This window comes from Drosophila willistoni, assembly GCF_018902025.1.
Source record: "Drosophila willistoni isolate 14030-0811.24 chromosome XL unlocalized genomic scaffold, UCI_dwil_1.1 Seg142, whole genome shotgun sequence".
NCBI lineage: Eukaryota > Metazoa > Arthropoda > Insecta > Diptera > Drosophilidae > Drosophila > Drosophila willistoni.
In genome coordinates, this window is record NW_025814053.1 from 885,558 (window position 1) to 1,029,736 (window position 144,179).

A 144,179-nucleotide genomic window follows, 5' to 3' on the forward strand; every position below is an offset into this window, starting at 1 on the left:
GGAGCTATATAATGTAGTCACCCGTTTTGATCAAATTTGGCACAGTAATTATAGATGTAATAATATTGGTGAGTTTTCACCAATATTAAATTCCACGACAATAGCAAAGAAAATATCGAAGTTATTGAGAAAAGTCACAGTTCGTGACTTTGCCGTTTGTATGGGAGCTATATGATATAGTGGACCGATCCGGCTGAATCCGAGATATAGAAACTGTGCACTATATACAAGCCTGTAGCTCCTTCAGTCTAGGAGGAGTTTGCGGTGATCCAGACGGACAGACGGAGGGAACTCGTCTCGTCATTATGTCACTTAGTCGTCCAGAAGACACAATGGTGTTTGATTCTAGTCTTCTTCTTTTTTTTAATAAGAAAACAAATTATTGATAATAACAATTTGTGAAAACATTTTAAACATCAATAAGTATGTATATTATACATATATTTAATGAATTCCTAAAACTCTGCTTAAGTTTTACATGTATTCAAATGGAATATTGCAAATATTGGTACTTTGTTTTAAGAATTAAACTTTTAAGCTAGTAATTTGTCAGCTCTGGTTTGGGATGTGTTCAAGATTTTCGGATTTTGCTTAAAAAACAATATTGTGTAAAAAATGTTTCTTGGTTAAATTTAACTGGGAAAGATGATGTTGACGGTTCCATTAGGTGGGGGGGATCTGAGATCACTGAATGGAAAGATGTGCACCTTTCATACGCCTGTCGCTTTTGATAAATTTGATGCTTTTGTGGGCAAGAGAAATAACTTGTGATAATTTTGTTGGCGAATTTGTTGCGCAAATATCAAAATAAAATTAATTTCTTTGGTTCCTGCACTTGCGAGATCCTTCTTTATCTTCTTCTCCTTGTCGTCGTCACATCGTCTTCCTTATGGGCTTCCCTGGCAATGCTCTTTTCCTTCGTTGTTTTCGTTATTCTTTTGGTCTGATCCCTTTTTAGTTTCTCTCTCTTTTTGTGAATGAATTCGAATTGGACTCAGAGGTGAAGTTGGAGTTGGAGTTGGAGTCGTCGTTGTTGTCTTCGTTGCACCGGAAATTGAAATTTTAAAAGTTTTGACGTTTGCTTAGTTTTTTATATTTCAGTCCCTCTTTCTCTCCTGTTCTCACTTTTGTTGCTGTTGTTTATTTATGCAAACAAAAAAAATACATTTAAATTGTTGTGACTATAACACGAGCCAGTCCGGTCCAGTCCAGGCCGGTCCGGTCCAGGCCAGACCAGGCCAGGTCGACTCCAATCTCCATTCCCCTGATGCCATTCTACTTCAGTCTTCTGAATGAGATGAAAACAAGCAAGACGGAAAAAAAGAATTAACAAAATATTAATTGGCTGACTGACTCTCTGATGTGATTCCGCTGCATACACCTACCTCTAAATACATATGTATACATATCTACACACACATCTGTCCATCCAACTGTCCAGTCTGTTAATTTTGTCTACACTGTCTCTTTGTCTCCACCTCTCTCTCTCTCTCTTTCTCTCCACATAACGTTTTCCGTTTCCGTTTAACGCCCATCACAATTTGCATAGAACAATTTTTATCTGATTTTGTCGGTGTCCATCAAATTTATTTTGTTAACCGCGAGCACGCCATAAAGGTAGTCAAAATATCAAATCACATCCAAACAAATGCGTTTATTATGCCAAAGAAATCCAAAAAGCTAATGCAATGAAAACAACTCGAATTCCTACGCAGAGCCCTATACCAATTAAATAACTAAGGAAAGTTGACATAAATCATTTTAATGTACAAGTCAAAAAGAAAGAATAGACTAAATCTATTGTGGCCCTTCGTTTCCTTCTGTTTTCCAATTAGGACTGATCACTTTTTGCTTATTGTACGCCGAAATTTGCTCTAAAACTTAAACTCAAAACTTCAGATCAGATAAGACTATAAAATATATCTTTTCTTAAAATGATTCAAGGAAAAGCTTGAAATAGTCAACGGACTTTACGGGGAACTCGATCCTAATAAGCGATAACACTTTTAATATTTGTGGAATACACTACCCAGTGACTCTCAGGACTTTGCAATTTCTTAAGTATAAATTGTTATTTAAATTCCTGAAAGATCTTATCCATCAATTCCGAGATATGTGGACAGTAGATTGATTTGGCAGTTTTCAATTTTCAATTATCCTTTACGGAAAACCCTGACCGACTAGACAGTCGAGGCTGTGCAGGAATTTGTAATAATTGAATTAAGTTTAAATATATTTTTTGAAATATACTTACAGAACTTAGTACTTTTGAAATAATTTAATTCTTAAGAGATTTAGAAATCAAACTCTAAATCATTTTTTGTGACTATTTATCTAACTAATATAAACAATATTTGAAAGTCCACGGCTAGTTTAATTATGTTATGAATAAATATTAATTATATTATGAATCGTACATTAGATATGTCTGGTGTATCTAATGCTGCATAATAAAATATCATTTTCAACATTAGGCAAATGCGAAAAGAAAAGCAGTAAAAAACAGGTCAAGATTCAATTTACATTTACATTTCGGCCTAAAGGTGTAGAACAGGGCTAAATGTTTGCCAAAGATTTGTAGCCTGTTTAATGCTAAGAAATTTTGTCTGAAAAAGTTTGTACAAAAATGAATTTTTATACCATACACCATAGGGTGAAATGGTATATTAAAGTCGCCAAAATGTATGTAACAGGCAGAAGGAAGCATCTCCGACCCCACAAAGTATATATATTCTTGATCAGGATCAACAACCGAGTCGATCTAGCCATGTCTGTCTGTCCGTCCGTCTGTCCGTCCGTCCGTCTGTCCGTATGAACACCTAGATCTCGGAGACTGTAAGAGCTAGAGCCACCAAATTTGGTTTGTAGACTCGTGTAGTATGTAGAGTGATCAAGTTTATTTCAAATTTTTGCCACGCCCCTTTCCGCCCCCGCAATTTAAAAAAAGCGTTTATCTCAAAATCTATTCCAGCTAGAGCCACCATATTTGGTATGTATATTCGCTTAGTAAATGCACACATTTTGTATGTATAAAAATTTTGACACGCCCTTTTCCGCCCCCGTAATTTGAAAAACTTGATTATCTCCCGTATTTTTTTACCTTATGCAACCAAATTTGGCACACTTAAATTTAATACTAATATCTAGCAAAATACCAAATTTGATCAAATCGGACAGAAAACAGTCGAGTTATGCATATAAACGTTTTTCCATAAGGCCGGAGTTGGCCGTTGGCTGGTGGGGGCGCTAGGGTGCTCGTATGATTGAGTGAGCGAGATACTTAGATATGCTTGTAACAAGTATGTGAAAATGCATTAATTTAATAAAGTTGAAATATTTGCTTTACTGGTGTATGGTATACCTAAGTCGGCGAGACGACTTACTTACAACATTTAGAAGTTAAAAGTCAATGAAATTACTTTTTTGAAAAGTGGCAACTTTGATAAGAACCTTTCACAAAGAATGCTGTACGAAACCATCGTGACTACTTAAAAAACTAATGACGCAGTTCGATTCGATGGAGCCAAAATGTGGTGAAACCCTCGAATTCGGTAATGTGTCTTGTTTTTTACCTGTGTAATTGTTTAATTGTTGTAACGCGCACTTCACAAAACAATTACCGATTTCTCGCCTACTTCTTTTATTGTGTCTCGCGATTGTTGAATTACTTAAGGAAGAATTTGTTTTTTAGTTTTGGTAATGCCTTTAATCAAGGAATTGGGGAACTGCAGTACAATTGAAGGGATATCTATTAAGGTAACCAATATGTGAACAAATGGTCAAATTAATTTTTACATGAATAGATAATACGGACCTACCGCCACCCCCGCCCATCATCCGCTTGCTGTTTCCAACTGTTGAGTGATTTTCTGTAATACCCATATAAAAATGTTTTCTATTTTAATTTAAATACATATTTTTGTATATCGGTGTAGTTGTTATTGTATTCTGAAAATTCGACGAGTCTGTTAGGGGGTACACATACATATGAACGTACATTTGTGCATACGTATATGTATTATTCTATATATACATACATGCATGCATATGCATGTGTGTACAGTCATATACATATGTATAGATCTGTGTACGTATGCAGGAAAAATTTATTTTAATTTTCAATAAAAATGCAAATATTTTATTTATAATTTTTGTGCAATTTTTTTAGCCGATTTTTTTTATTTTTTGCTCTCATCATCATCATTCACATACATGATTATAGGGTGGATGTGTGTGTGTGTGTGTGCGTTGTGCATATACAACAATATAAATAAAATAGAATATTTGCCGATAAAACCCCAGTCAACATTTTGCTCTATAATGCTCTTTTGAACATTTTGCGGGACGTCTGCAACAATTGTTGCCTGGGCTCATTTTGATTTGGTGGCGACAATTTGGCGCTGAAAAGTGACAAGCCGTCAAAAGGACAAACTGACAAAACAAAAGCATTGACAAGCAGACTTGTTTAACATATTTATTTATACCCTTGCGGACAGAAGAAGAAGTTTTTCAAACTATACAAGGTGTCTATTATATATATACAACATATGTACTATATATAATAGTCCGATATTCGTTCTTAAGTTGGACAAGACCTACATATACCGTATTGGTGATGTTGGTTGGTCACACATTAGATTTTTATCATCTATGAAATTGGAATCGAGTGTAATCCAAATTAAGGATGCAATGTACTGTTATATCATATCTTTATATTCGTAATTGCTCACGTCCATTTCGATTTAGAGCCATCTCTTGGATGCTTTTAGTTCGAAAACATTTTCAAAGTGTTTCAAATTTCAAGTCGGTATCCAAATATAATTTAATTGTCCGTCTTTGTAGCATTTATAGAAAGTCCTTCAGTTTACTATTCCTAAATTATGTGGGTCTTTGGGTTTGTTTTCGTTTTGTTATTCTTCAGCGCAAAGTGAGAATAAGTGAATATACAGTGAAACCTCGATATAACGAACTTCGTTATAACGAAAAACCCAATATAACGAATTTTTTGTTAAGTCCCTTGAAAGGACTAAGGTTTTACATTTCAGTACCTATAGCGAATCAATAGATATAACGAATAATTTTGCGATCCCCCTCAGATTCGTTATATCGAGGTTTCACTGTAATCAGACTGTGTTCTTAGGTTCCTTATGTGAAATTCCCATTTGGCAAATTTGTAATGGGTATACGATAATTCGAATGTGATCTTAGCCTGTTTTTGTTCATTATTCATTCATATATGACTGTTTGCCTGAATTAGTTTAGTTCTTTTGGTTGGTTTGGACGGGATTGTGGGTTTGGTTCATTGGTTCCGTTTCTCTCCCATCCTCTTGCGACTTTTGCTTTTTTTTTATTTTTTGCTTTTTGGGTAGAGGTCGAGTTGTCAATTTTGTTTGGTTCGTCCATTGGTTTTGTCTGGATTGTGGACATTTTCGCGCACTAAACTGTCAATTGCAGTTTAGTTTGGCTCAGTTTGGGCCTGAAACATTTAACCATTTTTTTGTTGCTGTTTTGTTTATTCACTTCCATGCAGGAAATTATCAAAATGCAATTTTAAATTAATTCCGAATATGCATTTATTTTGATTAAAAACATGAAAAAAAAGACCCACACAGAAGTTCACAACACAAATATTATTTTCTTCTTCTATTGGCCTGCAGGTTAATGGGGAAAACTTGATCAAAGGCTTTTCAAAAAAATGTCAGCAAGAATATAAATAATATTATGTACGTATGTGCATAAAAACAATGTGACAATTCAATAACAAAAATGTGATAAAAATGTCAATTAATATTCAACATTTTTCGCTGGAGACTATTTAGTATCCCATTTTAATATCATTAAATAGATCAGGAGAGGATAAAACCAGAAATAATATTCAAATATACACCTGAAAATTCTACAAAATCCCAGCAAATGCCGTATACACATTGACACTTCAGCGACTCTAGCGGCCAACTATACACTTATAGGCTTATAGGATAAAAATTGTTTCTTGATCTGCCTCACCTTCCTACGGATGCATCGTTTAATGATCAGGATGAAGTTCAATCCCCCAAAAATTCAGAAAGTTCATATTTCAATTTTTATACCACACACCCATAAATTGAAATGGTATAATTGAAAGTCGCCGTCTAAATGAACACCTAGATCTCGGAGACTATAAGAGTTAGAGCCACCAAATTTGGTATGTAGTCTCGTGTAGTATGTACAGTCATCGAGTTTCTGCCACGCCCCTTTCTGCCCCCGTAATGTGAAAAAAACTTGAATACCTTCCGTAATTTTCTACCTTGTACAATCAAATTTGGCACACTTAAATTTGACACTAATATCCGGCAAAATACCAAATTTGATGAGAATCGGACGAAGAATAGCCAAGTTATGCATATAAACGTTTTTCCATAAGGCCGGAGTTGGCCGTTGGCTGGTGGGGGCGCTAGGGTGCTCGTATGCTTGAGTGAGCGAGATACTAAGATATGCTTGTAAAAAGCATGTGAAAACGCATTTGTTTAATAAATTTGAAATATTTGCTTTACTGGTGTATGTTATACCTAAGTCGGCGAGACGAGTTACTTCATTTAGATAGAGATTCTACATATAGGAAACCACTTAATAACATTTACAATGTTTAAGCTTGTAGCTTTCTAACGCGTAGACCAAAAATAAATGTATTATTGAACATCTATGGCTTTTGAAGGCAATTGAAATTGAAAAACCACGGTATTAGTTAAATGTAGAATACCAGGAAAAACTTAACCAAAGTGTTCGTCTTTTCTAGATTTGCATCAGCAATCTACTTTTATATAAGTGATAAGGGGCAAGACAGTCCAAATTTGTTCCACTTTCTAAAATAACTGTTTTAGTGATATATTCCAGCGATTCCAGCACAAGCTTCTCCTTATGTGGGTAATTTAGTCATCCATAGAGACCTTAACATCTCATCAGTTAGGCGCAATATCCGGAGGTATGGCATTCGGTATCTCTTTAAGATAGAAACCCATGATAATAAACTGGCCCTCAAACTGCCGGACAACAGCATGCAGATTAGACGTCTGGCACTATGACCAGAGACGGACTGGAGATTCCACCCCCATGTCATGTTTACCTTTCATCAAGATTCAAGTTTCAACTTGATAACGCAGAAATTTGACTTTATTCCAAATGTTGCCCAACGGGAAGTGTCTGGAAAATTATCTATACATAATTTTATAGACCAAAGTCCGAACTCTGAAGTCGCAAAAATCTATAATAACTTTTTGGTTTTAGATATTCAAAAAAATGTCTAAAAGTGCCTTTTAGAAATTAAAATACTGTCGATCGGTTTTTTAATCGAGTTCGATAATAATTCGAGGGGGAACTTAATTTACTTTCTTTAGCCTTTCAAAGGTACAAAGTAATAATTTAGAATACATTAGTGCTGTTCAGCTTTTCAACTAGCTCCAAGCTTGATTCTGAGTCCAAACCCAAATTTGTTGTATACAGTTTATCTTAATTGCCTACAAGTTTTTCTTAGGGTCCAAAGTCTGAACTCCGAGAATCATAGATAATTATGTGCAAAAACTAATTACTTGTTAGTGTTCCCATCCGCTTGAATCCGAGATAAAGTTTAGTAGCTCGTTCCTTCAACAATCTAGGAAAAGAACGGACGGACTGACATAGTTATATGAACTCGTCTCGTCGTGCTGTTTTTTCTATGCGTTGCTCACTTCTCAACAAATTTATATACTCCATTTGCAAGATTATACAAATTTTGCTGATTGATTGTGCACTTTGCAAAAACTAAAATAAAATGATTAAATCATTTATATTTTTTATGTTTGTTGGTCTGCACAACTCTCAGTCTGCCCTTCTGTCCGTCTAGGTCAACGTTAACCACTCCAAGATTATATCATACAGTTCTCACAGGAACGATAGGTCGAAAATAGGTGATCCATAACTTTTTTAGTTTTAAGAAACATTTTGGAAATTTTAATATTTGCTAGTCAGAAACCGTTAATAATGGCTGTGCGAATTATAATGAATAACGGGCTACGATATCGTTTCCGATTTGTGTTTACCAGATTGCCTGAATAAATGTTCGTATCATGTTTTTTGTTGCCGCTCTCCAAAGGAAAAGCCAGCCCGTTGCACACGTCATCATCGTCATTGACCTGTAAGTAGGTGCAAAAATAAATTTTTATAGGCGAATAACGATATGTGAAAACATATGCGGAATTCAGACATAAAGGAAAGGTGCAGGGAGAAGTGGATTTAGTGGCAAAGCCGACAGCTTAAAGTGAGGCCCATACACAATAGCAGCTGTATAATTGCACTTTGTACCTGCAATTGGAACTGAAATTAAGTAAGTATGTCGTCTCGCCGACTACGTTATACCATGCACCAATTGAAACAGCTTTTTAGGGGTTCTTAAAACAAATTGATGCATTTCAAAATCTCTTTACGTGCTGCATTGTCACACGAAACTTATTTGAGAATTTTTAAAATTATAAAAACCATTGAGGGAAAAGAAGTAAAAAATCATCAACTTTTTGAGCAATCGAATATATACCTTCTCCTTCTCTGCAGGGCTTAGATTTGAAAGAAGTGAAAGAGAGAATGGAGGCGGAAACAGAGGTAGACAAAGATCATTCCGGGTAGACAAGTGTCAACGGCGATTTGCATACAATGAACCCAGATTCAGCCTCGGTTTTGGGAATTTTGTGCGCGTGCGGCTCATCATCATCATCATCATCATCTGGTCCAGCATCAGTCACCACCACCAACTGACCCGACCTGAACCCCGTGTCGGCAGTTGTGCCTTATCTTAAGTTTTAATCACACACTGGCAGGGCTGCAGTCTTACTTTCATTATGACCTCTAAACGATATGTGGGGTATCCGTGTTGTTTTTTGTGTTCCTAATGCTTTTACAGATTCTGATTTCTACCTAATGGCTATAGCTATAGCATTGTTGCACAATTTTTGTTAAGGTTTTGTTGACAGTTTTCGGATTAGTTGAATAAACACTGTAAACGCAATGGCAAAAGGATTCATTCAAATCGATATAAAAACATAAATTAAAATTTAAGTATAACCCCTTTAAAAGTCGGGTATTTTGGAGGGAAAATTGTTTTTGGATATTGAATTTCGACCTGTTTCATAGGTAAAATCAGCAAAACAGAACTATTACCATGGAATAGTTTTAGTGTAAGTACATAAATAGAATTTGCGAGTCCCAATTCACCGATGAAACTACCCTTCAGTATTGCTTCACCGGGGAAACCCGGCATCTCCGTGTATTATAGTTTGGGTTGGTTGATCTGTAGATTTTTTGGATATTTCTGATTAAATAGAAACCTAATATGATAAAATATATGAAAACTAAACCTTCTGAATTAATGCAAAAGTATTTCTACACCTTTCAAGCTACAATGTCGGAATATCGGATATAGGCCTCTACTTACATACATATATGTATACTTACTTAGGGCATTGTATACTTCGGAGAACTTAGCCAGAACTATAATATTATGCAACTCATATAAAAAGAATCTGTCGAAAACAATGTTTCATGATCGACTATAGTCGAACCTTTGACTAATTGTTTCATTCCTACTACATCATAACTGTGTAGCATTATTGCCGGTTTAGTTTTTTAGCCCATGTTTAAGTTGAAATTTGTAGCTAGGGAATGTTTAGCACTAAAACATTTAAGGGTGAACAAACTTCAGTACGTCGGGGCCCTCTAGTCTTAACTGATAGTCAATGGTTTCAGTTTGGCGCTAATTTTATTATATTTCAATATAGCTGCTTTGGGAATTTCTTCGGAAGAAATTCCTCGCATAGACGCGTTTGATGTGAAATCAAAGGAATGGAGGCGGAAAAGAGGGGTCGTCTGACAAAGTAGATGGGCTAGAGAAAACTGACGGTAAAACCAGGTAGAAGCCGTGTGTCAGTGTCGTATTTCAAGTGTTGACTATGCAGTCTGACGTCTAACAACGCAAGTGTCAAGCCATCTGGGTTTTGGGGTTGAGTCTGATGGGTTTGGGGGGAAGATTCCTGTGAACCTAGCTTCGGCTGAGGCTCTGACTCCGGCTCCTGTTTCGGTTTCCTGTCTTGTGTCTTGGATCTTATGTCTGCTGGCCATGGTTACAGGTCACCGCCCATTTGCTGGGGAGGAATGGCAGGGGAATGGGTAGACAGCTGGCTACTGACCATGGCAACGCAAATGGCAATGGCCACGCACACGAGCGCAAATAATCATAATAGAGGACAAGTGGGGAGGCAACCGGTGGAAGGAGTCTGCAGGTCCTGGCCATAGGAAAATCTTATTTCACGCTGTAAACCACAAGGGAACGTGCCAAACACCGCAAGCAATAAATGAGACAAGAGATGGCGATGAGCAGAAAAATTGCAGAGAGCAACAACACAGAAACACAGAGAAGAAGGAACATTGAGAGATGGAGTGTAAAAGAGACACACACACACACACAGACAGACAGACAGAGAGAGAGGGAGAGAGAGAGAGAGAGAGAAGCTGACTGAGAGGATGTACAGGACGAAACATGGTGACATTGTAATAATTATGCCAAAGATTATCCTTAGACCCTGACACACGCACACTGACGCAGACCGTCACAGATGAGCGAAAGAGATGGCTAGTGGGTGTGTGTGTGGGAAACAGTAGGTGTGAGGACGGCGACTGTTTTGCCGCAGGATATGAGCTGGGCAGGACAACGCCAATGACTACGACATTGACGACGTTGTGAGCCGCGAGCAAGCGCGTTAAGTAGATGAGCTTCAATTTGTGTGCCTCCTGCTGTCGCTGCCCGTGAGTCTTTCAACGGCGAACGTCCTTGCGTCCTCCTGTCCGTCCTTACCATTTTCATTGTCGTGGTGGTGGTCGTCCTGTCGGATATCCTGTAACCAGATTTGCTCTATGTGATTAAGTAAGTCATTGAGATGGCCTCGTCTGCGATAAGCCCTTGGCCTGAGACCGAACCCATCCTTGTTATTGTTGCTGTTGTCACGCTTGTAAATTGTTGTCCTTGCTGATGATGATGACGACGACGACGAAGATGATGATGATGATAATGATAATGATGATGACACTGCCGTCGTTGCTTTCACCTCTGCCACCGTTAACCATCGCTGGCACTTTTATCGCCTTTGCATCTTAAAGTCAACAAAACTAATGAAAAAAGGAAGCAAAAAACAAAAAAAAAAAAATAATGAAAATAGATTTTTTGGGAGGTTTCTTTTTTGGGCCACGTTGCCAGGCTAATTAACAAAGCAACACAAAAAACAACAAGAGCAACAACAAAATAACATAAAACGCAGAAACGTTTGGTCAATCACATTGGTACGAAATATCTAAAAACAAGTAACCAAAATGAACAGATTATAAAAAAATAACTAAGCCATCTCGCCGACTTCGGTACACCATGCACCAAGAGAAGCGACAGTTTTAAATTTATAAGTCCAAATGAATGAACAATAGAAAGTTACGTCAGGCAATTCCTGAAGCAGAAGGGGGCGTGGCAAAAATGAAAACTTGGTCACATACTACGTGAGTGTAAATACCAAATTCGGTGGCTCTTACTTTTTCAGTTTCCGAGATCTGGGTGTTAACACAGACGGACAGACATTGCTGGATCAACTCATTCCGATGTTGATGCTGATCATGAATATATATACTTTATGGGGCGGGGGCTGTTACATACATTTTGGTGACATTAATATACAATTTGAAATAATATTTAATAACAAGATCAATCTGTGGTGTCAGAAAAGTATCTGATCGAATATATACTTCGAGCCGCTGCCCAAGGATAAATGGGTTTCTTACTTCAATAAGTGTTATTTGAAAAGTTCTGTTTTTTTGTTGTTTCTTTTCCTGTTTATCAGATATTTCTCACTAATTGTAGGACTATTTTAATAAAATTTCTCTAAGAGAGATATTTCTTGGTAAGATTACTTATTTGAGAGACCGTTTTTATGGCAGCTATATGTTACAGTGTTTCGATCCGGTCCGACTTCATAGTTTATCTCAGGAAGCATCTAGAAAGCTTACTTACAAAGTCTTAATTCCTATAACTTTCAAATTGAAGTCGTGAAGAACACAGTCTTCTTGTCTGTGTTACAAACATCTGACTAATTTCATAATATCTTTTGCAAGTGTTTTAAAAAGTAGTCATTGAGTAGAAATAGATTAAATAACTAAATAAAAGTAATTGATAAATGAGTCTCAAGTGAATTTAATTCACTTTAGGTGCAACTTATAATAAACAAAAGGTTCACAAAAGTATATGTGTTTGAAATATGTATGCCCAAACTTACTACTAAAGAACGAATCGCAATGAAAAAAGAAATTCTGTGAAACAGACCTTATTATTTGTCGAAGTTCGGAAAAAGATGGTGTGCTGTTGCAGTTCAAACTGTGATTTAACGTTTTTTGCTCCACTGTGTTTTGTTGGCCCAAACGAATTTCGCGACATTGTGGGCGTGGTGTGGAGCTTCTGTCTGTGTGTATGTGTATGCGTATGTGTGTGTGTGTGAACTCGTGACAAAAAGATGGACAGCTCGAGTAAACAAATGGCAGACAGGGGTGACAAAGAGATGGCCCAGCGACAGGAGACATGAGACAGTTAGTTAGTTAGTTAGTTGGAGTGTCGGCGGTTATGCCATGACCATAGTTTGCTTATTTGTTTGTTCGGTTTGCTAACCCCCCGTGTTTGCTTTAGATCGCAATCCCAATTGCCTAACCCATCCCCTTCGCCGCCCCACCACTCTTCAAAAAAAAAAAGGAGCATACAAAAAATATAATACTGTTGGCGACTTGAGTGACACAGACACGAAACTAAACTGACACTTCAAACGACAGTGGAAAACCCCTGCTACCCCTGCAGCAAACACAGAAAGAAAAAGTCGAAAAAAGAAAAAAAAGAGAGAAAATTCGAAAACATTTTCGTCCGTGTGACAAATGAACAGAAGCACCAGCAGTAGCGACTGAAAATGAAGCGGAAAAACTCATCAAAACCAAGAACAACACAAATACAAACCAAACCAAAAATGAAATGCAAAGTCAAGTCATCAAGGCAAAAAAAAAAAAAAACTTATTTTCAATATTTGATGTTTGGAAATTGAATTTCCTTATTTCCTGAGCCTAATTAACACCAGGCATCACGTGGAAATGTGACAAAAACCCAGAATGCCAAGCAAACAAATTTTGACAACAAAATTATGAATAATAGAAACGAAATATTCCCATGAATGTTGACAATATAATCAGCTAAAAATAGAAACTCAAAGACGCTAACTTCGGCTATGGCAAAATTAATATACCTTTCCAGTCTTTCCCCGTGTGTCCTTACCATATGTAAGGTATGTGAATAAGGATGGGCCAATTCTTTTTCGCCAAAGGCGGATCCTACCAAGAAATATAGCAATTCAATCAAAATCATAAGTATTTTAATTTCATTTAAATTCGAAGAAAAATGCAAATATTCATATGTTTACTGATGCTCTTTTTTAAAAAAAAGAACTATAATTTCTGATTTTTTTGGCAAGCCAAAGCTAAAGCCACAAGATTTGTTATGCTGACTCGAGTAATATGTGTGCAGGTTAAAAGTGTTTTATATTTTTGCCACGCCCACTTCCATTTGTTTACAGCATATTGTTGAATTGAAACTTTGGAATATAATGTACAATATAATGCGACTGACTGATCCTATGACCCTTTATGTCATAGTGATCCGATTTAGAAAACGCTACAAACATAACCTACCTATAGTAATAACATACTCAAATACAAAGTTTCATTCTAATAACTTTTAAACTTATGAAAAACAATTCACTAATCCAGTCGGACAGACGAACATACATAAGTATATCGGCTCAATGCTCTTAATTTGATCAATTACAGCTCAACGAATTGTGTTTTCGAGTTATATGTAAATCATTATTTATTAGTTTTACATTTAACCAAAGTCAAGTTTTATAAGAATTTTTCTAAAATTGAGAATAATGAAATTAAGTAAGCCCAAAAAAGTCCATGTAGATGTTTATTTTTTAAAACAATTGTCATTAAATAACAAAATGTTTCTTAATTTTTTTTTGGTAAAGAGTATTGCCAGGTCGGTTAACCGATTTAGGCCCAAAGATGTGCATATGTATATTACGCCTTTTGGCATTTCGAACGCTTCACACAGATCGCTGATCGTTTCCATTTTCCTTATATTGCCACTGCCACTTGGCAATTTAATTACATGGTGTCCAAATCTCAGCTGCGGCTGCGGCTGCGGCTGCTGCTGTGGCAGTGGCAGTGGCAATGGCCTTGCCGCTGGCTAAATGAGCAGTAGCCAATGCAGTAGTCAATACGCCTCTATCCTCGAAACTTGCCTCTGCCTTCGTCTCAAACTCTGTGTCGTTGTTTCCGTTCGGTTAATGTCGTCGTGCGCCGTCGATTAGATGTGGCCAGAAGATAGCAAGGACGTTTATTAGATCCCATTAACTGATTGGTCGGGTGTATATGTACATACATGCATACATACACGGCCATATATGTAAACGTATGTATATAAATGCATTCATGTATTTTATGCATATGGGCCACAGCTCGAAAACCTATTCAATTAAAATGCAAGTCATAAATCTTATGAAATATTGCATTTTAAATGGTGACAAATAAAATCTTTTTTATTTCTTTGCATTCGGTGTAATTGCTAAAGTTGCAAATGTGGTGCCTCGGCGCACTTTTGTTGCTATCAAAATCATTGGATAAAAGACTGACAAACCGCCTAATACTACCAATTAGCGGGGTGTGTGGGGCGCTATTCACGTCAGCATTAGTTAAGCTGAACATATTTCAAATTGAATTTAGGCCAATTCGTTTCTTCCCTTCTCATTTTCATTTGTTTCAAAATAAGCAGTCAAAAAAGCTAAGAGCTGAGTTTGAATTATGAAAACAATAACAATATAATGTTAAGCAAAGAACAATATTTGGGGACTCTTATGTTCTTTATTCTAGAGTCATTGGTTCAACCACAAATTAGAAAATTGTTTTGTGACGGACGTTGCACTTCTTATCCCTAGTTGAATTATAAAAATTAACCATCTATATTATTTCCAAGTTAAAACTAGTAGGAAAAGCGGTTCAACTTCATCTAATGTATGCAATTTTAATATAAAAGAAGCTCCAAATTTATAGTGGATGGATATTTCACACACAGTGGCTCACCGCTTGTTTGACCCACCTCATATTCCAAATTTTAGATCTATATAACTTTTTTTCCAATGGTAATATTAACAAAACAATAAATGCAGTTATGTTTGTTAATGTTTAAACTTAAGGACACAATCTTTTTCATATATATTTATTATATTTCATTTCAGTTTTAAGATGTGGTTAAAAAAACTAAAAAAGTAAAAAGTAAAAGTAATTTTAGATTGGTGTAAGTTTAGCTTAACCGTTTGTAAATATAATCTGAAGCTTCAATATATACATATATGGTTGGATGTTGGTGTATCCTGTTCTTTCTCGGATATGCCCATGTATGGATTAATCTATAACATATCTGCTTTTTATTAAAATCAATGACCGCACGTCTCAGCTTTCCATTGTAAGTAATTCGGAATAAATTATTGAACGGATACATGCATTTTTATATTAATACAACAAAAAAAAATTGTAATTTTTTATGCTTAATATAATAATACCTTATGGCTAGGGCATTTAATAACTTTAGCAGCATGAATGATTTGGTTATTAAGTAATAAAGTAATTACATGTTAATCCCAAGTGCATGTATCATATATAGATATTATATATGTATAAATATTTATTGATTACTTCCATACATATCTACATACATGACTTGTTTGTCCGTGTATGACATATTTTACATAATACACACATACATATATATGCGCCATATTTTATACCTACTTATGTACATAAATCTCCATCCATCCATGTGGCAAATGGGACAGATTGTTGTTTGACTGCCTGATACTTCAACTTTAGTTAGTGTATAAGTTATGACGAGCCAAGCAAAATAGTGAGCGGAAGCAATTGCAACATAGTCACAGTAGCTGTGTCAGCTATTTAGTCGGTCTCACGGTCGTCCGAAATATGATCCTCCAGCTGAGGCGCATTGACCGCGGCCACCAGCGAGGCACGAGGCGCTGATTCAGCAATTCTTGGTTGGCTGTGGGCTTCTTTGGGTCTTTATAAGATATTATAAGTTTAGTTTCTAAATATATTTCGAGTCGGCAAGTTAGCCGCTAATAAAGAGAACAATAATTAAATATTTCGACTCTTTCCTCTTACAACACCGCGTTAAACTTTGACGCCATAATTTCAAGATTAGACTTTACATATGCAGACAAAACTCCAGCTCGTGTTATAAAACAGAAATTGGGTATACTTAGACAGGGAGAACTATCTCTTTTGGAGTATTACGACGAAATCGAAAAGACCTTAACTCTCTTGACAAACAAAACGTTAATGACGTACGATACATCGACGGCTTTAACCCTTAATGAACAACATCGCGAGGATGCGTTACATTCTTTTGTTTCGGGACTGGAAAAGTCCCTCAAAGCACATGTCCTACCGGCAAGGCCCAAGACTCTGCCAATTGCACTTGCAATGGCACAAGAGGCTGAAGCCAGTAACGAATACGCAAATTTCGCTGCAACCTTTGCAAAGGTTGCAGACGACAAAAACAAAAATTCGGTTAACAACCAAGAACAATCAAAAAAATCACAGTACCATCAAGATGGTAACTCAAATTCGGGTCATAACAAAAACCCACATTTCACTAAAAAACAGAACTACCATGGCAAAGGGAATCAAAGTGCCAGACAATATAATAGCTCAAAGTCCAAGTTTCAAGGCAGAAATCCAATTCAGCCTGTTGAGCCAATGGATGTTGATCCATCTACATCGCGCTTTAAACAGCCAACTGCATATCAACAAAGAAAGCCTTTCGCAAATTCGACGCAAAGCCGTCAAAATGTGAATCATAATCAAGTTGTGCCAGACGGTGACGAAGATTATGAATCAAAAGCAGAAGATGCTGTAACACATTTCGAGGATGAGCAATCCGACATTGAAGCCTGTAATTTTTTAGGCCAGCATCCTTCCTCCCGTACATCATTAAACAATTGCACGGGAGAACAATAAAAATTCTAGTAGACACTGGGGCATCAAAAAATTACATTAAACCATTGTCCGAATTAGAACACATAGTCCCAGTGCAGAGTCCGTTTCAAGTTAAATCTATCCATGGCTCCTCTTCTGTTACCAAAAAATGTAAAATCAGCCTCTTCGGAGAAAAATCTTTTTTCTTCATTTTATCCACTTTAGCTGACTTTGACGCTATTATAGGGTTAGATCTTTTAAGAAAAGTAAACGCCACTATCAATTTTACGAAAAGTAAAATTTTTTTTAATGGGGGCTCTGAGGATATTATGTTGCACAAATGTGCTGACGTAAACTTCATTGAAATAAATGATGAAGATGTTCCTCTTGCTATAAAAGAAAAATTTAAAAAAATGATTAAGCTAAGAGCTTCTTCCTTCGCGGACCCCAAAATAGCTTTACCTTTTAATATAAACACAGTGGCAACCATTCGAACACAGGGAGAACCTGTATTCTCAAGACCATACCCATACCCATTGGGGGTATCTGATTTCGTTAACACGGAAATAAAGCAACTTCTAAAAGATAAAATTATACGACCATCGAAATCGCCATATAATAATCCCATTTGGGTTGTAGATAAAAAAGGCGTTGATGAACTCGGCCATAAAAAGAAAAGAATGGTCATTGATTTTCGAAAACTAAACCAGGTAACTGTGTCGGACAAATATCCGATTCCCTCTATTACGACAATACTGTCGAACATGGGAAAATCACAGTATTTCTCGACTTTGGACCTAAAGTCGGGATTCCACCAGATCGAGCTGGCAGAGGGGGATAGGGAGAAAACCGCCTTCTCTGTCAACAGTGGGAAGTACGAATTTTGTCGACTCCCATTTGGACTAAAAAACGCCCCAAGTATTTTTCAGAGGGCCATTGATGATGTTCTACGAGAACACATCGGTAAAATATGTCACGTCTACGTGGACGATGTCATCATATTTTCCGAAACAAAAGAAGATCATGTTAAACACATTGACATAATTCTTCAGTGTCTTGGTGATGCGGGCATGAGAGTTTCCCAGGAAAAATCGAAGTTTTTCAAAAAAAGCGTCGAATACCTCGGGTTTGTTGTTACTAGGGGAGGTATAAAAACTTCACTAGAAAAGGTTCAGGCTATACAGTCTATTAAACCACCAACATCTTTATACGAGCTAAGGTCATTTTTAGGCCTATCCAGCTATTATAGGTGTTTTATAAAAAACTATGCCGCAATTGCTAGACCACTTACGGAAATTCTTAAAGGAGACAATGGGAAGGTTAGCACCAACCACTCCAGAAAAGTCAAAGTCGAACTTACAGCTACACAGCTGCAAACATTCGATAGACTTAAAAATATCTTAGCCTCTGAAGATGTCATGTTAAGATACCCGGATTACAAAAAGCCATTTGACCTAACTACAGATGCCTCGGGGCACGGCCTGGGAGCAGTATTGTCGCAGGATGGAAGACCCATAACAATGATCTCGAGAACATTGCGGGACAACGAACCTGACCTGGCGACTAATGAAAGGGAACTCTTGGCAATTGTTTGGGCTTTGAAAACACTTCGAAATTACATTTACGGAGTTAGGGACTTAAACATTTATACCGATCATCAACCCCTCACCTTCGCAGTGTCCGATCGAAATACAAACGCAAAAATAAAACGATGGAAATCTATTATAGATGATCACAACGCGAAGCTTATTTATAAGCCAGGGAAAGAAAATAAAGTCGCCGACGCGCTGTCGAGGCAAAATATAAATGCTTTACAGTCTCAAGAATCGGACATCGCTACAATACATAGCGAAGAATCACTGACCTACACCATTGACTCAACGGACAAACCGGTCAATTGCTTTAGGAATCAAATTATCATTGAAGAAGCAGATTTCCCTTCGGTAAGAACATTCTTACTTTTTCAGACAAAAACAAGACATGTTATTCAAGTGTCTGATAGGAGCACATTAATGCAAACGTTGCAAGATGTGGTAAATGCGGATGTAGTCAATGCAATTCACTGCGAACTTCCAGTGCTTGCCCTCATTCAGCATAGTCTCGTAGAAATGTTCCCAACTACAACTTTTAGGTATTCGAAGTACCTAGTCAGCGATATCCCTGACCGAACGGAGCAAAGGGAAATATTAACCACTGAGCATAACAGAGCTCATCGAGCAGCTCAGGAAAATGTTAAGCAAGTACTTCGCGATTATTTTTTTCCAAATATGAACAGGCTAGCAACAGAGATTGCTGCAAATTGCAAAATTTGTTCAGTTGCAAAATATGACAGACACCCTAAGAAACACATATTAGGTGTCACACCCATTCCTTCTTTTGCAGGAGAAATTCTACATGTCGACGTCTTTTCAACAGACAAGAAGCTCTTTCTTACATGTCTTGACAAATTTTCCAAGTTCGCTGTAGTACAGCCCATTGCTTCCCGAGCTATTGTCGACATAAAAGCTCCATTACTCCAGCTAATTAACCTCTTTCCGAAAATTAAAACTATTTATTGTGACAACGAACGGTCACTAAATTCTGAGACAATAAAATCATTGTTGTCAAATAATTTTGATATTCATATTGCAAATGCACCTCCATTGCATAGCACTTCGAATGGGCAGGTGGAGAGATTCCATAGCACCCTGACGGAGATCGCAAGATGCAAAAAACTTAGTTCTCAAACCAACGAGACAGTTGATGTTATACTGATGGCAACAATAGAATATAACAGAACCATCCATTCGGTGACAAACAAGCAACCGATAGAAATAGTCCATACATCAACCGCAGAAATGGAGGCGACTATTCGAAAAAAACTCGAAAAGACGCAGATCAAACAATTGGAACAGGGGAATAAAAAAAGGGCTGAAAAAAGATATCGAGTAGGAGACAAGGTATGGGTGAAATCTAACAAACGATTAGGTAACAAACTGACCCCACTCTATACAGAGGGTACGGTTGAGGCAGACCTGGGAACGTCTGTTCTCATAAAAGGGAGGGTGGTCCATAAGGACAACCTTCGATAAAATATTTTTCATTATTTTCTAATTTTTAATATTTCATTTAGGATTAAACTTTTGTTGCCGATACTAACGGCTTTATTGGTGGCTTCGGTGAAATTGACGGATTACTCGATGTCCAATTACATACCTGTAATGGACGGAGATGTAACTATTTGGGATGACTACGCGTACCTTGGACATACAACAAACGTGACGTCATACCAAACCTACGCCGAAGAAACGAGAGTGTTGGTGGAGTCGTTCAAACAAGAACATGTGAGGAAAGTAATACTAGCAGATATCGATAGAATTAGTACACTAATAGGGACATTAAGAGTTCATCATAGGTATGCTAGGAGCCTAAACATATTAGGCACTGCTCTTAAAGTAGTTGCAGGTACACCCGATTTTGATGATTGGGAACAAGTAAAATTTAGACAAAATCAGTTAAGCGAACAAGGAAATAGACAGATTGAAATAAATAGCAAACTCCAAGATAGATTAAATAAGCTCACTAACTCTTTAAACGAAATAAGCAAAATTGATGAATTAAATATTGAACACTTATTTGAAACTGTCCTGGCAAAAAATAGAATGGTAATTTCAGACCTTCAAAATTTGATATTAACTATTACACTTGCTAAAGCAAATTTAATCAGCCCCGTAATTCTTAATGACCTTGATATTGAGGAAATCAAAAACAAACATCTCACTAACATTAGTGTAACTGATATCCTAGAGGTGGCTAGCATTAAGGCTTTCCAAAATAACGAAATCCTACACTTTCTAATTAAATATCCTAATCCAAAATTAGCATGTAAGAAAATTAATGTTTATCCCGTTCAAAGAAAAAATATAGTTTTAGATTTTGAAAAGGGTAGCATAGTTGCGGACTGTGGTACAGAGTCGTATGCGGTTACTGGGTGTGATGTGGCGGTGAGCACAACATTCTGCAGAAGATCACCAACACCAAATTGCGCGCAGAACCTCATATCTGGGACACCGGCGAGATGCGGCACTCGTTCCAGTCATCTGGATCCACTGACAGTGGTAGATGATGGAATAATAATCATCAATGATGTCACCGCAACCATCACCAACAGGGTCAATCAAACACAAGTGGTTGCTGGCACATACCTAGCAACATTCGATGATGAGGTAACCATTAACGGCACCCTGTTCATTAACAACTATGGGGCATTGAAGAAGAAACCAATGGTTGCAGCTATCTCCCAAATCAACATAACAAGCCATCGGGAGAAACTAAGTCTGCCACTTCTACATGAGCTAAGCTTGACCAACCTACAAAACATAGGTCAACTTCGCTCCAACCTGGTATCTGGTTCCATCATCAGTAGTGGTGCTACTTTGGCCATAAGTGCGGTGGCAATCTTCATCATCTACGAGGTTCGTCGCCGTTGGAAATTAAAACATCAAGCCCAGCTGATTACAAGCCTTAAGACCGCTTTGAAGAAGTCCGAGGACGTCCATCACTTAGCTGAGGGAGGAGTTATGACGAGCCAAGCAAAATAGTGAGCGGAAGCAATTGCAACATAGTCACAGTAGCTGTGTCAGCTATTTAGTCGGTCTCACGGTCGTCCGAAATATGATCCTCCAGCTGAGGCGCATTGACCGCGGCCACCAGCGAGGCACGAGGCGCTGATTCAGCAATTCTTGGTTGGCTGTGGGCTTCTTTGGGTCTTTATAAGATATTATAAGTTTAGTTTCTAAATATATTTCGAGTCGGCAAGTTAGCCGCTAATAAAGAGAACAATAATTAAATATCCAACTTAAATAACTTATATGGTTTCCAAGTGTTCTTATATCGTCTGTAAATTTCCTTGAAAAAAGTTGCGATGGAAACGTATGAAGACAGAATTCTTCCCTAACTTTTTTCTTTTGCAATTTTAGCCAACTTTGATTCCAATTCAATTTATATTTAATCAGAAACTGTTGGCATAGTCATGGAGTGAGAACCACTGCAAAAAAATGAGTGAAGCTGTCCGCATGTTTACTTTAAGTAGGCAAAATGGAAATATAAAATTGTGAAAAAAATAATCAAAATACATAATAAAAAAAACCAGGCAGATTCTTGCCGCCTCGACATTTTTATACCCTTGCAAATTGAAAAGTGACTTTTTTTGCACAAATTTCTGTTAATAGGTACATATATGATATATTTCTTAAATTGTGCAGGAGGAGATTACGTCGGTCCACACGGACAGACAGACGATCGATCATGGTTAGATAACCTCCTCTTGTCGCCGGATAAACTTCTGCGCGTTGCGTGATTGAAGCTAAAATGATAATACCCTTTTTTGAAAGGGGTATAAAAAGAATATGTTGAACAGTGAATAAATTTGATGTGCATATGCTTAAAAATTCAAATATTTACTGAAACAGCCGCAGCGTAAAATTTGTTATTATTATTGTAAATGTGCAGGGCAAAAAAGGCAAAATAAAAACGGGTACAAAAAAGTTGTATTTTCCAGCAACTCACGAGACTGAACGAAATATTACCCTAGAAATCGGTTCATCAAGTAGTTAAATATATACAAATTTTAAATACGAGCATAGTCAGTTTGAATATTTATTCATTACAAAAACCATTGAATATAGTAGTTAAATTTGGAATTTTGACCAATGACTACCAAGTTGTTGTAAAATATATACATGATGATCTCATAATAATCTAACTGAAAATAGCTAACGGTCCTTCGATAACAAGGGTATATGGAAAAGTGCATATGCATTTTGTAGTACTTATGTTGGGAGGACACAAGAAAAAAAAAAAAGGGGGAGAGAAGGAAGAGAGAAATATGTAACATGTATAAATATATTGTTGGTTTCAATGCAGTATTGTGTTGTTTATTATTATTACTATTATTATAGTTGCTGTTGTTGCTGTTGTTGTTGTCGACAACATCAACGAGTTGCCATTGTCGCCAGTTCTCGTTAATTCAAATATTTATTTATGGCAATAATGACACAATACACTTTTGCCCATCAACACAGACGATGAGCAGCATAAAAAAAAAGGCCAACAACAACAACAACAGCAAGAGGAAAAAAGTCGCGAATAAAAATGTAACAAAAATTGTTGCAACAAAAATGAAAAACCAGAGGGCCGGGGCTAACTTCGACCGCGTCAAAGTTTGTATACCCTTCCAACTTCTTTTGTAACTCTTTCCTTACCTATAGCCATCAAAGTGGAAAAACGTTTAAGCTAAAAAGGCTAATGTTTGCAAAAGAACGGCATAGGAAATAACGGAGATATTGATCAAAGTCACTGTTTTCCACCGATCATTCCTATGGGAGCTATATGATATAGTTACCCGATCCTTATCAAATTTCAAAAGCACAGTCATTAACAGATATATTAAACTAACAAATGTTTAATTTGAAAGCAATCGCGTCAAAAGTAACGAAGTTATTGACAAAAGTCACTGTTTTCGAAAGATCGTTCCTATGGGAGCTATATGATATAGTCACCTGATCTTGATCAAATTTGGCATAGTCGTTTATATGTGTAATTAACTTACCAATGTTAAATTTCATGACAATAGCTCAGAAAATAAGGAAGTTATTGAGAAAAGTCACTGTTCGTGACTTTGCCATTTGTATGGGAGCTATATGATATAGTGATCCGATCCGGCTGAATCCGAGATATACAACGCCTGCAGTATATACAAGCCTATGTGCAAAATTTCAGCTCTATAGCTCTTACGGTCTAGGAGGAGTTTGCGTTGATCCAGACGGACGGACGGACGGACGGACGGTCATGGCTATTTGAACTCGTCTCGTCGTGCTGATCAAGAATATATATACTTTATATGGTCGGAGATGCTTTCTTCTATGCGTTGCACACTTTTGACCAAAATTAATATACCCTTTTTGCAAGGGTATAAATATATTCATATAAAAATATATTTTATATAATCTACATCCATAAGTACCTACATATGTACTTATGTATGTGCATGTTTGACTATCTGTGTGTGTGTGTGTGTGTGTGCATATGTATTTGTAGATACATATATGGTTCAATGATTTTGCCATCAATCAGAAGGGCAAAAAGAAAATTATAAAATAAAACTCTTATTCAGGAATTTGAGCAAAGTAGAAAACAGGGTTATCTATATATTGTACTTGTATATATATAAGTACATATACATATGTACATATACATATACATACATATACAGTTGTATCGGAAACCTACAAGTTTTTATAAGTACAAAGTTGAGGAATTTAAATAAAATATGGATTTGAACCATTAATTATTTCCGTTTTTAAATGACTAAATTTCAATTTATTTCTCGGCTGAAATCACAAATTTATCATTCAGCTGAGAAAAGAGTAGCATATGTAATACCCACTAACTGTAAGTAATTAAAGGGTATACACAGTAAATTAGCTTCATATGACAAAATTACTTGCTCTATTGGTATAAGTTATTATACCCTTGCAAAAAGGGTATATTAATTTTGGTCAAAAGTGTGCAACGCATAGAAGGAAGCATCTCCGACCATATAAAGTATATATATTCTTGATCAGCACGACGAGACGAGTTCAAATAGCCATGTCCGTCCGTCCGTCCGTCCGTCCGTCCGTCCGTCCGTCCGTCCGTCCGTCCGTCTGGATCAACGCAAACTCCTCCTAGACCGTAAGAGCTACAGAGCTGAAATTTTGCATGTAGGCTTGTATATACTGCAGGCGTTGTATATCTCGGATTCAGCCGGATCGGATCACTATATCATATAGCTCCCATACAAATGGCAAAGTCACGAACAGTGACTTTTCTTAATAACTTCGTTATTTTCTGAGCTATTGTCGTGAAATTTAATATTAATTACAGATATAAACGACTATGCCAAATTTGATCAAGATCAGGTGACTATATCATATAGCTCCCATAGGAACGATCTTTCGAAAACAGTGACTTTTGTCAATAACTTCGTTACTTTTGACGCGATTGCTTTCAAATTAAACATTTGTTAGTTTAATATATCTGTTAATGACTGTGCCAAATTTGATAAGGATCGGGTAGCTATATCATATAGCTCCCATAGGAACGATCGGTGGAAAACAGTGACTTTGATCAATATCTTCGTTATTTCCTATGCAGAAGAAAAACTAAGATTGTAGGCCGTTCTTTCTGACACATTAGCCCTTTTAGCTTAAACGTTTTTCCACTTTGAAGGCTATAGGTAAGGGAGAACTTACCAAAAAAGTTGCAAGGGTATACAAACTTTGACGCGGTCGAAGTTAGCCCCGGCCCTCTGGTTCATTCTTAATTTGTCCGGCCCTCTGGTAAAATGGTTTGATAAGGTGGCAACCCTATTCACTATTTTTGAATACGATCAATGAATAAATGACAACTACTCAATGAACTAAATGATTGTGAATGTAAATACTTTTCAACTCTTTAAAAATTTGTAACTCTGGTTAATGGTAATAAATTAAGAGTCAAAGCATCGAAATGTACTAAGGAACTCGTATCATTCGAATAATTCGGATCGTCTTATTTTGATTGCAACGTTTTGAAGCAACAACAATTAATAATGATTTGATTAAAAATGTAGGCAAAAGTAATGGTGAATTGAAGGCTATTAAAATTTGAATATTCAATACACCAACAATTTCAGTACGCGGTTTTGGATTGGACATTTTGGGACAAATCCTGTGAAATCTAATTAAGAAGCCCACAAAATATAAATAAGACTATCCAATATATACAAAACCAGAGGGCAGGGGCTAACTTTGACCGCGTCAATGTTTGTATACCCTTGCAAGTTTTTTGTGTAAAAGGTCTAATGTTTGCGAAAAAACGGCTTAGGAAATAACCAAGTTATTGATCAAAGTCACTGCTCACCACCGATTGTTCCTATGGGAGCTATATGATATAGACGCCCGATCCTAATCAAATTTGTCAAATTTGTGAGAGATATAAATTTGTATGGCAATTGCTTCAAAAGTAACGAAGTTATTGACCAAAGTCACTGTTTTCGACCAATCGGTCCTATGGTAGCTATATGATATAGTCACCCCATCTTGACTATCGCGTCGATCCAGACGGACGGACGGACGGACGGACATGAATATATATCAAGAATATATATACTTTATGTGATCGGAGATGCTTCCTTCTATGCATTGCACACTTCTGACCAAAATTAATATACCCTTTTTGCAAGGATATAAAAATATTATTCGTTAATCCTTCATATACATGATGGATGGTTTTTAAACCCGATAAGAACAGTATTTTAACCTAAATAGGTTCCCACTGAGCCACCGAACAGACTAATCACATATATTTAAAAAATATACAACACAATTAAATACTAAAATCCGAATTGGGATTCGAATCATTCAAACTCATTCAAATCGTTTTGTTTCGTTCGAATGTTATGCGACGTCACCACACTTATTCACTTGAAATCGATTTTCAAAGGCATTCAATTCATTCATTTCATTTTTCTATACTTCATGCAGCTCTCTAATGTATATATATCATCTATATACATACTTTTGTAAGGCACTGTATGCTATGCTTAGGCGCAAACTGTATTTTTCATCTCCCTTAGTCCATTTGTTTTCGAACTAATTGAGCAGCAAGGTTTTAGTTACAACTTATAAAGATAGAATAAGTCGGTCAATCAAAGCGGTTTTGTTTGTCACCACGTTTGTAATAACTAAATCGACACTGACAAATAAAATTAAAACTAAAATTAGAAGTAGAAATATATATTTATACTCATACAGTGGTGGTCACAAATTTATAACGTTTTCATTTATTGCTTCTTAAATCAGCTTAATACTAGGATCTAGGTACTACAGGGAGCTAACTTAAACTTACCATAAAATGGAAATAACTTTGGAGTTCATAAAGTTATTTGCTTAATGGATTCTGGAATACTTTAATGAATCTTAGCGACAGATCGCGACAACACATAAAATAGAATAAAAACAACCAACCTTCTTAAAGCTTAAAAATGAAGTAGTAAAAAAGTTGAGTCTCTAAGTGAAGTTAAAATGTAATGGACAAGTGTTAGATATTGCTGCTAACGGTACTTAAAGGTGTTAAACAGATCGGAATATTACCTCGCAAGTTATAGTAATAAATATCGGCAAGTGTTATGCGGTACTATTTTTTTGCTCGCAATTGTACATACCATATACCAAGTTATTCGGCCGATACTGATCGTTCGGTAATGTTTTTTTCCGGCCCCCAAAGCAAGTTTTTACTAAAACAACCAAAAGTCGAACCTATTCTAAAACATGCCTTATGGCATGCAAAACTATTTTGGCTATCAAGAGTAAGGAATTAATATACATTAAAATTGCGATATAGATACATATTATTAAGAATATTTTTGATATAATTAGCTTTCGGCTATAAACCACACATATATTCTGGACACAGCCGATATATGTATTTAGTCTTGCATTTATTATGAGCTTGACATTTTACACTTTTGATTCAATTTGAAGCCAATGCAAAAGCTGCTTACAATGCAGTTTACCACATGGTAGTAAAGACATGATCAAGCAGCAAACGGCAACTGTGGCATCATTTTGTCTGTGTTGTGGTTGAAGAAGCATCTCTCAACATCAAAGAGGAGGCAACACACGACTGACATAATCGAGGCAACATCCAGCAACCAACAAACAACTTTGGTCTCTTGGTGCCAGAAGGTGCTGCCTCTGTTGCTGTTGCTGTTGCTGCTGCTGCTGGTTGATGGTTGTTGCTTGCCCCATTGCAATTTCATTTTAAAGGAAAAATTAACGTGAATTATAAAAAATAACTTGAAGAAAACTAAAAAAGAAACAAAAAATACTACTACATATATATACCAATATGTATGTATGTATGTATAGAGAAAGAGGAGAATACAGGAGTGAGCGCAGCGCATAGTGCAACAGCAACAGCAACAGCAGCAACAACAACAACAACAACGAATAATTGGTAATCTTGCAGATATAATGATAATCACAACAACAAAAACATCTTCCCAGTTCCCCTTTAACGTGCGCTGAATGTCCTCATTGAAGTGAAGGTAAAAATGGCAACAACAGCAGCCGCCAAAGTTGCGACGTGCCTGGTCGTCTCTCTGGGCATTGGTCTTTGGACCTGAGACCTGATAGCCGGGACTTGGATCTGGGCATGGACATGGATCTGGGGGATGTGGTGTATGTGGATGTCTGTTGGCTGCTAACTTTGACTCTCCTCGACCGCGCCACTACGTGAGCAGCACACGCGGTGTGATTACCAAACCAAACCAAACCGAACCAAAAAAAAAGACTAAAAATGAAAAAACCCCAACCGGGTTTGGGTCCAGGCGGTTGCTTGCGGTTACAGCTAAAAGCCAAATGCAACAGAAATATAAAAAATGCACACACACACACTGTTTAACACTACAACAAGTTGTGGTTCAGGCTTAGGGAAGTTGAGTCGACTATTTCGTATACTATTAACAGAAAAATAATACCGATATGCTATAAAATGTCATAAAATTTCCTTCTCATGTTAATAGAATTGATTGAGGACATATTTCAAAATGTTCTTTGTATTCGTCTTAACTTATGGCCAACTAGTTAAAATAGTAAGTTCAGTAAAGATCTACTGTACCCTAGCAATAACCAGTGTATACCCGCAGCAACATCTTTACTTGCACAACAAAAACATGCACAACTGTTAGGGCAATTGCAACTTTGCTGCGGATAGAAAAAGTGCAATTCAAATACCCCAAGATGCCAAGATGGGAGAACCAACCCTATCTAAAGGCCAAGAAGAGGTGCAGGACTACGGGGAGAAGAAGCAAAGAACGGCCATAACCATAATTTCATATCTTGGATACAAAACCCAGCAGCATATAAACTATATACACATATATATATATGTGTGTATGCACACACATATATATATAGAAAACCTTCTACCACTTTTGCTGCTGCTGTGGCTGCTGCTCCACCTCTCTGTAATATATGAATGGGTTGGGGGAGTGGCGCGAAATCAAAATAAAACGATGGGCGTTTATCGTTATGCGAACTGAATAACTTCTGGAAGTTTGTTTTCTCTCCTGGTTTCTTCTCTTCGGTATTGAGGATTGCTATGCCATGGATGCTTTTTCTTCTTTTTTCTCCATCGACATCAGCCGCCTCTTTTTGTGGCTGCTTCCTTTTCTTGTGGCTGCAACTTGAACTCGACATCGCCTTATTCTCTCTTATATCGTTCCTTATTGTTTAATATTTGTGTTGTTTTTTTGTTGCCCTAAAAAATTGTTTCCTGTGCCGAAATTGAGGTTTCCCTCAAAGGACATGTTTTTTTCGAATATGACAAATGGGATTTCTACATTCTAAGCACTTGATATAACAACGCGTTTATCCACTCCAGTGTGTGTGTGTTTGTGTATAATTTTATCACTACCTTTTTTTCGGGGGCAGTCATCATCAGCTTTTAACGTTTTGCCTAATTAGCTTTTCGGTGCGTGAGCCATTTGACCGGTTCGCAAGTGTTCTTTTGCCTTTTCCCTTTGCTATTGGTTGCCTTCAATTTTTACGTTTTTTTTTTTTTTGGCTGGGACGGAGGGGCTTGCTACTAATGAATTTTCAATTGTTAGTGCCTCGTTTACGAGGTGTCCCGTGGCGTCGCGCCGTAGTGTGGCGGTATGATGTGGAGTCGCGTCGCGTCACCTCACTTTGTTGCGCAACATTTTCAACAAAATAGGCGAATACTGGGGGGCTTCTGTTTAAATGGCTTGACCAAGTGACTGACTGACGACCGACGACCGACAGACCGACTGACTGACACGAAAAAAAAACTCTAATTACAAATCACAAATGGCCAAAACGCTCTGAAATGGCTCATAAAAATGGCAACCAGTCGAGCGCATTACGCAAAACGTTGCCACAAATGCGACATGCAATATCAAAAAACAGTGAAAAATACAAAAAACGAAGAAAACGCAAATTAAAACTACAAAAAGAACACTTGAAACGGAACATTAGCGGAAAATTGAAAAGCTCACAAGCATCACAAGTCATCAGTAGTTCCCAGCAACGACATAACGACTCTAACATTGACATTAAAGGAAAACTTTTGATGTTTCGAAGCCAAGACGAAGTGCAATATACACTGTAATCACTTGATGGTTAGAGACAACCTTTTACTTCATTTCTTGCCAATATGCATTATGTACTTAGAAACATTTTAGTGCTACAAGGCAAGAAATTATCTGTGGCACAAGATGATCATGAGCTGTGGGTCAGAAAATACTTCGTCGATTCAGTTTTGAATGCTTGTTGTATGTAGGTGCTGCTAGACCCTAACCCTATTGATAGCTCCTTATGTGGCATATTCGTTTTGGTTAGCAGCAATTTTTGCTCACATTGTAGTACATTTATTACGCATACATCGCGAAACAGCAACAACGTGAGCTTCGACGACAGCCATCAAATCAGAAATGGCGCCAGGCCAGACAGGGCCGCCACACGGAGGTGGAAGGGCAGAATAAGTGAGCCCGCACGTGACCGTCATATTGGCGAGCAGCTTTTTGGTCAAGTTGAAATGCAAATTGCAACTTCCGTTAAATTGGTGCAGCTGTTAGCTGTTGTGTTGTTACTGCGTTTGCCCATTGGACATGGTCTAGAGAGTAGCATGGTGTACGCCTGGCTTTCAACCGTTTTTTTACACCCTCCCCCCCCCCCCCCCCTTGGTCTGAGCCACAGATTTTCATCTCTCATGCGAGCCAATCTCACGTAACTGAGCTACTAGGGTTCAGTTTGTTGCTTTTCTTAGGTCTTACTTGGTTGCTTGATTTATGACTTGCTGAGATTTTTGTTAATGGTTTTCCCTTTGGCCTTCTTTATGCTTTATGGTTTATAGTCAAAGTTACAGCTAATAAATGTCACAGTTTCCAAGTCCTGGATTACCATATATGCACTTCGTCTTCTATCTAGTCCTCCTCATCCTCCCCCTTTTCACATTTAATTTTTGTGTTTTTTTCCTTTGTAGTTGGCAAAATTTTCTAATTACAAAACCAACATTTACAATGTAACTCGAGAAGGCAGCAATAACAGCAACAGCAACAAAAGGATGATAAGTAAAAGCAGCAGCAGCAGCAGGAAGCATACTAAATGCAACAAGTTGCATACACAATTAGCACAAGGATACACACACACAGACACACACGCAAACAAACTCATTCATACACTCACTCACACGCCCAGAGAAAGACAGAGAGCAAAACAAAGCCGAAAAGAACAGAGTACTCCTCCTTCTACTTTTGTAACTGCCTCCTGTTCCTTTCGCCATCTCTGTCTCTGTTTCTGCCTCTGCCTCTGCCTCTGTCTCCTTTTCCACCTTCTTCTTTAGTTGCTTCCACTATGGTTCTGCTCTGGTTCTGCTCTTTCAACAACGCAACACAAAAACCCCTTTTGGCCATGGAAGCGTCTGTTTAACTTTCAAGTGCCGTTCATACGATACTCATAAAATTTCCTCCAGGTAATTTTCTGTCATGTGAATACATGTGTTTCCATTCCATGTGTGTGTGTCAGTGTGCGAGTGTGTGTGTTCTAGTGGACTTTCAAAGAGCAGGACACAATAACAGATACCAACTTGTGGTTGCGTGTATGTAGACGGAGATAGCATGCAAGTGAGTTTTCTAGATGCACTTTTGGCCACTTAATGCAATGCTGAAAAGTATTTTCCTTCTATTGCCGTTGTGGTTTCCGTTTATCGTGCTCTCTAACCATTTGCTCTTTGCCAGAGCAGGACCCTTGTCTGAAGCACGTTTATAAAAATAAATCATCTTTCTGATGCCACAATCAAACTCCTAAACTTCTAAAACAAACATTTAAAGATTTGAAATCCTTTAAAAACCGACATAATCATTACATTACCCTTCTTCTTTAGGGTAGATCAAGGTAGGTTAAATCTTGACGATGCCTCGTTCATCCATTCATTTTTATTGACCCCCCTTGCCACGTCCATGTTTGCTATCACTAATGCTGCGGTTGTTGTGTTGAGAAGGATTTAATGAGCACTGCCTTTTCGCCTGCAAGTATGCAACTACAATTTTGTCAAACGCATTAAAACATTATTAAGCATAGCCAGAGTTATCCCGGCCCGTAAGTTGGTTGTCCTTCATGCATACGTCTGGTCCTTACCGTCTCTAAACCAGACTCAGTAGGAAGTGTGCGTGTTTGTGTGTGTGTGTGTGTGTTTTAAATATTTAATTATATTTAGCTGCCTAAAGTACTTACAGTTTTGCGCTCTTAGTGACAGATACGCATACATAAATGAATGTGTTTATATTGATGTTTGTATGTGTGTGTGTGTGTGTGTGTGTGTGTATAAGTACATACATATGTACATAGATATGTGGGCAACATGACGTATGATTAACTCATTCTCTCTCACTTTCTCTCCCTCTGTCTTTCTCATTTTAACTCGCAAAATAGGTTCTTTGCCCTGTGGCTAAAATATAATGTTTAATTTTCTTATGCAAGAATATTTTCCAATACTTATGTTTAAAATAATTTGAAAATTAAAGTCTTTAACTAAAATTGGACTTACGATATTTTTTTAAGAACAGCGGAATAACTAGAACATGAACAATGAGATTATAATAAGAATGCTAAATCAAACACATTTCTAATTATGTGAAATATTTCTTTGTTTTTACGGTTTCAATTTGCCAGTTCATTATACTGAACGCGTTTTGCTTTTATGGGCTTTTGAATAAACCAATCTGTCTTGGATGGATAATATATGGAAGGAAGTGAAGCCAATCCTAAGAGCACTATCTGGCCAATATCTAGATCTAATAATGGCTCTAGTAATTTCCACCTGCTAGGGACTAAAATCTAGTATTTGAACAGGATTTTTGCATCGAGGTGAGAATCATCACTTTAATTTTAGGAATTACAGTTCGATTGAGAAATAATCAAGTTAAGTTCAAAAGTACTTTATTCCATTCATATTTCGGTAAGAGGGCAAAACTGTCAAACGTTTCTTTGATAGGTAAAATCTCAAGACTGTCGAGTTTCATTAATCAAACTCAGTTAAGCATGTTTCTTTAGGTTTCAAAATCAATCTGTAGGCCCGATTCGAATAAACATAGCTTCATAATTAGAACCTAATTAGCATACAATCCATGTATTTGCATTGAGTCACACCTGAAACATGCAGTATATAAGAAGAAGATTTGACTACAACTGTTTGCATGGATCTAGAGAGATTTCTACTTCATTTGGGTACTTGCCTCCTTTGCTAATATGGCATTTTCGGGGAATCCTGTTCTGATTTTCCATCGCTTACTGAGTACACTTGCCATATGAGAGTTCAGTGTTCAGGAATCACAATCGCAATGCATTTTTCTTTATGCCATTTTCCATTTTCTTCTGCTGCTGCTGTTGCTGCCGTTGTTGTTGTCGGCGGTTTGCTTGTGTGCGAGCACATTTTTCTTTATTTTTCCTCTGTGTCGTTTTGTGCGGCAACTTTTCGTGGCCGTAAACACGTACGCGTCCAGCTTTTGTATTTTATCTCTTCCTCCCTCCTTCCTCCTCTTACTCCGCCCGGCCCACACACATACTGAGGGAAATACATACACATACATACATATACGCAAACACACATACATACACATGTGTGTATGAATGCAGGGCAGATGGTTGTTGTTGGAAAAACTCAATTTAGCTTTTTGCAACCTTACAACAAAACAGCAACAACAACAACAACAACAAGAACAACAAAAAGAAAGAGCAAAACACAAAAAAATAAAGAAGAAGGAAGAACGTAGCATAAGAAAAAACGAAGCGAAAAGCGAATTCCTTTTTTTTTTTTTTCTTTTCAGTTTTTCTTTATTTTTCTTCTTTTTTTTTGTGTAGTTCATGTCATTTTTCCTGAGTTGCTTTTGCGCCAAACGAGAAAAATCCACTTGGACTTGGGCATACATACATATATATGTATACATATATATATATATATATATATATATTTTCCCTGACAACAACAACAAGGTGCCTGTCAACGTTGCCCAAAAATCAGTAGAGTACGAGTAGATTCTATGACTCTGACTCTGCCTGTTCCTTTTCCTCTTCTCATCTAGAATAGCCCTCTATTCTGTGTGTGTCCCTATCTGTGTGTGTGTGTGTGTGTGTGCGGTACGTGCCTCGCTTGCCGCTTATTAGAAATCAAATCCCATAAAAGCCACACTGAGCCAGAGCAGCAGCTATATGTACGTATGTATGTATGTAGGAACTAGCCTCAAGAGCTACGAGTCAGCAGTAGGAATAGGAGCATAATGGTAAGGGCAACATTTAATGGCACAGAAAAACTAAACCAACGAAAAGTTCAACTCTCTATGATGTTGCACAGTGGATTACGGCTACAAGTAGTAATTAGAAGGTCCAGAGGGCCGGACTAACTTTGACCACTAACCATAGAACACATAGATGGGACAAACTCATGATTTTTTGATTGCAAACGCTAGCCTAGTCATGGAACCCCAGAGAACTTCGGGAAAACCCGAACGTTCGTACTCTCAATGAGAGCGTAAAATGGGGAGAGGGCCAAGCAGCTACGAAAATAATTCAGTCTAGCACAGACTACAGAACGACGAAGGCAGGCCTATGTCGCTTGTGATTTCGTTCTGTCTATGTATGTGTACACTCGTCGGTACATGCTCAGGCTTCGTAGTGTGTGTGTGACGTGAAGTTGTACAACATCGCATTTCAATATCTCGCTCAACCAAAATTTTTAATTTTCCACAAAACAGCGACAATGCGAATAGAAAATGCCCCCGTGGAAAGAATATCAAGAAATATTGCCATCTGCTTCGTATGTATCCCGGTGGCTGTGCCGTTAGAGTGTTCGCTTGGCGATAGGAATGTCCCTGGTTCGATTCCCAACTCGAATTCGTCGGCTTAAATAAGGTTTTTGTCTATTTTATAATTTTGTTTTTATTTTTTTGTTGATTTTTTTGTTTCTTTATTTTTTGTTTATTTTTCTTTTTTACTCTATTTTTATTAAAAAATATAAAAAACCTTATTGGTCGGGTCTCGAAATGGGAATCGAACCAGGGATATTCCCTAAGACACATCACGAAGCGAGCACTCTATCGGTACAGCCACCGAAATACATACAAAGCTGATGCCAATATTTCTTGATATTCTTTCCACGGGGGCATTTTCTATTCGCATTGTCGCTGTTTTGTGGAAAATTAAAAATTTTGGTTGAGCGAGATATTGAAATGCGATGTTGTACAACTTCACGTCACACACACACTACGAAGCCTGAGCATGTACCGACGAGTGTACACATACATAGACAGAACGAAATCACAAGCGACATAGGCCTGCCTTCGTCGTTCTGTAGTCTGTGCTAGACTGAATTATTTTCGTAGCTGCTTGGCCCTCTCCCCACTTTACGCTCTCATTGAGAGTACGAACGTTCGGGTTTTCCCGAAGTTCTATGGGGTTCCATGACTAGGCTAGCGTTTGCAATCAAAAAATCATGAGTTTGTCCCATCTATGTGTTCTATGGTTAGTGCTTTGACTTTGCCGAAATTTGTGTAGCCTAAAAAGTCGAGCGAAAGAACGGCCTACAAAATGAAGTTGTAAGTGGAGAAATATACAAGACTCTATTGTGTATTCTCTAATCTGTGGTAAATTTGTCATTGCATTATATCAATTCTTCAATACTTTTTCTGTCTAGTTAGCTCAGTTTTCATATAATTAGTCTTATGTCAAGTGAATTTGTGTACACAAAAGTTGACCTTTAGCAGCCAAAAGTGTTCCAATTTCGACCACTGTGGCACACATAAAAGAAAATTCCTGAATAGCTCACTGTATGCGAAATGGTTTCGCGATGTGAAGGCCAGCAGAAAACAGAATAGTTAGTCAGGTTTAGATATTTGTGGCTCTGACACGAACATACAAACACACACACACATTTATACATTTATACATTTATACATGCATTTTATCAATTATTTCCTCGGCTTTGCGGATAGTTTATCCTTGTTTTCTAATCGCTGCAGGTGGCAACAACATAAAAAGCATCAATTCCAACTAATAATTTTAGCATGTTTTGAGATTCCATCTTCTTTATAAGAAGGACTCCGAGCAAACAAAATATAATTCATAAAATTTTCTTACAAAAGCGCCAGGAAGTAGGCAATACAATTATTTTTATTTAGAGACAAAAAGTTACGAAAAATATTGCTCATACGACATGTCGGTAAGTACGGAATATAATGTTTAACTTTCAGTTTGAGATACTTTAATCCTTTTGAATGTTAGTACGGATACTAATGTTCTATAAAGTTTCGATTTCGGATGATTATCATCGTATATGTTCATATGCATGTCTGAAATCTCAAACAATTAAAGTCGAAATGATAATAAAGAAGAAGATTTGCCGATTAGTATTTTGCGAAAACATTTTTTAGATTTTCGTTTTGTAGATGAGATGAGATTCTGTTGGATTTTTATTTATTTTTTTGGTAAGTGAGCTTAGGGGATGGGGGAAATATGGACATTGCTGACATTGCGGACTGTTGCCACTTAAAAGCGAAACCGACACGAAAAGAGTCACAAAGACAGACAGATAGACAGACACAAGGACGGAGGATTGGATAGATGGACGGACATACGAACGAACGGATAGATAGACAGACAGACAATCACACTCAGCAAGTGTGCCATCTCCTCCAGCTCCATTTGACTGCAGCTCTATAGCTTTTTCCTCCACCCAACTCTATCGACCTCTTCCGGCTGTCCGAACGGCCTCTGTTTGTGTGTGTGTGTGTATGTGTGTGCGTGTGTGTGTGTGTGTGTGTGTGTCTGAATCCCACAAATCCCCCAGAGAGCCCAAAGAGGCACGGAATGGTAGCGACTGATGGGTTCGGGGACTTGTTGGGGGAATGTTAAATGGGAGTTGGAGGCAAACGAGACAACAGTTGCCATGGCCATTGCTGTGGCTCTGTCTTTCTGCCTCTCTATCTCCGACTCGGGCTATGCCCAGAACCTGATATTTTGTCATTTGTGTCACGTTCGCCATTCATGATGATTTCGTTCGTGCCTCACTCTTGCCATCTCCCTCTTAACATTCAGCTTCTCCGTTCAGAGTTTGTGGTGCGCCATTTTGCCGTTTTTATTTATGGAATGCAGCTACTCTTCTGACCCTCTCAGCCCCCTCCACGCCCCCTGCACACACACAGACTCTTTCTAGCCTGCCTTTTTGTCCTCTCTCTCCCATAGTCGCGTACGTGTGTTATCCTTTCCATTTCGAGCATTTCTCTGCCTGCCACAATAATTCCCACGTACTCCAAACAGATCCCAAACCCCAGTTTATTCCACACCCCCTCCCCAAATTCCCCTCCGGCCATCACCACACATCTCTTTCGCCTTGTCACTCCATATCTCTCCTTTGTAGATGTATCCACTTTCAGCATTTTTCGTACGGGCATAAATAAATTTCAAGCAGCTTTCTTACTGTCGCCTCTTCGGCCATAAGGAAAATGGGACCAAAGAAACTAGTAAACAAGAAAATATTTATGAAACCGTATCCATAGACCATCACAGCCATAAAAATATCAAAAGAAAATGGCAAAATATCATTGCCAGTATCTGATTTGAACATTTATTTCTGCAACTAGTTTTCAAAACACTCGCTTTCCATTGACGTACTTGCTTTTAAACACTGAAATCATCCAATAGTCATAATCGTTAGTCATTTTATATTGTTAATCAGAACTGGAGATTCAGATATATTTATTTTGGATCTACTTATATAGTTTTGAACAGTATAAATGGATATCCTCTTACTTTATGTCCAAAATTCGGTTGAGGATTAATTATACTATGAAATGACCCAATCTGGATTACAATTTTACGGGTATTGGTTGGTTCGTAGGTAGGGGAAGGTGGGTATGAAGGTATGAAGGGCGATGCATGAAGTAATCAGTGTCTTGAAAGCGCATTATCGTATCGGATCGTTAAGATCGGATAAATGGAACAGATATTATAGTCAATACAAATCGACAAGGTTTAAACGCTGCTGATAGCCTTTGAGAGGTTGTCAGCATCGCAAGCAAACAATATCTATTGATAAAAACAGTTAGAATCAGACGGATTAGACTATTATCCGTCATACAGCATCTTACAAACGATTAAATTAACACAAAAGATTAAATAATGAAAGTCTTAACCAATCTTGGCAACATATCAACCATTTCTGTTGGAACCGTTTATAACAATTCACAAAAATTACATAATGAATTAACTTTTCAGTTAAGTGCTCAACTGAAACGATATATGTTCCAAGTCAGAGTATCCCGAATAATCCCAACCTTCCCTATATTGAAGTTGCAAATAATAAACACTTTGACAATCGCTTTTAATAGTCAAAAACTAAATTCTTGATCAATTATTTGTAGTCTTTTTAAAAAATGCCATGAATTTCTGAAAATACAAAAGCAAACAAGACTAAATTTAACGATTATCCTGCAATAAACTAGCAAATTATTGATCTAAGGAATATATATATCCGATATATACAATATCTGCAGCACATGCATAATTATCAGCAGTGCCTCTTTAACTGCCTGGGAGGAGATAGCTTTGAGCGAGACGAGCGAGAGTCAGATAGACAAACAAAGAGCCGGACTTGGCTCTATGAAGTAGTCTCGTCATGCTGAATAAGAATATATATGTATGTACCTACTTCATGTGGTCGATAATGCATTTTTCTTATTCTTTGTCTCTTTTGCGAGGGCATAAATAGGGTCTTTCGTGTCGGGTAATATTTTGATTGCAAATCCGAGTAAAATAATTCCCGATACAAATTTTGGTGCTAAAAAATAAAATCAATATTTTTTCTAACGTTGAAAGGCTCCTAGGTGACATATGTACATGTGTGAGTCACTTCTTTCTATTGAAAAAATGAAAGTCCGACTTTGGAATTCTAGGTACCAAGTAAAACAGAAAGTAAAACAAAATTCATTTAACGTTTTACATGGCCAGGAATATACTTTACAACACCCTTGGACCCCTTGGCTTATTGCCATACATACAGGCCTTCTATAAATATGTATGAAGCTTTGTTCATCTTAAGATCGTGGAGTATTTAAAAAATTTGTATCTTCTAGCTTTATTGCACTACTTGAATCGACATAACGCATATAAATTTTCAAAATATCCCTCGGGCGTAATTGAAGTTGGTGGTATCGGGATAGCTTCTGCCTGTTACTGCATTTAGACCTCTTTGTTATAGGTACAGATAGACCAACAGACAGCCAGACATGGCTCTATGAACTAGACTCGTCATTTCACCCCATTGGAGCTTGATATAATCGCTAATACTCGATAGATTGGAACCCTTATATTTGTAGTCTTAAGTTTAATGACAATCCCGAGAAAACCCACAGAGTTATTGGTTTATGTATGCCAGAATCTCCTATTATCTTGGTACAATTTTTCTTTTTCCTACTTTTGTGCTAGGTTTTTTGGCCTTTAAGCCGCATAATCAGGCCAAAAATGAAAATGGGAAAACAAATATTGCGAGAAGCTAAAATATTGTGGCTTAGCGCCCTCCATTTCACATAATTTCTGTTTTATTTTTTTATTTTATAAATGTATGTGTACGTAAAATATATTTACATACGTATGTATGTATATATATCGAGTGTACCGTACCGTTGTGCTGTTGTTGTTTCAACTTTGTGTGCCTGGCCACAAAAAATAATGTAAAAAGTTTAATATGCATAAAGTTTCATTGGGTTTTTCGGGCATCGCTTGGGACTTGCAGCCAGGATAAGGACCAAACCGGACCGAAACATGTTTTTCACTTTTGCGCTAAACCAGAAAAAAAGACCAAAAACCAAAATAAAAACGAAACGAAAAAAGGATAAAATGAAAAGCAAAAAACATATAACAGAAACAACAATAGAGTGCTGCAAAGCAGCAACATCACCAACAACAACAACAATAATAAAAGGTGTTACAGACACATAAATGTGGCAAAGATTTATGTTTGGTTTGCCAACTGTCTGCTTGTTAGCCTAAAAGTTCCACGCCAAAAGTAAATAACTGAAATATTTTGTCAAAAATATATTCCCCATCGAAACTCTGATTCTTTTTACAATTTTTTTTGTTTTTCTTTTTTTCTCATTTATTTTATTTTGTTTTTTTGTTTGAGTGGTTTTGTTTCGAAAATTTTAGTTGCACACTGCCGGCACTTGAGAATTTTACCAAACCAGACAAAAACAGAGATTGAACCATAGGAAAAGCGTCAGACGGAAAAACTAACCAAGTCAAGAAAAAATTTAAACATTAAAATTTAATCCACAGACTGCAAAAGCTTTTGCACTGCATTTCTGATGCTCTTTCAAGAATTATCCTAAAAGCAAACTGAACTATTTCATTTAAGAAAATAATATTCTACCCCTGAGACGATTTTGCTTTTGAAGGGAACGCAGGATTATTTGACCAGAATCAATAAAATAGTAAAATCAAACCTTGTTACAGATATACCTACATACATATGTACATCTCCCCATGGAAGTAATAGTAATAGATCTTTCTATAAAAGCTTTATAAAGTTTTCTGAAAATTCTGAAATTGTCTCTATTGTTGTCTCTCTCCGATACTACTTGGACTTGGTCTTTCTTTGATGATGACACAGCGATTTTTTTATCCAGTTGTCTGGGCGCCTGATAAGTATGAAAGAATTTTTTAAAGATAACCCACATTGTGTCCAGGCATTTTGCAACAAAAAACTGAATTATAGCTCAAGAATTAAATTAGTAGCGGGGAAACTTGGACGCGTCTACTTAAACTTTAGTAATAGATTATTAAACGTAGCCATATTCACAAATTTTATTTAATTATAATTGAGAGGGGTTTATAGGGGTTTAATAGACAGTTTAAGTCTTGAATTGGATTGTGATAAAAAGGATCGGTTAGAAATTCTCCTTCTTTGATACATATTTAGCCAGTTTTGTTCAGATTTGTCGACCACATCTCATGTCTGCCATATGAAGAACCGAAAAAACAGTTAAAACGAGAACAATTTTTAGAGAAGGATAGCAAGCTGATGTTTATAGCAAAAACTGATTGCAAGAGTTTTTATTTAAAGGATTTGTTTTGCCCTATGTGTGTATCTACATATAGAAGTAAAGACATATTGGAACAGATAATGTAATAAAATACAAGTTGAAGGTATATATATGTGCGTATATACATTTGCCCGGTTGCCCGGTGAGCCAGTCCGAGCCTGTATATGTGTGAGAATTTCCTGTATTTTTTACACAAAAGTATCTATTTCGATTCATTTCTTAATAAAGGAAAAATTCATTTTGAAAAGTTTTCGAAGATTCGAACTTGTACCAAAAGTATTATCAGCAATACTTTATTGCATGCAAGTTTGAACACTTTTTTCTTCTTACTCGCTGCTTCTATTTCGATTTTGGTTTAGCTTGGCTTTTTATTAGGTAAATATCTAAAAATAGTTCTTTTTATTTTGTCCAAGCCGCGTAATTTTAAAAGATATTAACAAAAAACACAATATTTCTGTCTTCTGGATGTGATTATAAGAAATCCTTTTCCTTATACCAATCTTTGATTCATAACGCATCGAAAGCGAAAATACAAAATATTAAGATCGTATTAAGCTCCAAGTTATCGTTAAAAAAAAAACGAATATTTTCATTGCTCAAGGCACTCCAAATTTGATTTTGTCCAAAATTTTGGAAGTTTTCACGAAGACAATGACAACTGAGCTAAAAGGTAACTGTGTTAATAAACTTATTATTAAATTATTTTGCTCTCTTTGGAGATCCTCACACACATACAGCTGCGGTGATAATAATAGCACCATAGGATGTTGCGAAATTCAAAGTATGAAAAGCACGCCTATATTACATATTAGAACCCCGTGCTGCTTATTTGGTGGTCTCCGAGCGAAAATACGAGATCCTGTCCTACAATATAACACGATCTTGTCTGCCCACAATATATTCCTCCACTTTTCCACTGGCCATTTAGAGTGTTGCTTGGCAAACTCAATAGTAAATAGTGTGGCACCACCAACCATAGTACACTTAGAGGATTTCGAGTTGGGAATCGAACCAGGGACATTCCGATCGTCCAAGCGAACACTACTCTATCGGCACAGCCACCGAGATACAGCCACCGAAGCTGATGCCAATATTTCTTGATATTCTTTCCACAGGGGCATATCCTATTCACACAGCCTGAGCATGTACCGACGAGTGTACACATACATACATAGACAGAACGAAATCACAAGCAACATCGGCTCGGCCTGCCTTCGTCGTTCTGTAGTCTGTGCTAGACTAAATTATTTTCGTAGCTGCTTGGCACTCTACCCACTTTACCCTTTCATTGAAAGTACGATCGTTCGGGGTTTTGCCGAAGTTCTCTGGGGTTCCATGACTAGGCTAGCGTTTGCAATCAAAAAATCATGCGTTTGTCCCATCTATGTGTTCTATGGTTAGTGGAGCCACTTTTCTCGGACTACGAACATTTAAATTATTTTCCCGTAGCCTAGTCCGTATGGTTTCAACCGATGCAGAAATTTTGAAATCTTTATTAAGCTCTGTTGCTGGCTTAAATGGCTCTTTCTTGCTCTGACTTACCATACTCTTGATGAGTAATGACAAATTTCTTTGCGTTACTGATCATTTTGTTGGAACAGCGCAGGCTACGACCTATTTCGGCGAATGTTTTGCCTTCTTTTAGCATTTTTTGAATGACTTTTCTTCTTTTCTTCATCACTGCAATGCTTTCCGCGACCCATATTAAAAGATAGCTATTAATTTTGTTTTTAAACTATAATAAACACGAGGGTTTCGTAATCATAATTAGCGCTCAAATGCTCTTTTTCTACGAAAACATGTGCTTAGTGCCATTTTTTCCCCCGCGGTATTTTGCAAGAACCATTATCATTTTTGTTCTTTTTCTTGGTCTCTAAAATCAGACTGTCAGTAAGGCAAAAGAAAAGAAACTGCAAACCAAAATGCTTTTAGTCAAGTTTTAAAATGAAATGAGCTGCTCGTTTTGGTGCTATTTTTTTCACTGGCACTGTACATGTATTTAGGTTTCTTTAATAATAACACAAGACGACAAAAAGCAGACCTAAAAACCAGATTCGACTTTTCCAATGGATTACCGATTGCCTACATAAATATTCACCTCAACAGCAATATGGGACTGGAAATAAGCCTTTGCGAAATACAGTACTAGTAATGGTTTTTAGCTAAATTCAGTTCCAACTCCACCCAAGTAAGCTAAAAGTAAAGAGTACTAACAGAACAAAACAATGTCGGATTCGAATTATGTGTTAAAGATGTATATTTCATATCTTTAGTTTAATAGATTAACTAAATTTAATGATAGACGAATTTAACATATTAAGTGTACCCATTATTTTAATTGTTATGGCTGTTACGAATCAAAGGGACTTCTAAGGTTTTTTTTCACAAGTTGCTAAACTGTTGCTTGTCTTTCCAAAAATAAAAAACATTTTATAAATAATTGCATCCGTAGAGTGTTATTAAAACTCACTTAAGTTAAGATGTAGCAAAGTTTTTGCAACATTTATCGAATGCTGCTACATTTGCCAACAAACCAAAGAAACTAGAAAAAAAGTAATGGAAATTTTCAAAAAATAGGAGTAATCAACAATGAAATTAATGAAAACTCAAACACTTTTCTCGCTTCTAGCCGATGATATTTTACGGCTAGTCCCACAATTCCGACTGAATATCTTTTGACTTCAGTTTTGAGGTTTTGGTCCAAATGTGGCACTAATTAGGCGAGCTTTGGTAATAACTAAAGTTTCTTCTCTCTAAAAAAAAGTGTATATAAACTGAGATCGATGTTGTATATACGAATGTTTGTTTTTTGAATGGTTTGTTCTGCTTTAAAGCTGAGATAGTTTTGGGGTCCGAATGTTTAATTGCTGGCCTGCAATCAGGCTTTGTCTCGTTAGCAACAAATCACGTAAACATGGTCAAAATTTATGCCCAATAACAGGCACAGTTTAATTTCACAAAAGTCATTTTGCATGGTTTGCAAACCAAAAGATACAAAGATACCGATTTACTAGCAGAAGATACAAATGTATCTGCATGCAACACACACACACATACATATGTTTAAACACACAATGTTCATACACACAAACACACTCGCATACAATGCATTCATATATTATATAGCAGGTCGTTGTTCCCTTCAGATAAGACAGCAAAACTGAAACTAGCAAAGACATTTTGTTAGGGACATAAATAACACAGTTATACACTTGAGTGTGCGAGTGTGTGTGTGTGTGTGTGTGTGTGTCAAAAATATCCTTAGCCTTAGCAACTAGCAGCAGGAAAATTTCGGAATTTCGAATTTGTTGATGCAACTCAAATAAATGTGAGGAGGTCAAATTTAACATCAGCATGTAAAAGTGAGATAGGAAACAGCAAAATAAAATCTAAAAACAAAAGCAAAAAAAAAAACATAGATACACACAGTACATACATAAGTACATATGTATATGGGGAAACAACTTTAAGCAAACCTCACAAATCTTGTTATAAAGAGGAACCCTCGGGTGGCGGCAAAAGGGTGCAAGGCGGAAGATACATGCATGTCACAGAGAGAAACTTTGGAGAATGAATGACGTTACGTGAAGTTGACAACATGTCAAAAATGAGAAAAGATACCGTAAATGAACAAATGGAACAAACGAACGGCCAGGGACGGCGTGGAGGATGGGGATTGGAGTGGGACTTATTGTTAGTAGTAGGGATTGTTGCGGTTGTGGTTGGATTTCGTCTGTCTCTACGGCCGCCCTCCTTCTCGGTGGAGGGGCGGCGAGGTGAAAGTTACCTACGGCGACAGGGGCAACAACTTGGCAAAACAAGTGACATTTATGTTGCCAAAACAAACAACAAAACCGCTGAGTTTCGTGTGGGTGGGGGCGGAGGGCGGCGGCCTTGTGTGTGAACGGGCTGTGCCAAGGATGTGTGTGTGCGAGGCAGGTGGGTGGCAGGGGGCAATGTCGTAATGTGTGTGGCAGAAGTTTCTCTCTTGTCTGGGTAAATCAGAAATCGCAAATATTAGAATAAAATGCAAAAATGCAACAAGAGCAAAATGGAGGCAAACAACAACAGCAGCAGCAGCATGACAGAGATAGAGATAGAGAGAGAGAGAGAGGGAGAGGGAAGAGAGAGAGAGAGCTATAAGCTTGGGCGAGAAAAGACCTATGTATGTACAGTTGTTTCTCCTGTCATTGTTTTTGTTGTTGTTGTTGTTACTGTTATGTCGCATGCAGCCCCTCAACCTCCACACACACACACACATACATATACACACACAGTTGGATACTAAAACATCAAGAGGGCAAGGAAGAAATAAGGGAGAGATCAAAGGAGCTTTAACTTCTTTTTACGAATCAGAGTTCTTATCACATCCGAAGGATATCGGAAAAAGCGATTTACTCGATCCATCTGAATTATCCATTTATGCCGCGACTTTAACCTGTTTTCTGTCCCCTTCGATCCGATCCGATGACGTATATATTCACTCTTAACACACGGAAGTTGGAAACTTTGATCAAAAACAGATTTGAATTAATTCCTTTTATCCTGTTTGATTTGCCAATAGCTTAGGAAACCGAAAAGTTATACCATTCAAGTTCGTGCAGTTGAACAAATAATATTTTTCTAAAGATCATCAAGTAAACTCATTTGAAACTTTAAACTGGGCTAATCACTGTAGCTTGACATCTTACAATTAGATACTATTATGGTAGAGACCAATCCTGGACTTAGCACGTGGTCCAGATAACAAATACATATACATATATTATCACATTGCACATACTTTTTTCTGTGTCTTGCTATTTTGTTGACCCATGAGTACCTAGCTGGAGAGGAAACAATTCCAGAGTATTGAAACTGAATATTCGGTTATAGACATCACATATGTATGTAAGGGTAAAATGAATAGTTAATTAAATATATTCGAACAATAAAAATAGAATTGGTATTTGCTAAAACCAAGGCGAGACTGCATTTTCTTGTGGGTAATACCATTTTGGATGGATATTTTTGTAAATTTAAGATCATGGATCAATATCTTGGTGTCGACTCGTCTATCATCTGTTGGTTATCATTTCTGTTCATTCAAATCGACCTTTTGCTATCCTATTTGGCATTTGGTTTATGAAAAGTATTTTTCCGCATCAAACAAGCAAAAGTGACACAAAACAGCAGCTTTTCCTTGTTGCATGCACCGTGCACACACACAGACACACACATCTGCACCTAAGGAATGAGAGAGAGAGAGAGTCAGAGAGTGGGGCTTGGGGCATGCAAGGCGTGGCACATAGCGACCGCCCACATGGTTTTTAGCTTGGCTTTGATTTGGTTTTTCGTTTTTAGAGAGATTCTTGTTGCTCGTTTTGCTGAGCGGCAGGAGAGTGGGTGGCATGGCATAATGGTGGGAGGGGTGTGAGGGGTGGGAGGGGAAGGAACAAGCGCGTGTGTTTGCATATCTGAGCACTGCGATCGGCCAAGTGTCGTGCTCGCTCTCATTTACATCCTGAGCTTTATTTTTTTGCTTTCTTTTTTGCTTTGTTTGGTGTGGGTCTTTTTTTTCATTTTGCATTCTGTTTTCTTGTCGTGCCCCCCTCCCCCTTGCCCCATTCAGTTTCTTGTGGACTCCCCTTGACATGGCGACGTCCGTTTTGCTGTTTGTTCAGTTCGTGACTGGCTGCGTTTTGGTAAGAGTGTGGCAAGGGAATGGATAAGAGAGACGATTGCGGGTAGCATTTCTGTATGGTTGCGGAGGCGGCGCCAGCACTTGACTCCCAAACAGGGCCACATCCTTTGTTTGTCGCTGTCGTCGTCGTCGTCGCCGTCGTCGTCGTCGTCGCCGTCGTCGTCGCCGTCGTCGTCGCCGTCGTCGTCGTTGTCGCTGTCGTGCCAAAAGTTTATGGCGGGTCGCGAAACTCGTCGCGCCTTTGTTGTTGCTGGCCATCGACCCAACCACCCCTCCCCCCATCCAACCGACTGGATAGAGACGGGGGTGTGGCATGTACGGGCTCTACGGGCTGCCTCCTTATCATGGCTTGGCCAACATTTTCTTGCTACTTGTTTGTTTGCTCATGCGATTTTTGATAACTGACATTTGTTGGCGTTCGCTTCTGTGTTGAACGAACGACTCTGGTGACTTGGGGGCCGCTCGCCGCTGCCGTCGCTCATCGAAGGGAAAGGTAATTTCTCCTTGGTAAAAAAACCAAAACCAAAGATGATTTGGCATGCAGATATGATGGGGCAAAGAAATGGAGCAGCTGTGTGTAGATGAATCAAAATTTGTTCCGTGCTGGTGCAAACAATTTTTCCTTCTCATTTTTGTCGTTCCTTTTTTTTTTTTTTTTTTTTTTTTGTTTTTGTGCCAAATAGTCAAAAGAAACTTTGTCTAGGCTCCACCCTTGTTTGTGCTTAAAGTTTGCACAAATATTTTCACACAAATACATTTAGCAAGCAATTTTCGAACAAATAATACTAATGTGTACACCATTAATTCTTAAGTACCGTACTTAAGCTAATATTTAAGCGAATCGAAACGCATAATGAATACTCTAATTCTGTTTCTAAGCATATTTTCAAAATTTCCACATTTTTAAAAGTATAAACTACAGCAATTAATTCATTTTAAAGACATGGAATACTGGCAAAGGTTTTTTTTGGTGTATTATTTATTTATTTAAACTTATGTTGTTGGAGAAAAAATACAATAGTTATTTATGATTAGGAATTCATATTTCTTTATTTTGCTGATTTAATTAAATAAGCACAAATAAATAAATTTAAAGGCAACAATTAAAATAATGAAGTAAGTAAGTCGTCTCGCCGACTAAGGTATACCATACACCAGTAAAGCAAATATTTCAACTTTATTAAACAAATGCATTTTCACATGCTTTTTACAAGCATATCTTAGTATCTCGCTCACTCAATCGTACGAGCACCCTAGCGCCCCCACCAGCCAACGGCTAACTGGAAAAACGTTTATATGCATAACTCGACTAATTGTTGTCCGATTTTGATCAAATTTGGTATTTTGCTTGATATTAGTATCAAATTTATGTGTGCCTGATTGCATAAGGTAGAAAATTACGGGAGATAATCGAGTTTTTTCAAATTGCGGGGGCGGGAAGGGGCGTGGCAAAAATTTGAAATAAACTTGATCACTCTACATACTACACGAGTCTAAATACCAAATTTGGTGGCTCTAGCTTTTATAGTCTCTGAGATCTAGGTGTTCATACGGACAGATGGACGGACAAGGCTAGATCGACTTGGCTGTTGATCCTGATCAAGAATATATATACTTTATGGGGTCGGAAAAGCTTCCTTCTGCCTGTTACATACATTTTGGCGACTTTAATATACCATTTCACTCTATGGGTGTATGGTATAAAAACAGAAGGGTGTATAAATTTATATACAATGGTGGTCACGAATTTAGAACACTTTGTGTTTTCTATCATTTATTCTGATTTGGGTAATGGAAAAAACATTTAGTCTTTGTTGGTTATTTCATTAAGACGATGTTCCTACAATTTTTTTATTCCAGCTTTTGTCCGTTTTCTGCCAGGTGCATTTCAACCCGAAATCGCCCATTTAGGCGGGTCAGTTGCATATTTATCACAATTTTTTAAAATCTTTAATTCTTTGAAAAATTTATAAATACAATTAAACTAAACTGAGTGCCAGAAATATTTAAATATAAATTTAAAGTAAAACCAGATTTCTTTAATAGGTTAAAAAGTTCTTACTGAAATAAATATTAAAAGTCTGTTCACTAATAAGATTTCAGTGTTGAAGAAATAACTTTAGTTTCGGAATCAAGGACAATATTTCGACGTGGATCAATTTTTGTGCATGTAAATTAACAATAATCATCTAGAGTTAAATGTACAATTTAAAATTGAAATGAATATATATGTACTTATGTATGTACATACATACATATGGACGTATGTATATATAAATAAACTTAACTTTGTATGTGTAAGTTTTTCGATTCCCTTTATAAGACAAACATTTTGCAGATGAAATAATCCAAATGAAAAAAATCCTGGCCCAAATGCTGTAATTGCTGTTTGTAGGTTGTTGGGCCAATTATTTGTACAAATACTTTGGCAAACATGTAAATTCATAGATACTTATGCACATACATATGTATGTATGTGTGTATGTATGTATATGGATATGTTTGTATGTATGCATGTGTGTTCATGTCACATGAATCATGTGAGTATGCATAATTATGCTAGTTAAACGTAACATGGAGAAACTCTTGCGATTGCACAAAAAAGCACGTGTCAAAGTAATACGCCAGCCGCTTGATTCCCGTTTGCCTTACACTTTGCATCCTTGTTTTAATGGGAGACAGTGACAAGTGAAACATCAGACAAATGAACGCAGGCGGGACCCAACACACACACACACAGACACACGCATCCACAAAGATTGGGGCAGGGGCAGGGAACGAGTCAGTGAGAGAAAGAGAGGGACAGAGCCAGGACAACCAAGCACTTCACAGCTTAACACCCTAATGTGCAATATTTTTGACTCCCACACAACAACAATAAGAACAGCAGCAACAACAACAACAACAACAACGGCAAGTACAAATACAAATTCAAATATAAAAACGGAGCGTCTGCCACGTCCATCCGAGACCATTCCGCGACAATTCGGTCCACAGTCCACACCCCATCCCGCGGGAGCTGTCGAAGCATCTTCTGGTTATTCTGGCGCAGAGAGAAAGTCATATATACATATATATGTAGAGGGCGCCACCCCTCGCAACAACAAGAACAACAATGTGAATAACAGTAAAAGCAAAGCATAGAAGTAGAAGAAGAACACAGTAAAGCAAAAAACCAAAAAACATCAGAAGAAAAAAATCGAGCTCTCTCTCTCTCTTTCTCCTTTTCTCTTGACAGTGGGCTTCCCCTCATTTTTTTTTTATTGCGCTTGATCTTTGGCTTATTACCATGTCACGTCGAATGCGAAATGCGAACGCTGCCGGAATACAAAATGCACACAACGCAGGTTTCGGTTTTTCTTACTTTTATTTGGTGCTTGGTGTTTTTTTTTGTTTTCTTCTTTTTTGGCCTCCTTGCTCGAATGCGTTAAAACGCCAAAGGGGCGTTGAAAATGGTTGTTGCAGCAACAATTGTTGGTGGTACGTCGTCGGACCGACGGACAAGTCGTTGCGCAAAAGTTTGCGCCGAACTTTTTTCTGTGTTTTGGGCGACGACCAACAGTTGACAGTCCGAAAAGCATTTGACATTTTACCTTGGCTCACACACACACCCGAACACACAGAGACACTCACATCCGCACAGAGTGAGAGAGAGTGTGACTGTAACAAAACAAGAGCAAAAGCGCACGCAAATGTCACTTTTGAAAAATGCCATTGGTTCCGAAGCAAACAAAAAAAAAAAAAGAAAAAATACACACACAGAAACAAGCACACACACACACACACACACACTCACTCATACACAATCCTTAAATTTTTTTGCACTCTGCGCATCTCTATCTCTCTCCCGAATAGCTTGAAAACCAGTTGCTTAGCAACGCCCCCTCTAACCGCAGAAAGGCAACACAAAAACCGAAAAAAAGCAACAAAAACCAAACGGAGAGGAGAAAAAAACGCTGACAGCGACGCCAAGTGTCGCAGCGACAAATGTCAAACTCAACTCAGACTGAACTCCATTGCTATTTTAGCCAGCAGAAGGCAGCAGCTCGAGGTCTAGCTAGTTATCTCGCTCTCTCTGATGCCAAAGCGGCGTACTCTGTGTGCAGGGGAAATAACTGTTTGCGATTGAGCGCGAGTGCGTGAGCCTGTGTGTGTGCGTGCATATCGGTGTGAGAGTGTACGTGTATGTGTATGAGTGTGCGCGCATGCGATTCGACCCTCGTTTTTGTTGTGCTGCAGCAGCAGTGGCAGCAACATCACAGGTATACTGGGCACATTGGAACTCAGTTTGTGTGTTGGCTGTCTCGCACTCGCACGCCTTCGCGCCATTCGTTGTCGTTCGTTACCACTATCGTTCGCTGCCGACGAGGCAGCAAGAATTCAGTCGTCGTCGTTCCGTATAGCCGTCGCCGTTCAGTTTTTGTTTGACGTTCGCGTGAAGCGGCTCGCCATAATCACTGAGGAGAGTTCATATCGCTCGCTCGTTCGACGACGTAACATTGTTGTTTACCGTTAGACATTCGTCTCAGCAGTCAGCTGTTTGTAGGCAACCCATTGGGCAAAGCAAGCAAGCTACCATTTCGATATTTTCGTGGTCACCGTCGCGTTTCGCGATTTCGCATTAAAACAAACAAAATTTTTGTTTTCTCGAAAATCCTCCCGCTTTCCGATCCTAAGCCCCCTCAAAAAAAAAAGAAAAGTTAATTTTTTTGTCAGTGAGTGAGAAGAAGAAGAAGAGCAAGAGTGTTGAGTGCCACAAATAGAAAAATTTGCAAGAATAAAAAAATTAAAAGAATAAAAATAAAGAAGAAAGCAATAAAAAAAAAAATTATAAATCTGGTTAAACAAATAAATATATATATATTAAAATATATATTTATACAAATATACAAAGCAATGCAAAAAGTAAAGTAAAGAAGGGAAAACACAAAAAAAAAGTATCAGTATCAGCTGCCGCGTGTTTTGCCGCCGGCCTGTCAACAGACGAAAGCCCCCTACACGTGCTATATCCGTTACCGTAACCGTTATTCTAACCGCTGCCGTCACCACACCACCGTCACCTCCTCCACCTCATCATAATTGGCCGCAGCATCTCCAGCTTTGAGTGTATGCGTGTTTGTGTGTGTGGGAGCCCAGCCTTCTACTAAACTGCCTGCGCACTCAGAATCCTCGCATACCGGCATCCAGGACACATAAAAACTACTCACCCACCTAGTCACCCACCTACCACACACCCACACACCACACACCACACAGAACTTCCTCCTACCCCCGGCCTAAAAATATTCGACAACAAAATTCTCACCGAGGCATCTAAAGCGCCCCTCAGGGCTGTCGCGCTGGCGTCATTTCTGGGCGACGGTTTTGCCGCCCTCGGTAGCCGAGCACCACCGGTCAAGGATCTAATGGCATTCGGTGCGGTTCTACACACAAATCAGCACAATATCGGTAAGTCAATTGATTAGATGATCTCCGGAAGATCTCCGGAAGCATACGAGAAATGGCGACGGGTTTACATCGTGAAGAAAGAGTGGAATGATTACCCATTAGGATCGGGATTTCTTTGCCTGTTTCTCCTCTAGTTGGTTTGGGCCTTGGACATTTCAGGATAATCTTCATTAAACCAAGGATATCTATCCTGACACACATCTGCCGATAAATTCTCAACGTTCGCATTAGAATTTGTGATTTGGACTTGAAATTAATATTAAGCAAAGTTCTGTGCCACAAGTAAACTTTTAGTTTCTCACTTGGGTTAATCATATTGTTATTGCCCAAGGAAAAAGTCGCTCGACGTTCGTTGGTTCGTCTTGTCTTTTCCCTTTTCCCTTGGCTGTTTTTTTTCTAGCAGCGACAGGCGAAGGGTTTTGGGACCAATGCGCACCCTTAATGGCGACGGGATTTCTGTTTTCTTTTCTTTTTCTCCTTTTTCTTCCTCTATTTTTTTTTTTTTTTGCTTTGGCAAAGAAAAGTTTTGCACTTTTGAACTTGTTTCCAAAGTTTTCCTTCTTTTTTGCGTTTTGTTGTTGTTGTTTTTGTTGTTGTTCGGTTTGTGCGAATGTTTTGGCAGGCAGGAGAGAACGAGATGATAAGGGGGAGGGTATCTGTGAGGTCTACTTCTGTTGCCGCAATTCAACTGCTACCTACAACGAATTGTGTTCTGAGCACCTCCTCCTCTCTATTCCTTACGCCCATTTTGTACGCTTTTGAAGTTTTGTTGTTGTTGTTATTTTTGGTTATATTTTATTTTTGTTGTTCTTATGTTGGCTTGTTCATTCGTTCGTTTTGGCCAAAAAGTTTTGCGCAGTTGTCAAAGTTTTCTTGTTCTTCTTGTTGACTGGGTGGCTGGCTTTTGTTTTATTTCATTTGCTCTCATGTCAAATTTTCACTTTTGCTGACTGTTTAATGTCAGCCAGCGAAAATTTCCCATTTCCCATTTCCATTTGCCTCTTTTTTTCGAATTCTGTACAATAGTTTGCAACCCAAAAACGGGAGAGGGAGAACTATGAGAGATTCACGATCAATCGAATCGGTTTAGTCCCAATCTAATAAATACACTCTGTCTAACCATTTTAGTCTATTGATTCAAAGTCCTAAAATCCTATTTAGACAGAAAATATCTGTCAATCGAATTAAAACAAAGTTTTCTTTTTCTCAGAATATTCCGAAAGGTATAAATAAAAACTTTGCTACTATCTTCTATAAAAACTCTGACTAATCTTGCACATCTTAGTAGTAATTAGTTAGAAATTTACACACATGTATTTAAGGGTGTAAGAATATCGGTTGCCTGGATGTTAACCTTGGCTAGTTCCTTGTTTTTTTTTTTTTGTTCTTACCAATAAATTTGTGATTTTTCACAATTTTCCAACTAAATGGACAAATTCTAAAAAAAACACAACAGAAACCTCCGAACGTGCTGACATTGACCATAAGCATTGCATAAAAGTGCCCACTCGACTTCCCCCAGAGGTCTGAATAGTCATAGCTGTCATGACAAAGAACAAAAAGAGCCAAGTTAAAGCCATAAAATATATTTTTATTGTTCTCTGCAAAATACCATGTGGGGCTCGAGTCCTGGGCATATGAGTTAATTCAGTTAATTAGACTGAGCTCACAATATTCCATTCTGCCTTTAGCCAATCAGAAATGGATATAAGAAATTATTACGTTGTGAATTTGAATAGATTCGATTAAATAATTTTTAGAGTGTATTAAGGTTGTAATTGTCAGTATGATTATAAAATATGGGAGTTTTTACACTTTGTTTGAATTATGCATTACTAAATTGTGAAAATTTATATCTATTTTAGCTGTGTGTATAGAGGAATTCGTATTTAGAATAAGAATAAAAATTATATTGGGTGTAAATTTATTCATTTACGATTTCATATGATTCAAATGAGTTGAATATGAAAAAGAATGATCACAATTTTACAAAATACTAAATGGCAATTGAATTGGTCGAAATATGATGAAGAAATTGGCCAAGTATATCGAATGCTGGGTAGTTCAATAGTTGATCATTTAGTCGTAATATGTAGAGTCTTACACATACATACTTATATGGTTGTACATCTGTATGTGTGTATGCACATACGTATGGACTTTTGCCATATTACTTCTGGTTATACACATATCTTCTTGGTGGATCTTTTCAATTTTGTTGCTGTTGTTGAACACAAGCAGCAGGAACAACAAAAGCTCAGCAACGCCTTTAACAAAGTTTGCGCTGCTGTTCATCAACATTTACGACTGCCAGTAGAAAAGAGGAAGATCATCATCCTCATGCATGTGGCAGCAGCAACAGCATCATCATCACCATCATTACCATCATTATCATCATAAACATGCTGAGTTGAGCTAAGCGTGCAACAATATTTCCGGCCTGAAGCTGGTCTTTGTTTTGGTCTTCTGTTGCCGTTGCACATACATCCAACCAAACGACCAGCAGACCAACCGACCAACCGACCAACCTGACTTAACTTGCCTGACTTCACCTTCATCATTCAATATATATGCATTTCTGTTTTATGCGCCATTTTCTTCATATTTTTACGATCTTACCAATGCCTTAGACAAAATGCAAAGAAAACGCTGAAAACAAAAAAAGGAAAACATTTTTGTGCAACTTCTATATACCCCACTCTCCGCTAGCCCCCGCACCGCGGTTCTTTATGCTACATCTTTCGTCTCCATGCTGGATCCTGGCATTGATTTATTGAAGAAAAAGCGTAGCCGGGCAGCCAGCTGCTGCCGCATTTAGCATGGCCTCAAATGGTCTAGGCAAATCGTCGTTGGCGTTGTCGTTGTCGTTGTTGAAATGGCCAGAAGACCACAGAAGTGTATGAGTGGGGAATGGGGGCGTGGTTGTCTATAAATTGCCATGCATAATGAGGCGTTGAGTCTGAAGTCTGAAGCAGCTTCTTGTCAATATATGTAATATTTTGACTGATGTCAGTCGCGAATCTTTAACATTCGGGTGGTCCAAACTAAAAGCTGGAGAGAAAAAAGAATGAGACAAAAACCAGCATAGCCAAAAAATGATCTTAAAATGAAAACCAGTTTGAAGGTTTTCGCAACTTTCGAAAGGAGATTGTGGTCTTTTGATATTCCAAATGAATATAACAACAACAAAAAGATCTTATTTAGACAAACTCAAACTTTGAAAAAGAATTTTCAAGTCAAATCGAAATTCAATTTATATGAAAAATACACTTACAATAAGTCGTAAATTATATTGGTTATTAAACGGATTAGAGCGTTTGATGTTATTCCCTTTGAATTCAAATAATACAACTTAAAACTAAAGTTAGCTTCTGTTACTTATTCTCTTGCTTCTTTCTGATAAAACAGTGAAAACAGAAAGCTGTATCCGATTAAAGGACTCTCATTCTAAGTAGAATTATGTTTGATATATGAAAAAAGAATGTAATATATCAATAGGTGATTTTCACTTGGGGCATGGTCCTTCAAAAAGGATTGCATAATTCATTGGGCGTATTAATCAAGGTAGACGTTTTACTTAGTAGGTAGAATTATCCTTGTTTGGTTAAGCCTTAGGGAAATGGCCGTAAGAATTTGCGTATTTTCTATGCAATATTCTCTTCGATGGCTGTGAATTTCTATTTCTCTATGTAGGCTTGCTTCCCTCTCTCATGCTCTCCCTCCTTTTGCCCGCCCCGCCATCTTTGTCTATGTTGTTTCTGGGTTGTCTCTGGCCTGCCATGCCTGTGATATGCAAGTTATGAGGGCCCCCCAACTGTTGGGAATTTTTCCATGTTTTATGCCGTCAAGGCTTGGCCAGGCACAGGCACATGCCCAGAATCGGGCCCAGGTCTTGGCTTTCTGAATATTGGGGATCTAGACTGGAACGACAAGGGTCGGGTCGGGAGTCGGGAGTCGGCAGTCGGGGTGAACGTCATCGCTTGTCTGACAGTTTTTTTTTTTTTTTTTTTTTGTTTTGTTTCACTTTACCTCGCACAACCCCTTTGGAAATCGCCATGCAGTTTGCTGAAATAGTAATTCACATTCATGGCTTCGCTTCGTCTGTGTTCTGGTTTGGTTTCTGTTTCTTTTATGATTTCTTAGCCATTTTACGATTATTTTAAAGCTGTCAATAGTCAACGTGTGAGATAATTTATATGCCATAAAATTCATTGCAAGCCAAAAACCAAAAAAAAAAGAAAGAAGAATGAAGTAAGTAAGTCGTCTCGCCGACTTTGCTATACCATGCACCAAGCGAAATGACTATTTTAAATGTCTCTCTCTCTCTAGAGGAGCCAACTTCGCCCTGGTGAAAAACGTTTATAAGCTGGCTATTTGCCGACTTTAAGAAAATTCCTTGTTTCGATTGATTTTCCAATAAAAAGTTTGTTTTGTTGAATATTGGAAGAGCAAATGGTTTTTCGGGGGCGGAAGAGGGACTCGGACACGAGTCACACATACCAAATACTTGGTAACCTTAGTTCTGATATACCATCTTACAGTATCGATGCATGGTATAAAGAGAAAAAAGGAGTCAGTTTTGAGTCGGTTTCTGCGGAAAAAAAGACGAGGCACCACCACTACCAGCAGCAGCAGCTCTATTGCGCTTTTTTTTTTGTTTTTTTTTTTTGCCTTTTTGGGCCTTTGTCTGTGGCAAGCATTTTCGGTGGCCCCACAATTCATTTGTGTGGCTTATCGCCCCTTTGGCTTGATTTACTGCCCTGCACTCAACAGGTTTTTCTTTTATTTTCCTTTATGTTTTTTCTTTTTAATTATAATTTACTATTTCACTCTCGTAGCAAAAATATAAATATAAAGGGCAAACAACAGCAACAAAGCAGTCCCAAAACACATAATATACATTCGTATGTATATTTAAATAGATTTGGATGCATATAATATATATGTACATATATAAGTATGTATGTATTTATGTATATAAAACGGTAGCCAATGCCTCAGGAATTGATTTATAACCGAAAGATTGCCTTCAAGTTGAAAATGAAGAAAAAGATGAGGCTAAAAGAGACGAGCCACGAGACGTGAGGCATCTGAAGAGGTAACAAGTTGTTGTTGTTGTTGTTAGTGCTGTTGCTGCTGCTGTTGAAGTTGAAGACCAATTGAGCCACTTGACGCTCTCACGCAGTTGCCCGAGGCTTAGGGGGTGTGGTGATAATGACCTTTAACCCAACTCTGAACAGCAACAACAACAACAACAACAACGACTACACAAACAAAGGCAAGATGAAAATAAAACATAAAAAAAAGAATGCCATAAGCAAGTCGTAATGCCGACCAAATAAATACTCTGTTAAATTTAGTCAAAACTTTTGGCCATCTCAAGTCAAAATCTTTTTGGCTGACAATATCACAACTAATTATGACTTCCGATCAGAAATCTATAGTTTTCGTCAATACTTTCCAGTCCTAATTATCCCTTTCCATCACTTGTACGAGCCGTATAGAGTATTTAAATGGGAAAATATGGCCCTGTCTGTGCTCGGTCCCGCTCCTTCACCCTCGCCCTCCACCTCTCCCTCCACCACTCTCTTTTTCTGTTTTCTGGGCATGGGTTTTTCGGTTTTGGGTCTGGGGGTCTGATCTTGCGAGATGTGTTCGTCTGGAACCAAATGGCTTGCCAGGGAAAAACGATCGCGAAGCAGATGACCGCAACAAACGGCAATTCGTTCCAAGTGTGCACCCAGCAAAAAAGGCAACGGCAGCTTGTACACCATACAAAAATGTTCATTTCTTGATTGGAAACTATGTTTTCCAACAGTTCTCTCGAACCAAACTTCAATGAGGAAAGGTTTGTTCTCTCTCTTCGGTTTGGAATATGTCAAAGTGCTTGAATTTTTCTGCATATTCCACATTCGAAACTGGAAATTTTCTTCTAGATCAATTGGTTTTTGTCTGGTGGACGTACCGCTTGATTATGTGTGTGCACCGGTGTGTCAAGTGAAGCGTTACCAGACAGTGCGGGCGGCCCCGAAACTGAAGCCAGTGCGGCAGCGGCGTTCCCCTTTTTCCTTGTACCCTACCCACAACTAGCGTCCCTATCATCCTACATATGTATAGTTACATAGTATCATCAATAACGACGAAAAAACGCACAACATAATGATGCGTGTAATGTTGCTGCCGACGATGACGGCGGCGACTGTTGCCGCTGCCAACATCATCGCATACAACACCTTCATCGTTCTACGATCTTTGTCGATCGCTGTGTGTCTCCAACTCCTTCAATTCCCAAACCACTCGAACGTCATCTCATCATCATCATCATCATCATCATCATCATCATCATCATCATTATCGTCATCATCATTATCATTTTGGGCCAGAATGAGCAGCGGCAATTTGTTATGCATTTTTATTGTGCGTTTATTAATTTGATTATCTGTTTGGTTGCATATTTTTTCTTTCTTCTTTCTTTTGCCTAATTTACAAAAGAAAAGAAAAAACAAATTTTATTTTTGGTTTGGTTCTTTTGGGCAAAAAAAGAAAAAAGTTAATGCAACTTTTACTTTTTAGTCTTATGCAAATTAATTAATCAAAATTTATATAAAAATCGATACACTCACACACTCACACACACCGACACACTTGCTATTTGCTATTGTTGCTGTTGGCAAATCATTTGCGGCAAACTTCAAAACGTCGCAGCGGGCGGGCAAATAAAAACGGCGTCGACGGCTACAACGGCATCAATGGGCAATGGGCTATGGGACGGACAATGGAATGGGATATGGGACGATCATGATGATGACGATGACGATGATGATGATGATGACGACGGCGATGACGATGATGATAGCCAGGTGGCAGCTAAAATGAGCTAAAACCATAACTAATTAAACCGGTTGGCGGAGCAAATATATCCAAAGTCCCACAAATAGACTTAAAGATTTTCCGAAATGTTCTAAAACGTATGGTGAAAAGTGCATGGAAAACTTTTCAAATCGAATTCGATGAGATGCTGAGTTTTTTTCTGTTCTTGACCTGCCCATGTATGCACTTGCCATTTTGATTTTGTGTACCCTTTTTGCCCACTCACCCTGTTGGCAAGTCCTGTGCGATGCTGTTCCAATGATAAGCCTTGTCAAAGTTGACTCTGAGATTAGACAGAAGGCATCAAAGTGGTGGGGGCAGGGGCAGATGACTTCGTGCGTTTGCATTCAAGGTTAAACTAAACTGCAAAGATTTGGCGATAACATGTTTATGTTTTTCAGTGTTTTGGGGGTGATGGGAACGTATATACATACATATGTATATACATCTGTATGTATGAAAATCTAGATAAAGTCAACATTGCTAGAACGGGGTTGGGTGGGGAGACAAGAGGGTGGATATTCATGTATCTAGTAGGGCATAAATTGTTCTTATCTCGCTTGTGTGGCAGCTTCAGATAAAAATGCAAAAATCTGGAGAAAAAAAAGAATGATTTGGGATTTTCATTCAACCATTAGACATCAGCTTGGAATATACATATGAATATGAAAACCGTTTTAAAAATGTGTGTGTCACATTCAAGAATCCAAAGCAATGAATTGTTTTGAAATTTCAAAAGAAATGACAATATTTAAGTGCAAGCAAGTGTTTGAGGGTTTTTTCTTAAATGATTCAAAAGTTTATCAGTTCTAATATCGAAATGTCTGTTATTTATTTGTATTAGCCAACTCTTGCTTTTTTAGTATTTGTCGTGATTTCTATATCCACATACATATATACACTCACATGTATGTTAATATACGGAATGATGTTTGTATCGATTGAACAAAATGTAGTTGTTTTGTTTGCCTGTTTTACTGGCAAAATGTCTCAAGATTTGTTTATTATTAATTGCATTTTGTGCAATAAATTTGCAAAATTAATGTGAAAACCAATTAAAGGACCATTTCGATATCAACTTGGTACTTAATGTGCTGTCCTCTCCACTCTCTAGCCAACAGTCTGTCTTAGTGTGTGTGTGTGTGTGTGTGTGTGTGTGTGTAAACTTTGATCATTATAATATGCATAATATTATGCTCGTCTTGGGCATAGTTGAAGGAAATTGGCCACCAAAAACTCTTGAAGCGAATTTTCGGTCCGAAAATCAAAGCAAATTTTCAATTGCATGTGGTCAATGCTATGCAAAGGAAGAGAGAGAGACAGAGAGAGAAACAGAGAGAGAGAGAGAGAGAAAGCAAGATATAGTGAGAAGGTTGAGGGATAGAATGTGGTGTGCGTGGACAGGAGGTGGCAGGGTAGAGGGGGTCAGAGTCGATGGCCAAGAACTAATGCTGCATGCATACGCTTTATTTGGCACAAAAGTTTAAACCTTTAATCGCATTAAACGCTGGCTAAAGTCAGGCCGAGAGGGCGGGAGAGCTTTCTGTGTGTGTGTGTGTGTGTGTGTGTGTGCGTGCGTATGCGTGTGTGTGAGTGGTGAAGGCGAAAATTTATGCAACTCTTCCTCTCAGTTTCTCTCACTCTTCGTCGTGTGTGTCTGCCACATTAAATATTGAAAAATGCAAATTTACAAATACATAAATTTTCAATGAATTGCCAACACCAGGCAGCTAGCAAAGCATTTAAAATCAATCAATTGAATCTAGAGTTGCCAAGTTCATATACGCAACTCATTCACACACACGCACACACACACACACACTCGGTTGAGGGTATCATTAACGTCCATTCTCCATGGAAAGGCAGGAACTATACCTAGCATTTGGCATAGATGATATCGAATCAGTCAACGTGGGCTATAGAACGCCTTAGGGCGGGGGCGGGGGAACAACACGGCTGCTGCAAAGCAATGGCTTTCGTCCGTCCCGGAGTAGTTTTTTGTCTCATTATTGTATATATGTATATTGCCTTACTATTATTTGTTGAAACTCACAGAATTAGACAGACACGTAGACACAGACACATTGAACAAGAGCCAACAATATGTCAAAAGCCTGCAAAACCACATTGATTAAACCAAAAACCCAGGTAGCCCGTCGTTTGGGTTAGAAAGAAAGAGAGAGAGAGAGAGAAAGGTAAGAAGGGCTGAAAATGGAGTCCTCCATAGCATTTGTATTAACAAAATATACAAAAGGTCCACAAAAATGCCAACCAAACGAAACCGCAAACCAAAATACATCAAAGGTTGGTGGCCATCGTTGGGGGTAATAAAGGGAGGCCGTGTGGAGGTGCGAGGAGGAGCGCGAAAGAGTGAGATAGAGAGAGAGAGAGCGAGTTTAAAAGCGAATGTGCAACTCTAAGTTTATGTTAAAGAAAACTGGCAAAAACCCATTGTAGCGGGAATCAGTGTGCCATGCCAGGGTTGCCAACTACATACGCAAAGCAAAACTCAGAACTCTGTCCCTCAAGAAACAAAAGTTTAAATAGAACTTCAAAAATGATGCCAATAGACATTACATTTATGGGTCACACTTCCCCGACACAATTTTTACTCAATTAATTGAAAGAAAAGAAGAAGTTGTCAATAGAACTGCGTTTTTGGGTCGAATTTAGCGGTACAAAACGGAGTGACTTCTTTATAGTTTTATATTTTATATTTACACTTTTCATTATGTCTAAATGTTAATTTTCGTTTTGATTTTTATACTCCACTTTATCTTTGCATCTACATTTCCATTTCCATATCCATTTCGTATTTACCATTTTCGCAGTCATCGTCATCTTCATTTTGACAGTCGTCATCATCAACATTGTCGTCAGTTGCAGAGATTTTTATAGGCCCTCCCCCATTCTAGCCATTACCTCGATCCAAAGCCAAGAGGACTCTGTCGTTTCTGTTTTATTTGGTTGTTCTTTTTTTCCTCCTTTTTTATTTTGGCTTTCTTTTTTTTTATTATTATTTTCTGCCACCCCCAACCCTTAGTGGGCCACCGAGATGAGTCTGCTTGAGTCGCCCCATAAAAATCACACTTCAGTTAAGAGGCAGCACCAAAATGATACGAGAGATAGACTAAAGCCAAAGATATGTGCGATAGAGTGAAAGAGAGAGAGAGAGAGTGCGAAATGGAGAAAGAGACGAGTGGGAGAGCATGAGCAAAGGCAAGTGCAAAAGAGAAAGAGCCAGTAATAGACTAAGGGGGAGTGAGAGAGAAGCGTTCGAGAGAGCGAAAGAAAGAGATGGGGAATGCGATAGCTATCTACAAACTCTGGGGGTTCGGGTGGATTTGCTTTCCTTCCAAATGGATGGATGGCCGCCCACTTTTTCTTCTTCCCTTTTACTTCTTCATTTTTTTCTGATACGTCTTCGTCTTCTGGCTGTTTTTGTTATTGGTGTTGCTGTTGCTGTTGCCGTTGCTGTTGCTGTTGCTGTTTGACAGCACACAGATAGCCAATGATAAGCCTTAGCGTATGAGTGATATGTCAGGGACAGGGACATAAAACATGACACAGGACAACAATCATCCACCCATCGAAAGCATCCCTATCCCCAAACGCGTTAGCAACCGAACCCCCAGAACTCGAATGCAACCAACTTGGAAAAAGTATTCGGATCCAGAATTTGCTTATCATGCAAGTACATAGAACATGTACTTGCAATTTTGCTTAATATTTAGAAAATATTTCAAGATAGTTTTATTTCATCCATCGACAGACACTTCCGACCCTTGTTTTAAAGACTAATAAAATTTAGCATTATTGTTACTTAAAGACTTTCTGTGTTGTCCTTGTCGTCTCCGTCTCCAATGCCTTTGCTTCTTTCTACCTTTCTATCTTCCTTCCTCTCTTTATATCATAAACAAACGCAATATGAATTTAAATTCCGCACACAACAGAAACAGAAGGCGATGGTTATAAACAGATACAAAACAACTAAAAAATTAAGCCTATATGCATATACAACACACATTTATATATGTATGTGTGTGTGTGTGTGTATAAAAAGAAAGAAAATATACTCCATAGGCAAAAGGCAATATCTGCAGATACATTTTGATGCCAAACCAGGATTTAATGGAAATGACTCTGGAAATGAGGCATGGATATTGGTTGAGGCAAGTCGCTTGCTTTTTGGTTTTTGGAAAATGGCAAAGTCAACAATTTGGCGAGTCGAAAAGTGCGGTGCGGTGCGGTGAGGTGAGACAAAGCAAGCCAAGCCAAGGCGAGTCGATACAGCGATGGCATCGATGGCTTCTGGGCTAGTGGTTGGCAGTGCCTTTCAGCTGTCTCTGCCTGTGTCTGTGTGTGTCTGTGTGTGTCTGCGTGTGTGTGTGTGTGTGTGTGTGTGTGTATCTAGCAGATACTTTATATGCATGAGCTACACAAAAAGAGGCGTAATTTTTTCCATATATACCAAGTGTACATACATATTTGCAAAAGATATACCTATAGATTACATATATACAACAAGTACGTAAGAAGTAGCAAACCTAAAAAAGGAAATGGTGGAAAAATATCTAACAAAATATAAATAAAAATTACTTTTCAGTGAAATATTTGCTTAGCAACTTGAAAAACTTTTAAAGACAATTTCACAGAGTAGAAACCAAATAACTTGGGCTCATTGCATTCTCCATCACACGTCCCGCTCTTCCTTCTACTGGAGTATTATATCCAACTAACAGAGATAACACAAACTAAGTACAACTAAAAAACTAAAACTCTTCAGACAATTGGCCATAAACCTCTCTAGTTCACCTCTTTTTCCATAAGCTTTCCAATCACCCATCATCATCATCTCCTTCGCCTTGTCGTCTGTTCGTTTAATGCAATTTGTTGCGCCTGATTTGAGAATTTTGATTACAAAATTTTTTCCGCTCTTTTGGGTCCTCATAATCACCCACGCCAAGAAGAGCAAAAGAACTTCCATTACCTTCAATTCAATATTGAATTTGAAACTCGAATCATTTGTATTTGATATTTTGAAGTTTGTCTGACTTCAAGCTGCTATAAATACTCAAAAGGGTCATTTTCTCTCAATGAATTTTATATCCAATATCATTCAAATCAGAAAGATTAGGCCACATACATATATGTACTACGTATTATGTCAGTTCAGGGTATATAAATTTCGGTTCACGTTTCGTTGAAATCTTCGAGAAAATATCAATAATAATGGGGAAAATGTGAAAATAACAACAAACCAGAGGGCCGGGGCTAACTTCGACCGCGTCAAAGTTTGAATACCCTCGCAACTTTTATGGTAACTCTATAGCCATCAAAGTGAAAAAACGTTCAAGCTAAAAAGGCTAATGCAAACATTTTCGCAAACGAAAACAATCTTAGCATAGGAATAAACTAAGATCAAAGTCACTGTTTTCCACCGATCGTTCCTATGGGAGCTATAGGATATAGTAACCCGATCTTTATCAAATTCGGCACAGTCATTAACAGATATATTAAACTAACAAATGTTTAATTTGAAAGCAATCGCGTCAAAAGTGACGAAGTTATTGACAAAAGTCACTGTTTTCGAAAGATCGTTCCTATGGGAGCTATATGATATAGTCACTCGATCTTGATCGAATTTGGCACAGTCGTTTATATGTGTAATTAACTCACCAATATTAAATTTCATGACAACAGCTCAGAAAATAACGAAGTTATTGAGAAAAGTCACTGTTCGTGACTTTGCGGTTTGTATGGGAGCTATATGATATAGTGATCCGATCCGGCTGAATCCGAGATATACAACGCCTGCAGTATATACAAGCCTACATGCAAAATTTCAGCTCTGTAGCTCTTACGGTCTAGGAGGAGTTTGCGTTGATCCAGACGGACGGACAGACGGACAGACGGACGGACGGACGGACGGACGGACATGGCTATATGAACTCGTCTCGTCGTGCTGATCAAGAATATATATACTTTATATAGTCGGAAATGCTTCCTTCTATGCGTTGCACACTTCTGACCAAAATTAATATACCCTTTTTGCAAGGGTATAAAAATACCCATAAAGAATATTAAATGTTGCATGGATGAAAAGGCAGAGAAAAGGCAAAGTTCATCGTTAATATGCTTGAAATATTGATATAAATTTTAACACCTATTTTCGGATGTTGTTGCTGTCATCGTGTGGCTCATGGAAATTGTTCGCGTTTAAACATGTTAACATTTTAATTACATAATTAGTTGCGATATTAGCGCAAAAAATTGAATATTAATGAATATTTGTGATGAAGGGAAATGCGAAGAATCAGCTAAAACCAGACAGCCGGGCTAATGTCAACCGTACCGAAATTTGTATACCCTTTAAGAAAAAATGTTATTTAACAAACACAAGCAGAAAAGGTTTAGCCCATGTGGCCCTTGATATATGTTTTATTAACTCTTTGTCAGAATTGATGATAAGAGAGTGTATCTATTTATTCGGTAGTAACCGCATAAGATTGAGATCCAACAGAACGGACGGATGCGGGTATGTGATTGGGGGATGTTTCCTTCTATGCGTTGACACTGCTGATCAAGATGTATATACACTTTTTGAAAGAGTATATTTATGTTTTAAGCAATAAAGTCGCGTTTTAGTTTCAAATTAAAGTGGCATTTTGTCTACTACTGAGATCATTTAGATCGTCGATTCTCACAAAGCATTTGCATACTCGTAGGTAGATATTATTTTCCTAATTTGAATAGTTATGATCATATCCGAATATCTTTGATTTGAATAGTTCCCACTGTTAGGATTAGAGTCTTTCCTATATAAATTCACGATGTTCACTTTGACATCTTTCTCAATTGATTCCAATCTTTTTATATATTAGAATCAAGGCAAATTGTGTTATTTATCATGGAACTTGCCGAAATGCATACAACTTGCAGAATGAAGTGTTTTATTTCGTGACCAACTTTTGTGAATATCGGTGATCCAATGGATCCACAGTCCGATAACTATCCCCTGATTTTTGTATACCTAAATTTTATAAATTTTATAAAGTTGAATTAGTTATTTCATTTGGTGCAACGGCTTCCTTCCGATTCCTTTTAGCTTCCGTTTCCTTTCTAAACTAATGATTACAATCCATTATTTCATAAATAGATAGAAGGTCGCAAAAATTCCATATGGTTTGTTGAATCTTTTCTATTTTGTTTTGCAATCTTTCTTTTTGCAGCTCGTTTCACAAAAAACTTTAAGTTTTAGACAAAACTTAATCCGTATTCTACAGCTGCAACTCTCTCGCCTCATTAGCATAAAAACAAAAAAAAAACCAGAGGGCCGGGGCTAACTTCGACCGCGTCAAAGTTTGTGTACCCTTGCAACTTTTTTGGTAACTTTTTTCTTACCTATAGCCATCAAAGTGGAAAAACGTTTAAGCTAAAAGGGCTAATGTGTCCGAAAGAACGGCCTACAATCTTAGTTTTTCTTCTGCATAGGAAATAACGAAGATATTGATCAAAGTCACTGTTTTCCACCGATCGTTCCTATGGGAGCTATATGATATAGTTACCCGATCCTTATCAAATTTGGCAGAGCCATTAACAGATATATTAAACTAACAAATGTTTAATTTGAAAGCAATCGCGTCAAAAGTGACGAAGTTATTGACAAAAGTCACTGTTTTCGAAAGATCGTTCCTATGGGAGCTATATGATATAGTCACCCGATCTTGATCAAATTTGGCATAGTTTATATGTGTAATTAACTTACCAATATTAAATTTCACGACAATAGCTCAAAAAATAACGAAGTTATTAAGAAAAGTCACTGTTCGTGACTTTGCTGTTTGTATGGGAGCTATATGATATAGTGGTCCGATCCGGCTGAATCCGAGATATATGTACAACGCCGGCAGTATATACAAGCCTACATGCAAAATTTCAGCTCTGTAGCTCCAACGGTCTAGGAGGAGTTTGCGTTGATCCAGACGGACGGACGGACGGATGGACGGATGTACGGACGGACGGACGGACGGACGGACATGGCTATTTGAACTCGTCTCGTCGTGCTGATCAAGAATATATATTTATTAATATACCCTTTTTGCAAGGGTATAAAAAGGAAAGAGAAAAAATGGTTGGCAAAAATGAAAGAAGAAAAGAGAGAATAATAAGCACTTTTCTAAAAAAAAGTGCAAATTTCCCTCTGGCTTTTTTCCTCTTGCATTCCCTTTCGCCTTTTCTTAAACTTTTGCTTCAAGGCCAGCCTATCATCCAAAAATTACGGTGAAAAGTAGGTACTACCTCTATTCAATCGCCCAGATAATGGGCGAATAGACCAAAATGCGTCCCGTCAGCAAGGGAGGCAACGAATTCGAGAAAGCCTGATCAAAGCATTAAAAGAACTAATGATTATGAGTCTTTTGAGTATTATAATTATTTTGAGGCATTTTGAAAACTATAAGAGTAGTACTTTTTTTTCCTAGATCTACTATTCCCTCTCTGACTTCAAGTCTAATACATCCTTTCACAAGGGTATAACAGAGGGAGAGAAAAAGCAAGATGAGAAAAAGAAATGGTGGACCAGCAGCTCTCCTCATTTTCCATTTCATTCTGCCATTTGTTTGGCTTTACTGCATTTCCATTTGGATTTTTGCATAAGATTTGCAAAAGAAAACGACCAAAACGCAGAAGAAAAAAAACGAGGGGGAAAACTAGAGATAAAGAGAGAAAAAATTGAAAATAAGAAGTAGCACTAGCAGAAGTAAAAGGAGTGAAAGAATGGGGAAATGATTGCGATTGAGCGACGGCTGTTGCTAGTGGCTTGGATTTTTCTTCTTTTTTGTGGCTTTAACATTTTAGTCACGTTTTCCGCAGGGGGTGCAGGGGAGGAGGCGTGGCATAACCAACATGGCGCAGCAGGCAGCAAGTGCTTTGCGAAAACTACAGCAAAAAGTTGCAAATAGAAAAGGAACGGAAAACGCAAAAACAAAGCAACTTGAAGCTGTTTTTTATTATTTTCATTTTGCTGATGTCGAACGAATTTTTTTTTGCAGTTTTCTCGTTTTTACCCTCGCAGAGGGTGTTTTGCAATGGGTGATATCTCTGTAACACAGAGAATGCGGTTAATATATATTCCTGATCAGCATGTGAAGCCAAGTTTCTTCGTTTCAGTCAATCTTAGTTTAGGAGCTATTGAGATGAAACTTGGTTTTTCAGCCAATGGTAGAGGATAGAAGGGTATATAAACTTCGGCATAGCTGAAGTGAGTTTCCTTAATGTTTTAAATTGTGTTGGCTGCTTAAAGTTGGATACGATGAAAACTGACAATGAAAATCAGCAACTATATTGATTACAATTGTCACGAACTGTAATATATAATTGCTTGAAATACCTTTTTTTCAATTGCCCACAACATAATCCCCAAAATCAAGAACACACAAATAAAGAAAAACAAACAAAATTTCAAAAATCAAATTTATCTATTCAGAATCCAAAGAAAACGTTGACTCCGGCTTCTAAATTTAATATTTCGTTTCGATTGTATGAACTGAACCAACTTCAATATGTCTGCAGCTATGAAGAAGAGGGCCAAACTATAGTTATCGTATAAGAGATTCGAATTGATAATTGCTGTCAAAATATCGTTATGCGGCTAGCCTATAGGTTGGCCATTATGGGAACAATCGGAGTGCCAAGGCAGCCTTTACTGTATTGCTGATGTTGCGGCAGCTGCCGTTGTCAGAGCTTCAAAAGAGCCTTAGTTCAGTTCATTTGTTATTTTTAATTTTTTTTTGTTTTCGTCTTTGCTTTTTTTTGTTTTTTATATGTATTTTTGGGCTGGCCTTTTGGGTGTTGCCCGGACCAACCCAGCGAGCCATGAAGAAGCTGCTGCTGTTGCAGTTCTGGTCGATGTTGCTGCCTGGGCATTATAAATGCAGTTAGTCTGTATGGATTGCAAGTTCCAGCTCTAGCTCCAGCTCCAACTCCATCACCGGCTCCAGCTCCAGCTCCTCACAATTATTGGCTTTTGTTTGAGAGCGGCAACGACAGCGGAAAATGTTGTGCAAAATGCTTCGTACGTGACTCTTTGCCTGGGCACTGTGCACTTTTCTTGCTCTGCGGTCAATGCGCTGGTCATTGAAATGGATATATATATATATATACATATATTTTTTTTGCCGAGACTACAGACCTCAAAACACAGAGTGGTGGGAACAGAAGAAGAGAGATAAAAGAGAGAGAGAGAGAGAGAGAGAGATGGGAGAGAGAGAGAAAATGGGAGTGGGAGACTGGGGATAAGGAGGGTTAGCGATGAGTCTCGCCTAGAGCCTCTCGGTAGCAGTAGCGGGCAATTTTTCACATCGTTACATAAATTTCAGCGTAAAATAAATGGCCAACGGTAGCCAAAAAGTGCACTCAACAATATTTAAATTGCGACACTTAAGCGGTAAACAACAACAGCAGCAACGGCGTCTGCAAACAACAATTTGTCGCTTTTTAAAATCGCGCCAGAAGGCAATAATATGTATGTGCATATATTCAACCCGAAAAACAAAAAAAAAACCGAAGAGAAAATGTTAAAAGCCGAACCAAGCTTAAGAGTTAAGAAAATTAACAAGAGAGATGCAAAGAGAAACAAAAAGAATGCATCAAGTTGAATAGCAAATGCTCTATAATACGATGGTAATCTAATCTTGAAATTTCCTATTTTCTTATTTGCATTTCACTTTTTGTCAAGTTCACTTAAGGAGTAATTAAGCCTCGAAATGTAAATTTAGAAAATTATCTACATATATTAAGTTATTTGACTAACTTTCATTATATCAGCTATATCTTGACACGATTCTTGCAAGATATTTTATGAAATAGGGAGACGAAGACAAACCAGAGGGCCGAGGCTAACTTCGACCGCGTCAAAGTTTGTATACCCTTGCAACTTTTTTGGTAAGTTCTCCCTTACCTATAACCTTCAAAGTGGAAAAACGTTTAAGCTAAAAGGGCTAATGTGTCCGAAAGAACGGCCTACAATCTTAGTTTTTCTTCTGCATAGGAAATAACGAAGATATTGATCAAAGTCACTGTTTTCCACCGATCGTTCCTATGGGAGCTATATGATATAGCTACCCGATCCTTATCAAATTTGGCACAGTCATTAACAGATATATTAAACTAACAAATGTTTAATTTGAAAGCAATCGCGTCAAAAGTAACGAAGTTATTGACAAAAGTCACTGTTTTCGAAAGATCGTTCCTATGGGAGCTATATGATATAGTCACCTGATCTTGATCAAATTTGGCATAGTCGTTTATATGTGTAATTAACTTAACAATATTAAATTTCACGACAATAGCTCAGAAAATAACGAAGTTATTAAGAAAAGTCACTGTTCGTGACTTTGCCATTTGTATGGGAGCTATATGATATAGTGATCCGATCCGGCTGAATCCGAGATATACAACGCCTGCAGTATATACAAGCCTACATGCAAAATTTCAGCTCTGTAGCTCTTACGGTCTAGGAGGAGTTTGCGTTGATCCAGACGGACGGACGGACGGACGGACGGACGGACGGACGGACGGACGGACGGACGGACGGACATGGCTATTTGAACTCGTCTCGTCGTGCTGATCAAGAATATATATACTTTATATGGTCGGAGATGCTTCCTTCTATGCGTTGCACACTTTTGACCAAAATTAATATACCCTTTTTGCAAGGGTATAAAAATTGAGAGCTGAAACAGAAGCAACGTTTACCCTGAGTTTACCCTTTTCATTTCCCCCCTGCGTTTTCGCTATGGCCTTTATGTGTGTGTGTGTTTGTGCTTGTGTGTGTGTGTGTATGTGCTTTTGTGTGTTTAATGTAGTTCAGTTCATTGAGCCAACATCAAGTGAAGAACCATCCTCTGCTGTGCTCCTCTGACTCCTGTTTTCAGTTTGGCTCAATTCAGTTCGGTTCAGTTTAGTTCAGTTCAGTTCTGTGTTCTGCTCGATTCTCTGTTATTGGGCCCGTTCCGTCTATAAACGTCCATAACCTTCATTAAAAATTGTCTGCAGCGGCATAAAATGATTGATAACATCCGTCAATTTTGACATATGCGGCAAGGTCTGGACTTTTGTTGTTGTTGGCCGGAGACTCAGTAAGAGTTGGAGTTGGAAGTTGGAGTCTGGGTCTCGGTCGTTTGGTTCGTTTTGCTTGTGGTTGGGGGTCTGGATCTGGGGTTTCTGTTGCGAAAATGAGTCAATTCGTCAATCAATCAGTGTGTCAGTTGCTCATTTATAATGTGCAAGCTTTTGCCCCGGCTTTTGCTGTTGCTTTCTCGCTTCCTTTTGCTCGCTTATGTTTCTATACCATGCACCCATAGAGTAATATACATAGTACATTGAAATCGCCAAAATGTGACAACTGAATTATGTATATATATATTCTCGATCAGCATTAACCAACCGAGTTGATCTAGCCATGTTTGTCTGTCGATTCGTTTGAACAGCTTTACTTTGGAGATCATATAAGCCAGAGATTGGAGAGAACTTGAGAACTCCTTTAATTGCTGTTTAAAATAGTTTATTCATTTCGTAAATGGTATACCGAAGTCGGCGCAAGGATTTACTTCATTTCTGCACTTTGCCCTTGTCTCCTTTCTCTTCCTTTCTGTTATTCTGGCTATTTGTCACTCGGGGCGTATGAGTAATCCGAAAAGGGCGTTAGTTGTGTGTTTGAATTTATGGTCTTTAAGAAATCACTCTCACTCAGCATATTGAAAAATATATGTACAAATGTGTGTGTTTGGAGGAAAAAGGTGAATTCCTCAAAATAAAAAAACACATTGCAAATGCAGCCAACTGTGCGCCAAAATCCTTCCAGGCGCAAATTAGCACCTCGCCATGATGTTTGGTAGCCTCATTAAGTTTGCACATGTGTGCGTATGCCCCCTAACTTCATCAGCTTCTCCTCCATCACCTCCATCACTTCACCTTTATTTTGTTCCCCGAAATGAGCAATCCCACAGGGTGGCCTGGCAAACATTTGAGTTAACTAGCACCAGAGGGAAAGCTTTACAATTTACACTTGCATTTTGTACTTGGACAAATTTGGCATCCCCCCCCACTCTAATTCCCTGCGTCTCCCTGTCCCTATTGGCAGTTCCACACTCATTGTGCTACCTGTTCCAGTCGTACACTTTTTTTCTTGGTGCTTCTTGCTTGTTTTTAGATGTTGAGTGTTCAAGATGAGTGGGATATTTACACACAACTGAATAAACTTAGAATAAGTCTGGATTTTTGCTAAACTAAATAAAACATGGGCAAGAAGGTAGCAGGCGGCTGTGTGTGGGGGCGTGGCGCACACCCTTAAGAACTCAACTGGATACTGAAAACTGCAACCGTATAATGATAGACGCCAAATCTCGCCCCGAGGCCGAGAGACAAAGATATAAACTACTAAAAGATACGAAAGAGCGAGCAAGGAAATACTGACAATATCAAGTCCAAGTTGAAATTCCTTTTCGCAGTCAATCAGTCAATGAAGTTGCAAAAGCAACAAAACGAAAGAACAAACCATGAGTAACTTCTTGTTTAGCACCCACAGGGCATATTTAAAGCCACAAGATGTTGAAGAAAAAGAGAAGAAGGCGTGGCCCCAGCCCCAGCCCAATCCCAAAAACAAGAACAAGAACAAAAACAACAAGAGCGGAGGAACAAAAAAAAAGTATGTTCAACTTGTGTGTGAAATTTATTTTCATTCAAAAAGTTTTGCACGTTTTAGTATGGCAGACTACGGACTGCTGAGGACCTGGTGGCACAGCAGGCGGTTAGAGGGGGGCAGATGGGATTGTGAGTGCGGAGGAGGATAAGCAGGAAAGCAGCAGAGTAAAAGGCGTTGCCCAGTTTATCCAGTGTAGGAATATGGATGCCCACAACTCTGTGCCTTTACCTTAAATCAAAAGTCGTTTCACAAAATTTAAGCAAGTCGCAAAGAAACCAAAGAAGCAAGGAAACTATTCACTTTGGCATTTCATTTTCATCTTTTTCCATTTTAAATATGTAAATTTATCTTTTATACCCTTGAAACGAGGTTATTGGTATTTGTGTTCAGAAACACATATACATATATACAAAAGTTATATACCAAAAGGTGGCGTGTTTACATAAAGGCCAACATTACAAGAAGAGGAAAAGTCAAAACTCAAGCTGAATCCTATTACGCTGAGTTACCTTTAAACATACAAATGAATATCTGTTTTTCTTTTCTTTTGCTTGCTAGAGTAGAAAATTACATCCATCTAATTGAAGGATTAGTTATCTCGATACTTTCATAATCTTTTAAGTGACCCTAGTTATTGACTCGGGACAATCTATTAGTACCATGAAGACATTTAAGACATCTTTTTATCTCCAAATCGATGTTCTACTTGGTATGCCTTGCATGAACGTTTTCAGGTCCTCTAATCTGACTACACTCTCTAATCTGTTTACCACGATACCAATGGTTGAAATCCAATCCAATTTCTGGTGAGATTTGCTTCTCAAATGTGTGGGCAGGATTCAAAAAAACAGTTCTTCTCCTAAGGACAACTATCGTCGTGTCAAAATAGTGAAAAATAGTTATATTTGTTTGTGAGACTTGTTGATGTTGAAGCGATCGATCTGAAATATATTATGAGCAATTTCGTTGCTGTATTTTAAATGGTTTCTGCTTTCGATATATTGTTTTCTTGAAATGCTATTGAATTTTAATTTATATCTCAAATTTTTCATTCCTCGTAGGTCGCAGTGAGCCGCCCGTTGGTGTTGGCGATCCCTGTGCCGGTTGCAATAAGCCCATATTGGATAAGTTTCTGCTCAATGTCCTCGAGCGAGCCTGGCACGCGTCCTGTGTTAGATGCTGCGAGTGCCTCCAACCTCTGACAGACAAATGCTTTAGCCGCGAGTCCAAGCTTTATTGTCGCAACGATTTCTTCAGGTGAGTGCAAAAAAACCAGGAAAAAACCAAAACAAATCAAAGCAAATCAATCAATGTGAAACGGAGGAGAAAAGGTGTGTACAAGACTGTGAGGAAAAAATAGAAACAGAGAGAAAGAGTAAACGAGAAATGGTTTATGGAGATGGAGAAACAAAATCAAAGCAATTAAGCCAAGTTAGCTTTGACTTGTCGTAGTTGGCTTTTGTGCTGGATGGCAGACTAGCTAAATTGTTCACTGGTTCGCTCACGTGTTCCGTTCGAATTCACCTGCCATTCAAATCCGTCTAATTGAAAAAGGAGGTAAGAGGTAAGAAGAATTCAAATGCAAAAATGTGCCAAGCCAAAGCAATTAACATGCAAAATACCTGAGTAATTCACAATAAAATCCTTTTTTCCCTCCACTTCACTTTTTTTTCCTTTCATTTGTCCCCAATTTATTTTATTTTTACTTTTTATCTTGCTTCCTGTCGAAGTCAAGTTGCATTGTAATAGCAAGAGCATTTCACAAATATCTGTAGGTACCATCTGATTCTTGATTAAAAATGCCATTGAATAAGGCCGAAAATAAACCCAGAATTCTTTTTCGTTAAGTCAACCGAGAATTTAAAGGGTCAGAACAAACCTATCCATAAGTTAGAGTGGAAAAGTTTTCAACTAAGGAAAACTATTGTTTATAGATTTATATGCATTTCCAATCGGCAAATGATGCAAACCCTAATTCTTTTTGATCCTTTCATTACAGACGATATGGCACCAAGTGCAGTGGCTGTGGCCAGGGCATTGCTCCCTCGGACTTGGTGCGTAAGCCCCGCGATAAGGTTTTCCACCTGAATTGCTTTACTTGCTGCATTTGCCGCAAACAGCTGAGCACCGGCGAACAGCTGTATGTTCTGGATGACAATAAGTTTATCTGCAAGGACGATTACCTGCTGGGCAGGGCGCCATCCTGTGGCCACAATTCGCTGAGCGGTAAGTCAGTCACTTTATCAGATAGATGCCATAAATTCTATGCACACAACTGGGGGCTCATCTGCGCTAATTGAGGGTCTCTATTGTTCTCCGCCACTCCCCTCTACTCCAGTCCAGTCCAGTCTAGCAATCTACTAGCCATGCCCCATTTCACATTTAAAATCTTTTCCCATCTCTTCACTGGCTATGCACACTAATGCTATCAGCAATAAATACAAAATTGCGTATACGACACATTGTCAACACTTTTGGGTATATTTAGGCGTAATTTCCATAGACAAAAATACGCGTGTGTGTGTGTGAGTGTGTGTGTGTGTGTTTGTATCTGCAAACAATAACAATGCAAATTTTTTCCACAAATATTTTTTTGCCATGCAATTTGTGTTTTGCCTTAATTGTTTATAGTTTGACATAGAAATATTTGGAATTGAAATTATCGTGGAAAATGGAAGCATTTCGAGCTGTTGTATATGCTCATGTTTTTCTGTGTTTCTGTTGATTTTTGTAATCTATTTTGTGCACATTGCGTTTTTCTACGTGCGCCTATCTCTCTCTCTCTGTGTGTGTGTGTGCGAGTGTGTTTTTTAATGGTAAAACTAAGTTAATTCTCGACCGTTTCATGTGGTGGCAACCCTAGTCGAAAGTCAAAGTTAAATGCTGTGCAAATATTTGCACAGAATGTGAAAAGCGTCGCATAAATAAAACAAAAGTCATGCATAAGATAACACGACATATCCACACACACACACACACAGAGACACGCAGATCCTGGGTTGTATATACATAACTTAATACATAGACACATTTACACAAGAATGAAGAAGGAAAGAAAACTCAAGTCCAAATGGTGTTTGTCTTGAAATTAATCAGCAAAGAGCATTTTGTTCTTATGCCATCTCAGTCAGTGCTTGTCACATTTTTCCAAGGGTCGTGAAAATTTAGTGTTCTTTAGCAAAGCTTGTCTATATGTATGTTAATACCTGAAGTTGTTCAACTCTTTTTGCATTATCCATTACAATCGATATGATGCTCAGCCATTTCAAGAAATTCACATTAAGAATTCTTACGCCATTTCTGAAAAATGTCAATTGCTTCGGATCTTCTTTCTAATACATACATATCTGAGTTTGGCTCAACCCTTTGCTTTGTTTGCCGGTCTATTTTGGAGTTCCAACTTTAAGCGTAAGGTCACATTTTAATGTGGCCAAAAGGCAATTAAAGCCTTAAAATGCACATCGTCAATGCAGGGCACGCACTTCCACTCGCTCTCGACTGTCACACGCAGCAACGCCTCGAAGTCGGCGATGGCTTAAAAACATCCTTTTCCACATTTTGCTGTTGTTCTTGCTTTCGGTTTTTTTCGCATGTTCTGAAAATATTTTCGTAGCATACTTAGCATTTCAACAGTGCCATTTTTTTTCTCTTCCTAATGAGGGGAAAAACGAGGGAGAATGTCAGACAAGGAGAGAAATCAAATGCCAGAGAGAGAGAACGAAAGCAAGAGAGATTGCAATAACAAAGGAGAGGTGGAGCAGAGAGCCAACTCTCTCTCTTTCTCTCTCTCGATCCTAGCGACTGCGCAAAAAATGGCCAAAACTTGAACGTCGACGTCAACGCCAGCAGCCGGCCGGAGAGCAAAAAAGTTATTCGTAGAATTTCTCTCTTACACCATGGACCCAAAAATTTAGGCGACAATTTGGCACGAAATGCGAATCCTCTTTGATTAACCAAATCGATTTGAGAAACTTTTGTTGAATTTGAACAATCCATAGCTAAATATTTGCCATTTTACTTATAATTCTTCGCTATTTCGATTTCACGTGAATTATCTTTACGGAAGCCCCAAATGTTCTCCTTTTGCCGCATTTCTCTCCCCAACTTTCTGTTTTTCTGCCCTGCCTCTGCAACTGGAGCAGCGACGCCAACCGCTACGGCGACGCCGGCATTCTTTAGGTCCTTTGGCGCAGGTCATTAATGTTTTGATTTTAATTGCGTTAATTACGTGCAACGGATTTTTCACTTTCGAAGTGCAAAGAAAAACAAATTCCGAGCTGAAAAACCTTGTTGTGAATTTATCAAAACGTTCCGACGCGTCGGCAATCGAGAACCAAAAAAAGAAACTTCAAGTGCAAGAGAACTAGCAAGTGGAATCCACAATAAAATTGTAAGCGAATGAAATGTTAATGCCAAATTTATGGTTTGTCATATAAATTATGTTTTTTTGCATGTGTATTTGGTCTGCATGTGTGTGTGTGTGTGTGTGTGTGTGTGTGTAATAAAGAACATAAAACAATAACTTTATGTAAGAAACCAAAAGAAAATGAAGTCTTGCCGTTGATGGCAGAAGAGAGAATCACAGACAGAGAAAGAGATGAAGCAAGGGAGCCGGAGAGGGGGAGGTGGTTGAGAAAGGAGGCAAAGCTGCGACAGGTGGCATGGGCAATATGTAGAATAAATAACCATTAAGCAGTCATCGCAAATGACCAAAGAGAAATGTAAAAACATTACATTAAACTTTTGCTTAAATGTTTAAAAAATCAGAAAACAAATAAAAATTGTTGTGACAAATTGCCAAAGCTTTACCATCAAAATGTTAATTATTTTCCATCGAGTTTCTTTGAAAAGTGCAAATCGATTCCGAACAATGACAAAATGATCTTCTGTCCTTATTATAGATTCGAAATAATTATATAAAAAAAGGAATATTTTTTAGGATGGTCAATCAAACTTAAGTTTGCACAATTTTTTCCTATTTCAAATAATTTGTTGTATGTATGTGTGTGTGTGTGTGTGTGTGTGTGTGTGTGTATGTTCATGTCGATGTGTGTGTAATCGTAATGACCCTTAAACGACCTTAACTCAGACACAATTTTTGGCTGTTGCTGCTGCTCTTCTTGTTGTTCGTTTATGTGTTCTTTTTTTGTGTTATTTTTTTTTTTATGATCTCAAGCTCAGCACACAATAACAACAATTTGTTTGCTGTCGGTTCACATGGATTGTTGATGTTGTTGCTGTTGTTCTTGGTGGTTATCTACGCCTACTCCGGCAGTTAGGTCAACTCCGCATATGGCATTCGCATCGCATCGCATCGCATCCAATCGACATCCTCTGTTTGGGTTCCCCCACACAGAATTCTTAGAGTTTTGGAAAGATAAGCAGCTGCTGCTGTTTTTGGTCTTTCTTAAACGGACAAATTTTCTGTTCTGTTTTGTACGTGTTCTGCCCACCATTAAAGCCCTGCTGAAATACCAAACTTCAAAATGACCCCCTGTGCCCCCCTCCCAACAAGAAACCCATCCCTAAGTACAGTTTCCTGCCAACTGTTTTGGGACTTGCTTGTTATAAGTCCTACCACATCTTCTTTACTCTGTTTTTGAATATAGTTTTGATGGAACTATTACTGCCGTGTCGATTAAAGAGTTCTAAAAAAATGTCATAGCTTTGGCCTAAAGATCACAAAGTGAAAAGTCCTTTTTGGTTTAGCTGCATACCTAGTTAACAATCTATACCCTACTACATCTATTTAGGGTATTTAGCTAGTCTAATCTGGTTTCTTTTTGTCATCACATTCTCCACTCGCTGTCTGTGAAGGTGTGCGTGTGTGTGTGAGTGGGTAGGGGTGGGTTTATTGGGGTTTGCCACATGAAAAATACCGCAGATTTACGGTTGTCGTTGGTTTGTGCGTCCGAGGGCACGTAATATAGTATTGTACATGGCCCCCTCCCCCCCCCCCCCCCCTACACCATCTGCCACTATGCGTACATAAATTGTGGCCAAAAGAAGAAAATATAAAAAATAATATAGGGAAAACCAAAAAGAGTATATAACATACATACATATATACACACACACATATGTACGTATGTGTGTGCATATAGTCGACAGCCTTGCGGCTTCTTCTGACTGTCGTTGTTGTTGTTGCTGCTGCTGTTGGTCTAGAGGTTATTTTTATTTGCAGTTTCAGTTTTTTGCAGCGGTGGCATTTTGTTACTGTTGTTGTTGGTGGTGGTGGTGTTGTTGGTAGTCGGTTTCGGTCAGTTTGTTGTATTTTATGTGGCGGTCTTTTCTTATTTTTCCCTTTTTTTTTCGTCTTTTGGCTCTTCAAAAGTTTATGGTTGCTGTGGATACCGACGTCTGTCTCTGTCTCTGTCTCTCTCCTACTCGCTCTGTTGGTCGGTCGACTGACCGGGTCGGTCTGCCTCAGTTGCCACTCCCACTCCAACACTTCTGTGCTGCTCTTTGGCTCTGGCTCTGGCTCTGACCAAAAACCGTTAAAGTTTATTTGACATTTACTTGGGCTATTTTTTATTTTTATGACTCTTTGAGGTTTTTACTTTTTATACTGACCACAACAGAGCAAAACTCTCTTCTCTCTTTTTACTTTTTGTACCTTTATTTTTTATGATTTCTGTTTCGACAATAAATTTGCAGCTATTTTCTCCGTGTGTGTGCAATGAATTTGATACTTGTCCGATGTATGAGGCTAGATAAAAGGCCGAAAGGCCAGAGCCAAAGCCAGAGCCAAGGCAAAAGCCCCTCCCCTGACGGACCAAAAAGTCAACACCATCTAACGCCTTTTCAACGCATTCGTAAATCATTTGGCTAAATGCTTTGCAGGCCAACACCAAAGAGAGAACTACAGGTTTACAAAATGAATAATGAGTTGTGATTTGTGGACATTACAGCTATCCTTTTATTTTTTCTTGAGCCAACTTGAGAGCCGGAAGCTCTGTCATATTGGTTATAAATCAAACGCTTGAATCAAAGTAAATGCATTCAAAACTTAGCCATAGCCATTAGCCTGTGTCTGTGACACTTAGAACATGGCCCGGAAAAGCGACTTTATTAAGTCGAATTAAGTGGATAAGAATTGAAGATAGGAGTTCTTTATTTAGTGCTGACTTGGTTATCAAGAGCGTTTAGCCGGTTTATCCATAAATGCCTTGAATTGCATTGCATCAGTGTTGTCAATAATCTTCAACGACCTCTTTTAACTATTACTCGCTTTATTCCTTTCAGATTTTATGTCCTCACTTTGGGCCACTTTAATGGCATGCCGGACGATAACAAGACAAAGTCAAAATAAATAAATAAGAGTACAGAAAGGGTCTATTTCTTTTAGGCCACAAAACATTTAAGTGTCTAACATTGGACAACAATAGCATAGAGAGTAGAAAGTGAGAAGATGATGAGGTGAGGGTTGGGGGATGGGGGATGGGGGCTGGGGGCTTGGAGTACGCGCAGTCATCAAAAGTGCTTTTTGATGATGTGTTTTGTTTTGGGGGCCACACAACAAATTACAAGAGGCGTTAAAACTAGAGCAAAGACCAAAAGGCACTTGACTGCCCCCCTTCGTGTCCGCCCCATCCATCATCATTCCTTACAAACACTTGTTTCATTTTACTGACTGACTCGAGTGAACTTTAGTGCCAGAGACTGAATAACTGGCTGACTGACTCGTAAATCTCCAATCAAAAAATTGAGTGCCCCGTAAACCAAAAGAACCAAAAGATCCAAAAGAAGTCAATAATGACAATGGTAAAAGAAAAACATTTTCTCACTTTAAAATCACATTACCAAAAACAGAACAAAAACACGAAAGAATGAAGAATGAATTTCCAGCAAGGAAAGATCTCTTAAAAGAGAGATTTATGTGTTGAATTCTTTCCCTATTCCCGGAGGGGGCGACTGTTGGGGGTGGGCAGCGGCTTGGGTGCAAGATGCAAGCAGGAGATAGGGATCCCACGTAATCGTGTCATATTTCAAGCTTGGACAACCATTTTGAAACGCCGAAGAGAAAAAAAACACACTCACACAAACTCAAACACACACACACACACAGAAACACAGGCGTAGTTCTCCGCAAGGGGACGCCACTGTGGAAAACAACCCCTCGAAGGCTCACAAACTGAGAGATAAACTGCGCTGCCGACTGCGGCGTAGGCAAAATACACAAAATCACAAAAGAAAAAGGCGGGCCAGCGGCAAAAAGCAAGCAAGATGGCAACAGTCGAAAGCAAGAGCGAGACAGAGAGATGGAAAAAACACAAGAGAGCAAATGATAGAGCCTGACGCAGTGAGGAAAATGGGCAAGAGAGAGAGAGAGAGAGAGATGGATTGAAAGAAACCAAGAGAGTGAGCGAGCAAGCAAGCCACAGAGGGGTAGAAGCTAGGGGTTTCTTTTTTTTTCGGTGTTGAGTGTGTTGGGCGGGGAGCAAAAAGGGGGTTTGGCGGATTTGGCGTTGGCGGCTGACTAAGAAAAACATACACATAACAAAAAAAAAGAAGAAAAAAACTAGAGAGAAAGAATAGAAAACGAAAAGAAGAAATACGAAACAAAAGAAATATAAGCATGGTGTGATGGAGCGCGGGTGGGGGGTGGAAGGAACAGGGGGATGCTGCTCCAGTAAGGCTTTGTGGGCTGATGCTGACATTGGCGATGGGGATGTAAATGGAGAAGGGGCTGGTAGATTGTGTGGATTTTATTCTGAGGTCGAAGCACAAATCCAACTGTCGAAACCAAAAGCACGAGCAGCTAGTGCAGGTGGCATTTGTTCAAAGCGGTTAAAGATGTGGAGGATGATGATGATGATGGTGATGGCGATGGGGGATGGGAAATGGGTCGGGGTGACTGGTGAGAAAACAGGTGCTTCTTAAGGGTGGCTATGCCAAAATGTGAATTGAGGCTATATATACAAAACGGAAACGGAAATGTGAGGAGCTTTGTGCAAAATCACGTCTCAGAGTGGGGAGGATGCCACCAAGATCATATAGAAAAAGGCATGTTGATGCCAGGAACTTGGGCAATAGTATGACGGGCAGAGGGGATGAGGGAGAGAAGCTTAAGACTTTAGAAATGCTTGAAACCTACTCGAAATCGATTCGATTTCGTTTCCTTTTAACCAGCTTCCTTTTACTTTAAGCTTTCGTTCCATTTTTAGCTTAAAGTCAGAGACTTGTTTTCCTTTTGTGTTGGATTTACAATCGATTGTATTCCTTTTTTTATTCTTCTCCCTCTCCCTGTCTCTTTCTCCCTCTCCCTCTCTCTTTCTCTCCCTCTCCCTCTCCCACTCCCACTCCCACTCCCACTCTCGCTCTGCCTTCCTTTTACCCAGTTTTATTTGGCCTTATCGCCAGCGTGAGATCTTTGCCATTGGTTGAGTTTTCGTTTTTGTTTTCCTTGAACATATATCATGTCATATATGTGTACTTATGTCTATATATTTAGACATATATATGTATGTATATATCAACCACCCAGAAACAGCCCAAAAAGGGGAAGTACACACACATACACATGCACGCACATGAAGAGAATAAGAGAGAGATAAACTGACAGCGTCAAAGAAAGAGAGGCCAAAATAAGCAAATGTATGAGGAATTCTTTAATACATTTCTTACTTTAATATATTCTCAATAATAATTGTGATTAGTTCTATGTGTAGAGTTGTTGTTGTTGTTTTAGGCAAACAATTCACCGAACTAATCCCTAGTGGGCAATAAGAACATTTGAAAATACAAATACTTCTCATTTGAAGTACTTTGATAGTCATATGTGACTAAGTAGATAATAATATCGGGTGTTTTAAAGTCAATTTGATGTGAAACTCCTAACTGAGAGCCCATGGAGAGGAAAATGAATTTGAAACACTTTCAAATTGGATGCATTTTGACTGAGTCAGACAGTCAGTCGGTCGGTCGGTCTCGCTGGCTGACTCACATTCGTGAGTTTTCATATTCTGACTCAAGTCCTGAATGCGGTTAGATCATATTTTGTGTTTTGTGTTTTGTTTTTATCTTTGCATTTTGCTTTTCAAGCGAAAAACTTTATTTTCACGCGCATTACGCAAACTTAGAAGCCGACGAAACGCAGACTGTGAAAGTTGGGTCTAAACCGTTTGTTGTCCCCCTCTCCATCCACAGACCGATACCCTTGCCCACTAACTTCAGCCTAACCTGTCACTCTCTTTTGCTCTGTGTAAAATCCCATTAAAAATGGCTTTAAAGTGGCTGTAAAAAAATAAAGCCAAACTACAAATAAAATAAACATAAAATGCGCACCAAGAGCGGGCTTTAAAAATAGGAGAGGGAGGAAAAAAAAATATATATACATATGTATATGTATGTATGTACATATAAACAGGTTAAAACTTAAGTTTGTTCCACCTGAATGACTTTGGCTAAGCGAAAAATGTTTTGTTTAAGAATTAAATTCCCTAAACGATTGCAAAAGCAACAATAATATGAGAAATCAAGAGCAAGTATGTTGAGGAAGTTTGGTCCAACAGATATTTTAGCATTCAATAAATACTCTAGAAATGCAATATAATTTGTTGTACAACTAATAAATAAATTGGTCAACAATCAATAGTATTATAAATAAGTTCTGATCTCAGCAAAAGCCAGGCCAGTGAATTCCCTTGCTGGTCCATTTCAAGTGGGCCACAAAACGGCGAACAACCATCCTCCTTCCACTCACTGCCACCATTAAATGCACAATTCATTTGCGCATAAATTTTGGCCGAGTGTCGGGATTTTTTTAATATTTTTTTTTGCGCATTTTGTTTTGTTACTGAACGATTTTTTGTTTTTTGTGTGTGTGTGTTTTTACAGCCTAAAGTCGGGCTCATAAAGCCAAAGCTGGGCCACAACTGGGTTGGCCATAAAAACCGAGAAACTGTGACAATTTCACGGGCGTTCATCGAGTACCTCTCGCTGGATGCCCCTCGATGCGCAGTTTGCCCTCGCACGGGCAGTTAGCCCAGTTGCCAGCCGGGCCAGGACCCGACCCACGCGTCTTGCGCGGCGCTATGCAAAGTGTCACAAATGATAAACGCTATAAACACAAATAAATAAAAGAATATAAAGAAATACAATAACAAACGAAATGAGGAGGCTCTTCCTCTCCCGCTCTCTCGCTCTCTTTCGCTCGGTGACTTTCAATGAATCAAAAGTTATGAGACGCGGTTGCTGTTTGGCTTATTTATTAGTGTCACAAATCGTTAAAGTCTCTTTCTTTCCATCTCACATTTTGCGAAATGCATTTTTCGGGCTTACATGTTAATCGATTTGCTATTGTTGCCCACATGGCCGTAGCATAAGGGGGTAATATCGGGTCGACAAGCAAAAGAAGCAAATTTCATTGGTAACTAGAGCAAAATATGAGAGAACTGTTAATTAGTCAAACTCAGTTAACTTGACTAAATTAGACTTGGACAAATCTATTGAGAAAATCTTGAAAACTCGTGTACATAAAAGTAACCTCAATCATAACTTTATCTCAACATTTTTCAACTATATTTATCTGGCTAAAAGAAGGCAACAAAAGCGACTTGAAAGTGTTGCTCAATTGTCCTCAATATGTTAATGAATTGCCATTTTATCGTAGTTTTCATTAATAACTATTCGTAATTGAATTGATCCTGGGAAGCCCCTTCTCCTCGGAAACATGGTCAATAGGAACTCAATGTTGACGGCCATGACTACTACAATTGTTGTTGTTTTTGCTATTTCAGTTGCCTTTGTTGTTTATGGCCATAACATAAATTTGTAGCTTGCCGCGTTGCTGGCTGACAAATATCGACTGTGATTTATAATTTTGAACTTTAGTTCGGTTGCTGATTTGTCTTTTCTTTTCCTTTTGTTATTATTATTTTGAGCCGTTTTATTTTTCTTTTTTTTTGTTGTTGTTATGGCTGTGTACATGCAATCCATCAGCAAAAATATACCACAGATCTGGTAAAAAGGGAAACAGACACACACACGCACACGCACACTCACACTCACACACCCATCTGACAAACAGACAGAATTTGCTTTGAAATTGATATGTTTGACAGGCTTCAACAATAGCCCAGTTGGAAAAACAAACACAAACTGAGAAAAAAAAAAAACACAACAGCAGCAAATCCAGAAAAGAAAATGGGAAAACAACGCATGAAAAATAAGATTACCCAACACACACACGCACACGCACACACACACACACACACACACACACACACACACACACACACACACAATGGAAAGAGGGCAATGATAGCCCAAGGTTCGTTTGGTTTGATTTAAAGTTGCAGAAAAACTTCTTATGAAAAATATGAAAAATTGTACAATTTACTCAACTGGATAACATAAACAGAAGTTACAATTTGCCTTCTTTTGGATCTTGGTTAACCGATTTGGCCAACGTTTACAGTTTACTTTCACTTTCGGCTTCTTGGGCTAGGCGGAAGTCTAAAAAAGCAGAAATAAACGTCAATCTGAGATCGGCGCAAACCTTTTTTGGTGCTTATTGTTGTTGTTGTTGTTGCTGTTGTTGTTGCTCTTGTCATGTGTGGCTTAAAACCAGACCAAAAACCTCGTCTCGCCCTTTCTGTCTCATGACCACAAAGTCTACCACAAAAACGACTTTGGCTGCGGCTGCTGCTGCTGCTGCTGCTCGCTTCGTTTAATTTTAATCCGTAAAAAGATCTGTATTTACAAATCCCCTACGAGCCGGCCCGGTTCGTTCTTAATAATCTTTCTAGGCGCGCTCTGATCTCTGATCTACCGAACTACAGATCGCGTGGGCAGGTAGAGGGAACAGCAACAAAAACAACAAACGGCACCAACTTCTTGAATGATCCGACATCGAAACCCGCTGAGGCTTAGGTACGCTTTTCGACACTTTGTTTGGCACGGTTTAAGCCAATTGTTAATCACCAGCATCAGGCGAACGGGGACTGAGCCTCACCATCCTGAAACAGAAACAGAAACAGAAACTGAAACTGGGACTGGCATTGGTATAGAGGGATTAGGATTGGGCCTGGCCATAATCCCAATTGACAAAAAGTCAACAAAGCGCATCAAATCATTTGCAATTCATGCAGATGAGGAATACCATGTGTGTGTGTGTGTGTGTGTGTGTGTGACTGTATGTGTGGTCGCTATTGTCAACAATTTGTCAGATGAAAAAATGTCATTTATTGTCATATGATGTAGAGCAGTAGATCTCCCATATAGAAAAATGCCTGCAGCTAAGTAAATAAATCACTCACATTCTTAATTTAGCGAATTTTATTAACAATTTGATTTTTGCACGTAGAACGTAGAAATGAACAGAACAAGTAAGAAAGTAAATCACTTGGAATATAGTTTAAGAGGTCATTATAATTACACAAATTGTTAAAAATCTAACATAAGAATGAGTATGGGTTGAACTATAGTTAATAGTGGTTAACTTGATTGAGCAACATAAGGACGTCTATGTCAAATGAGTGTGACTAAAATTGTATAAATAATATCAACGTATTTAGATTACAATTCGAAACTTTTAATTTTCTTCGAACTCTCAAGGCAATTTTTGTTTTGATTGGCATTACACAGAAACCCCTAACAGTATTTCCATTGCTAGATGGAAAGAAAAGAATAGGATTCTTTTCCAGAATGTAGTAGTTAGATAAATCCTTTGGTCGGGCTAACTTCCGCAGAGCCGAAGTTTGTATACTCTTGCTAGTTTTCTGTTTCTCACTTTATTTAAAAAGTCGAATTTCTGTCAAAAAACGGTCTAAATATCGGCGCATATAGCTTATCGGCATGATATACATATCAGATTTTGAAATAAATTTCTTAATTAATAGATTATTAAGTGCCTAAATTAATGTCATAGATTGATAATGCCATAAGAGGTAAAAAAGCAATAATTTTTCATTCCGTTTGTTCAAATGGGAGCTATATGATATATTCACCCGATCTTGATCAAATTTGACACAACCATTGATTAGTCTATTAAATATACAGATATATATGTACCTACAAAGATTAATTTTCATGACAATCGCTTTAAAAATAAACAAATTTATCGAGTACTCCATTCTTGACCGTTCGTTAATATGGGAGCTATACGATATAGTGATCCGATCCGGCTGAATACTATATAAGAGAAGTTTGCGTTGATATGTACATACACGTTTTCATGCGTGGCCCACTTCTCACCAAAATCAATGTACCCTCTCTGCAAGGGTATTAAAAATGAAAAATAAGAAAAGGGGCGTTCGTTGGCTGTTAATGTTTGGTTGGCTTCAAAATATACGCTCTGTTACCTTTTTGGCAAGTTTTTGCTACCGTTTGTTGTTGTTCCTCTTATTATTATTATTATTATTTTTATTCCAAGCGGCATTGCCACAAGCGACAAGCGGCAACAGCAACAACAACAACATGAATAAAACCGGCCGTATTTGTGGGCATTTGTAAAGTGATCCTTTTTCTGTGGCTGTGTGTCTGTGTGTGTCTGTGCGTGTGCAGGGACTAAAGCGACCTTTTTCTGATGCTACTGCTAGCCCTAAAGCAACAGGATTTCCAGGCCCAGGCCCAGGCTCACAAACGCGTTGAGCTGTGCCAAAAAGGATTTACGGTGCCCATCTTTTTCTCCCTCTAACTCAATTGGTCGCTCTCTTTGCATCTATGTATGTATTTGTCTCTCTGTTGTACAATATTTAAAATGTGCTTTTCCCCAGCCCTTGGCATCCCTCTTGCCTCTTACCTCGCCCTTTGCCGGTTCGTCCTTATGCTTACATTATTGTTGTTTATACTGAAATTGATACCAAGTTGCGGTGTTTCCCTGCTTGCTCCTTAGATACCTTTCTCTGCTTTTGTTTTGTGTTTATTATTGTTATCCTTGTAGCGCACTCTCTCTCTCTCTCTCCCTCTCTCGTTCACTCTGTCTCCCCATCTTCCATTACTCTGTGTTATTCTTTCATTTCAACGCGTCGTTTGCAAACAAAAAAGGAAAAAATATAACAAAACAAAAATGAATGTAAAAAAGCAACCGCAAAAATAAAAGGTGAGCTGAGCCTCAACAAGATGACAGAAGTATCAACAATGAAGCAAAAACACTCACACACACACACACACACACACACACACACACACACACGAGAAAGGTAAAACAAAATGGCGTCACTTACAATTGAAGTGTAACAATTTGTTATAATTCTTTTGAAAGTCTAAATGAAAAAGTATTTTTCTTCAAAGATTGCGTAATAGAATATGATTTAACATAAATGAATCTCTTGCTACAAAAGGAGGACACATAGAAGTCCTTCATCGGTTATATATACTCTTCTTCGTCTGCTCCTCGATATTAAGTTAAGCTTTCTTCGTATCAATTAATTTAAAATGAATTATGAAACTTGGTACTCCAAATTCCAGGGTATATTAATGTTTTCCTAGGAAATGTCAATAGCAGAAATAGAACGGGGAACTTCTTTCTCCCTCCCTCAGCGCAAATCATCAATTTCAGATGTCAGTTTTGAGTCCCTGTAAGTGCTTGTGTGTATGTGTCTGTGTGTGTATGTTTGTGTTGGCATTACGATTGACCAACGTCACGTCAAGGTCACACAGTTGCCAGTTTGGGGTCAGTTGTAATGAGTATCCAGGAAGTTTGAATTCAATGTGACCAGAGTGGAAAACTTTGCACTTCATTCGTATTTCTTTGTGTTGTGTTGCGTGCCAAACATTTAAAATTTATAGACACCCACACACAAACACACAAATATACGTACACATGTATTAGAGATCCCCTCCCATCCTTCCCTTAGGCCACTTGGCCTGCTCAGTCAAGTGGAAAACGCAAAGCCCTGCCCCTCCCACTCTTATTACAATCTAACCATCTATCCATCGAACCATCCAAGAGCAACCCCCAAATGAAGTTGCCTCTGCTGCCCTTTGCCAATTTTCTTGGCCGGTTTTTCCTTTTACTTTTGCTTTGCCAGCGTTTTTCATGCTTTGATGCGGCATAACAAATTGTTGTGGTATTTGTTGTTATTGTTGTTACTATTACTGTTTATAGTTGGTAGTAAAAACCCCCAACCATCCCTCCCCCCACACACTAGCTTACCCTCCTTCTCCGCCCACCCTCTCTCTCTCTCCCGCTGGCCCCATGAACGCATGTGTTGCCTTGGCTTTGGCATTTTGAAAGTTTTTCAAGTTTGGCATCGTCGTGTATTTGTCTCTACTCGAGTCCCGAGTCCAGAACCGTTCAATGTGTCAAAAACTGTATCTGACTTTCAACTTCAAAGTGTGGCCGAGTGCAGAGGGTGCAGGGGGTGCGGTGGGGCGCACTCATAGTTTGTTTGATACTTGACAAAAACAATAATATCAACTTGAACAAGTGCACTTTTCTTTTATTTCATTCGTTTGTTTGAAAGGCGTTGAAGCATAAATTGCCTAGCATATATGTACATATAACAATATTTAAAGGGTTGCCAGGCACATGTATGAAACGCCAGCAGGGTGGCCTGCAACAATAATTCTTTAAACGAGTTAGTTATCATTATAAAACGATGAAAACAGCCAAATGACAAACTAAAAGTGTTAAGTTAAAAAATTATACACGTTCATGTCTTTGTCAATAGGTACTAAACCTAAAATACCAGTCGTGTAACCCCAATGTTATTTTCCTTCGCTTTGGAATGGAATGACAAGTATGTCGCCTGGCTGCGACTTGATAAAGTGAGCTGAGGGTGTAGTTTTTGTGGTGTTAGTACATGGCATCATCATCCCGCACCATCCTTCCCCAGTGGCTTATTCTATTGGCAAAAGCAACCCCGAATCGACATAGACAAAGCGCACACACATTAATTTCGAATTAGTTTTGCATCATGTGGTTCACGATGCAGAAAAATCGACTCACTGGCAGCAGGCAACCTCATCCCACACCCCGACTCCCCCACTCTGGCAATCCACCTTCGTTTTCCCGCAGCATCAGCAGCAGCAGCAGCAGCAGCTAATGCCTGCTCCATTCGTAAGAATCCGATACCGACACCGACATCGACCGCAGTTCCAGCACAGTTCCAGCTGGGACCGTGTTTATGGGCAACTATTAAGTGCACAACGTACTGCGGGCATGAAAAATGCGGCATGGACGTGGAACAGATCGCTGGATTTTCTACATGAGCGCATTCTGAAAGTCGTCGTTGTCGTTGTCGTTGTCGTCGTCGTCGTCGTCGTCGTCGTCGTCGTCGTCGTCGTCGTCGTCGTCGTTGTCGTTGTCGTTGCGTCGTTGAGTCTCTCATCTCCATTCATGCAGAGAGCAAGGAGCTGGCGGTAAGGCGGAAAGGCGGTGAGAAGGTGGAGTCCAAGTTTGCTGACTGTAAAATTAGGTTAATTCCTGTCAGTGCGTTGCTGATTTGAATTGTCACACACACATACACACACAAGCAACGCACACGCACTCACCTCAAGAATAAGTAGAAGAAGAAATCTTGGCACCTGGTCCTCTTCCACATCTTTGGCATTGGATTTACTTTATTCTTCTTCTTATACATGGGTGTGTGTATGTGTGTGTGTGGTTTATTATACCATACACCCATAGGGTGAAATGGTATATTAAAGTCGCCAAAATGTATGTAACAGGCAGAAGGAAGCATCTCCGACCCCACAAAGTATATATATTCTTGATCAGGATCAACAACCGAGTCGATCTAGCCATGTCCGTCTGTCCGTCCGTCCGTCTGTCCGTCTGTCCGTATGAACACCTAGATCTCGGAGACTGTAAGAGCTAGAGCCACCAAATTTGGTATGTAGACTCGTGTAGTATGTAGAGTGATCAAGTTTATTTCAAATTTTTGCCACGCCCCTTTCCGCCCCCGCAATTTAAAAAAAGCGTTTATCTCAAAAACTATTTCAGCTAGAGACACCATATTTGGTATGTATATTCTCTTAGTAAATGCACACATTTTGTAAGTGTAAAAATTTTGCCACGCCCTTTTCCGCCCTCGTAATTTGAAAAACTTGATTATCTCCCGTATCTTTTTACCTTATGCAATCAAATTTGGCACACTTAATACTAATATCCAGCAAAATACCAAATTTGATCAAAATCGGACAAAAAACAGTCGAGTTATGCATATAAACGTTTTTCCATAAGGCCGGAGTTGGCCGTTGGCTGGTGGGGGCGCTAGGGTGCTCGTATGATTGAGTGAGCGAGATACTAAGATATGCTTGTAAAAAGCATGTGAAAGTGCATTTGTTTAATAAAGTTGAAATATTTGCTTTACTGGTGTATGGTATACCTAAGTCGGCGAGACGTCTTACTTACTTAATTTTTTTTATTTTTTTGCTTGCCACATTGACATCAGTTGACGTTGCACGTTACCTCTCCCAGTGTCTCTGGGTCTCAGACTCGATCTCGGCTTAGTGCGACGACTCTAATCCATAACTGAATGCTCGGAAACGGTCTGACTGTCTGTCGGTTGGCCGCCGTTTGCAGTTGCCACATTTTTGCTTATGACAGTTACGCAAGAAATGCCATACCACAGACACGAAAAGTCAATGCGACGGAGGCAAAAAAGAAACGCCAAATCTCTCTCTCTCTGCCGATGGCAGGTTATGCAATATCATAATCCAATTGATATTCAAATCTGTTTAGCATAGACCAAGAAATGCAAAATTGTTCGCAATTTCAGTACTTCCAAAGTTAAAGAACAACAGCAAAATTAGTTAACATTTTGACCCCTCAATCGGATCAAGATCCTTGATAAGCCACTGGGTTAAGTCCTTAAAGATGTTGATGCTTAGTAAGCACGTCTAACATTTCAGTTCTGATTATCAAAGTTCAATTAACAAAACCTATGAGATTCGGTTCACTTGGTCATCCTTCTTCACCATAAACCATAGATATAGATTAGATACATATTTAAGATAGTAAGGCCCAAATAGGTGTTAGCTTTTTTACGACTCTTTGTTTATTGATCAAATTTCTATTTAGGAGCTCCAATTGACTCTTTTGTGGGACGAGATGATTTATCAAACTGCTTTTTGTCAACCCAATATGAGTGAAAAATGTTTGGGGTGGGGTGCGATGGGGTGGTGCACAAACTGTTGCAAGTTTTTGCCGACGGTTGTCGGTCGTCGGTTGACGGTCGTCAGCAGGTCGGTTGCCAATTTCCAAACATCGCACTTGACTATGCAAACAAATGGCAAGTGGGCCTGGTCGATGGAGGTTAGGCCACCCGTCTCCCCCTGTGTCTTTTGGGCTCATCCCCTTGACAATTGGCAATCCAAGTGCACCCCCTGCCAGCATCCCCGAATGCTCCGCCGCAAACGCTTTGCCCAATGTTTTGTTTATTTATTTGCCTGTCTGTTTACTTGGCTGTCAGTCAAATTTACAGAAGAGGATGCGCGAGTGTAAGGACAAGAGCCAGGGCTCAAGGATGCTGTCGAAGCCTGCACTTGTTCGTCTTCGCTGCCGTTTGCTGATGTTTGCATTGAACAAACACAACTGAGTGGAAGGTTAAGATAGCGGGGATTTTGTCAAAGGGCGGGGGCCACATCAAGCAGGGGGAGTGAAATATTTTTCTAAGCGAAAAATGAGTGTTTGAACTTTTATGGCTGCCGGGCAAAGACTGTGTACTGTGTACAAGTATAAAATTTTTTGTTGTTCTTCTCACATTGAGGGTGGCACAATGTGCATTGAGGGGTTGCTTCTTGTTCTGAATGGCATAATTGCTATTGCTACAACAACAATTACACAAACAACAAAAATGCTGAAGCCCAATCCCAAGCCCAGTCAAGAACGGGAGCAGGAGCAGGAGCAGAGAGAACGATGCTGGAAGCGAAGGTTAAAGGTTTTTGTGGCAATCAAATGAAGTGTTCCTGAATGGTTTTCAAAGTTAATTTGAGTGATGCTCGAGAGCCAGTAGTGCTGGTACTGACAACCCCTCCGCCACCTCCTCCGCCTCCAGCCTCTTTCGTCATCCCTTTACCTTCTCTCAGTTGAGTTCATCTAGCGACAGCCGCGTGTTTATTAACATGTGTTTACAACAACTTAAAGCGCCCATATGGATTCAGTGTATGTGGGACTGGGCCCTGGCAACTGGCAGCTTGGCAGCTTGGAAACTTGGTAGCTGGCAATTGGGTGGAGGATTCTCGATATTTGTAAGCGATGCTGGTAAACACTTCAAGTTTCCGTTTCGTTTCATTTTTATCGCTTGGCCTTTGTTGTTTTTATTGTTTTGTTAGTCCTTCATCTTGCTCCCATTCTCCATCCTCTACTGGTTGTGGGTCAATTGTGGTAAAGAAGCATAAGAGAAAAGGTGTTTTCATCTAGACTTGGACTGTTTCCCTACCAGTTTATGGTAAACTTCTTTGGCATATGTAAATGGTTTATTTGTCTTTGCCTTATCGAAATGTATTTTAAAATACTTTATACCAATATTTCTTAATCTACTTAAAACTCTCTTCGTTCTCACTAATCAAGTCCTTTGCTTGAAGGAATACTTTATAGTTTAAACAAATTTAGCATCCAACCCAAAGATGATTACACTTGCAGCTGTGTTCCTTCTATGACAAGTCCAAATCCAAGTGGAAAACCTACTTCAGCTTCAACTCTCAGCTGGTCAGAGCTCAGAATGCATTAAGCTCTAGTCCTCTTTCCGTTTCCCGCTTCTCTCCATTCACTCCTTCCCCATCTTTGTCGATTTCTTCTTGCTTTTGACAGGTGGCTTGGCATATGAGATTTGTCTATGTGAGGTTTTAAGAAAGACTGGGCTGGCTGACTGGCTGGGTGACTGGGTGACTGATTCACCACCCCTAAAAAAACTGCATTTGAGCCGCATCTGGTGCGCATTAGATTATGCATAATAAAGTGTAATTTATTTTGGCAAGTTGTTGGATAACGTTTCGTTTCGTTTCATTCTTTTCTTCTGAAACAATTCCCAGAGGTGTGTGTGTGTGTGTGTATTTGCTTGAACACAGATTTCAGTTGTGCTTGGGTGGGAGAAGTGGGTGAATTGCTATCCAGCGAGAGGGGGCAAGGGCAGTTGCTAGTACTACAATATAAAGACAAACGAATTGAACGATTTTTAGAGTGACACGTTTCAACGCGCCATATCGCGAAAGGAAAGGACTCGTGTCAGTTCTTATCTGGAGCAGAACCAGAAGTACGGGGCCGAGGACATGAAAGACGCGTGTCAGCATTTTGCATGGACGGGCCAACTGTGAGATAAGCGAGTCCTTAATCAACTTATAAAGAGACACGTGACTGCCGGGAAGGCGGAGGAGGGTTGGCGGCTACTTTAGACCATGAAATGGTGACACGTGACTGGGGGGCACCAGTTACTGGGGTCGTTACTGGCTTAGTCCCCGGCGGCAAATATTATTTATGGCAATTGTATTTTAAGTGGCTCATTCTGTGTATTGTACATACAACAAATTTGTAAATCAAAGTCTCTAACTCACACTTCTCCATTCCTCTCTGCAGATTCAATAATGGGCTCAGCTAGTGAAGATGATGACGATGATGATCCACCACACTTACGAGGACCGGCACTGGGATTGGGCGTACTCGGTCCAAATGGACCAGACTCAGCAGGTGGACCATTGGGCACCTCGGATATATCAGTACAAAGCATGAGCACCGATAGTAAAAATACGCATGACGATTCCGATCAGGTAAGCGAACTAATATGTTTCGGAGATCATTAACCACTTGGCCAAAGCCAAAGCCAGAGCCACAGCCACAGCCAAGAAATGAATGGCCTGATGTGTGTTTGAAGTTTGCTTTGAATTTTGTTTTTCGTTTTGATTAATGATTGGCAAATGATTATAAGCTAGCCACTACCTCTCTCACTCATCGCCTCCCTCCTTCTCTCTCTCTCTCTCTTTCCATCGCAGGGCTCCTTGGACGGTGATCCGGATGGCCGCGGCGATTCTCAGGCGGAGAACAAAAGTCCCGACGATGCAAATGGCTCGAAGCGTCGCGGTCCTCGTACCACCATCAAGGCCAAACAGCTGGAGGTATTGAAAACGGCATTCAATCAGACACCGAAACCGACACGCCATATTAGGGAGCAACTGGCCAAGGAAACGGGACTGCCCATGCGTGTGATACAAGTGAGTGAAGAGTTCCAACAGATGATCTTAAAGATTCCAAACTCATTCCAAGCCCAGCAAATTTTAGCGTTAGCTCCCAATTTCTAATGCCAGCTGTCACGGCATAGAAACAAAAGAAAAATAACACATTTGTTCTACCCATCCGACTTCGATTCGATCCTATGAAATATGTATTCCAGCCAGAAAGTAGACAATCATTGCCATTTTTTATCATTTCTCCTTTAATAATTGTTAATCACTTTACTGTTGGCCAGAATTTTAAAGAATCTCTCTAGAAAGCTAAAACAAAAAGGTTGAAAAGACCTTACCATATATTGAGTTTTCTCTTCGAATTGTTTGCCAAACATTTTCGTCTTATTTCGCTTTTTACATTTTTTTTTTACCACATTGGAATGTGACTTTGTTGATGTTATTTATACCATACATCCAAAGGGTGAAATGGTATATTAAAGTCGCCAAAATGTATGTAACAGGCAGAAGGAAGCATCTCCGACCCCACAAAGTATATATATTCTTGATCAGGATCAACAACCGAGTCGATCTAGCCATGTCCGTCTGTCCGTCCGTCCGTCTGTCCGTCTGTCCGTCTGTCCGTATGAACACCTAGATCTCGGAGACTGTAAGAGCTAGAGCCACCAAATTTGGTTTGTAGACTCGTGTAGTATGTAGAGATATCAAGTTTATTTCAAATTTTTGCCACGCCCCTTTCCGCCCTCGCAATTTAAAAAAGCGTTTATCTCAAAAACTATTTCAGCTAGAGACACCATATTTGGTATAGGGGAGAGTGAGGCTAATCGGCGCATTTTTTTTTAACCCTTCATATATCCTGATCGGGAGCTCGTATCCTCTCATATGAGCACTTAAATGAAAGGTTAATTCATTGTCGAACTATTGTTCAAAGATACGTTTCGATATAATTTACCGTTACAAAGCTGTAGCGGTTTTTTCGTACATACCCCAAATTGGCGTTGTCAAAAATAGCGGGGCAATGTGGCGCATCGTTGTTTTACAAGTTTTTTATATAAAAAAAAGCGATTTAAAAAAAAAACTAAATATAGCTTGATATTAAAAAACTTGTTTTATAAAAAAACTTTTTTTTCACCAAATATGTTGATTGGTTTAGACTTTTAATTATGATTGTTCATTTCATCGTTTGTCCATTAGCTACCATTAGCTATATGATATACTATTCTGATCCGTCTGATTCTGGCAAATGTACTGTTTTTATCAATAACTAGTTTATATATCGGACTTTTATTAAAATATAGTTATGATTTTAAAACGCCATATTTAAATTTCAACTAGTGCGCCACTTTGCCCCACCCTTAGTTTTAGCATTTTAAACTAAATATTTTAAAAACGTGTGAATTAAAAAAAAAAACGAAGTGCACAGCATAAGTTAATACATGTCGGAACCTGTTTTAGTTAACATCTATCAAAATTAAAAATTTATTCAATGATTTTAAAACCAAAAAATCGAAAAAAAAATTGATTTTTGAGGTTAAAAATTACATAATCCCAAAAATTTCGGATACTACAAATTGGATACGTCTAAGTCTATGATCCAAAAATAGCCTACCAAAATGCGATCTTACGACACTTATCACTTTTTGGATCGTGCTATTATATTTCAAGATAATTTGACTGCGCAGGATTGCCCCATGCGCCGATTAGCCCCACTCTCCCCTATACATTCGCTTAGTAAATGCACACATTTTGTTTGTATTTAAATTTTGCCACGCCCTTTTCCGCCCCCGTAATTTTAAAAACTTGATTATCTCCCGTATTTTTTTACCTTATGCAATCACTTAAATTTAATACTAATATCTAGCAAAATACCAAATTTGTTAAAAATCGGACAAAAAACAGTCGAGTTATGCATATAAACGTTTTTCCATAAGGCCGGAGTTGGCCGTTGGCTGGTGGGGGCGCTAGGGTGCTCGTATGATTGAGTGAGCGAGATACTAAGATATGCTTGTAAAAAGCATGTGAAAATGCATTTGTTTAATAAAGTTGAAATATTTGCTTTACTGGTGTATGGTATACCTAAGTCGGCGAGACGACTTACTTACTTCATTTTTTTTTAAGATTTAATGTTTACTCGCTGGCTGAAAGACTTTGTGTTTTTTATTATATTTTTTGGTGTGTGTGTGTTTTAGTCTACAGTCTTTAGTCTTTGGGCTCCGGTCGGCCTCTGTCTGCATTTCATCAGCATAAAAAAGGCATAAATTAAAGCGCGCTTTGACTGGCAAATGTTTAAACTAAAGCAGAGCATTGCCATAGACGAGGCGAAGACTCGAAGTCGGTCTTTGGGTGGAGAATGGGGGTCGTCGCCGGACACGCTCGCAACTTTCAACTTAAGAAAAGGGAAATAAACAAACCAAAGAAACAAAATCATTAAAAACAGTCTGAGGCGATTTTCGAACAACGCACATTTTCTAAAATGTCAGTTGAACAAAATAAAGCAAAAGATGTAAATTGAGGAAAATAATAATAAATGGCAAACGATAAAGGGCAGGGATTAAGAGTAAACGAAAGTTCAATGTGCTGAATCTCCCGAGAATAGTGCAAAACAAAAACGATCTGCAAGTTGCATGCAACTAATTGGATGATGGACAAAACTGTGAAATGATTATGGGAATGTATATCTAAATGGGGATTAGGTAATGAATGCAGTTGAGGATGAAGTAGTTAGTCGTCAAATTGAGCATAAAATTTAGGAAAATAGCATGTCTGCATGGGACTAAAAACTATATTACATATATAATAGACAATATAGTTTCCCTTTAGCTTCCAGAGAGCCCTCTGATTAAATTGCCAACCAGGTTTTCCAGGTATAATTGAGAAAATGGGGAATCATATCAGCTGTATATAGTGAAGTAGCAGAAAGTATCTCGATCGTTATCATCGATTTTCTCAACGAATACTTTTACCATCACTTTGATGTAATAGAAGAGGCATAATTCGAATATGTTTCAAAATTCACTGTTGACGTCTACCCAATCACTCAAAATTCATTAGTACCTCGAAAACTCTACACACACTTCAATTCACACACTTTCAATAATGAAGACAGAAGAAAAGGTGTGTCGACAGCTCAGATCGAATCCACATCTGTCTATCCTTGTTAAAGGATACTCAGTGAGAGAGAGAGTGAGAGAAGTTAATTTGTACTAGTCTACCAGCAGCCTGTCAAGGATATCCGCAGCATATGTTTTTCTCAAACATCTACATCGTCATCATCATCATCGTGTTCATCATCGATGTGAATACAATGCACCTTGCTCTTGCTCCTCACTTTCAACAGGTTTGACTTACAAATTTGTATCTCTTAACCATAAAACCCCAAAAATGTTGGCCCTCCTCCATCTCGTCATGGACGCACAGCACAGATGTTTTACGAGTAGGAGAGTAGAGAATGAAATTAAGAACAGAGGATGAAAAGCGAAACACTTAACGGGGGATTACGCATGCGCACGGGTTTTTTTTTCTTCAGTTTCAGTTTTGGTTTGGGTTTTGGTTTTGGTTGGGGTGCCGGTTAGTGTCTTTGATGTGTCATTGGTTACAGTTAAAGGATATTTAGGCGGCATTTTTCACTTCTTTTGCTTTTCTCATTCTTTAAGTATTTTATTTTTTTCGTCTTTTGTGTTTGAAAGGCGACAAGTGTGACACAATCAACACCTCTTTATGGCTGGCTTACTTGTTTTTGTTGGTGTTGTCCCTCTTCAAATCTAAACGAAAATGACAAATGCCAACAACGTTGAAGAGGATGATGATCATGATGAAGATGTTGATGCTGGTGCTTAATGTTGTTGTTGTTGTTGGATCTTAATCGCCTTCTCTCTCATTCTATCTCTGGAGTCTTTCTCTCTTTCTCAATGAGAGAAGCGTACATCTCATCATTTGCATCTTTTGAGATTTCGTATTTGCAGCCTGAAACTTTCTTATTCTCCTTTTGTTGTTGTTGTTGTTTTTTTCTTTTTAGACATTTCAAGCATATCCCATAACAAGTTGTCAGCTGATTTTTTCTTTATTTCTTTCACGAGAAAGAAACATCTGTTTAAACTCTTTTGAGTAATCCGATCTGGGAGCAAAGAGTTGACTCTGTTAGTCAGGTCATCATCAGTTCATCAAAATCAGCAGGGTAGCCCAACCCCCACCCCCATCCCCCATTCGAACCACTCCAACCACTCGAGGCCTCCCATCAAAAAGATGTCAACGAAACGAAATGAAAGGCGAAACAATTTGTCTCTCACTCCTTCTAAATCGCTTGCTTCATCTGCTTCTGCCGTTGCCTCCCCCACCCCCTCTCCAACTCTTGCTCTCCTGCCAATGCCTGCCCGCTGTGAGTTTTATAATAAATTTGACAACAACAGCAACAGCCCCAGCAGAAGCAGCATGACACACAAAAATGAAGAGAAAGAGAGAAAGAAACAAAACTTCTAAAGAACTTTTGCCGACATTGGGGCCCCACGTTGGGCGCCAAAACAAAACGTACAGAATTCCTTATATTTTCCCCTCTTCTGATGGTTGGGTGTTTTTGTTGTTGTTGCTGTTTTTTATTTTATTTTAACTTGCTAAACTTTTGACTTGACAGGTGACCAAGGCAGAATTTTCTATAAAGTTCATCATCATCATTCAGCAGCATTCAAAATTTGAGCATCATGATCGAGTTCCCAGTAAAACCACACAAAATAAATCATCAGCATTAACAATAATCATAACAATAAACTGAACTGAATTAACTGAGAACTGAGCCGATCCCCGACCCACAAAACGAAGGGTGCCTTCCCATTTCAGCCGACTAAGTCAATAAAATTGCCATATAGATAGCTGGCTAATTGCTAAGACCGGAGTCGGAGTCGGAGTCAGCAAGGAGACCAGCGCGGGGAACCGACCCCCTCATAAAACTCTGAAAATGATTTAATGTTCTTTTGATGGTTCGAAAGAACTAAACGTTTTTTTATTTTTCGTTTTTTTTTTTCTTCAAAACAAGTTAAGTGAACATTTTCTTTCAACTGATTTTGAGAATGAACTCACGTGTATACACTGGTTTACTTGCCATTTGTTTTCAATACAATTTAATTAGAGGAGTTCTCTTGACTTTCAAGAATTGGCAAAAGGGGCTTAAAGGTTTGAAAACCGGGAAATATTTCACGTAATCAGAATGATTTATTCCCTAAACTAACTGCATTCGTCATAAAATACTATCCGAAAATAAATAGTTTCTACAAAGTAGAATACAGACTTATGGATAGAGTCCGTGGACTTAGTACAAATACTTAATATTATAGAACTGCCAAATGATTTAGAAGGTGGATTTCCTCAAGCTGATTTATCGATTCGAGTGGCGAGTGGAGTATGGCGTTCAACCTGTTCGGAATTAGTAGATCAGATCGCCCTTTACACTGCACAGGCAATAATATTTGAATGATTTAATCTTATAGCCTTTATTGGGTCTATACTCATGGGGCTTTGCTTTGGTTTGGTTTTTTGTGTTTTTGTTTTGTCGGTTTTCGATTTTTCTCTCTGCCCAGTTGTACCATGCACCCATAGGTTGAAGTGATATGTTAAAGCCACCAAAGTGTCTCTTATAAGTCTCTTACAGTGGTTTCTTTGGTGCATGGTATACGAGAGTCGGCGAGTCGACTTACTTACTTCATTTTTAATGCGTGCGCTCCATTTAAGCTTTGAAAAATTATAAACAAATAAACAAATGGAGTAGAATCGTGTAGAGGAAGAGGGACAGACAGTGGGATGGATGGAGCTAGTTGGATAGTGGAAGAGAGGGAGAGAGGGAGGGGCAACGGGAAATCACACAGTCGACGAAGCGCGGCTCAAGTTTTTTAATGTGGCATGCGTTTGCCCTGGCGCCAGATACAAAAGATATCCAAAAGATACACAATGATACAGATGCGGATGCGAGACTCGAATTTGTCAAGTGTTCCCCTATTCAAAGAAAAGAGTCCGAGCAAATGCAGAGGCGTTTATTTGAGAGCATTTTCAACTTGATTTACATTTTTGTTGTTGTTTTTGTTCTGTTTTATTTTTATCAAAAAGCAATGATTTATAATAATTTTTGTTTTTTTGGTTCGTTTGAAATGAAATCTGGGTCGGAAGTTGACAAATTTCGTCTAAGCCATACACATGTGTATGTCTGGATACACATCTACATAGATAGATCTAGTTGGATACATATATTATCTGCGTGTGTGTGTGTAGCGTTTAAATTGCCTTAGCTAATTAGTCAAAAGATACTTTGATTTGTTTTTGTTTGGCTTTTTCTGGTTTATGTTTCGATTCGAGCTTTTATTAATTGAGCGGAAATTGTTTGACAAATGCACAACGAAGACCAAAAGAACAATTAAGAGCTCAACAAATTATGCCATCTAAGCTGAAAACCGCAAAACTTGAAAGGAGATAGACCAAAGGCAAAAAACCAGAGGGCCTGGTCTAACTTCGACCGCGTCAAAAGTTGTATACCCTTGCAACTTTTTTGGTAACTCTTTCCTTACCTATAGCCTTCAAAGTGGAAAAACGTATTATCTAAAAAGGCTTATGTTTGCGAAAGAACGGCCTACAATCTTAGCATAGGAAATAATGAAGTTTTAGAACAAAGTCACAGTTTTCCACCGATCGTTCCTATGGGAGCTATATGATATAGTTACTCGATTTACTCGATTTATTAAATTTGGCACAGTTGTTTATTGGTGTAACAAAGTCACCAGTATTAAATTTCAAGGCTATAGCTCAAAAAATAACGAAGTTATTGAGAAAAGTCACTGTTCGTGACTTTGACGTTTGTATGGGAGCTATATGATATAGTGATCCGATCCGGCTGAATCCGAGATATACAATCCCTGCAGAATATACAAGCCTACATACAAAAATTCAGCTCTTACGGTCTAGGAGGAGTTTGCGCTGATCCGGACGGACGGACGGACAGACGGACGGACATGGTTATTTAAACTCGTCTCGTCGTGCTGATCAAGAATATATATAGTTTATATGGTCGGAGATGCTTCCTTCTATGCGTTGCACACTTCTGACGATGAAAATTATTATATACCCTTTTTGCAAGGGTATAAACACGTACTCATTCCTAAAGAAAACCATTAAAAAGGCACAAAAGCGGTTAATTTAACGCATTTACTTGAACAAGTAACCAGAGAAATGTATACCCACAACACAAAAGGAGTAGGAGGGGCAGGACGCGGTGGCGGTGGCGGCACCGGCAGTGGAAGAGGCGCCTAACCAAACATGACACGGCAAATTCATACGGGGTATAAAGGTAGTCGGATAAACGATGAGGAGAATTATAATTTCAACAACTCATCAAATTGCTATTAATTTTCGTAGGCCACATTTGAGTTTGTTGAGGCGCCGGCTAACCGAAAAGAAACAAAACAAAACAAATGAAGGGAATAAAGAAAAGGCAAACATCGAAATCGAAACCGACAACCAGCAAACTGGAAAAAAAGAAACAAAAACCGATACCCGAAAAGAAAAAGTGCACCATCATTTCAAGGAGCTGCACACACACACACACACGCACACACACTCTATGGCATACGCTGAAACACCTACTAAACTATGGGAAAAATAACAACAGTTTCAAGTCAAAGTTAATTATCTGTTAACTTCTCTTTGCTACTACACCCTGGCCCTGCCTTCCGACGCATTCTTCAGATGCCTTCGTCGTAACAGTAGTTGTGGTTTCATTAATGATAGTCTTCGATATGCCCATAGTCTGGCTTATACATAGTAACTCTACTATTCCATCAAGAGGGCCTGAAGACTGCCACGGTAAATGCAAATCATTGTTAAGAAGGCGGCAAGGGAAGCTACTTGAGCGGCCCAAACAAAAGGATAGCGACCAGAGATATCATTTATAATTGTTGCTTCTCGACCGCTTTTGAGCGATGAAAACAGTTCCCAATCCTAGTCGTATTAAGGCATCCTTAGACTAGGACACGGTGAAAGTCTATGAAACGTTCTCGAGTCTTTGAGTCGGAGTAAGACATTAATATTTTAATTTACTAATATGATAAGGATAAGCAAACTATACTGAGGTAAAGACTAACTAAAATAATAGATTACACTTCCTTCGCCCTCTCTGTCTCTCCCTCTCTCTGCTTCTCTCTCTCTCTCTCTCTCTCTCTCTCTCTCTATCAACACAATTGAACTTTATTTTGTTGTTTCTTTTTCACTTCTTGTGAATGCCGTCGTTGATTAGCTTTAAAAATTGTTATTGCCAAACAATTCGCTGGCTACGATTGTTAAATAAACCATCCGCACTTGGCCCCCTCCCCAACCGCCCATTCTGTGCTGCCAACTTGATTGTTTTTGGCAATTAAGCGTAGAGTAGCACAAACATGAAAAGCCATTTCGAATATGTATAAGTATATGTATACACAATGTGTGTGTGTGTGTGTGTGTGTGTGTGTATGTATGTAGTATAACAAACAAATATTGCCGCATCATAGTCAGCTAATTTAACAAAAGTTAAAGAAGAAATAGCACCGATTAGGTCCGGTGGGGAGGGGGGGAAAGGGTTAAAACTCCAAAAATCGAAAATCATGTCAATCAGCGATCGAACGTGTCACACATTTGCCAACAAAAGAAACAAAGCGAACAAAAAATTCACAAACTTCATCCAAACCGAAAACAAAGACAAGCACAAAAAAAAGGGCAAAAATTATATATGTTAACTTCTTTAATGGGGCCGCAAAATGGACAGCTAACGCCTTCGCCCTCCCCCCTTTAAGGCGTAGAATAAGAAATATATAAGGGGGAGGCAGGCACGCTGCCGTTTAACATAATTTGCTATAATTTTCAACACAACACAAAAAGGCAGCAACAAGAACAAGAGAGTAGAGTGAATGTTGTTGTTGTTGTTGCTGCTGCCAAGTGGCAGGGCCCCAAGCTTCAGCACCTTCTTCTGCCAGTCCATCCGTTCCATCAGCAATAATCATTCAGGTTGAGGTTCAGTTTCAGTTTTAGGTTCAGGTTCAGTCTCAGTTCGGGGGTCTCGTGATTGCTACCATGGGCCCATTATATTACGTTGTTTGCCCTTTTATGTCAGAGTCGAACCTATAATTTAACTAAATGTTCAAATTGGAAATACAACATTCATTTTGTGTTTTACTTTCCTTGTTGCGGAAATAAAATATTAGCCCTCAACTTTAACTCGAAACTTTTTCGAGTCCTCTTGCCTGCCTTCCTCCATCCTCCATTTCGACCCAATAAAATTGCCACAATTTTGATAACGTTATATCATCTCTCACGGCCCTTAGAGAGAGAGAGAGACAGAGATGGAGAGGGGGAGAGCGAGACAGCAATGATCGCGGTGTGGGAAAGGGATGCAAGTTGTGCCAAATGAGAATCGAGCGATTTGCCTCAGGCAGTCGCAAACATTCGAAAACTAAAATTAAAACATACATATCAAACAACAACAACAACGGCAAAAAATTGCAATTTCATCTGCAATTGAAAATTTCGTTCCTGCAAAAACACAAAAATACAAATACACGAGTGGAAAAAGACAAATAGAAATAGAAACTTTTATTCCATATTCACCCAAAAAGGCTTAAAAAAAAATGTAGGTAACTTATCCATTCGCTACTTTTCTCAGCGTACTTTTCTTTCGTCCTTTTCAGGACACAAAGGTTTGTACTTAATGGTATTTAGTCCCAAAATTAGCACTTTGGATTCTTTTTAACCCTGTAGTAATCATCTTTGTTGTGTGATTAGTAAGTTCTTTCCCTTCAAAGCGATGGATTAGATCGATAGTAAGAGTATTTGTCTCTGTGAATACGTTCTACTGATTAACCCAAGACCTTCCCCCTCATCACCACCATCATCTGTATCCTTCAATCTGTAAGCTCAATTTGGATTTCACATTGCGGTTAGACTGCTGGGGATGTGCCATAATGATAGAGCATATGGAAAGATGGAAAGAATAGTCTTTTGAGGTGAACAAAGAAAATGGCATCACCCCACCGACCTTATGCCTCACCACTTGCTCTCTTTCACAATACGACGCCCACATTGCACATTGCAGTTGGCCTTTTCCCTCCCTCCTTTTTTTCTTGTTTTTTCTTTTCAATGGTTGTTGTTTTATTTTGTTTTCTTTTTGTTTTGCGCCATTTGTTGCTATTTTTCTTTGTGTGTCGATGTAGGAAAACAATGAGGCGAATATGCCGCAGAGCAAAAAACAGAATATAAAAAAAACGAGTAACAAAAATGAAGGAAAAACAAACCAAACTAACCGCTTGCAAAACTATTGTAAATGCATATTTTAGTTTCATTTCTCTTCATTTTTTGTTGTGTTTCAATTGCTGTATGTGTGTGTGTGTGTGTGTGTGTGTGCTGGCTCTTTTGTTGTTGCGCATATGAAAATGAAAAATTATGTGACCGCAGGGCCAAGAGGCAAATAACGCATATGGAAAAATATTGTGAACACATAACGCTCAATATATGTATGTAGACAATTTTTCGAATTGGATTGGTTGCGTCTGCCGCCGGCACTGAAAATATGTGAGGTAGAACGAAAAAGTGTGTATCGAGAGATGTTTAGATAATACCCTTACAATGGGAGTACTTAAGCTGTGATCCAAAAGGAGTAACATCCTTCTCAAACTTCTTAGCCATTCGGATCTTGAAAGTGGATGCTTTCTGTCGTCAATTAAAGTGAAGCAACTTCAAAGTGAAATGACATCTGCATAGCAAGCGTATGCTATCCCGCTTACTCTCTTACAAGCTCTTGGGCACTCTAGCGCCGCCAACGGCCAAGTTTGCCTATTTGGTTCACTTAGTGGAAAACGTTAATACGCATAACTTGGCTGTTTTCAGCCTGATTTTGATGAAACTTGGTGTATTTCAATTTTAAACGCGATTAAAACGATAGTTAAAGTATTGAGGCGTTTCTATGTAGCTTCAAACGGACTGACAGATGGACGTGGTTAGATCGACTCGGCATAAGGCTAGTCCCATTCCTTTTTGGCGTCTTTAATATACCATTTCTACCTTTGGGTGCATGGTACAACTATAAGTTTTCGATTCAAATAAGATGATATTAGAATAGACAGAAAGACATGTGTCAGGATTATGAGAAAGCTCATAGTTTCAGTCAACAATACGGAAGACTCATCGGCTGGAATGGCAGGTAGGCAGTTTAGTGGCCTGTTCAGAAGGCATTCCTTCTGCTGCCATAAAGTCAAACGTAACGACCGTCGTCTTAGCGTCAAATCTGTTCGCTGAACATGGCCAAGCATTAGAATCTTTAACCTATGCACAGCATGTTACTTCCTTTTTATGTACATATATGCATCCTGTGTCAGTAAGTTTTCAGTTCTCAGGCTTTTGCTTCTTTTCGTTTTCCTCTTTTTTTGAAAGCTTTTCTAGCGAAATTCGTTGCGCGTACAAAATGTCAGTTTAAAAAAGAAAAAAAGGAGAGAATAAACGGCAAAGATTGAGGCTGAATTTTAAAAGCGGAGGCCCTTCAGACACCAAACAAAACGTACCAGAATACATGTGTATGAGTCTAGTCAAAATCTTTTTGGTTTCTGTTTATAAAATTCAAATGAACTTGCAGACAACCGGCGCTCATCATTAAAATTCACGCTTAAATTGCCTCCTAAAACGAAGAATACGAGTTCACTCTTGCTTGGGATAGGGATGGGGAGGGGGAGGGGGAGGGGGATTGGGGAATAACAGCTGCAGCAGGAGCAACGTTCTAATCCAAATTCATTGGAAACTATTTGCCAAAAAAAAAAAAAACAACCAAATGAAACGAGAAAAAAAAGAGATGAGCAACATAAATCAAAAAATTTCATTGAGAAAAGTTGCAAAAGTTTCGTTGACCGCAAAGATCATTAAAAACGCAAAAACAAAATATAGGCAGACATATATATGTACATACGTATATGTATGTATGTATGTGTATAACCATCTCCAGATATGAATATTAAAATGAGAGACAAAGAGGTATCCCGGTATCCCAGGATGAATCTAAAGACCAACACAAAAAGGTGCCACTAAAAATTTTGAAATATGTTTTTATTTTATAACTTTGCATGCTGTGCACGGTGCTTCTGGTGCAACCCAAAGTACCGATGCAGAACGTCATAAAAATGGAACTCCTCGGTACTGGCACCAGCATCTCCCCGTGTCCTCCGATCACCCCAATGAGCCATATCTATCTCACTCGAAAGTGGTGTCCTTGTCTCTGTCTCTCCTACCTTCGGTTCTTTTTGGAAGCTAATTTTGCAACGGCCGCCTGGTGCGGCGGCGGTAGCTTCAATGCCGACTGCAAACTACAATTAGACATGCGCCTCCACTTCACTTCATACCATCAGACATACACACACACACACACACACGCACACATCTTGAGCTCCCTTTTATACAGATATATCGACTAAACGGCCGATCTTTCTCTCTCTTTCTTGTCTTTTAGGTTTGGTTCCAAAATAAACGATCGAAGGAGCGACGCATGAAGCAAATCACTAGCATGGGACGACCTCCATTCTTTGGCGGTGCACGCAAAATGCGCGGCTTTCCCATCAATCTCTCACCAGGTGGCCTAGATGATGGCCCAGGGTTTCCCTACTTTGCTGCAGATGCTAAATTCGAGTTCGGCGGTTATGGTGGGCCATTTCATCCGCACGATGGTCCCTATTTTCCAGGACATCCCGGTGGACCGATGCCATTCAATGCACCAGGTCAGTTGAGAGCTCCGAAGAGAATTCCTAAAAAAGTTAAAGCAAATATTATTCCATACATTGGGAGTCAGAATTAAGGTCGATGGGGAGAATGTTGAAGTAGTTTAGATTTGGGTCACTCCAAAAGTCTCTTTTTAGTTCTATTACTTATTTTATATTTTTTGGTCGGCGGGTGGGGATTGTATTATGTCTAGCCTAGATCGCATTGAGAACTGATATATTTTAGATGTCTCACAACATCTCCTCTTTTCCGACTATTGCAGGCGGCCCCATGGATCACAGTGGCCCCATACCCATGGTGAATGAGTTTGGTCTGACGCCCGAATCGACATTTCTGAGTCAGGCTGGGGCACCGCCAATGCAATTGCAAACAGCTGTCGGTCCCCCACCACCGCCGCCGCCCCCTAGTGCCGAACACCTAATGGCTGCGCAGCAACAGGCGGCAGCCCAACAGCAGCAACAGCAACAACAACAACAGCAGCAGCAAGCGGCTCAAAATGCGCAACAAGCTAATCAAACGCAGCAGCAGCAGCAACAACAACAGCAGCAACAGTCCCAGCAGCAGCAACAGCAACAACAACAACAACAAAATGGCCCGCGTACCGCATCGCCCGAGTTCATGAGCTCGGCGAACTTCAGCGAACCGCAGAATATGCAAAATGAAGGTCTTGTTTGGTAATATACAAAACAGTTGGCAACGCGCCTGCTTTATCTCAAAAGAGAGTGGGAGCGAGAGCGAGTGAGAGAGCACAGAGACGATGTTGAAGAGTAGCGGTTAATGCCGCTGCCTCCCGCCCATTGAAGCTCTCACACACAAATACACTCTATAGCCATCTCGCTCCAACACACAAACAAATGCAAAAGCGAGTTAGAGAGAGCACGAGAGACACAGGGAGAGAGAGAGAGAGAAAGAGAGAGCGAGAGACGTAACGTATCGTATCGTATCGTATCGTACCGTATGGCTCCCTAACTATTCTTTTCTTTTTGTTTTTTTTTTATTATTATATTTTTTGTTATATATATGTAAATTATAAAATTTAAAATAAACAATTAAACAAAAAAACAACATAGACAAAAGTATAATTAAAATGGGCTTTGCACATAGAAACCTAAACTAAACTTAAAACAAAAAAAACCATCAAACACAAAACAAAAAAGAAAACGTAACTTTTTTTTTATTGCTAAAGAAATAAATTTAAAAAATACATTAAACTAAACGTCTTGTCTGTAATTTATACATACAAAAGAAAGTAACAAATGAAATATATGTATCTGTGTAAAAATAAAACAAAAAACATACGTAGATTAAAGGAATATTAAACAAAATCAGAGAGAAAATCTTTTTTTTTTTTTTTTTTTTTTTTTTTTTTTTTGTAAATTAGCACGTTTATTGATTATTCTGAATTTTTTTTAAAGGTTTTTTTTCCTATTATTAAATGAACCTATTATAATCGTTGTCTAACAACATAATCGTAAAGTGTAGTTCACTTAGTTAATAAGGTTTATAAATACTATACATATATACATATATAAGTATATAAATATATATATATATAAAATAAAAAGAAATATATATGGCACATAGTAAACTCTTTTTTTTTTGTGGTCTTAGTAATTTAAGTAAAAAACAAAACGCAAGAAAGACAAAAACAAAAACATAATTTATTACATGCGGAGCTCGAAACGAAACCTAAAAACAAAAAGGAAATGCTAATTAAATGTAATATCTAGTAAAGCAAATGAATCCCAAAACACAAACTATGTGTATATACATACTAAATTCCTCCATATATATACCTATGTATATATGGACAAAAAAAACCAAAAGTAAAAGATAAAGTCGGGCAATACTCTCAATTCCCATACGTAACTCTCTTCAGCTTTCCAGAAAATTTCCCAGTCGGAGATTGATTAAACATCTTCCGAGTTGTTGTTTATTGGTTTTGCTACAATTTCCTCTTCAAAAAATGGATATAAAGAAGCATTCATCCGAATATTTGTTACTGCAACTAAATTTGAACCGTGCAATATAGCTTAACCGATAGCAACAATTTAGTTCGAAGAAAATTTTAAATATATCATGGTAATGCGCATCGATATCGATATAAATGTCATTATATTGAAGACCCTCGCAGGAGTACCAAGTCGGCAAAACGAAAACCTAATCAGAATTCAGTTGGACAAAATTTCGAAAATTGCAGCAATTTATCCGCTTTGACAGCTATTTAAAAATTTCGAATATTTTTCGGTATTAAATAGTTAATTTTTGTTTATGGGCACTCCAAAGAGACTTTGATTTGAAACAAATTTGTTTAGTTCTTCATTCCTTTTGGTTTTGATTAACGATTGAGAATATTAAATGGCACTTCATGGCGGAATTGAGAAAAATGCCGAATGGAAAAACACGAACGAAATTTAAAAGAAACCTCTCCCTGAGCTAACAATCTTTGAGTTTCCGAATGGATATTATTGATTATATTATGATTATTATTGGGCCCATCCAAAAAACCTATTATGATTATTATTGTAAAAAGTATTTAGTGTTAGCCTAATGCGTAAGTTTATTAAACACACGACACACACACACACACATATAAATGATATGAAGAAAAATAAAATGAAAATCCTTATATTTATTATGCGATATACTAAATACAACCATGTGCAAAACAAGAATGGGAAAACAGAATATTAAATGTAATAATATTAATTGAGAAAGACAGAGAGAGAGAGAGAGAGAGAGCAAAGAAAATCAATAATGCATTAACATAAACATTAAATAAAATTGTTAACAAAGAAAAAAAAACGAAATATAAAAGAAACAAAAACAAAGAAGAAGGCATAAAACACAAAATGAAACGAACGACGAGAAAAAAAATATAAAAATAAAAAAACAAACAAAAAAATTAAATCCCAATGTGTTTTACCTTATTTTTTCTGTCGAAATGGAATCAAAAGGTAAAGGAGGTCCTTTTTCCAACGGGATCCTGCAAAATTGTAAATTGGAAAGCATGTGCAATATCTTAATTCTATGGATTTTCCAAAATATTTGAACTCAATTGTCGACAACTTGTGTTTAACAAACGATTTTAATTTCGGTTAGTTTAAGACCTTTCAGGGCTAACACACACCATTTAAAATAAACCAATACACATACATCTTTATGGTTAACATAATAAAGCATTTCCTAAAAAAGGGTTGTCTGTGAAGGCAGTTTACGAACGATGATTTTGGATGATAAAGTCATAAGAAAACCTTCGGGTAAACTTCACTTCGACTACTCGGAACAGAAACAGCATGAACTCTAAGTGTATTACGAATAAACCAACGAACAATCGGACAGAGAAAGACTTGTATGAAAAACATACGAAAATGGTACACATTTAAACTCCAATCCTCTAGTTTGAAGTAAATCTCTCAAATGATTGGGAAAGGACTCTGCCCAGTTTCAAAATATCTTTGGCTCAATAGAGCTGATTTGTAGGACCAGAGGAACAAAATCTAATCCTATAATTAATTCTATCGAAAGTTTTCAAACGTTAACGTTCCCTGCCGCAAGGCAACCCTAGGATCGTTGTCGTGCATAAAACGCCACCTTAAAGGAAGGTTTTCTTCTGCATAAGGAACCATTAAGTCTGAAATGATGCGTTTGTAGATCCATCCGAGTCTCTATTCTGTGGATGGGTCCAACTCCGTACCAGGAAATCGATGCCCAGACCATTTCACTCTCGCCACCGTGCTTTATTGTCTTCTTGTCGTGTTCCGTGGTAGACAGCTTATCCTATAAGGGGAACTTCAGATATGCGAATCATCGATTTAAATCAAAATTTACGGCACATCATTTCAATAGAAAGACCAACTCAACGCTATAAATTAACACATCAAAACTTTTCACTAACATTATATAAAAATCGCATGAAATCAAAATTTAAGAATTAAAATTCGGCTACGAGAGATGAAGATGTACTTATGAATGTTTATGTTAATTTCATTAATATCGGATACTATATCATAAAGGTTCTATTGGATAAACGAATATTGCATGCGACCTTCCATATCTCCGATCGGAGCAATTATCATAAAAATATATATATTTTTGTCAGTTTAATATCCTTACTAACGACTTTGTCAAATTTCATCAAGATCGGGTTGCTACATTATATAGCTGGCATAGGAGCGATCCGTCGATAAATAATTTTGTTTAGGAAAACATTTTTTACTTCTAACCACTATATATTTCGGCCAAATATAATGAAAAACGGATAGCCAATTTATGCATACAAAGGTATATATGTATATATACTATATACCACCGTATAACTGTCATATAAACAAACATTCAATATATAAAAATAGAATAGAAATTTGACTGTTTAGATAAAATGAAAAAAAAACCAGAGGGCCGGGGTTAACTTTGACCGCGTCAAAGTTTGTATACCCTTGCAACTTTTTTGGTAACTCTTTCCTTACCTATAGCCATCACAGTGGAAAAACGTTTTATCTAAAAAGTCTAAAGAATGGCCCACATTCTTAGCATATGAAATAACGAAGTTTTTGAACAAAGTCACTGTTTTCCACCGATTGTTCCTATGGGAGCTATATTATCTAGTTACCCGATCTTGATCAAATTCTGCACAGTCATTAACAGATATATTAAACTAACAAATGTTTATTTTGAAAGCAATCGCGTTAAAAGTAACGAAGTTATTGACAAAAGTCACTGTTTTCGAAAGATCGTTCCTATGGGAGCTATATGATATAGTCACCCGATTTTGATCAAATTTGGCACAGTCGTTTATATGTGCAATTAATTCACCAATATTTAATTTCATGACAATAGCTCAGAAAATAACGAAGTTATTGAGAAAAGTCACTGTTCGTGACTTTGCCATTTGTATGGGAGCTATATGATGTAGTGATCCGATCCGGCTGAATCCGAGATATACAACGCCTGCAGTTGCACAAGCCTACATACAAAATTTCAACTCTGTAGCTCTAACGGTCTAGGAGGAGTTTGCGTTGATCCAGTCGGACGGACAGACGGACGGACGGACGGACATGGCTATATGAACTCGTCTCGTCATGCTGATCAAGAATATATATACTTTATATGCTCGGAGATGCTTCCTTCTATGCGTTGCACACTTCTGACCAAAATTAATATACCCTTTTTGCAAGGGTATAAAAACAGAATATTGTGCGAGGGAATAAAAAATTCGACTTTTTATACACCCATAGGGTGAAATGGTATATTAAAGTCGCCAAAATGTATGTAACAGGCAGAAGGAAGCATCTCCGACCCCACAAAGTATATATATTCTTGATCAGGATCAAAAACCGAGTCGATCTAGCCATGTCCGTCTGTCCGTCCGTCCGTCCGTATGAACACCTAGATCTCGGAGACTATAAGAGCTAGAGCCACCAAATTTGGTATGCAGTCTCGTGTAGTATATACGCTTATCGAGTTTGTTTCAAATTTTTGCCACGCCCCCTTCCGCCCCCAGAATTTACATAAAACTGTTTTTCTTAAAAAGTATAGCAGATAGAAACATCAAATTTGGTTTATATACTCTTTAGTTAGCGCGCAGAAAATAATTGTTCCAACTTTTTGCCACGCCCCCTTCCGCCCCCGGAATTTACATAACTCTGATTTTCTTAAAAACTATGAAAGCTACCGACATTAAATTTGGTATGTAAGTTAGCTTAATAGACGCGCAGATATTGACTATTTAAAAATTTTGGCACGCCCATTTCCGCCCCCGAAAATTAAACAAAACTGATTTAGTATGTATATTGGCTTAGTATGCGCGCAGAATACATATATTTTAATATGTTGCCACGCCCACTTCCGCCTCCATAATTTAGAAAAAACCGATTAGCTCTTGCAATTTTTTGACCATCGCGATCAAATTTGGCAGACTAATAAATCTTATCTATTTCTATCAAACTACCAAATTTGATTGAAATCGGACTAGAAACATACAAAATATACGTATGAACGTATTTTGCTACGCGATCCATAAGGGCAGAATTGGCCGTTGGCTAGTGGCGGCGCTAGAGTGCTTGTGTGTTTGTAGAGTGAGCGAGATAGCAAATGGTATGAGGCATATTAAAACAATTTAGTAGACATACATTTGGTTTTCGAAATTTTAAATATTTGTTTCACCTGGTGTATGGTATACCCAAGTCGGCGAGACGACTTACTTACTTCATTTTGGTCAGAAGTGTGCAACGCATAGAATGAAGAATTTCCGACCATATAAAGTATATATATTCTGGATCAGCACGACGAGACGGGTTTAAATAGCCATGTTCGTCCGTCCGTCCGTCTGAATCAACGCAAACTCCTCCATTTGGTCCTTAAAAGACCTTCCTGTATTCTCCATATGCTATCTCGCTCACTCTTACAAGAACATGCACAATTTTGCGTTACGCCTACCTTGTGAAAAATTACATTCGCACAAGTTCTTCATATTCCACATTTTATTGCGATAGTTTAACTATGGTTTAACTTATTAACTAACTCAATTATTGTCAGTGGGCTAGACACAACAAAATTATAAGAGATGATATCAAATGGAGAGATAGTTGAAGAAATTGGGAACTGATAATCAAGGTCGATTTAAAGAGGTAAGAATATACAAATAAGTATACCCTGTAAAAATTTGTATACCCTATCCGGATTTACTATTGCAACATTTTATCAAAAAGTCGAAACTAAAGCAGTGCTGGGTCTGATCTTTTATCGTACGTTTTTATAACAGCTATATGTATATATATATATATACATAGCTATCCGATTTTGATGGATTACTATGTGTGTAAGTTGATAACTTACATCGTGGTAAACGCAGAAGAAACAAACGCGTTTTTGCGGGAGGAGTAGGCGTTAATCCAGATGGACCGACGGACGGACGGAAGGACATAGCTACATATATGAACTGGTTGTTCTGATCAAGAATATATATACTCTCTTCTATGCGTTGCACACTTTCGACCAAAATTAATAATCCACTTTCGCAAATTGAATTTCAATTTTTCAAGCACTTAAAGCGTTGATGGCTATTAGGTAAGACACTTTGAGGCCCAGCCTCATCTGTGAATAGCATCTTTAATCTTGCACACAAACATGTAGAACACAAGCGCACACACACACACACACACACACACACACAGATACTCACATAAGTAAAGTTAATATGCGTGGCTAATATCAAGGCAACACATTATTAATGTTGTGGACATGCACCCGAAAAGTCCAGGCACTAAGTGAGGGAAGGGAGGAGAATGGCCAGTTCAAGAGTGTGAATGTGATGGGTCTTGCTTGGGCTTGGGCCTGGGCATGGGTGTAAGTTGAATGATGACCAAGAGGTGCAGGGATGCAGGGGTGCAGTCAGTGCCTTTTGTTCAGACACATGTGCGCGCATTCACACCTACGACTAAAACATGGCAGTGAACAATGAAATGGACAAACGGATACACGAATCGAGAGATGTAGAGATGAAATGGCGACGGATACCGCCACAGACACAGACATAGACACAGATACAGGCACACAGAGATGGAGTTGGAGATGGAGATGGAGACGGTGTCTGAACACGGCAGCATGGATAGCATTTAATGCAAAACAATGCTGATGTTGCCCCACATGTCCAGCACACCAAACAGCAACAGCAACAACAACAACGACAACATCAAACACACACACACACACACACACACACACACACACACACATCCAGAGAACACACACATCTCTAGCCATGACGAATTTCGTGCTCTGAAAATACATTTTCAGGCGAAATGGACATTGGAGGGCAGGCAAGCGTTGCACTTCAAACACACACACTCACACACACACGCACACGCACACACCCTTCTAAAACGCATATTAAACGTCCATCAGGTCGAAAGGCCTCTCTATCTCTCTATGTGAGAGTGCGTGTCCATGTGTGGGTAGTGCAACGTTCAATCTGTCCAGAGCCATCAATCCATCCACATAAAGCGTCGAGCTAGGATCTCTTGGCTCTGCCTGAACCCTGACATGGAACGTTCGTTTATCAGTTGGACAGCATTTCGGATAGATGGATAGATGGTGAGAATATTTGGCTCGTTGATGGCGAACGGTAAAGCAGCAGGAACAGGAACAGGAACAGAAACAGGAACGGGGGTGTCTGTTAAAGAAAATGTCCCTTTTGAATGATGGTCCATGAGTTGACCGACGATATTCATGGATTCATGGCTACAAAACGGCATGGAAAATATTTAGCAAAATTCGATTCGTGGCTTAAATGTTGCCTCAAAGTATGCTATGAATGTGCACATGTTCACTAAAAGCAAATGAGTTGTGGGAGATACATATAAACACATATATGCATCCTTGCAAAAACGCACATGACGAATCAATCACGAGTGGTGAGTACAAGGCATTTTATAGTCGCCAGAGAGACGATATCCTTAGATGTGGGATATTATCCAGATATAAAATCAACGACACTACACTACTTGACTCTAAACAACTTGACTCTTGACTCATAACAAAAATAATTATCAATGATTAGACTAGATCGAGACGTGTGTCGATTGGTAATTCAAAATTGTTGTTTGCTTTGGCCGAGTGTCTGATTTAAATTGATTTGATCTCCTCTAATGATTAATCGTGAATAATCATACTAGTAGCAGTTCTCTCTCTCTCTCAAAAGAGTGAATAAATGATTGGTTTCTTGTACTTTTTCCCTCCACTGTGCCACACTTTAGCTATCTTTGTGCATATAACTTCCGTTTCCGTTTATTGGCAAAAATAAATTTGTTGACCCTAAGTGGCATGTAGACCCACAGACTCTTTGCATTCCTCTCTGGAATAACCCATACATAAACTACACGGTGCTGCCCCAACTCCTGTCATGTGTCAGGACAGTTTCACCTCCATTCATCATCATTCATGATGTTGGCAGACTTCTAACTGCTGCTGTGATAAATGCCTTTGGGTTTCTTTTTTTGTCGGTTTTGTGCACTTTTCATGTACATGCTTATACTGATTGATTTAAGATCGCAGGAAAACAATAGATGTTTAAAAAAAGAACGTCTATTTCTGACACAAATAGAGCATTTTTCAAAATATTCAAAGTATAGTCATGGACATTTTAGTCAAGGTTGGACGCTCATTTTAAGCTGAGGGGATATATTATATGTCAACCATTAGTAGTATTCGCAGACAACCTTCATTAATATTGACAGAGATTGTGAACATTACTTTATTATATTGGTATAGCGATAAGAAAAGCGGATGTAGCTTTTTCTATCGATCCCTTATAGCGTAAATCTTTGAAAAACATCAAACATCACAATAAAAAAGTATATCTTTGGGTACCCCACCTTAGGATCACTTGACATATCTATACATTTGGGATGCCATGTTGCTAGACCTTGAGTTTAAGCCAACCCGAGTTCAACCTTCAAAAGAAGATTATTTTAAATGCAGCACAGAAAGGAAAGCAGGTTATCTGTGTAGGTATTTCTATCATTAGTAGACATTGCTAGAGGACTCCAGAATTGCAACGGTAATACCATGTCATCAACGCTAAAACCAGTTGAGAATTGTAACTAAATGAGCCGAAAAAGAATTGGCTTAGCCTAAACTAAGTTTACACCCTGTTATTATATATTATACCATCTAGGAAACGGGGTTTTTGAAAAGTTTTTTCTAACTTCTTTCTACATTGTGTCGAATGTGAAAAAAAGAACTGAATATTTTCTTGAAAATCAAGTATCTTCATATAACGTATTCCATTCCAGAAAATAGAATGATTCTGTAACCTGATATTTAACAGGCTGGCTCCCATCACGACTTGTGAAACGTAAAACTATATACCTATGTATATTTATCGGGTAATTTAATAAAACTCTAATTCATTTACACTTCTATGTCTTGGATGACCTATTTCATATTTTCATTTTCTTTAACTGAAACGTTCGTCGAAATTCGATCGTTTGTCATTTTGATAATTTTGAATGGAGGAAAGAAAACCGCAAAAAAATCGACTAACTGGTCTCTCTCGGTCAAGATCTTTTGGCTTAAAGAGGCTTTTGATCACTTAATGGCCATTTGCTACCATTTGTTTGTTTCTTCGTCTGTCTGACTGTTTATCTGTCCGCCTCTTTGTTTGTTTGTTTGTTTATTTGCAGTTGTATGTGGACTACACTGATTGCCGTCATAATCGTCTAATGACTCAATTTTCGTTCAAACCGAAGACAATTACCAGTCCACAATTATCTATGTGGGGTGATGGTAAGGGGGAGCCAAATGGTGAGGAGGTGGATGTGTGTGCGTGCCACGCAATGACAGCTTGCAACGATATTCGATTTGAAGCTGTCGAAAAGCAACTCAAACATATCAAATAATAAAAAGAAAGAAAAAATAAAAAGTTCCGGGCCGAAGTTTGTATACCCTTAAAAGATTTTCTTTCATCCTCATTAGGAAAAGCGTTTTATCTAATACCGTAAAAGTCTGCAAACATTTCAACATTGTAGCTTGTACCTTTAACAGTCAGATGAACGGACGGACGGACGGAACACATGAATTCCTCTCATCGTGCTGATTAAGAATACGTGCGTATACTTCTTATAGTCCTTATAGCCCTTCTGACCCTTCAGGTAAGGGTATACAAATCAACACTAGGCTAGAAATTGAAAAGACACATCCTTAAGAAACTTATTGAATGGGCCCTTCTATGGCTCTTTCGATCACAACATTGAATAACTGATAAGGAAGACCCCAGCTGGTCCTGAAAAGTTTAAGTCGCCAAACACAAACAGGAAAGAAAGGCTCCCGATTCCTGACTGCTCAACAGACGAACCCCGAACCCCAGACAAACTTGACGGAACCTGAACATAACAACGACCAACGTCCGTTTCTGTCTCCGTTTTTGTTGCTTTTATTTTTCCTGTTTTTGTTGTTTCTTTTTTGAGGGTACGGACTGAGAAGGAGCCCTGGAGCGGCGGAGGGTAAGGGGCGGCGGCAAGAGTGGCTAGCTAGTAGCTAGTTGCTACTGTTGTTGCTGACACGCAAACCTACTCCAATTTCCAGGGCGCCGTGTGTCTGCCAAGTGTCAGGCCAAAGCAAAACAGAAAACAAAAAAGAACCGAAAAAAAACAAAACAAAAAAGGATTTCACTTCGGCATTGCGCTGACACTTGCCGGCTGCAAAAACCCGTCCGAAACGTAGGAGTGCAGCAGGAAACGGAGATGGGAGCGGGAACGAGTGGCTCGTGTTTTGTCATTAAAGCGATGCAACTGCAAAATGCCAAACAACAATAGCAGCAACATCGGCAACTGCTGTTGAGCTTATTAGTTCAGTAAAGTGGCCGATTTGAAAGGAAAGAGTTCTGGACGCACTTCAGGGGTTCCGCAAGTGCACCAACCCCACGTGAACCGTAGGGGAATGCAAATTTCCATTGTTTTAGTGCAGTGGAGTGCCGATTAATCGGGCATCGTCCCCCCATCCGAGGCACAGGACTTCAGCGTGAGCCTAAGCTCTCACACGTTCACGCTCCCCAAAGCTCTATGGAGCTCGCTCAAAGCCATTCTTTTGGCGACTTTTCTTAGTTCTTTAGACAAAAAGTTTAAATGTAAGTGCCAAAAGTGTCACTATGTGCAAAAGATCCTCCAATTACTCGTCAACATAATATCTTTTGCCTTAACCTTATGCTTAAGAAAAGTTGTAACCATATTTCACTGTGGATTGCTGTGGATTTCAATTTATGTGTCCACGAGAAATTTGGAAATTTTCGAGTCAAGGGCCTAAAAGTCACGAAAACCGTGCTCAACAAAATAAACAGATTTCATCATTCATTTGTGGTGTTAACTAGTGTTCGTCTGGTCTTCCTCAAGCCCTGTCACAGGTAGGTTAAATTTGTAGGGTTTCACCCTATCATATATGTATAGTGATATAGGAAAGATGTTGATATAACATAAAGTATCTCTATCAAATTTACCCCCATTAACGTGAAATTTCCGTTGGGAAATGAATATTAGTTGGAGGTGACAATTAACACTAAAAATGGCTCCGGCTCCTTGAACTAAATTGTCCTTATTGCAGACGATATGACCCTGGAAGTGATGCCCAAAGAAGCGTTGCAACGAGGCAATCCTAAGTAACGGAATTTCGGCAGCTAGTGAATCGGTCCCGGTCGGGAAAATAGACTTTACATGGCTCTTTGGCAAAACCGCAACACTAATTTTCTCTATCTCGGGTTACCCATTTCCCCAATTACCTTTGTAGCAGGAGACACCGTGGTATTTGTTGACTTATTCAAACCTCTTTTATACAATCAAGGTTATGAAAATTATGGGGCTTTGTAGGAAAACTCAAACAGAATCAACCACATAAATTTTAAGTATTTTTTTTATCTTTTGATAATATTTACAAGAGACGAATCAAAGGGACCAACTAAAATCGAATTTTATTTTAACCTGATGAATGTTTGGATATTTTTCTAAAGATTTTGATTAACTTTATCCTCAACAACTTCGCTGGAAAGTTACGTTTTTGTACCCTTGCAAAAAGGGTATATTAATTTTGGTCAAAAGTGTGCAACGCATAGAAGGAAGCATCTCCGACCATATAAAGTATATATATTCTTGATCAGCACGACGCGACGGGTTTAAATAGCCATGTTCGTTCGTCCGTCCGTCTGGATCAACGCAAACTCCTCCTAGACCGTTGGAGCTACAGTTCGCTTGGATCCAGACGAACGGATATGAACTCTTGTCGATATACTTTAGATTATAATACCCTTCTTTGCGAGGGTACCAGGGTGCCAAACAATTTCCAAAGTAAAATAGAGCAAGGTTTCTATTTAAATATATCTTGGGTATAGTAGGGCCAACTAAAATAGAGTGAACTGATTCTGAAATTTTGCATGTAGGCTTGTATATACTGCAGGCGTTGTATATCTCGGATTCAGCCGGATTGGATCACTACATCATATGGATCCCATACAAATGGCAAAGTCACGAACAGTGACTTTTCTTAATAACTTCGTTATTTTCTGAGCTATTGTCATGAAATTAAATATTGGTGAATTAATTGCACATATAAACGACTGTGCCAAATTTGATCAAGATCGGGTGACTATATCATATAGCTCCCATAGGAACGATCTTTCGAAAACAGTGACTTTTGTCAATAACTTCGTTACTTTTGACGCGATTGCTTTTAAATTAAACATTTGTGAGTTAAATATATCTGTTAATGACTGTGCCAAATTTGATAAGGATCGGGTAGCTATATCATATAGCTGCCATAGGAACGATCGGTGGAAAACAGTGACTTTGATCAATATCTTCGTTATTTCCTATGCTAAGATTGTAGGCCGTTTTCTCACAAATATCAGCCTTTTTAGATAAAACGTTTTTCTACGTTGATGGCTATAGGTAAGGAAAGAGTTACCAAAAAAGTTGCAAGGGTATACAAACTTCGACGCGGTCGAAGTTAACCCCGGCCCTCTGGTTATATTCTTTATCGGTCAAACGATTGTAAATATTTCCTGAATTTTTGCATCGCCTCTCGTAGACCAGAATCGTTCCCCGAAATGATATATGTATGAGCCAGATTTCGGACTCACACGCTCTTGCAACACAATGACACATGCTACCGTTCCGAATTGTCAGAGTTTAGTATTTCTCCATCCATTTTGGTTGCCTTATTTTTTGGTATGGTTTATTTTTGTTGTTGTTCCTTGACCGCGATTTCATTTCGAGCACGCAATGTCATTTCACGCTAAGCTCAGAACGCACATGGACATGCTCATGTCCATTTCCATGTCCATGTCCATGTCCATGTGCATGTACATGTCCAAGATTGACTAGCCAGACGGGGGTGTGGGGACGGCGGTGTGCAGTGGGGAAGGACAGGAGAAACACACTTTCGACATGCCACGTAACAGCGGAAGCCGGCGCATGCGTAACTGAACGATGGGCAGAATGAAACGCGCGAGGCGGTGGAGGGAAGGAAGGGAGGTGGATGGTGCCCGCATATGTCAGCGCTCGAAAATGTGTTAATATTTGATAAGCTCAATATGTGGTCGGTGCTTCTGCAAAATACAAAAACGAAAAGAGAACAAAGTGAAACTCGGATTGCAACTGCTGGCAATTGGTAATGGGACATTCAACTGAAGGATTTAGCTTGCGTGCGGCATGCACTGCTACCACCTACCGTCGACAACCCCGGTCTGTCTAACCCCTACCTCTCCCCCTCCTCCACCCACTGAATTCACCTATCGCTTGCCACCTCATTCCCAGTTGAACCAAGCGAACTGAAATGACACCCAAAACCGTAACGTTGGAAAATTGTTACGAAAAAGTATTAAGGCCTGTCACTTTGACACCTTGTCTAAGTCAAGCAGCCAGGGGGGTGTGATGGAGGGAGGCAGCGGTGGGGGGAGCGGTGAGCGTGGAACATGGAACTTTGACTGCCGTATTGTACACGTATTTGACATGATGAAAAGAGGAAAAGGATGTACTGTATGGGTGTGAGTCGAGAGCAGGCAGCTTAACAATTGGACACGCCATGTGGAGGCTCCTTCTTTTGTTGGTCAATTTTGTGTCTACGTACTTTCATTTGCCACGAGAATGCTTGTGAACTATCTAATATCCAAACAGAAAGTTCAACGAAATCGTTTCTGAAAACTCTCTTTAAATATTGAACCCAAATTCGACTAAATGATTTCTAATGATTAACCTATCGGAACTATTTCTGTTACGTATAACTAATTATGTAAACTTAATGATCATTAATGGAACGAGCACATGCACATGAAGCTCGTCCTGAGTCTGAAAAATAAGTTTTTCTTTCCCAAAATCATTCCCATGTGAGCTATGTAGCTTCAAAGTCAAGGACGAGTTCGCTTGGATCCAGACGAACGGATATGAACTCTTGTCGATATACTTTCCGTATGGTAGGAGATGCTTCCTTCTTAGCATGGGACCCAGATTATAATACCCTTCTTTGCGAGGGTACCAGGGTGCCAAACAATTTCCAAAGTAAAATAGAGCAAGGTTTCTATTTATATATAACTTGGGTATAGTAGGGCCAACTAAAATAGAGTGAACTGATTCTTTCAGTCAGCACTATCATCATCAATGTCATCATCACGATGATGATGACGATGATGGCAAACTAATTGCCCAGACCACAACGATACGCTTAATTTCACGATAATTTCGCAGCCATCCAAGCCTACGAGGAGTGTACGACGTGGCTGCATTGATATTGCACTTGTTCCAAGGAACTCATCCTCACTGGCGACGAGAAGTGGCCATGGCGATGGCGATAAAGAACGAGGAGGACGATTTTGAGTGCTTGAATACAGTAGATCGCAAGCTGCAGAAAGCAGACCACAGAGCAGCCGGAGTGGAACATAAAGCCATTAAATGAAGCGTACCGCTGCTGAATTTCAGCTTATTTAATGCAAATGAAGCGGACGCTAAGACCCAGATAGGAATTAGTTAGCACAACAGAGGTGAAAGGTGGAGGGGGAGGAGTGAGGGGCCAGACGAAGGGCATCCAAAACGCAGGCCATTTCCATGTCAAGTCAAACATCCATTTCCATGTCAAGTCAAACATCTGTTCGTGTGTGTGCGTTTACAGGAATGTTGACGGCGCCTGATTACACTATTCATCACATATCATTTCAACAACTCTACAAAAGAAACCACAGTGGATCTATTTCTACTTCGAGTTACATCAGCAAACCTAAACCTCTGCTATTACAACTTAATCTATGTAACCTAACGAATAAAAGAATACATAACTTAAAATCAAATAATATTACCCCGAGGGGATAATTAATGACATTTGGACACTCAGAAATCGTTTGGGCACTTCGTTTTTGAATCAATAAGATAACCAATCTGCTTATAATCTGCTTATATTTTGATTGCCGTTGAAGATTTCGCTTCTCAATCGTCAGCATTGTGAGTACCGATGAAAATTCCCTTCTCTTTCGTCAACAATTTTGACAAGCTCCCTGATTTTCCATCAGTTTTTTTGTAAGGGCTGATGAAAATACAACTTACTGTTAAAATTGTAAGGCATTGGTGAAGGTGTAACTGCGCTAGCAACAATATTGTAAGCACCGATCGAAATCCATTTGCCTACCGTAAGACCTCAATTAGCTCTATTTTAGTAGGCAAAAACCTGGCTAGATAAGTTCGGGTCCGACCATGAAAAAATACAACATTTCAAATGCTTTGAATCACAGTTCACAGTATCGATTAGTGTTGGAATACTCATGAGTAAGTAAACAAGAAGGAATTGTTCACTAAACTGAGCAACTGAATATGTTCTCTTCTAATTGTTATGACTAAAAGTCATAAATTATTATTCTGTATTAAAGTATATTAAAAAATCGATGTAATTATCAAAATAACGTTCGGGATGCTTATGACGAGCAACAAAAAAAATTGGAGCAATGTAGTGAGCAACTAAACAACTGAGCAGTAAAGTGCGCAAGTGAATAAGACAAGTGAGGTGATTCACTTAGAATAAAAGAAGAATTTTGAAGTGATTACTGATTAGTAATTGATTTGATTTGTGTCTGACTTTCTTTAATGGTAACTTTTCGCATTGTAGCTTACTTACTTTAATCGATTACTTTGCGGCTAATTTCGTTAGAAAGTTCATCAACGGTGTGTGTGATTACATTTTTGTCTCCTGTAATCGAAGTTTTGGGCAAACTGCCTGTGGAAAACGGGCATGCCCATATAGTACAAGAGTACGAGAAATGTATGGGACGGGAATCGGCAGCGTGTAAGTCCGGATGGGGACAGAAAAGCTAACTTCTGCCTATTACATACATTTTGGCGACTTTGATATACCATTTCACCCTATAGATGCATGGCATAAAAATGTGTTGTCTAGTGTAATTTCTGTTCGCAATACTCGTTCTCATTTCTCGTTCTGCTTTTCTGCAATCTAGCCTCAATCTATCTCGACATCTAGGTGGGGCAGGCCATCTACACACACAAACACACACACACACACACATGCATACACAGTTCTTACGTGGGCCGACTTCACTTATTCAGTCGCTGACTGACTGACTGACTGGCTCTATATAAGCTCCATACAGACGTATGTATGTATGTATGTATGTATGTTCCCTGTGTCGATGTCGATACGTGTCGATGACACGTGTTCAGTTCTTCGTAGGGCGACAAAAAACAGCTTTATTACACGAAAAGTTATGAATACCCCTCTCCAATTACACTCAGGCTCAGTCACAGATATGGGATGAAGAAGCCTCAAGAACACTCGCATGTAGGTGGACCTATCTAGATTCTAGATTGATGTACTCATTGTTGTTGCTCTCAATGCCCAAATTTGAATGAATTTCTCTTCAATTCCATTAATAAACGAAAATTAATGCAAATTACAAAATATCTAATTGCGAATGTGATGAGAATGTGATATCTGAAATCCAAAATTCATTGATAGAAATCACAATTCATGTCCTGGCAAACGTACATAACTCTTCATATTCAAATATACTTGCAAAATTTTAACGAAATAATAAAATTAGCAAAATGAATAAAAGTTTTTAAAGGAAAACAAAAAACAAACTCTTCGGTTTGTTGACGACTTCGAAATACCCTGTAACAAGTTATGTTTTAACTTTACAAAGTGTACAAAAGTGAGGAATAAAAACAAGGAATTGAAGGAAACAAACGGTCATAAAGTAAAGCCAAAGAATGAAATTAACTTCAAAGCAATTTTAGACATTTACTTTTCTAATAAACATTCAACAGGTATTTCAGGAGAGTTTAATTCGATTGCTTTCAGGTGTTATTCCTACTACATTTGCCTGTCATTTAATGCCAGCACTGAATTTGTCCGTCAATGGATAACATTACTCTTAAAGTATTCAAAAATAATGGAACAATATTTACAGGGTACATGTCTGAATGAGAAAAGTGACAAATTGCTTTCATTTTACTGACTAAAAGGCAAAGAATCAAACAAAATCAGAGAAATCAAATTTATCAACAGTCATCATTACAAATGTTTATTTCATTCGATAGATAGTAGTGTCAGAGGAACAGACCATTCTACTTGACACTCACTCGAAATGAATTACTGTCGAACATTGAGTTCCACTCTCATCGATGAAGTATTAACTTTGCTTCAGTGGAAAAGAGAATCACCTCTACTAGTCAATCTGGCAGATGACGAGCAAGTGTTAGTAAGTCTTAACTTCAACTTAAACACTCTCTTAAAAAATGTAAGGAGTTTGAGACCTTTCAAAAGGAACACTTCTCTCTAATGATATCTTTCTTATTGTCGAACTTGTAGTTTGCTTGATAACTGGAAATAAATAGTGAATTAAAGAGTATTTAAATGTTGCCCAAAACGTCAATTAAAGAAAAGTGAAATGGCAAATTTTATGCACATTGAATATGAATATGAATATTCACAAAAAATATATCTATCTTTATATATAAATGCTGTACTATTTATCTATTTGCCAATCCTCCTATTTCCAATTTTTTTTTGGGGCGGACCAAGGCATGAGAAGAGGCGTGGTAGGAGGCGGGGGTGCGGTGTATTGTCTGTCGTTTTGTTGTTCGCATTGTTTGCTTTGATTTTATTACGATTTTTGTGTTGATTTTGCTTTTATTACAATTCGATATTTGATGTTGTTGCTATTGCCAGTCGAATTTTGTGTGCCAAATTTCGTTTTTCCACAAATTCAGCAAAAATCACAATACCGCACAAAAAGCGCTTAGATCAACAGAAACCAAAGAAAAACTGATATATAGAAATATGTAGGTCCATACACACAAACATATATGCACATATCTGAACAATGTGTGTATGTTGTCATACATTTGTATGTATAAAATGAGAGATAAAAAATGAATAACATAATAAAGCAATAAAATATCATAATTTATTTAACATATTTCGTTTCCTCTCTAAAAGACACACTCTCTGTGTGTGTGTGTTAGCCAAATCTGGGGCCGAAAATCTAAATCGAATATTGTTCGAGTTACAAATTAAAAAAGAAATTCAAACAATGAATAGCGTACTTGAGACTTTAAAATCGAAATATTTTCTTAATTGCATTATGTGACCCATTCGTAAATCAAATTAATCGAAGAACAATCCGCACAAAATGATCAGATTTGTGCCTTAGAATGCAATTCTCTAATACAAATACATAACAAATGAATATTATTGCCATTCGAAAATACCCACTTCAAGTCTTCGTCAATTTAGTCAAAGTCTCGTTTGGTGGAGTATGGGAAAGAAGGTTTGTTTTGAAATTGGATGGAATACAAAATTGTGCAAGAAATTATAATTGTTTATGAAATAGAATAAACATTTAGCTTTGAGTATTTTTGGATAGGGTAGGGGACTTGTTTAAAAACTAAAACTAAGCGAATAATGCTGTAAATCTTTATTATAAATCGAAAAATATAATCTATTCTCATAAAAAATATAATAATTTTTGGAAATATTTTTACAGATTATGTCCGTCGTCGTGCGTCTACATATAAGTATGTATGTAAGTATATAAATAAAATCGAACAAAAACAAAAAGTAATGCCCTTAAAGCTTAAACAATAAAAATTATATTGCCTACTTTTTAGAGAAAATCCCATAATCGAATTTTACCTATCGCAACTAATAAAGTGGTCTCTAGTTATATAATTATAACTGTATAGCTAACCCTTTCTTCATCATACATTTATTTAGTCTAGAATTTAAGCTCGGTTAATAAAAAACATAAGATAATTAGTACACTAGCCATTTTTCGTTACTCGAACCAATAAGTTTCACAACTTAGGAATAATGAATTAATTCTGTTGGGGTTTTCGCTAAACTTTTCTCACCGCGCTAAATTGTTATCTCATTTAACTATTTTACAAATTTATAAACTGTCTTGCCTATGTATCTCATGTATGTATATATTTTTTGCCTTTAATTTTCATTACATACAAATATGAATGATAAAATTGAGTGAATTGAAAATACATATTCCAATCCTGTGCAAGTTTTTAATGGGCAAATTAGATTAAATTAAATGTTAAATGTCAGTTTAGTTTCCAGTTTTCTATTGCGTCCATATAATTATTATTTATTATCATTCTCCTGCCGTGCTGAGATGTGTAGCTAATTTCGCGTATTGACTTTTATATTGAAAATTTATATAGATACACAAATATGTATGAATACATAAATATGCATAAATATGTATGCATGTATATATACAAAAATATATTGTACTGTTGCAATATGAAAATTCCCATTCTGTGGGGCTATAACGGATTTTGTTTGTTTTGTGTTTAGCAGACAAACAGCAAAAATGAAAATCAACAAACAGAAAATTCATGCAGAATTCATTATTTTTAATACCCTGTAATTTGCAAATGTGACAAACGGAGTATATTCAAGTGCCGCAAACTCTTCGTTGTCATCATTCAACGAGCGAGTGATTGTGGCAAGCAGAAAGACAAATGCGCTTGGCCTTCTTTCGATCGATCGTGTCCTTAGGACGGTTGAAGGAGGATAACATAAGGAGATTAATTGGATCTCTACCATCTGGTAAGAGGTATCCGGGAGATGGTATTCTAATTTCGAACACTACGATTTTTTTGGCTTTTAAATGATTTCTTTTTTAAAATACAACAAAAATTCTTATTACAACTTTTACATTTTATTTATATGTATGTATACATTTATGTATGTATATAATTTTGTTGTTGGTTTATTATTTGTTTTGCCATTTGCCCCACACACACACACCCACAAAACCAAAGGAAGGAGATGTGTCTGTGTGTGTGTGTGTGTATATAAAAACCACCAGAAGGGAGAGGGGATAAAAACAGAATACAAAAAAATTTATGTGTGTGAAGCATTTAAAATCTTTACAAACATTAAAATGTCTGTCTAACTGTGTGTATGTGTGTGTGTGTGTGTGTATTTATCGGTATCAAAAATTCCTCACGTGTGTGTGTGTGGGTGTGGGTGTGTGTGTTTCCTGTCTGTGTGTCTCGTGTTTGCGCAAATCGTTAGAGCGAAGAGTTGTGTAAATATTTGTGTGAAAAATTTTTACCGAACGTGGATTAAAAACTTTTACCATGTTGCTTGGCTACAGTGTAAAAAGAGATGGCTCTGTTGTGGTGGGCGGAGGGGCGGGGAGGGGAATAATGTGTGCCGGTGTGTGCAAGGGGGGAGGACTAGGACAGCGAGTGCATTTAGTAGTTTGGCATTCTATCTGCTATCTATTACAGATTTATTTTGAAAAATTTATTAGCATATTTATTTACTTGTGTATGTATGTCTATATGTGTGTGGGTTAAAACGTGCATGTGTGAGTGCGGTGTATCTGACTGGATTTTCTTTGTGTGTTTTTGGTTATTTTTGGCATTACGCATATTTTTCTGTTTTTGGTCGACTGCTGCTTGTCTGCCACCTGCATGGCATTTGATAAGTTTTTGGGCTGTGAATACGGGTGGAATACAGGTAAAATACAGGCGAAATGCTGTTTAAAGTACTGTTGAAATACAAATAAATTGGTATTACTACAATTAATGCAAATGCAATCTTTAAATTTCAATTTTCAAGGACTTATAGCCTTCACAAATTGCCTAATCACATTACTATTCAGTATTAGTATTAAGGTAGAAATTTAACTAGGCTAAAGTGGGGTTTGTTTTTGTAGTTTCAGACCTTAGTTAGACTGGTTGGTTGGTATCTGTTGATGTATCTACTATTGGAAGCAATAGAAAAGATCATCCCCATGGATTTGTTTAAGTGTCTAGGTTCTCTTTTATTACCAAATAATATAGTACATTTGTGAGATCCAACTTACACACGAAGGACTCACTTGAAACATGTCATCTTCCAGATTAAATAAAGGATTTCACAATTCTAAATGGATCTAATTCTCAATACTTACCTCCTCATAGTGGGTCATTTGATTGGACAGAAATATGTTGCATAATTGTCACTTGAAAGAGACATATAAAAATAAGTGATTGTTTTCGCATTTCTTAATAGGAAAATAAATTTATAGATATTTATTGGTATATAAGTATATATGCTACACCTATCACTGTCCAATCTAACTTTATCCAACTCATAAGAAAAACAAAGGGAAAAAAAAGTAAAATAAAAAATAACTTCAACTTAAATTAAGGCAACTTTTTCACTTTAAACACAAGGCAAACAGTAAGTGGTAAGGAGGGAGAGGCAGGTGATGATGGTTAAGGGACGGGGCGTGGTGATGTTGGCAGAGGGAAGGGGAGAGGTAACACAACTCAGCAGCACCAACAACAACAACAACAACAACGGCAACAAAAAAAGTGTGAAATTTTAAGTACTTCAAGTGCCGCTGGCGCATCCACACTCCAGCCAGCTTTTCAGTTCCCCCAATTCCTCTGCTGTTCACACAAACACACACAAACACACACACACACACACACACACACACACACACACATACACATACATACACGCGCGCTTACTCACTAATACACGCGTATACAGATATATAAAGAAGCAATACGTATTCATAACGCGTATACGCCATGTTGTTGTTGACAGCCATTTTGTAGATGATGCGCGCGTCGGTTCAGCTCCCCTCCTCCGTTTTCTTCTTCTCCACGCAAAGTTCCATCTACCAACCTCTGCCTCGTCATGCTGCGCCATCTCCATCTCCATCACCATCACCATCTCCTCCTCATCCCCATCCTCTTACCCCTCCCGGTCGCTGTGCCTGTGTACTGCCTCCTTTGCCTGTTCTACTGCAAATTCAACGAGGCGTTCGTTTATTTGAGCAACGGCACCTTGGCGTGGCAAAAGCTCATTTTAGAGGACTGTGTTGAACCACCCAACCACCCTGCCACCCTACCACTCTGCCATCCTGCTACCCTGTCGCCTGCCCCATGCTCCATCCGCTTTCCCTTGTTCTTGTTCTTCTTGTGCTTCTCCTTGCCGTACCCCGCTCTCTTGTAACCTACAGGGCACGTAAATAAACACAGCTCAAGCGAAATATATTGACGATGTTGAAGCGGAAGAGCATCATCATAGCGGTAATCATGTTACCTCAATTCGAAATGAATTCATAACTGAATTTTCCCTCCCCCCTAGCTATATAGCCCACCATCCCAAAAACAGAAAAAAGGATAGCCAAAGCAGTAAAGTGGAATCAGGTAGCCAGCATATAATCATGATGATGATAACAACGATGACGTTGGGCATGATGATGATGATGATGATGACTAAAAGGATGATGATGACTGGTTTCTCTTCAATCGTTTGGGGCAACAGGACGAATCAGTGAAATTATGTTTTAAAGCGTCAAACGCGACAGAAGCAGCAAAAATGTGCATAAAATCAAATCAAAACTAACAGAAACCTAAAAATAACAATAGCAAAAACAAGTCGAAGCTAAAAATACACTGCAAAAGGCACGCATGACGTAACAGATATTTCGACTTAGTAATTTAAAATTACAAAATATCATATTTAGTTCAACAGTTGTAATAATAAACATCAAGGATAATTTTTGAAATATGTTTTCTGCCTCAGAATTTGACAATTAGTTAGAACTTTTATTTCAGTTTATAAAGCTAAATTGTTTATGTATATTTCTATGAGATTGTATAGCGTAAATGTATATTTGAGTAAATATCATTGACAAGTTCCAAACATTGATAATACCAAATGTTCTAATTAAAAAATTAATATTAAATGTTTGATAAATTCTTATGAACAGAAAATAATATTTGAAACTAGAAGTTATTAAACCCAATGTGTGAAATATTTTCAGTGAAATCTCGTCTATGTCCTATATACTAGCTTTCAAATAGGTTAAACTGGGTTATAATCGGCTTGATGTCAATAAGGTTTTAAATCACAAGAGGTGCAATGGTCATAGCATACCTTCATTGCTAAAAGCAGTTGGGAATTCAAACTACATCGCAGCTGAAGATTCCACCTTGTTTATGTGCATACTTTTGGGCGCCATCAGAAGTAGTGTAAAGGGCTTCCCTTTTTTGGGAAATATTATAATAACTCCTGGAAAACGTTTTATAAAACTGGCCACTTAGACTTTTAATGGGAAACCTCGTATCGTATTGAGATCTTTGGTATCTCATGTGAGATTTTCGTTTTTTCGCAAATATTCGCTTTAAGTATCTAAGTTTTCATATTAGACCCTTGCTAAAACTGGTCTTGATCTGATTCAACCGAAGCAGTTGAGGCAAGTACTTAAAAAAAAAAACGATAGGGATGTGTAAGCGAAATCCTTTTTTGTCACAGTTCTTGGAATGTTGTAGAAGCTCTTTTTGTGGCGAAAGGGCATTAAAAAATGGCAAAAACTCGTTAACTGCCATTCCATTGCAGTGAAGGCGCCCAAGAGTGGAAAGTGGCGGCCCCCAGCCATGTCCTGCTTGTGCTTGTGCTTGTGCTTTTGCTCCTACTACTGCTCCAGGTCCTTGTTCTGGTTGTGCAACCCTGTTTTGGATTTGCAACTGGTTCATTGATGGAGACAATGCAAGTTGGGGTTTGAGCGGCAGATGGCAGTTGATGGCCTTCTGCTTGCTATTTTGCTACCGTTTCCATTGCCTGATGTCCTGCCGTGGTTCTTGTGTGCCTGTTTCTATGCCTCTGCCGTGCTGACTACTCTGGCCCAGCGCCCTGCCGTGGCATAATGTATTTTGTCGTTTCTCGGTACTCCTAGGCATGCATTTTATCTTGTTGTCGTCGTCATCCTACATCCTACATTCTACTATATCCTGCTGCCATTGCCGTTGCCGTTGCCAGTTCTGCTGCTACCCATGCACAGGATGTTGCTCGTTAAATTTTCTTTATGAAGTTAACTGTAAATGCTCGCCAACGTTGTCCCTGATCCTGCCATTACCGCTGCTGCCACTTCAATTTCAATGCGCACCAGAAATAAAATGAAAAAAAAAAAAAGGACACCGAGCATAAAGAAGAAAACAAAATTTCAACAAAATAAAAACGGGAAAAAAAACAGTGAGAGAGAGCAAAAAAATTACTTGGTAATGCAATTTTCACAGATGCTGCGCAGAATTCTTAAAGCTTTAATGCAACTTTCACCCAAAAAAAATTTCGGAAAACCGAAAAGAAGAGGAACAACAAGACAGTGTGCCTTGAAATTTCCATTTTCCTTTAACGGCAATTGTGGCAAGTGGAGAGCAGAGTGTGGCACGTGGAGTGTGTTGTATGACGTGTGCTGGGGCTTGGAACGGGGGCAGGGGCACGGGCACGGGCAGGGGCAAATGCAAATATTTAAATTGCATTCGCGGCAGTCGCCGCCAACCTGTAACGCCCAAATGCCCAACTGAACGCCTTCTTGATAACCCCCCCCCCCCATTCACCACCTTGCTCCACACACACACACACACACACACACACACATCTACCTTAAATCATTCGTTCTACAAACAGATAAATTATGTTCTACAAGACGAAAAACTTCACAAAAGAAAATGGAAAAATAAGTAAAATGAAAAACGCAAAAAAAGGACGACACAAAGAACTATCTAGAAAGATGGCCGTCATATTGATACCCTTTTTGTGTGCAAGTAAAGTAGAATTAAGCCAATAATGAAATTTATATGGGCTTCATTTACTTCACATTAGAATAAAGATAATAAGGATACTAGTTAAACTATCTATACGAATAGTATTGAGGACTCTCTTCGCATAACAGATCTTTATTACACGAAATATGAATTGAAAGATGACATAATAATAAATTTAATGTTGAATGCACAACTCGTCTTTCATGGCAAAAGAGACATGGCCCGAAATAAAAGTACGTCAAGTAGCAAAAAAAAAAAAATATATATACATATATATATATATACATATATTGGTATATATAAAAGGAAAAAAGGTGAATAAGAACGACAGAAGAAAAAAAATCATGAAAAATTTTCAAGTAGTCGAAGTACAACAACAAACATCGCATAAGAAAAATGTGCACAAAGGCGAATTTGCTCAAAGGGGGTGGGCTATGGGGGGTAAGGACAAGAAGTAAGAGAAAGCACTGTTTGTCTGAGTCTTTGTGTGTGTGTGTGTGTGTGTGTGGGTGTGATGGTCTGTGGTGGGCAGGGCGAACGATGTTAAATGGCAAGAAGAAAGCAGACAACACTTCTTGATGGAGCTGCTGGGGCTGCCACAGTGGTTAAAAAGATGTACAAAACTCCAGAATGATCAGAACATGCATATACAGTAGTGGTCACGAATTTAACACATTTCGTATTTTCAAACTTTGATTCTGATTTTCTTTGGTCCCATGTATCTAAATGGAAATGGTACGCGAATTGGGGAATAATTTAGGTCTATAATTTCTTCAAAAAACTCCAAGATCCACTAAGAGATAGGCGACTTTTCAGATCATTTTGTTCAAATTTTGTCTCACTTTACCCACTGTGCCGCCCCAGCTCTTAAAGTCTTACTCTCAATAAAGGCGCCAAAAGAGGCAAAACGACAACAACATGAACGAAAAAAAAAAAATAAATAGAGAGGGAGAAAAGGGGAAAAAAAATGAAAAAGAAAAACGAAACGAAAACGGCAAAGGAAATGAAGCAAGAAAAATTACAATTCTCGACATGGATGTCGGTTGTTGGGTTGGTTTTTTGGGGCGTTGTCGTTGTGCCAGGACAGAGGATGAGGTGAGGCATAATGGGGACTGGGGGAGGGGGTTGTGGGTATGGGAATGGGTGATATTGCTGGAGTTAGCAGTAGTATGGGGGCTTATAGAGGGGCTGGAATTGAGTTTTGCTACGCGACGACGATGACTACGACGCCATTTTGTATGCAGGTGAATTTTCTATCTCTTTCACTCTCTTCAATCCTATATCTTGCTATGTGTGTGTGTGTGTGTGAGTGTGGGTGTATTTGTTAGTGTGCGTGTGTAATTTTTATCTGGCAACTTTTATCATTTTTTATTTTTATACACATTTCGTTTGCCTTTTACATAGACAGAAAAAAAGAAGAAAAACATAAGATAAAGGGAGAGAGAGATGGTAAGTGTGTGTGTGTGTGTTTCATAAAGCGCGTCAAGGTAAACGGAAAAGAAGAAAGCACATTCACACGTGTGTATATATATGTGTGTGTGTGTGTGTGAGTGTGTGTGTGTGTGGATGTGTGTGTATGAATGGGGCGCGCATGGTGAAGAAAAATTGCGTTCAACTTTGAATGAGTTTTCCATCCAGCAGCCCAAAAGTAAATGGGAAAGGATGCTTACAAATGGTAAGAGCAGAGGGAGAGAGAGAGAGAGAGAGACAGAGCCAAGGCAATAGCAGATGGGAGTGGGGTGAAAGGGGACACAAGCGGCACGCAATGACTCTCAAGGCTACACAGAGCTTACTTTTCTTTTTCTCCCCCCGCCCATTGCCATTCACTCGAATTACAAACAAGAAGAATGAAGCACAAGAAGAAGCAGAAGTGGCATTGTCATCGTTAATATTGTTGTTGGTGTTGGCGTTTCTTAGAACGGCACCAGAAACTGAATTACCTGTCGCTTGTGGGTGATAAATGTATATACATCTACATACATAAGACCATACATACTTCTAATATATGCAAATACATACATATTTTATGTAAAAACCAACAAAAAATGAGGAAGCCAACCTTAAACACATTTAAACTTGACCTAATTAAATAATTTTCATTTGCAAATCCATACAGATGCAAGTCATATCGATAACTTCTGATATATGTACATATGTTTGTACTTAGCACAAAATCGAAACAGATCGATAACTAAATATAAACTCATAAGTTTATGCCATATGCCACATATTTCCAAATATACCATGCACCTTAAAAGAAAATGTCATATCGATGTCACCAAAATGTGTGCAACAGGCAGAAGAAATCTGTCCATCTATATGTTTGAGGCGTGAGATGGATTCAGACAAATGGATATGATTTAAAATGTATACCCATGACTTAGTTTAAAATTCAGACAATTAAGAATGACTTAAAAATGTTCAATTAATCATACCAATCAAAGCAGGCAGTTCATAGAATGAAAAGTTCTCGGAGAGTGGACACAATATACTTATCCAAATTGCAAATGCCAATTCAAGGCCTTTCGATTTATGTGGCGCAAATGTCGCTATACTATAAGGTTCACGAGATATTTAACAACAATCGAACAAAGTGCTTCAAAACTATAATTTCACAAATATTTCAAAAACTGTGCCTGAGAATAATAAATGGACTTTACCATCGTAGTCCTCAACTTTAAATTATTGTACACACTTCCTTTTTTGTGCTCGCGAAACAAAGTCCCCGACCGCTTTCAAGTTTCTCCAAAATTAACTATCCGTCTTGATTTAATACATATATTTGAATTATTTACATTGACTTTAGCATTTTAAAAACTGTGTGCTTGGAATTTTCATAACTTGAGAAGTTTAATAAACCTAATTGTTATTTATGACAAAAAAATAAACCTGCCGATTTCCTTGGGCCCCCTCAATTTCAACTTTAACTTTTTTCGCCCTTAACAAGCTCAGTTAACCTTAATGGTAACGGAGTGCTGTGGTGCTGGTGGTGGGTGGAAATTGGGTGGGATTGGGATTGGCGTTGGGCAAAGAACAGGAGTCATGGCAAGTGGCCAGGACATGGAGAGAGTAAGCAAGCAAGTCAAAGCGATTTCTCTATCCTCTGACATTCTATTCTGCTTGCGTGTGTTTTTATAGCCTTAGCTAGAAATTGTCATTGAGCTACAGTCTGCCGACCATTCTGCTTCTCCTCCTATTCTTCCTTTTTCCTACTCTTTCTCCGCTCTTTCTGCAGCTATCCATCTCACTCGCGCTATCTCTCAGGTAGCTTGAGTCCTGTCAAATGTCTTCAAAGACTTCTACATCATTGGGGCGTAAGTAGCGCAGCAGCAAGAAAAACTGGCAGCCATTTTGACTGACTGACTGACTGTCAGGGATCTACTTGCCCCAACCCCAATTGCCACCATGTCCACCTTCTTCACTCCACTCCACTCCACCTCCATGTTCGTCTGTCTGTTTTATGCCTGAATCACTTTTGTAACTTTTAAACAGAGAACGAAAGAGCGAGAGCAACAGAGACAGAAACAGAGACGGAGACGAAGAAAACTCATTGCGAAATCATTTTTGGAAAATCGCCTGCGGCTGTGTTTTGTTAAAAACTGAAAAACGGAAATACTACAACAAAATGTTACCCCAAAAAAAGGAGGGGCTGGCTCCAAGGGTGTTGCTAAAGATAGGCATGTGGGCCGGGGATGGGGCTGGGGTTGGCTGTACTGAATGAACAGCCAACGTCTTTCTCTTTCGACTTGTTTAACTTTTACTCAAGTGGATGCTTTGAGGCAAGGATATGGGTGGCAATCGAGGAAAAGGGAGGCTGAGCATGGGCAATGAGCTAAACAACAAAAACGAAATGGAAAACTGTTGAGGGCCATGTTGAAATTTCCTTGCCTTAAAATCTATTTAAAAATATCTTTCAATTTTAAACAAATATCTACATGTCTGCAGCTCTGTTTAAAAATTCCTTTAATATAAATCTTAGAATTGAATTTATATTTGTTTAGTTTTTACACTTTTCTTCTTTTCTTTCTTGAACATCACAAATTTTGACTTAGATAAGTTCAAAACTTGATATATTCCTATTTTATTGTTTGATCTATTTCCATTTTCAACTCAAAGTTGTATTATTTTACATTTCAATTATACCATACACTCTTGAGGTTCTAGTATACAGAAAGAAGTGTTTCCAGCAGAGTCGATTTAGCCAAGTCTGTCTGTCCCGAAAAATGGTAGCTATTGCCAGTTGGCACACAAATGTTCCTGATTCATCAAGTTTTATAATAAACTCAAACATAATACATGTAACAATTATTATTTCCAAGCTTTCAAAATTCACAAAGTGGCAAGAAAATATATCCAAACTGATTTTCGATGGAAGTATATAACCTTAAGGACGTCCGTCTGGTTTATCCACTGGAATCAACGAAAATTCCCCTTAAACTGTGGAAATTAATACATTCATAATACATATAATAATTTCCAATCTCTAAAGTGGACACTTGTAGGTTGGAAGCGAATAACACGAAAACATGGAAGGGTATACAATATTAGTACAAAACTCTCTGCCTGTGTTGGAGTTTGATTTTTGATTCAATATGAGAAGAAATTAAAAAAGAAATTTAGTTTGTTTCAAATGATTACTACTCAATCAATATATATAATATCTTTAACTTGTTAAGTGAATATAATCCAAAGGGACCACCCAGCCGCTTTAAAAAGTTCAGATATCGGGTAGAATAGTTCTTGTTGGGCCACCCCATTTTGACCATGAAAATCACTACAAATTATGGCAATTATCCTGTTAATTAACCGATTCAATTGTTTCCTCGTTTTTTTAGCTCATTTTTGTAATTCTCGGATTTCGGTTAATTTACATTTGCATTTGACCAAAAGAGAGGGAGGACAACTTTGAGGAAAAATAGCTACAGATGCAGTCGGAGGCACATATGGCCAGCAATAAAAAGAAAACGATTCGCCAGTGAAGCAAACACAAAAAAAAAAACATGATTTTGGAGGAGGGGAAGGGAGAGAAAGGAGGAAAATTGTAAGTAATGTGATATATAGTGGTGGACTGTATCCCTCTGTCTCTCTGTAATTAGATGATCCCCAAATCAGCCGCTAATTTTTCCGCAATTTGCTTAGTAATGCAATCTAAATACAAACAAAATACATAGTTCCCCTAACCGAATTTTCGTGCGAGTGTGCGAGTGTGTGTTTTTTCCAACGCTTTTCAAAGAGGGTTGGGATCGACGGGCCGTGAAATACACACTCGACGGAAAAGCTGAATGGCATATGTACACATATATGCCCCGGAGTGTTGCACATGTCCCTGTGCGGCAAAACAAACATCCGCAAGGGGACGGGCGGTATATGGAGTGCGAGGACTGCGATGAGGAGTAAAAGGGCACACCACCATGTCAAAGCCAAGCGACGAGCGAACGACAAACGCGACTTTAGCGGCGCATCTCTCTGATCCCAGCGGGAGTTGTGCCCAAAAATCACAGCAGGATGGAGAGGTTTTTATTTTGGACCAGTGGGCGAAGGCAGCCAGATGAGGCAGCCACCAAGGCTGAGGCGCAATGGAGATGGAGCTGCATGTGTGTGTGTGTGTGTGTGTGTGTTAACTGTGGGCTATGTTGTCGTGGTCGTGAATGGTGTTTGAGCTGTGTGCTACACAACGCTCTGACAACTGGCAACTGGCAACTGCCAACTGGGGTTGACCTGTCGCCGCCGACAACATCGAGAACACCAGCAAAAGCAACAGCAACAGCACTTACATTGAGTACTGTTGCCAGTTGGCATGTTCCTGCTCCTGCTCCTGCTTTTGCTCATGCTGGTCCTGGTCCTGGTCAGCCCACATGCCGAGCCTTGGTATGGTTGGTTCTTGTCTTTAATTTCAGCGCATTTTGCTTTTGTAACGTGATTATCAGACGATTTGATTTGCCGCTAAATGCAATTGCCAAAGTCAACGATGCGACGGAAACGGAAACTTCATGGCGAGACAAGTGCCCAAACAGCAATGGGAAAGGGGAATGGGAATGGGAATCAGAATGAGGTTTCGAATCAAATTCGAATTCAGAATCCGTATGCTATATTTTGAGGGTGTTTCTCTCTGTATAATGGGACACCAAAATTTGTTCTATATAACATAAGCCAATTAAAACAACTCAGCAAGGGAAAACTAGTCATACATTTATTTATTTATTTTATTTATCTATTTATAAGCTTAGCTAAAAAGTTAAAAACTTCGAGGTGATGGCAATGTAAACTAGTAATAGCAATTTTCAGCTAGATACAAGTGTGTCATCTACTGCAGTCTGGAATTCCATGAAATTGGTCATTTATGCTGGTATGTGGCCAAATTAGGAACATATTTAACGCCGATTTTGATATAGAGTCCGACAAATTAGTTGCCTTCTCCGACCCTATTTTGTATTTTAGATTGATTTCCTATTATCTCCTAGGGTAATTTAACACCTATAACGTCCATGAATTATCCTATTTCTTTTCTTTACTTTTCTTTTCTTTTCAAAAAACAAATAGAAATGAAGCACAAAAATTCAAATCAGAAACCTTTCATTCGAATATTGAATATTTTTTTTAACTTTAAAATAGTTACTTTAGGTAAGTAATTAACGATTTAAAATGATTAACATTCCTTCCGTACGCATCCCCCATGAATCAGCCCCGTAATATTCAACGGACATTGCTTAGAAAAATCTTGGAACATTCACAAGCCTCCGTCCTTTAGTCGAGGATTCATAATTCCCTGCAAATGTCCCCAGGAATTCCGGATTCAGTCGGATCACACCACTATATCATATAGCTCTCATACAAATGGGAAAGTCACGAACAGTGACTTTTCTCTATAACTTCGTTATTTTCTGGGCTATTGTCGTGAAATTTGATATTGGTGAGTTTATTACACCCATAAACGACAGTACCAAATTTGATCAAGATCGGGAGACTATATAGCTCCCAATGAAACGATTGGTGGAAAACTCCGTTATTTGCTATGCTAAGATTGTATGCGTTCTTGACAGATATAGACAAGGAGAGTGTTACCAAAAAAGTTACAAGGGTATACAAACTTTGACGCTGCCCTGTTTTTATACCCTTGCAAAAAGGTTATATTAATTTTGGTCAGAAGTGTGCAACGCATAGAAGGCAGCATTTCCGACTATATAAAGTATATATATTCTTGATCAGCACGACGAGACGAGTTCATATAGCCATGTCCGTCCGTCCGTCCGTCCGTCCGTCTGTCCGTTCGTCTGGATCAACGCAAACTCCTCCTAGACCGTTGGAGCTACAGAGCTGAAATTTTGCATGTAGGCTATAGTATAGTATATACTGCAGGCGTTGTATATCTCGGATTCAGCCGGATCGGACCACTACATCATATAGCTCCCATATAAATGCCAAAGTCACGAACAGTGACTTTTCTCAATAACTTCGTTATTTTTTGAGCTATTGTCGTGAAATTTAATGTTAGAGAGCCTGTAAACGACTGTGCCAAATTTGATCAAAATCGGGTGACTATATCATATAGCTCCCATAGGAACGATCGGTCGAAAACAGTGACTTGTCAATAACTTCGTTACTTTTGAAACAATTGTCATAAAAATTTATATTTCTTAGTTTAGCATAACTATTAATGACTGTGCCAAATTTGATTAAGATCGGGCGACTATATCATATAGCTCCCATAGGAACAATCGGTGATGAACAGAGACTTTGATCAATATGTTCGTTATTTCCTAAGCCGTTCTTTCGCAAATATTATACCTTTTACACAAAAAACTTGCAAGGGTATACAAACTTTGACGCGGTCAAAGTTAGCCCCGGCCCTCTGGTTTTTTACGCCATTTAGTCACTACAGAAGCATTCTTTATAAAAGTTTAAAGGCGAGCAAGAAGTAAACTAACCTAACATTTATATTGAAAGAAGCATCTCCGACCATATGAAGTACGGTCCATGTCCGGCATCCCTCCGTCCGTCTGTCCTTTTGTCAGTTTTAAATATATATTGCTACAACAGGACGGACGCTATAAGAGGAGACGTAAAGACCGGATTCTACTGTATTTTTGTCACTTGGCGCATGGTATAAAAAGTTGCCTTAATGACTCACTTACTTGATATTTTTGTAGCATTTCCTGCAGCATTTTCTGGTATTTAGAGTGTGTGTAAGGATAGTATTTTAGCAAGCCTTAAGGTTTACTTTAAGGTTTTGGCCAATCTTAAGCAATTTAAAGGTACAAAAGACATTAAAATATCAACGGACGATTAACTGACTCGAATTACCATTTCAGTTTTCTTCTTAATATTATGTCATTATCGCAAAGTCTGTTAGACGTAGAACTGAAAATGAACCTTGTGGCATACATATGTTACTAAATTTGATACGACGACAAATAGTTAGCCATAGCATCTAATTTCATAGTCGCTATATTTTAAACCTACATTTTTATCAAAATACAACTTAATTGAACTTCTCAACAATTGAAATATAATCATTGCAATTTAGAAAGCGAGATGGTTGGAATCGCGGGTAGTTCGATTTCACAAGTGCAACTAAATAATGCTACTCGATCGGCAACCAACAATCAGAGACAAACACAAAACATAAAAGGCAGTCTAGGAAGTATCTAAAGAAATTCATGTTTGTCTTACAGTACGAAAACTCATATTATCTTTATCGAACTTTCAGATCTACCAAATCCAACTGTGGCAACCTTACGCAAGGAAATTCACACATGAACAATTCCAAAAGCCATGGACGGAGCTAGAAAATATTATTGGCGAGGATGCGATTAAAAAATCAGGATTTTCGGCTCACTAATTTCAGCAATTCTACGATGAAGTCATTTTGTCAGTGTAAGAAGAACAAAAAGTGCCGAAAAAGGTTAAAAATAATTGAAAATATTGCCATTTCGGAGAATGTTCAGACCTCCAGGACTTCCCGCTTGGATTCGTCCAATCTCATCTATTAAAACCAAAATACAGAGTACCATCCAAGGGCCCAGCAAGTATTTAAGCCGTAATGTGGTCTTTAAAAGGTAAAGGGAAACTCACAGAGAACAAAACAGAAGATTCCCGTCGAGTCAACGACAATAGTAGAGGAAGGCACACAGCTAAGGTTATTAATGATCATTGAGGGGGCTATCAAGAATTAAGTCCACTTGGAGCACATTTAACTTTTCATCTAAGTTTAGGCTTGAGAACGCAGTTTTTGTAGGGAAGATGTAGGGCTCATATAAAAAACACGAGACAGAAATTCGTATCTTCAATTTTTTTGAAAGATGATTGTATGCAGAAATATTTATTTGTCCTGAGGAACTCGTCTCGTCGTGCTGATCAGGATAATAGTTTTCAAGCTCCAGTTATCGAACCAAATTGAATAATATATATAGAGAGCTTTCACTGTATTCTGTTAGGTGTATAGTATGGATCTCATACTGCATCGAATGCGTTCAAAAAGTCCAAGGAAATAATTAAAATATTTTCCATGGTAGAATAAAATTTGCTTACTAAGTAATCTTGACGGCATCACCAGCCGAGTCGATCTACCCATGTCCGTCACCTATGTATGTATATCTTGGTGCCATAATACTTTACAACACCCAAATATGCTCTATGTCTAGCTCTTAGAGTCTATATTTGGGTGTTGTAAAGTATTATGGCATTTTATAGGGGGAGGCTGTGTTAAGGCCTTCTAAAATTGCAAGATATCTCTCTTTTAGTTAAATTGAACCCTAAAATGAAATAAAAATATATTAGAAATATTACCTATAACATGTGTTTCATACATTCAACATTTTTCATTGATTGATCTCTCAACATCAGTCCATTGATCGAAGTCGTCTCACCAGGGGACCTACTCTTCTTCCAATCGACCGCCTCAATCATCATCATCAGCATTCTCTTACCCATCCTCGTCCAATTGTGTTTTACTCCATTTCTTAACAGATGCTAACTGAGTTGCCTTTTGGTTATGGGATTGGGAGGCGTCCCAAGGGAGTTACAACAGCTACAGTAGCCCGAACCCAGTAACAACAACAACATCATAATGCCACACAGGTCATCTATATGTATCCCACTCTATCTATCTATTCATCTCCATCTCCATCTCCATCTCCATCGCTAGCCAGGCGCACATAAATATATAAAGAGAGAAGAAAAAGACAACACACAAAAACGAAGGGAAAAAAATGCAAATCACTGAAGCTCAAAAGCCCAACGAGACTCAACCATTGAGGTAGGGTGTAGATGGGCGCACTGAAGGGTGTGGGCCGGGGTGGGGTTTGGTAATATTTGGGGTTAGGCGGGGGTTGCTACTCTGCAGGGCAAAGTCAAGCCATGCAAAAGTATTACAATAATTATGATAATCTATGCCATAAAAAAAAGTCGCATTTGTGGCCTGACTTGGTTTTGGTAAGTCTGTGTGTGAGTATATGTGGAGAGGGGGTGGGGCATGGAGTGAAAAAAGAAGAGAAATTACCATACTTTAAGCTACCGCAAGCCAAGAGAAGATAACGCCACCAAGAGACAGAGAGAGATAAAGAAGGAGTGGGATGGGATGAGAGCCTGGAGAAGTGGCAAGGCCAAAAAAAAAATGTTCATGAAAATCCCAAACTTTGCCAACTTGGATATCGTTTTTTTTTTTCGATTTTGTGATGGAAAAAAATTCAGGAGACAAAAAACAAAGAAAAGTAAAAAACCAGAGGGCCGGGGCTA

General features: G+C 38.4%; 1 protein-coding gene across 3 annotated transcripts; it reads left to right on the forward strand.

The window, feature by feature from the left end:
- The first annotated feature begins 51,895 nt into the window (after nt 1-51,895).
- LOC6653098 (LIM/homeobox protein Lhx1) lies at nt 51,896-108,827 on the forward strand. 3 transcript variants are annotated; one of them, XM_023181376.2, is made up of 7 exons: nt 51,896-52,427; nt 74,064-74,259; nt 75,002-75,228; nt 94,469-94,659; nt 94,882-95,100; nt 107,561-107,825; nt 108,089-108,827. In XM_023181376.2, the coding sequence occupies exons 1-7, from the start codon at nt 52,385-52,387 to the stop codon at nt 108,502-108,504; spliced, it is 1,557 nt and encodes a 518-aa protein (XP_023037144.1). In that variant the 5' UTR covers nt 51,896-52,384; the 3' UTR covers nt 108,505-108,827. The 3 variants fall into 3 exon arrangements, with proteins under 3 accessions (XP_023037144.1, XP_046867548.1, XP_023037145.1); XM_047011592.1 differs by having other exon boundaries at nt 108,052-108,187; XM_023181377.2 differs by lacking the exons at nt 51,896-52,427; nt 74,064-74,259; nt 75,002-75,228 and adding an exon at nt 77,375-77,392 and having other exon boundaries at nt 108,089-108,826.
- Nucleotides 108,828-144,179: the final 35,352 nt, after the last annotated feature.

Bases quoted from the DNA above. Each gene is read 5' to 3' on its own strand.
- LOC6653098 (XM_023181376.2), top strand. From the start codon at position 52,385: ATGGCATTCGGTGCGGTTCTACACACAAATCAGCACAATATCG. The intron at 75,229-94,468 runs GTAAGTCAGTCA...TCCTCTCTGCAG, and splicing joins TGGCCACAATTCGCTGAGCG to ATTCAATAATGGGCTCAGCT. The intron at 107,826-108,088 runs GTCAGTTGAGAG...CGACTATTGCAG, and splicing joins GATGCCATTCAATGCACCAG to GCGGCCCCATGGATCACAGT.